Raw genomic sequence first — 141,794 nt, 5'->3', positions numbered from 1 at the left:
GGAACGGCTTCCAAAGTATAGCTTTTATACGGGAACCGTAGCGACCCTGGAGCTCTTTGCTAAGGGTTGGTACCAGGTCATGGCCCTTATGCAAAGAGTGGCCAGAAACATCAGTCTTGCTATACCCTTGAAAGTGTCCTAAAACCAATGAAATGCCAAAGGATCTCAGGTTGAATTATAGGATGCAAGCATTCTTTGGTGTTTCACTCTTCCCTTTCAGAAAAATTGACAATTTGGTAAACTTCTCACAGGTTCCATAGTGTAGCGGTTATCACGTCTGCTTTACACGCAGAAGGTCCTGGGTTCAACCCCCAGTGGAACCATTTTGAAATATGAGATCAGTTATTGACTTTCTGAAAGTCAGTGTTTGGATCATGCCTCGCACAACGCAATGCAAAGCAATAGAGCCTTCAAAGTTGAACGCAACTCAAAAAGTCAACATTTGCTATAGTGTAGAATACATTTACACCTGTGAATTGTTCCTAAGCAGTACCCTGAAAAATGTGTCTTTGGCCTGAAATTCCTCCTCAAAATAGCTTGGTACTTCCTGGTATATAAGTGTGCCCAAGCACTTCTGTGCCAGCAGCCGCATACAGTGGCTATGTGTTTGTAGTGTGAGATCTAAGGCACTGAAAACTCTGACTTCTAGTCTCAGGGGAATTGGAGTGAAATATGGGGCTGTCACTACTGTGGTGCTCACTATTTTCCTTGCTGGTGGCTTTCTGACATGAGGAAGCAAAGCCCTGCCTCTAAAAAGGTGGCCACCTCCACACACAGACACGGTATAAAACAAGACAAGGTAAATCAGTAATGGGGAGAAAATCAGCTGCAGGGAGGCAACAGGCCCGTCTGGCACTTAGTCCTTTGCCCTCTCCCTTCCATTTCTTGAGGAACGGCTTCCAGGGTATAGCTTTTATATGGGAACCGGAGTGACCCTGGAGCTCTTTGCTAAGGGCTGGTACCAGGTCATGGCCCTTATGCAAAGAGTGTCCAGAAACATCAGTTTTGCTATACCCTTGAAAGTGCCCTAAAACCAAAGAAGTGCCAAAGGATCTCAGGTTGAATTAAAGGATGCAAGCATTCTTTGGTGTTTAACCCTTCCCTTTCAGAAAAATTGACAATTTGTTAAAGTTTTCACAGGTTCCATAGTGTAGCGATTATCACATCTGCTTTACACGCAGAAGGTCCTGGGTTCAACCCCAAGTGGAGGAATTTTGAAATATGAGATCAGTTATTGACTTTCTGAAAGTCAGTGTTTGGATCATGCCTCGCACAACGCAATGCAAAGCAATAGAGCCTTCAAAGTTGAACGCAACTCAAAAAGTCAACATTTGCTATAGTGTAGAATTCATTTACATCTGTGAATTGTTCCTAAGCAGTACCCTGAAAAATGTATCTTTGGCCTGAAATTCCTCCTCAAAATAGCTTGGTACTTCCTAGTATATAAGTGTACCCAAGCACTTCTGTGCCAGCAGCCGCATACAGTAGCTATGTGTTTGTAGTGTGAGATCTAAGGCATTGAAAACTCTGACTTCTAGTCTCAGGGGATTTGGAGTGAAATATGGGGCTGTCACTACTGTGGTGCTCACTCTTCTCCTTGCTGGAGGCTTTCTGACATGAGGAAGCAAAGCCCTGCCTCTAAAAATGTGGCCACCACCACACAGAGACACAGTATAAAACAAGACATGGTAAGTCAGTAATGGGGAGAAAATCAGCTGCAGGGAGGCAACAGGCCCGTCTGGCAACTAGTCCTTTGCCCTCTCCCTTCCATTTCTTGAGGAACGGCTTCCAGAGTATAGCTTTTATATGGGAACCGGAGTGACCCTGGAGCTCTTTGCTAAGGGCTGGTACCAGGTCATGGCCCTTATGCAATGAGTGTCCAGAAACATCAGTTTTGCTACAACCTTGAAAGTGTCCTAAAACCAAAGAAATGCCAAAGGATCTCAGGTTGAATTAAAGGATGCAAGCATTTTTTGGTGTTTAACCCTTCCCTTTCAGAAAAATTGACAATTTGGTCAACTTCATGCAGGTTCCATAGTGTAGCGGTTATCACGTCTGCTTTACACGCAGAAGGTCCTGGGTTCAACCCCCAGTGGAACCATTTTAAAATATGAGATCAGTTATTGACTTTCTGAAAGTCATTGTTTGGATCGTGCCTCGCACAATGCAAAGCAATAGAGCCTTCAAAGTTGAACGCAACTCAAAAAGTCAACATTTGCTATAGTGTAGAATACATTTACATCTGTGAATTGTTCCTAAGCAGTACCCTGAAAAATGTATCTTTGGCATGAAATTCCTCCTCAAAATAGCTTGGTACTTCCTGGTATATAAGTGTGCCCAAGCACTTCTGTGCCAGCAGCCACATACAGTAGCTATCTGTTTGTAGTGTGAGATCTAAGTCATTGAAAACTCTGACTTCTAGTCTCAGGGGAATTGGAGTGAAATATGGGGCTGTCACTACTGTGGTGCTCACTCTTCTCCTTGCTGGTGGCTTTCTGACATGAGGAAGCAAAGCCCCGCCTCTATAAATGTGGCCACCTCCACACAGAGACACAGTATAAAACAAGACATGGTAAGTCAGTAATGGGGAGAAAATCAGCTGCAGGGAGGCAACAGGCCCGTCTGGCAACTAGTCCTTTGCCCTCTCCCTTCCATTTCTTGAGGAACGGCTTCCAAAGTATAGCTTTTATACTGGAACCGTAGCAACCCTGGAGCTCTTTGCTAAGGGTTGGTACCAGGTCATGGCCCTTATGCAAAGAGTGGCCAGAAACATCAGTTTTGCTATACCCTTGAAAGTGCCCTAAAACCAAAGAAATGCCAAAGGATCTCAGGTTGAATTATAGGATGCAAGCATTCTTTGGTGTTTCACTCTTTCCTTTCAGAAAAATTGACAATTTTGTAAACTTCTTACAGGTTCCATAGTGTAGCGGTTATCACGTCTGCTTTACACGCAGAAGGTCCTGGGTTCAACCCCCAGTGGAACCATTTTGAAATATGAGATCAGTTATTGACTTTCTGAAAGTCATTGTTTGGATCGTGCCTCGCACAATGCAAAGCAATAGAGCCTTCAAAGTTGAAGGCAACTCAAAAAGTCAACATTTGCTATAGTGTAGGAAACATTTACACCTGTGAATTGTTCCTAAACAGTACCCTGAAAAATGTATTTTTGGCCTGAAATTCCTCCTCAAAAAAGCTTGGTACTTCCTGGTATACAAGTGTGCCCAAGCACTTCTGTGCCAGCAGCCACATACAGTAGCTATGTGTTTGTAGTGTGAGATCTAAGTCATTGAAAACTCTGACTTCTAGTTTCAGGGGAAATGGAGTGAAATAAGAGGCTGTCACTACTGTGGTGCTCACTCTTCTCCTTGCTGGAGGCTTTCTGACATGAGGAAGCAAAGCCCTGCCTCTAAAAATGTGGCCACTTCCACACAGAGACACAGTATAAAACAAGACATGGTAAGTCAGTAATGGGGAGAAAATCAGCTGCAGGGAGGCAACAGGCCCGTCTGGCAACTAGTCCTTTGCCCTCTCCCTTCCATTTCTTGAGGAACGGCTTCCAGAGTATAGCTTTTATACGGGAACCGTAGCGACCCTGGAGCTCTTTGCTAAGGGTTGGTACCAGGTCATGGCCCTTATGCAAAGAGTGGCCAGAAACATCAGTCTTGCTATACCCTTGAAAGTGCCCTAAAACCAAAGAAATGCCAAAGGATCTCAGGTTGAATTATAGGATGCAAGCATTCTTTGGTGTTTCACTCTTCCCTTTCAGAAAAATTGACAATTTGGTAAACTTCTCACAGGTTCCATAGTGTAGCGGTTATCACGTCTGCTTTACACGCAGAAGGTCCTGGGTTCAACCCCCAGTGGAACCATTTTGAAATATGAGATCAGTTATTGACTTTCTGAAAGTCAGTGTTTGGATCGTGCCTCACACAACGCAATGCAAAGCAATAGAGCCTTCAAAGTTGAACGCAACTCAAAAAGTCAACATTTGCTATAGTGTAGGAAACATTTACACCTGTGAATTGTTCCTAAACAGTACCCTGAAAAATGTATTTTTGGCCTGAAATTCCTCCTCAAAAAAGCTTGGTACTTCCTGGTATACAAGTGTGCCCAAGCACTTCTGTGCCAGCAGCCACATACAGTAGCTATGTGTTTGTAGTGTGAGATCTAAGTCATTGAAAACTCTGACTTCTAGTTTCAGGGGAATTGGAGTGAAATAAGAGGCTGTCACTACTGTGGTGCTCACTCTTCTCCTTGCTGGAGGCTTTCTGACATGAGGAAGCAAAGCCCTGCCTCTAAAAATGTGGCCACTTCCACACAGAGACACAGTATAAAACAAGACATGGTAAGTCAGTAATGGGGAGAAAATCAGCTGCAGGGAGGCAACAGGCCCGTCTGGCAACTAGTCCTTTGCCCTCTCCCTTCCATTTCTTGAGGAACGGCTTCCAGAGTATAGCTTTTATACGGGAACCGTAGCGACCCTGGAGCTCTTGGCTAAGGGTTGGTACCAGGTCATGGCCCTTATGCAAAGAGTGGCCAGAAACATCAGTTTTGCTATACCCTTGAAAGTGCCCTAAAACCAAAGAAATGCCAAAGGATCTCAGGTTGAATTATAGGATGCAAGCATTCTTTGGTGTTTCACTCTTCCCTTTCAGAAAAATTGACAATTTGGTAAACTTCTCACAGGTTCCATAGTGTAGCGGTTATCACGTCTGCTTTACACGCAGAAGGTCGTGGGTTCAACCCCCAGTGGAACCATTTTGAAATATGAGATCAGTTATTGACTTTCTGAAAGTCAGTGTTTGGATCGTGCCTCACACAACGCAATGCAAAGCAATAGAGCCTTCAAAGTTGAATGCAACTCAAAAAGTCAACATTTGCTATAGTGTAGGAAACATTTACACCTGTGAATTGTTCCTAAACAGTACCCTGAAAAATGTATTTTTGGCCTGAAATTCCTCCTCAAAAAAGCTTGGTACTTCCTGGTATACAAGTGTGCCCAAGCACTTCTGTGCCAGCAGCCACATACAGTAGCTATGTGTTTGTAGTGTGAGATCTAAGTCATTGAAAACTCTGACTTCTAGTTTCAGGGGAAATGGAGTGAAATAAGAGGCTGTCACTACTGTGGTGCTCACTCTTCTCCTTGCTGGAGGCTTTCTGACATGAGGAAGCAAAGCCCTGCCTCTACAAATGTGGCCACTTCCACACAGAGACACAGTATAAAACAAGACATGGTAAGTCAGTAATGGGGAGAAAATCAGCTGCAGGGAGGCAACAGGCCCGTCTGGCAACTAGTCCTTTGCCCTCTCCCTTCCATTTCTTGAGGAACGGCTTCCAGAGTATAGCTTTTATACGGGAACCGTAGCGACCCTGGAGCTCTTTGCTAAGGGTTGGTACCAGGTCATGGCCCTTATGCAAAGAGTGGCCAGAAACATCAGTTTTGCTATACCCTTGAAAGTGCCCTAAAACCAAAGAAATGCCAAAGGATCTCAGGTTGAATTATAGGATGCAAGCATTCTTTGGTGTTTCACTCTTCCCTTTCAGAAAAATTGACAATTTGGTAAACTTCTCACAGGTTCCATAGTGTAGCGGTTATCACGTCTGCTTTACACGCAGAAGGTCGTGGGTTCCACCCCCAGTGGAACCATTTTGAAATATGAGATCAGTTATTGACTTTCTGAAAGTCAGTGTTTGGATCGTGCCTCACACAACGCAATGCAAAGCAATAGAGCCTTCAAAGTTGAACGCAACTCAAAAAGTCAACATTTGCTATAGTGTAGGAAACATTTACACCTGTGAATTGTTCCTAAACAGTACCCTGAAAAATGTATTTTTGGCCTGAAATTCCTCCTCAAAAAAGCTTGGTACTTCCTGGTATACAAGTGTGCCCAAGCACTTCTGTGCCAGCAGCCACATACAGTAGCTATGTGTTTGTAGTGTGAGATCTAAGTCATTGAAAACTCTGACTTCTAGTCTCAGGGGAATTGGAGTGAAATATGGGGCTGTCACTACTGTGGTGCTCACTCTTCTCCTTGCTGGTGGCTTTCTGACATGAGGAAGCAAAGCCCCGCCTCTAAAAATGTGGCCACCTCCACACAGAGACACAGTATAAAACAAGACATGGTAAGTCAGTAATGGGGAGAAAATCAGCTGCAGGGAGGCAACAGGCACGTCTGGCAACTAGTCCTTTGCCCTCTCCCTTCCATTTCTTGAGGAACGGCTTCCAAAGTATAGCTTTTATACGGGAACCGTAGCAACCCTGGAGCTCTTTGCTAAGGGTTGGTACCAGGTCATGGCCCTTATGCAAAGAGTGGCCAGAAACATCAGTTTTGCTATACCCTTGAAAGTGCCCTAAAACCAAAGAAATGCCAAAGGATCTCAGGTTGAATTATAGGATGCAAGCATTCTTTGGTGTTTCACTCTTCCCTTTCAGAAAAATTGACAATTTGGTAAACTTCTCACAGGTTCCATAGTGTAGCGGTTATCACGTCTGCTTTACACGCAGAAGGTCCTGGGTTCAACCCCCAGTGGAACCATTTTGAAATATGAGATCAGTTATTGACTTTCTGAAAGTCAGTGTTTGGATCGTGCCTCACACAACGCAATGCAAAGCAATAGAGCCTTCAAAGTTGAATGCAACTCAAAAAGTCAACATTTGCTATAGTGTAGGAAACATTTACACCTGTGAATTGTTCCTAAACAGTACCCTGAAAAATGTATTTTTGGCCTGAAATTCCTCCTCAAAAAAGCTTGGTACTTCCTGGTATACAAGTGTGCCCAAGCACTTCTGTGCCAGCAGCCACATACAGTAGCTATGTGTTTGTAGTGTGAGATCTAAGTCATTGAAAACTCTGACTTCTAGTTTCAGGGGAAATGGAGTGAAATAAGAGGCTGTCACTACTGTGGTGCTCACTCTTCTCCTTGCTGGAGGCTTTCTGACATGAGGAAGCAAAGCCCTGCCTCTACAAATGTGGCCACTTCCACACAGAGACACAGTATAAAACAAGACATGGTAAGTCAGTAATGGGGAGAAAATCAGCTGCAGGGAGGCAACAGGCCCGTCTGGCAACTAGTCCTTTGCCCTCTCCCTTCCATTTCTTGAGGAACGGCTTCCAGAGTATAGCTTTTATACGGGAACCGTAGCGACCCTGGAGCTCTTTGCTAAGGGTTGGTACCAGGTCATGGCCCTTATGCAAAGAGTGGCCAGAAACATCAGTTTTGCTATACCCTTGAAAGTGCCCTAAAAACAAAGAAATGCCAAAGGATCTCAGGTTGAATTATAGGATGCAAGCATTCTTTGGTGTTTCACTCTTCCCTTTCAGAAAAATTGACAATTTGGTAAACTTCTCACAGGTTCCATAGTGTAGCGGTTATCACGTCTGCTTTACACGCAGAAGGTCGTGGGTTCAACCCCCAGTGGAACCATTTTGAAATATGAGATCAGTTATTGACTTTCTGAAAGTCAGTGTTTGGATCGTGCCTCACACAACGCAATGCAAAGCAATAGAGCCTTCAAAGTTGAACGCAACTCAAAAAGTCAACATTTGCTATAGTGTAGGAAACATTTACACCTGTGAATTGTTCCTAAACAGTACCCTGAAAAATGTATTTTTGGCCTGAAATTCCTCCTCAAAAAAGCTTGGTACTTCCTGGTATACAAGTGTGCCCAAGCACTTCTGTGCCAGCAGCCACATACAGTAGCTATGTGTTTGTAGTGTGAGATCTAAGTCATTGAAAACTCTGACTTCTAGTCTCAGGGGATTTGGAGTGAAATATGGGGCTGTCACTACTGTGGTGCTCACTCTTCTCCTTGCTGGAGGCTTTCTGACATGAGGAAGCAAAGCCCTGCCTCTAAAAATGTGGCCACTTCCACACAGAGACACAGTATAAAACAAGACATGGTAAGTCAGTAATGGGGAGAAAATCAGCTGCAGGGAGGCAACAGGCCCGTCTGGCAACTAGTCCTTTGCCCTCTCCCTTCCATTTCTTGAGGAACGGCTTCCAGAGTATAGCTTTTATACGGGAACCGTAGCGACCCTGGAGCTCTTTGCTAAGGGTTGGTACCAGGTCATGGCCCTTATGCAAAGAGTGGCCAGAAACATCAGTTTTGCTATACCCTTGAAAGTGCCCTAAAACCAAAGAAATGCCAAAGGATCTCAGGTTGAATTATAGGATGCAAGCATTCTTTGGTGTTTCACTCTTCCCTTTCAGAAAAATTGACAATTTGGTAAACTTCTCACAGGTTCCATAGTGTAGCGGTTATCACGTCTGCTTTACATGCAGAAGGTCCTGGGTTCAACCCCCAGTGGAACCATTTTGAAATCTGAGATCAGTTATTGACTTTCTGAAAGTCAGTGTTTGGATCGTGCCTCACACAACGCAATGCAAAGCAATAGAGCCTTCAAAGTTGAACGCAACTCAAAAAGTCAACATTTGCTATAGTGTAGGAAACATTTACACCTGTGAATTGTTCCTAAACAGTACCCTGAAAAATGTATTTTTGGCCTGAAATTCCTCCTCAAAAAAGCTTGGTACTTCCTGGTATACAAGTGTGCCCAAGCACTTCTGTGCCAGCAGCCACATACAGTAGCTATGTGTTTGTAGTGTGAGATCTAAGTCATTGAAAACTCTGACTTCTAGTTTCAGGGGAAATGGAGTGAAATAAGAGGCTGTCACTACTGTGGTGCTCACTCTTCTCCTTGCTGGAGGCTTTCTGACATGAGGAAGCAAAGCCCTGCCTCTAAAAATGTGGCCACTTCCACACAGAGACACAGTATAAAACAAGGCATGGTAAGTCAGTAATGGGGAGAAAATCAGCTGCAGGGAGGCAACAGGCCCGTCTGGCAACTAGTCCTTTGCCCTCTCCCTTCCATTTCTTGAGGAACGGCTTCCAGAGTATAGCTTTTATACGGGAACCGTAGCGACCCTGGAGCTCTTTGCTAAGGGTTGGTACCAGGTCATGGCCCTTATGCAAAGAGTGGCCAGAAACATCAGTTTTGCTATACCCTTGAAAGTGCCCTAAAACCAAAGAAATGCCAAAGGATCTCAGGTTGAATTATAGGATGCAAGCATTCTTTGGTGTTTCACTCTTCCCTTTCAGAAAAATTGACAATTTGGTGAACTTCTCACAGGTTCCATAGTGTAGCGGTTATCACGTCTGCTTTACACGCAGAAGGTCCTGGGTTCAACCCCCAGTGGAACCATTTTGAAATATGAGATCAGTTATTGACTTTCTGAAAGTCAGTGTTTGGATCGTGCCTCACACAACGCAATGCAAAGCAATAGAGCCTTCAAAGTTGAACGCAACTCAAAAAGTCAACATTTGCTATAGTGTAGGAAACATTTACACCTGTGAATTGTTCCTAAACAGTACCCTGAAAAATGTATTTTTGGCCTGAAATTCCTCCTCAAAAAAGCTTGGTACTTCCTGGTATACAAGTGTGCCCAAGCACTTCTGTGCCAGCAGCCACATACAGTAGCTATGTGTTTGTAGTGTGAGATCTAAGTCATTGAAAACTCTGACTTCTAGTCTCAGGGGATTTGGAGTGAAATATGGGGCTGTCACTACTGTGGTGCTCACTCTTCTCCTTGCTGGAGGCTTTCTGACATGAGGAAGCAAAGCCCTGCCTCTAAAAAGGTGGCCACCTCCACACAGAGACACGGTATAAAACAAGACAAGGTAAGTCAGTAATGGGGAGAAAATCAGCTGCAGGGAGGCAACAGGCACGTCTGGCAACTAGTCCTTTGCCCTCTCCCTTCCATTTCTTGAGGAACGGCTTCCAGAGTATAGCTTTTATACGGGAACCGGAGTGACCCCGGAGCTCTTTGCTAAGGGCTGGTACCAGGTCATGGCCCTTATACAAAGAGTGGCCAGAAACATCAGTTTTGTTATACCCTTGAAAGTGCCCTAAAACCAAAGAAATGCCAAAGGATCTCAGTTTGAATTATAGGATGCAAGCATTCTTTGGTGTTTAACCCTTCCCTTTCAGAAAAATTGACAATTTGTTAAAGTTTTCACAGGTTCCATAGTGTAGCGGTTATCACGTCTGCTTTACACGCAGAAGGTCCTGGGTTCAACCCCCAGTGAAACCATTTTGAAATATGAGATCAGTTATTGACTTTCTGAAAGTCAGTGTTTGGATCATGCCTCGCACAACGCAATGCAGAGCAATAGAGCCTTCAAAGTTGAACGCAACTCAAAAAGTCAACATTTGCTATAGTGTAGGAAACATTTACACCTGTGAATTGTTCCTAAGCAGTACCCTGAAAAATGTATCTTTGGCCTGAAATTCCTCCTCAAAATAGCCTTGTACTTCCTGGTATATAAGTGTGCCCAAGCACTTCTGTGCCAGCAGCCGCATACAGTAGCTATGTGTTTGTAGTGTGAGATCTAAGTCATTGAAAACTCTGACTTCTAGTCTCAGGGGAATTGGAGTGAAATAAGGGGCTGTCACTACTGTGGTGCTCACTCTTCTCCTTGCTGGTGGCTTTCTGACATGAGGAAGCAAAGCCCTGCCTCTAAAAATGTGGCCACCTCCACACAGAGACACAGTATAAAACAAGACATGGTAAGTCAGTAATGGGGAGAAAATCAGCTGCAGGGAGGCAACAGGCCCGTCTGGCAACTAGTCCTTTGCCCTCTCCCTTCCATTTCTTGAGGAACGGCTTCCAAAGTATAGCTTTTATACGGGAACCGTAGCGACCCTGAAGCTCTTTGCTAAGGGTTGGTACCAGGTCATGGCCCTTATGCAAAGAGTGGCCAGAAACATCAGTCTTGCTATACCACTGAAAGTGTCCTAAAACCAAAGAAATGCCAAAGGATCTCAGGTTGAATTATAGGATGCAAGCATTCTTTGGTGTTTCACTCTTCCCTTTCAGAAAAATTGACAATTTGGAAAACTTCTCACAGGTTCCATAGTGTAGCAGTTATCACGTCTGCTTTACACGCAGAAGGTCCTGGGTTCAACCCCCAGTGGAACCATTTTGAAATATGAGATCAGTTATTGACTTTCTGAAAGTCAGTGTTTGGATCGTGCCTCGCCCAACGCAATGCAAAGCAATAGAGCCTTCAAAGTTGAACGCAACTCAAAAAGTCAACATTTGCTATAGTGTAGAATACATTTACACCTGTGAATTGTTCCTAAGCAGTACCCTGAAAAATGTATCTTTGGCCTGAAATTCCTCCTCAAAATAGCTTGGTACTTCCTGGTATATAAGTGTGCCCAAGCACTTCTGTGCCAGCAGCCGCATACAGTAGCTATGTGTTTGTAGTGTGAGATCTAATGCATTGAAAACTCTGACTTCTAGTCTCAGGGGAATTGGAGTGAAATATGGGGCTGTCACTACTGTGGTGCTCACTATTTTCCTTGCTGGTGGCTTTCTGACATGAGGAAGCAAAGCCCTGCCTCTAAAAAGGTGGCCACCTCCACACAGAGACACGGTATAAAACAAGACAAGGTAAATCAGTAATGGGGAGAAAATCAGCTGCAGGGAGGCAACAGGCCCGTCTGGATCTTAGTCCTTTGCCCTCTCCCTTCCATTTCTTGAGGAACGGCTTCCGGAGTATAGCTTTTATATGGGAACCGGAGTGACCCTGGAGCTCTTTGCTAAGGGTTGGTACCAGGTCATGGCCCTTATGCAAAGAGTGGCCAGAAACATCAGTTTTGCTATACCCTTGAAAGTGTCCTAAAACCAAAGAAATGCCAAAGGATCTCAGGTTGAATTATAGGATGCAAGCATTCTTTGGTGTTTAACCCTTCCCTTTCAGAGAAATTGACAATTTGGTGAACTTCTTACAGGTTCCATAGTGTAGCGGTTATCACGTCTGCTTTACACGCAGAAGGTCCTGGGTTCAAACCCCAGTGGAACCATTTTGAAATATGAGATCAGTTATTGACTTTCTGAAAGTCAGTGTTTGGATCATGCCTCGCACAAGGCAATGCAAAGCAATAGAGCCTTCAAAGTTGAAGAGAACTCAAAAAGTCAACATTTGCTATAGTGTAGGAAACATTTACACCTGTGAATTGTTCCTAAACAGTACCCTAAAAAATGTATTTTTGGCCTGAAATTCCTCCTCAAAAAAGCTTGGTACTTCCTGGTATACAAGTGTGCCCAAGCACTTCTGTGCCAGCAGCCGCATACAGTAGCTATGGGTTTGTAGTCTGAGATCTAAGGCATTGAAAACTCTGACTTCTAAACTCAGGGGAATTGGAGTGAAATATGGGGCTGTCACTACTGTGGTGCTCACTCTTCTCCTTGCTGGAGGCTTTCTGACATGAGGAAGCAAAGCCCCGCCTCTAAAAAGGTGGCCACCTCCACACAGAGACACGGTATAAAACAAGACAAGGTAAGTCAGTAATGGGGAGAAAATCAGCTGCAGGGAGGCAACAGGCACGTCTGGCAACTAGTCCTTTGCCCTCTCCCTTCCATTTCTTGAGGAACGGCTTCCAGAGTATAGCTTTTATACGGGAACCGGAGTGACCCCGGAGCTCTTTGCTAAGGGCTGGTACCAGGTCATGGCCCTTATACAAAGAGTGGCCAGAAACATCAGTTTTGTTATACCCTTGAAAGTGCCCTAAAACCAAAGAAATGCCAAAGGATCTCAGTTTGAATTATAGGATGCAAGCATTCTTTGGTGTTTAACCCTTCCCTTTCAGAAAAATTGACAATTTGTTAAAGTTTTCACAGGTTCCATAGTGTAGCGGTTATCACGTCTGCTTTACACGCAGAAGGTCCTGGGTTCAACCCCCAGTGAAACCATTTTGAAATATGAGATCAGTTATTGACTTTCTGAAAGTCAGTGTTTGGATCATGCCTCGCACAACGCAATGCAGAGCAATAGAGCCTTCAAAGTTGAACGCAACTCAAAAAGTCAACATTTGCTATAGTGTAGGAAACATTTACACCTGTGAATTGTTCCTAAGCAGTACCCTGAAAAATGTATCTTTGGCCTGAAATTCCTCCTCAAAATAGCCTTGTACTTCCTGGTATATAAGTGTGCCCAAGCACTTCTGTGCCAGCAGCCGCATACAGTAGCTATGTGTTTGTAGTGTGAGATCTAAGTCATTGAAAACTCTGACTTCTAGCCTCAGGGGAATTGGAGTGAAATAAGGGGCTGTCACTACTGTGGTGCTCACTCTTCTCCTTGCTGGTGGCTTTCTGACATGAGGAAGCAAAGCCCTGCCTCTAAAAATGTGGCCACCTCCACACAGAGACACAGTATAAAACAAGACATGGTAAGTCAGTAATGGGGAGAAAATCAGCTGCAGGGAGGCAACAGGCCCGTCTGGCAACTAGTCCTTTGCCCTCTCCCTTCCATTTCTTGAGGAACGGCTTCCAAAGTATAGCTTTTATACGGGAACCGTAGCGACCCTGAAGCTCTTTGCTAAGGGTTGGTACCAGGTCATGGCCCTTATGCAAAGAGTGGCCAGAAACATCAGTCTTGCTATACCCTTGAAAGTGTCCTAAAACCAAAGAAATGCCAAAGGATCTCAGGTTGAATTATAGGATGCAAGCATTCTTTGGTGTTTCACTCTTCCCTTTCAGAAAAATTGACAATTTGGCAAACTTCTCACAGGTTCCATAGTGTAGCAGTTATCACGTCTGCTTTACACGCAGAAGGTCCTGGGTTCAACCCCCAGTGGAACCTTTTTGAAATATGAGATCAGTTATTGACTTTCTGAAAGTCAGTGTTTGGATCGTGCCTCGCACAACGCAATGCAAAGCAATAGAGCCTTCAAAGTTGAACGCAACTCAAAAAGTCAACATTTGCTATAGTGTAGAATACATTTACACCTGTGAATTGTTCCTAAGCAGTACCCTGAAAAATGTATCTTTGGCCTGAAATTCCTCCTCAAAATAGCTTGGTACTTCCTGGTATATAAGTGTGCCCAAGCACTTCTGTGCCAGCAGCCGCATACAGTAGCTATGTGTTTGTAGTGTGAGATCTAATGCATTGAAAACTCTGACTTCTAGTCTCAGGGGAATTGGAGTGAAATATGGGGCTGTCACTACTGTGGTGCTCACTATTTTCCTTGCTGGTGGCTTTCTGACATGAGGAAGCAAAGCCCTGCCTCTAAAAAGGTGGCCACCTCCACACAGAGACACGGTATAAAACAAGACAAGGTAAATCAGTAATGGGGAGAAAATCAGCTGCAGGGAGGCAACAGGCCCGTCTGGCAACTAGTCCTTTGCCCTCTCCCTTCCATTTCTTGAGGAACGGCTTCCAAAGTATAGCTTTTATATGGGAACCGGAGTGACCCTGGAGCTCTTTGCTAAGGGCTGGTACCAGGTCATGGCCCTTATGCAAAGAGTGTCCAGAAACATCAGTTTTGCTACAACCTTGAAAGTGTCCTAAAACCAAAGAAATGCCAAAGGATCTCAGGTTGAATTAAAGGATGCAAGCATTCTTTGGTGTTTAACCCTTCCCTTTCAGAATAATTGACAATTTGGTCAACTTCTTACACAGGTTCCATAGTGTAGCGGTTATCACGTCTGCTTTACACGCAGAAGGTCCTGGGTTTCAACCCCCAGTGGAACCATTTTGAAATATGAGATCAGTTATTGACTTTCTGAAAGTCAGTGTTTGGATCATGCCTCGCACAACGCAATGCAGAGCAATAGAGCCTTCAAAGTTGAACGCAACTCAAAAAGTCAACATTTGCTATAGTGTAGAATACATTTACACGTGTGAATTGTTCCTAATCAGTACCCTGAAAAATGTATCTTTGGCCTGAAATTCCTCCTCAAAATAGCTTGGTACTTCCTGGTATATAAGTGTGCCCAAGCACTTCTGTGCCAGCAGCCGCATACAGTAGCTATGTGTTTGTAGTGTGAGATCTAAGTCATTGAAAACTCTGACTTCTAGTCTCAGGGGAATTGGAGTGAAATAAGGGGCTGTCACTACTGTGGTGCTCACTCTTCTCCTTGCTGGTGGCTTTCTGACATGAGGAAGCAAAGCCCTGCCTCTAAAAATGTGGCCACCTCCACACAGAGACACGGTATAAAACAAGACATGGTAAGTCAGTAATGGGGAGAAAATCAGCTGCAGGGAGGCAACAGGCCCGTCTGGCAACTAGTCCTTTGCCCTCTCCCTTTCATTTCTTGAGGAACGGCTTCCAAAGTATAGCTTTTATATGGGAACCGTAGCGACCCTGGAGCTCTTTGCTAAGGGTTGGTACCAGGTCATGGCCCTTATGCAAAGAGTGGCCAGAAACATCAGTCTTGCTATACCCTTGAAAGTGTCCTAAAACCAAAGAAATGCCAAAGGATCTCAGGTTGAATTATAGGATGCAAGCATTCTTTGGTGTTTCACTCTTCCCTTTCAGAAAAATTGACAATTTGGTAAACTTCTCACAGGTTCCATAGTGTAGCGGTTATCACGTCTGCTTTACACGCAGAAAGTCCTGGATTCAACCCCCAGTGGAACCATTTTGAAATATGAGATCAGTTATTGACTTTCTGAAAGTCAGTGTTTGGATCATGCCTCGCACAACGCAATGCAAAGCAATAGAGCCTTCAAAGTTGAACGCAACTCAAAAAGTCAACATTTGCTATAGTGTAGGAAACATTTACACATGTCAATTGTTCCTAAGCAGTACCCTGAAAAATGTATCTTTGGCCTGAAATTCCTCCTTAAAATAGCTTGGTACTTCCTGGTATACAAGTCTGCCCAAGCACTTCTGTGCCAGCAGCCGCATACAGTAGCTATGTGTTTGTTGTGTCAGATCTAAGTCATTGAAAACTCTCACTTCTAGTCTCAGGGGAATTGGAGTGAAATATGGGGCTGTCACTACTGTGGTGCTCACTCTTCTCCTTGCTGGAGGCTTTCTGACATGAGGAAGCAAAGCCCTGCCTCTAAAAATGTGGCCACCACCACACAGAGACACAGTATAAAACAAGACATGGTAAGTCAGTAATGGGGAGAATATCAGCTGCATTGAGGCAACAGGCACGTCTGGCAACTAGTCCTTTGCCCTCTCCCTTCCATTTCTTGAGGAACGGCTTCCAGAGTATAGCTTTTATACGGGAACTGGAGTGACCCTGGAGCTCTTTGCTAAGGGCTGGTACCAGGTCATGGCCCTTATGCAAAGAGTGTCCAGAAACATCAGTTTTGCTATACCCTTGAAAGTGCCCTAAAACCAAAGAAATGCCACAGGATCTCAGGTTGAATTATAGGATGAAAGCATTCTTTGGTGATTAACCCTTCCCTTTCAGAAAAATTGACACTTTGGTAAATTTCTTACAGGTTCCATAGTGTAGCGGTTATCACGTCTGCTTTACACACAGAAGGTCCTGGGTTCAACCCCCAGTGGAACCATTTTGATATATGAGATCAGTTATTGACTTTCTGAAAGTCAGTGTTTGGATCGTGCCTCGCACAACGCAATGCAAAGCAATAGAGCCTTCAAAGTTGAACGCAACTCAAAAAGTCAACATTTGCTATAGTGTAGGAAACATTTACACATGTGAATTGTTCCTAAGCAGTACCCTGAAAAATGTATCTTTGGCCGGAAATTCCTCCTCAAAATAGCTTGGTACTTCCTGGTATACAAGTGTGCCCAAGCACTCCTGTGCCAACAGCCACATACAGTAGCTATGTGTTTGTAGTGTGAGATCTAAGTCATTGAAAACTCTGACTTCTAGTCTCAGGGGAAATGGAGTGAAATATGGGGCTGTCACTACTGTGGTGCTCACTCTTCTCCTTGCTGGTGGCTTTTTGACATGAGGAAGCAAAGCCCTGCCTCTAAAAATGTGGCCACCTCCACACAGAGACACGGTATAAAACAAGACATGGTAAGTCAGTAATGGGGAGAAAATCAGCTGCAGGGAGGCAACAGGCACGCCTGGCAACTAGTCCTTTGCCCTCTCCCTTCCATTTCTTGAGGAACGGCTTCCAGAGTATAGCTTTTATATGGGATCCGGAGTGACCCTGGAGCTCTTTGCTAAGGGCTGGTACCAGGTCATGGCCCTTATGCAAAGAGTGGCCAGAAACATCAGTTTTGCTACAACGTTGAAAGTGCCCTAAAACCAAACAAATGCCAAAGGATCTCAGGTTGAATTATAGGATGCAAGCATTCTTTGGTGTTTCACTCTTCCCTTTCAGAAAAATTGACAATTTGGTAAACTTCTCACAGGTTCCATAGTGTAGCGGTTATCACGTCTGCTTTACACGTAGAAGGTCCTGGGTTCAACCCCCAGTGGAGCTATTTTGAAATATGAAATCAGTTATTGACTTTCTGAAAGTCAGTGTTTGGATCATGCCTCGCACAACGCAATGCAAAGCAATAGAGCCTTCAAAGTTAAAGAGAACTCAAAAAGTCAACATTTGCTATAGTGTAGGAAACATTTACACCTGTGAATTGTTCCTAAACAGTACCCTGAAAAATGTATCTTTCGCCTGAAATTCCTCCTCAAAATAGCTTGGTACTTCCTGGTATATAAGTGTACCCAAGCACTTCTGTGCCAGCAGCCGCATACAGTAGCTATGTGTTTGTAGTGTGAGATCTAAGTCATTGAAAACTCTGACTTCTAGTCTCAGGGGATTTGGAGTGAAATATGGGGCTGTCACTACTGTGGTGCTCACTCTTCTCCTTGCTGGAGGCTTTCTGACATGAGGAAGCAAAGCCCTGCCTCTAAAAATGTGGCCACCACCACACAGAGACACAGTATAAAACAAGACATGGTAAGTCAGTAATGGGGAGAATATCAGCTGCAGGGAGGCAACAGGCCCGTCTGGCAACTAGTCCTTTGCCCTCTCCCTTCCATTTCTTGAGGAACGGCTTCCAGAGTATAGCTTTTATATGGGAACCGGAGTGACCCTGGAGCTCTTTGCTAAGGGCTGGTACCAGGTCATGGCCCTTATGCAAAGAGTGTCCAGAAACATCAGTTTTGCTACAACCTTGAAAGTGTCCTAAAACCAAAGAAATGCCAAAGGATCTCAGGTTGAATTATAGGATGCAAGCATTCTTTGGTGTTTAACCCTTCCCTTTCAGAAAAATTGACAATTTGGTCAACTTCTTACAGGTTCCATAGTGTAGCGGTTATCACGTCTGCTTTACACGCAGAAGGTCCTGGGTTCAACCCCCAGTGGAACCATTTTAAAATATGAGATCAGTTATTGACTTTCTGAAAGTCATTGTTTGGATCGTGCCTCGCACAATGCAAAGCAATAGAGCCTTCAAAGTTGAACGGAACTCAAAAAGTCAACATTTGCTATAGTGTAGGAAACATTTACACATGTCAATTGTTCCTAAGCAGTACCCTGAAAAAAGTATCTTTGGCCTGAAATTCCTCCTCAAAATAGCTTGGTACTTCCTGGTATACAAGTCTGCCCAAGCACTTCTGTGCCAGCAGCCGCATACAGTAGCTATGTGTTTGTTGTGTCAGATCTAAGTCATTGAAAACTCTCACTTCTAGTCTCAGGGGAATTGGAGTGAAATATGGGGCTGTCACTACTGTGGTGCTCACTCTTCTCCTTGCTGGTGGCTTTTTGACATGAGGAAGCAAAGCCCTGCCTCTAAAAATGTGGCCACCTACACACAGAGACACGGTATAAAACAAGACAAGGTAAGTCAGTAATGGGGAGAAAATCAGCTGCAGGGAGGCAACAGGCACGTCTGGCAACTAGTCCTTTGCCCTCTCCCTTCCATTTCTTGAGGAACGGCTTCCAGAGTATAGCTTTTATACGGGAACCGGAGTGACCCTGGAGCTCTTTGCTAAGGGCTGGTACCAGGTCATGGCCCTTATGCAAAGAGTGTCCAGAAACATCAGTTTTGCTATACCCTTGAAAGTGCCCTAAAACCAAAGAAATGCCAAAGGATCTCAGGTTGAATTATAGGATGCAAGCATTCTTTGGTGTTTAACCCTTCCCTTTCAGAAAAATTGACAATTTGTTAAAGTTTTCACAGGTTCCATAGTGTAGCGGTTATCACGTCTGCTTTACATGCAGAAGGTCCTGGGTTCAACCCCCAGTGGAACCATTTTGAAATATGAGATCAGTTATTGACTTTCTGAAAGTCAGTGTTTGGATCGTGCCTCGCACAACGCAATGCAAAGCAATAGAGCCTTCAAAGTTGAACGCAACTCAAAAAGTCAACATTTGCTATAGTGTAGAATACATTTACACCTGTGAATTGTTCCTAAGCAGTACCCTGAAAAATGTATCTTTGGCCTGAAATTCCTCCTCAAAATAGCTTGGTACTTCCTGGTATATAAGTGTGCCCAAGCACTTATGTGCCAGCAGCCGCATACAGTAGCTATGTGTTTGTAGTTTGAGATCTAAGTCATTGAAAACTCTGACTTCTAGTCTCAGGGGAAATGGAGTGAAATATGGGGCTGTCACTACTGTGGTGCTCACTCTTCTCCTTGCTGGTGGCTTTTTGACATGAGGAAGCAAAGCCCTGCCTCTAAAAATGTGGCCACTTCCACACAGAGACACAGTATAAAACAAGACATGGTAAGTCAGTAATGGGGAGAAAATCAGCTGCAGGGAGGCAACAGGCATGTCTGGCAACTAGTCCTTTGCCCTCTCCCTTCCATTTCTTGAGGAACGGCTTCCAGAGTATAGCTTTTATACGGGAACCGGAGTGACCCCGGAGCTCTTTGCTAAGGGCTGGTACCAGGTCATGGCCCTTATACAAATAGTGGCCAGAAACATCAGTTTTGCTATACCCTTGAAAGTGCCCTAAAACCAAAGAAATGCCAAAGGATCTCAGGTTGAATTATAGGATGCAAGCATTCTTTGGTGTTTCACTCTTCCCTTTCAGAAAAATTGACAATTTGGCCAACTTCTTACAGGTTCCATAGTGTAGCGGTTATCACGTCTGCTTTACACGCAGAAGGTCCTGGGTTCAACCCCCAGTGGAACCATTTTGAAATATGAGATCAGTTATTGACTTTCTGAAAGTCATTGTTTGGATCGTGCCTCGCACAATGCAAAGCAATAGAGCCTTCAAAGTTGAACGGAACTCAAAAAGTCAACATTTGCTATAGTGTAGGAAACATTTACACATGTCAATTGTTCCTAAGCAGTACCCTGAAAAAAGTATCTTTGGCCTGAAATTCCTCCTCAAAATAGCTTGGTACTTCCTGGTATACAAGTGTGCCCAAGCACTTCTGTGCCAGCAGCCGCATACAGTAGCTATGTGTTTGTTGTGTCAGATCTAAGTCATTGAAAACTCTCACTTCTAGTCTCAGGGGAATTGGAGTGAAATATGGGGCTGTCACTACTGTGGTGCTCACTATTTTCCTTGCTGGTGGCTATCTGACATGAGGAAGCAAAGCCCTGCCTCTAAAAAGGTGGCCACCTCCACACAGAGACACGGTATAAAACAAGACATGGTAAGTCAGTAATGGGGAGAAAATCAGCTGCAGGGAGGCAACAGGCACGTCTGGCACTTAGTCCTTTGCCCTCTCCCTTCCATTTCTTGAGGAACGGCTTCCAGAGTATAGCTTTTATATGGGAACCGGAGTGACCCTGGAGCTCTTTGCTAAGGGCTGGTACCAGGTCATGGCCCTTATGCAAAGAGTGTCCAGAAACATCAGTTTTGCTACAACCTTGAAAGTGTCCTAAAACCAAAGAAATGCCAAAGGATCTCAGGTTGAATTAAAGGATGCAAGCATTCTTTGGTGTTTAACCCTTCCCTTTCAGAAAAATGTACAATTTGGGCAACTTCTAACAGGTTCCATAGTGTAGCGGTTATCACGTCTGCTTTACACGCAGAAGGTCCTGAGTTCAACCCCCAGTGGAACCATTTTGAAATATGAGATCAGTTATTGACTTTCTGAAAGTCAGTGTTTGGATCATGCCTCGCACAACGCAATGCAAAGCAATAGAGCCTTCAAAGTTGAACGCAACTCAAAAAGTCAACATTTGCTATAGTGTAGAATACATTTACACATGTGAATTGTTCCTAAGCAGTACCCTGAAAAATGTATCTTTGGCCTGAAATTCCTCCTCAAAATAGCTTGGTACTTCCTGATATATAAGTGTGCCCAAGCACTTCTGTGCCAGCAGCCGCTTACAGTAGCTATGTGTTTGTAGTGTGAGATCTAAGGCATTGACAACTCTGACTTCTAGTCTCAGGGGAATTGGATTGAAATATGGGGCTGTCACTACTGTGGTGCTCACTATTTTCCTTGCTGGTGGCTTTCTGACATGAGGAAGCAAAGCCCTGCCTCTAAAAATGTGGCCACCTCCACACAGAGACACAGTATAAAACAAGACAAGGTAAGTCAGTAATGGGGAGAAAATCAGCTGCATTGAGGCAACAGGCCCGTCTGGCAACTAGTCCTTTGCCCTCTCCCTTCCATTTCTTGAGGAACGGCGTCCAGAGTATAGCTTTTATACGGGAACCGGAGTGACCCTGGAGCTCTTTGCTAAGGGCTGGTACCAGGTCATGGCCCTTATGCAAAGAGTGTCCAGAAACATCAGTTTTGCTATACCCTTGAAAGTGCCCTAAAACCAAAGAAATGCCACAGGATCTCAGGTTGAATTATAGGATGAAAGCATTCTTTGGTGATTAACCCTTCCCTTTCAGAAAAATTGACAATTTGGTAAACTTCTTACAGGTTCCATAGTGTAGCGGTTATCACGTCTGCTTTACACGCAGAAGGTCCTGGGTTCAACCCCCAGTGGAACCATTTTGAAATATGAGATCAGTTATTGACTTTCTGAAAGTCAGTGTTTGGATCGTGCCTCGCACAACGCAATGCAAAGCAATAGAGCCTTCAAAGTTGAACGGAACTCAAAAAGTCAACATTTGCTATAGTGTAGGAAACATTTACACATGTGAATTGTTCCTAAGCAGCACCCTGAAAAATGTATCTTTGGCCGGAAATTCCTCCTCAAAATAGCTTGGTACTTCCTGGTATACAAGTGTGCCCAAGCACTCCTGTGCCAACAGCCACATACAGTAGCTATGTGTTTGTAGTGTGAGATCCAAGTCATTGAAAACTCTGACTTCTAGTCTCACGGGAAATGGAGTGAAATATGGGGCTGTCACTACTGTGGTGCTCACTCTTCTCCTTGCTGGTGGCTTTTTGACATGAGGAAGCAAAGCCCTGCCTCTAAAAATGTGGCCACCTCCACACAGAGACACGGTATAAAACAAGACAAGGTAAGTCAGTAATGGGGAGAAAATCAGCTGCATTGAGGCAACAGGCACGCCTGGCAACTAGTCCTTTGCCCTCTCCCTTCCATTTCTTGAGGAACGGCTTCCAGAGTATAGCTTTTATATGGGATCCGGAGTGACCCTGGAGCTCTTTGCTAAGGGCTGGTACCAGGTCATGGCCCTTATGCAAAGAGTGGCCAGAAACATCAGTTTTGCTACAACCTTGAAAGTGCCCTAAAACCAAAGAAATGCCAAAGGATCTCAGGTTGAATTATAGGATGCAAGCATTCTTTGGTGTTTCACTCTGCCCTTTCAGAAAAATTGACAATTTGGTAAACTTCTCACAGGTTCCATAGTGTAGTGGTTTTCACGTCTGCTTTACACACAGAAGGTCCTGGGTTCAACCCCCAGTGGAACCATTTTGAAATATGAGATCAGTTATTGACTTTCTGAAAGTCAGTGTTTGGATCATGCCTCGCACAACGCAATGCAAAGCAATAGAGCCTTGAAAGTTGAAGAGAACTCAAAAAGCAAACATTTGCTATAGTGTAGGAAACATTTACACCTGTGAATTGTTCCTAAACAGTACCCTGAAAAATGTATTTTTGGCCTGAAATTCCTCCTAAAAAAAGCTTGGTACTTCCTGGTATTCAAGTGTGCCCAAGAACTTCTGTGCCAGCAACCGCATACAGTAGCTATGTGTTTGTAGTGTGAGATCTAAGGCATTGAAAACTCTGACTTCTAAACTCAGGGGAATTGGAGTGAAATATGGGGCTGTCACTACTGTGGTGCTCACTCTTCTCCTTGCTGGAGGCTTTCTGACATGAGGAAGCAAAGCCCTGCCTCTAAAAAGGTGGCCACCTCCACACAGAGACACGGTATAAAACAAGACAAGGTAAGTCAGTAATGGGGAGAAAATCAGCTGCAGGGATGCAACAGGCCCGTCTGGCAACTAGTCCTTTGCCCTCTCCCTTCCATTTCTTGAGGAACGGCTTCCAAAGTATAGCTTTTATACGGGAACCGTAGCGACCCTGGAGCTCTTTGCTAAGGGTTGGTACCAGGTCATGGCCCTTATGCAAAGAGTGGCCAGAAACATCAGTTTTGCTATACCCTTGAAAGTGCCCTAAAACCAAAGAAATGCCAAAGGATCTCAGGTTGAATTATAGGATGCAAGCATTCTTTGGTGTTTCACTCTTCCCTTTCAGAAAAATTGACAATTTGGTAAACTTCTCACAGGTTCCATAGTGTAGCGGTTATCATGTCTGTTTTACACGCAGAAGGTCCTGGGTTCAACCCCCAGTGGAACCATTTTGAAATATGAGATCAGTTATTGACTTTCTGAAAGTCAGTGTTTGGATCATGCCTCGCACAACGCAATGCAAAGCAATAGAGCCTTCAAAGTTGAACGCAACTCAAAAAGTCAACATTTGCTATAGTGTAGAATACATTTACACATGTGAATTGTTCCTAAGCAGTACCCTGAAAAATGTATCTTTGGCCTGAAATTCCTCCTCAAAATAGCTTGGTACTTCCTGATATATAAGTGTGCCCAAGCACTTCTGTGCCAGCAGCCGCATACAGTAGCTATGTGTTTGTAGTGTGAGATCTAAGGCATTGACAACTCTGACTTCTAGTCTCAGGGGAATTGGATTGAAATATGGGGCTGTCACTACTGTGGTGCTCACTATTTTCCTTGCTGGTGGCTTTCTGACATGAGGAAGCAAAGCCCTGCCTCTAAAAAGGTGGCCACCTCCACACAGAGACACGGTATAAAACAAGACAAGGTAAATCAGTAATGGGGAGAAAATCAGCTGCAGGGAGGCAACAGGCCCGTCTGGCACTTAGTCCTTTGCCCTCTCCCTTCCATTTCTTGAGGAACGGCTTCCAGAGTATAGCTTTTATATGGGAACCGGAGTGACCCTGGAGCTCTTTGCTAAGGGCTGGTACCAGGTCATGGCCCTTATGCAAAGAGTGTCCAGAAACATCAGTTTTGCTACAACCTTGAAAGTGTCCTAAAACCAAAGAAATGCCAAAGGATCTCAGGTTGAATTATAGGATGCAAGCATTCTTTGGTGTTTCACCCTTCCCTTTCAGAAAAATTGACAATTTTTTAAAGTTTTCACAGGTTCCATAGTGTAGCGGTTATCACGTCTGCTTTACACGCAGAAGGTCCTGGGTTCAACCCCCAGTGGAACCATTTTGAAATATGAGATCAGTTATTGACTTTCTGAAAGTCAGTGTTTGGATCATGCCTCGCACAACGCAATGCAAAGCAATAGAGCCTTCAAAGTTGAACGCAACTCAAAAAGTCAACATTTGCTATAGTGTAGAATACATTTACATCTGTGAATTGTTCCTAAGCAGTACCCTGAAAAATGTATCTTTGGCCTGAAATTCCTACTCAAAATAGCTTGGTACTTCCTGGTATATAAGTGTGCCCAAGCACTTCTGTGCCAGCAGCCGCATACAGTAGCTATGTGTTTGTAGTGTGAGATCTAAGTCATTGAAAACTCTGACTTCTAGTCTCAGGGGAATTGGAGTGAAATAAGGGGCTGTCACTACTGTGGTGCTCACTCTTCTCCTTGCTGGTGGCTTTCTGACATGAGGAAGCAAAGCCCTGCCTCTAAAAATGTGGCCACCTCCACACAGAGACACAGTATAAAACAAGACATGGTAAGTCAGTAATGGGGAGAAAATCAGCTGCAGGGAGGCAACAGGCCCGTCTGGCAACTAGTCCTTTGCCCTCTCCCTTCCATTTCTTGAGGAACGGCTTCCAAAGTATAGCTTTTATACGGGAACCGTAGCGACCCTGGAGCTCTTTGCTAAGGGTTGGTACCAGGTCATGGCCCTTATGCAAAGAGTGGCCAGAAACATCAGTTTTGCTACAACCTTTGAAAGTGCCCTAAAACCAAAGAAATGCCAAAGGATCTCAGGTTGAATTATAGGATGCAAGCATTCTTTGGTGTTTCACTCTTCCCTTTCAGAAAAATTGACAATTTGGTAAACTTCTCACAGGTTCCATAGTGTAGCGGTTATCACGTCTGCTTTACACGCAGAAGGTCCTGGGTTCCACCCCCAGTGGAACCATTTTGAAATATGAGATCAGTTATTGACTTTCTGAAAGTCAGTGTTTGGATCATGCCTCACACAACGCAATGCAAAGCAATAGAGCCTTCAAAGTTGAACGCAACTCAAAAAGTCAACATTTGCTATAGTGTAGGAAACATTTACACCTGTGAATTGTTCCTAAGCAGTACCCTGTAAAATGTATCTTTGGTCTGAAATTCCTCCTCAAAATAGCTTGGTACTTCCTGGTATACAAGTGTGCCCAAGCACTTCTGTGCCAGCAGCCGCATACAGTATCTATGTGTTTGTAGTGTGAGATCTAAGGCATTGAAAACTCTGACTTCTAGTCTCAGGGGAATTGGAGTGAAATATGGAGCTGTCACTACTGTGGTGCTCACTATTTTCCTTGCTGGTGGCTTTCTGACATGAGGAAGCAAAGCCCTGCCTCTAAAAAGGTGGCCACCTCCACACAGAGACACGGTATAAAACAAGACAAGGTAAATCAGTAATGGGGAGAAAATCAGCTGCAGGGAGGCAACAGGCACGTCTGGCACTTAGTCCTTTGCCCTCTCCCTTCCATTTCTTGAGGAACGGCTTCCAGAGTATAGCTTTTATATGGGAACCGGAGTGACCCTGGAGCTCTTTGCTAAGGGCTGGTACCAGGTCATGGCCCTTATGCAAAGAGTGTCCAGAAACATCAGTTTTGTTATACCCTTGAAAGTGTCCTAAAACCAAAGAAATGCCAAAGGATCTCAGGTTGAATTATAGGATGTAAGCATTCTTTGGTGTTTAACCCTTCCCTTTCAGAAAAATTGACACTTTGGTAAACTTCTTACAGGTTCCATAGTGTAGCGGTTATCACGTCTGTTTTACACGCAGAAGGTCCTGGGTTCAACCCCCAGTGGGAACCATTTTGAAATATGAGATCAGTTATTGACTTTCTGAAAGTCAGTGTTTGGATCATGCCTCGCACAACGCAATGCAAAGCAATAGAGCCTTCAAAGTTGAACGCAACTCAAAAAGTCAACATTTGCTATAGTGTAGGAAACATTTACACCTGTGAATTGTTCCTTAACAGTACCCTGAAAAATGTATTTTTGGCCTGAAATTCCTCCTCAAAAAAGCTTGGTACTTCCTGGTATACAAGTGTGCCCAAGCACTTCTGTGCCAGCAGCCGCATACAGTAGCTATGGGTTTGTAGTCTGAGATCTAAGGCATTGAAAACTCTGACTTCTAAACTCAGGGGAATTGGAGTGAAATATGGGGCTGTCACTACTGTGGTGCTCACTCTTCTCCTTGCTGGAGGCTTTCTGACATGAGGAAGCAAAGCCCTGCCTCTAAAAAGGTGGCCACCTCCACACAGAGACACGGTATAAAACAAGACAAGGTAAGTCAGTAATGGGGAGAAAATCAGCTGCAGGGAGGTAACAGGCACGTATGGCAACTAGTCTTTTGCCCTCTCCCTTCCATTTCTTGAGGAACGGCTTCCAGAGTATAGCTTTTATATGGGAACCGTATCGACCCTGGAGCTCTTTGCTAAGGGCTGGTACCAGGTCATGGCCCTTATGCAAAGAGTGGCCAGAAACATCAGTTTTGCTATACCCTTGAAATTGCCCTAAAACCAAAGAAATGCCAAAGGATCTCAGGTTGAATTATAGGATGCAAGCATTCTTTGGTGTTTAACCCTTCCCTTTCAGAAAAATTGACACTTTGGTAAACTTCTTACAGGTTCCATAGTGTAGCGGTTATCACGTCTGCTTTACACGCAGAAGGTCCTGGGTTCAACCCCCAGTGGAACCATTTTGAAATATGAGATCAGTTATTGACTTTCTGAAAGTTAGTGTTTGGATCGTGCCTCGCATAACGCAATGCAAAGCAATAGAGCCTTCAAAGTTGAACGGAACTCAAAAAGTCAACATTAGCTATAGTGTAGGAAACATGTGAATTGTTCCTAAGCAGTACCCTGAAAAATGTATCTTTGGCCCGAAATTCCTCCTCAAAATAGCTTGGTACTTCCTGGTATACAAGTGTGCCCAAGCACTTCTGTGCCAGCACCCGCATACAGTAGCTGTGTGTTTGTAGTGTGAGATCTAAGGCATTGAAAACTCTGACTTCTAGTCTCAGGGGAATTGGAGTGAAATATGGGGCTGTCACTACTGTGGTGCTCACTCTTCTTCTTGCTGGCGGCTTTCTGACATGAGGAAGCAAAGCCCTGCCTCTAAAAATGTGGCCACCTCCACACAGAGACACAGTATAAAACAAGACATGGTAAGTCAGTAATGGGGAGAAAATCAGCTGCAGGGAGGCAACAGGCACGTCTGGCAACTAGTCCTTTGCCCTCTCCCTTCCATTTCTTGAGGAACGGCTTCCAGAGTATAGCTTTTATATGGGAACCGGAGTGACCCTGGAGCTCTTTGCTAAGGGCTGGTACCAGGTCATGGCCCTTATGCAAAGAGTGGCCAGAAACATCAGTTTTGCTACTACCTTGAAAGTGTCCTAAAACCAAATACCAAAGGATCTCAGGTTGAATTATAGGATGCAAGCATTTTGTGGTGTTTAACCCTTCCCTTTCAGAAAAATTGACAATTTGGTAAACTTCTTACAGGTTCCATAGTGTAGCGGTTATCACGTCTGCTTTACACGCAGAAGGTCCTGGGTTCAACCCCCAGTGGAACCATTTTGAAATATGAGATCAGTTATTGACTTTCTGAAAGTCAGTGTTTGGATCATGCCTCGCACAACGCAATGCAAAGCAATAGAGCCTTCAAAGTTGAACGGAACTCAAAAAGTCTACATTAGCTATAGTGTAGGAAACATTTACACATGTGAATTGTTCCTAAGCAGTACCCTGAAAAATGTATCTTTGGCCAGATATTCCTGCTCAAAATAGTTTGGTACTTCCTGGTATATAAGTGTGCCCAAGCACTTCTGTGCCAGCAGCCGCATACAGTAGCTATGTGTTTGTAGTGTGAGATCTAAGGCATTGAAAACTCTGACTTCTAGTCTCAGGGGAATTGGATTGAAATACGGGGCTGTCACTACTGTGGTGCTCACTCTTCTCCTTGCTGGAGGCTTTCTGACATGAGGAAGCAAAGCCCTGCCTCTAAAAAGGTGGCCACCTCCACACAGAGACACAGTATAAAACAAGACATGGTAAGTCAGTAATGGGGAGAAAACCAGCTGCAGGGAGTCAACAGGCCCGTCTGACAACTAGTCCTTTGCCCTCTCCATTCCATTTCTTGAGGAACGGCTTCCAGAGTATAGCTTTTATACGGGAATCGTAGTGACCCTGGAGCTCTTTGCTAAGGGCTGGTACCAGGTCATGGCCCTTATGCAAAGAGTGGCCAGAAACATCAGTTTTGCTACAACCTTGAATGTGCCCTAAAATCAAAGAAATGCCAAAGGATCTCAGGTTGAATTATAGGATGCAAGCATTCTTTGGTGTGTAACCCTTCCCTTTCAGAAAAATTGACAATATATAAAGATGTATCTAGTGCTATTAGCAATGTGTTTAAGTTAAACAAAAGTCAAAATAACATATTTCTCCAGTTACATGAAGTTCAGATCAGGGGCGTACAAAGCGGGGGGCGGGGGGTGCCACACATTGAGGGGGGTGTAAGTGGCTGGGTGGCATTGCTATGGGGTTCACTCTGCACTCAGACACAGTCTGACAGAATCATGAAGGGAATCCCTGGCTCTGGCTGCTATGTTTTTTGTGAGTTTTTTGTGAGCTGGAACACCCCCAGCACTGCGGCCGAAATAGTATGGTCTAGTTTCTGTTTTCACCTGTTAGCTCCACCCACCACTGCTGAGCAGCAGAGCGGAGTGTGTCATTATTCAGCGCAGGGGTGGGGCTGCTGTTACATTCTGTGTTCACACCTTCTTCCGGAGTCTAAACCTCCCCAGCTGAAGCTGAGAGCCGAGGTGAGCTGGTGATAGGGGGTGTGTGGGGTGTGAGAAGACGCTGGAGGAGTGTGTCTGTCCTGCCATCTTTACTGTGCTGGTCTGTCATAGAAGGGGAAGGGGGGGGTTGCTGTGTCCACCAACACCCAGGTATAGTGTAGCTGACCTGATGGGGGGGTTGCAGAATCCAGGCGTGTGCTGTATACAGGTTGTAGATTGAAGGTGTGTGTTGTATACAGGTTGCAGAATGCAGGCATGTGCTATGTACAGGTTGTAGCCTCCAGATTTGTGCTATGTACAGGTTGCAGAATTCAGGTGTGTGCTGTATACAGGTTTCAGAATCGGGGCGTGTGTTGTATACAGGTTTCAGAATCGGGGCGTGTGTTGTATACAGGTTACAGAATCCAGGCGTGTGCTGTATACAGGTTTCAGAATACAGGCGTGTGCTGTATACAGGTTGCAGAATGCAGGCGTGTGCTGTATACAGGTTGCAGAATCCAGGCATGTGCTGTATACAGGTTGCAGAATACAGGTGTGTGCTGTATACAGGTTGTAGAATGCAGGCGTGTGCTGTATACAGGTTGCAGAATGCAGGCGTGTGCTGTATACAGGTTGCAGAATCCAGGTGTGTGCTGTATACAGGTTGCAGAATACAGGCGTGTGCTGTATACAGGTTGCAGAATACAGGCGTGTGCTGTATACAGGTTGCAGAATGCAGGCGTGTGCTGTATACAGGTTGCAGAATGCAGGCGTGTGCTGTATACAGGTTGCAGAATCCAGGCGTGTGCTGTATACAGGTTGCAGTATCCAGGCTTGTGCTGTATACAGGTTGCAGAATCCAGGCGTGTGCTGTATACAGGTTTCAGAATCCAGGCGTGTGCTGTATACAGGTTTCAGAATCCAGGCGTGTGCTATGTACAGGTTGCAGAATCCAGGCATGTGCTATGTACAGGTTGCAGAATCCAGGCGTGTGCTATGCACAGGTTGCAGAATCCAGGCATGTGCTGTATACAGGTTGCAGAATCCAGGCGTGTGCTGTATGCAGGTTGCAGAATCCAGGCGTGTGCTGTATACAGGTTTCAGAATCCAGGCGTGTGCTGTATACAGGTTTCAGAATCCAGGCGTGTGCTGTATACAGGTTTCAGAATCCAGGCGTGTGCTATGTACAGGTTGCAGAATCCAGGCATGTGCTATGTACAGGTTGCAGAATCCAGGCATGTGCTATATACAGGTTGCAGAATCCAGGCGTGTGCTGTATACAGGTTGCAGAATCCAGGCATGTGCTGTATACAGGTTTCAGAATCCAGGCGTGTGCTGTATACAGGTTTCAGAATCCAGGCGTGTGCTATGTACAGGTTGCAGAATCCAGGCATGTGCTATGTACAGGTTGCAGAATCCAGGCATGTGCTATATACAGGTTGCAGAATCCAGGCGTGTGCTGTATACAGGTTGCAGAATCCAGGCATGTGCTGTATACAGGTTGCAGAATCCAGACGTGTGCTGTATACAGGTTTCAGAATCCAGGTGTGTGCTTTATTTTGCTGTGTGACCACCACCCACCTATAGTAGCTGAGCTGTGAGCTTACCTGGTAAGGGGAGGGGGGTGTTGCTGTGTTCACAAACCAGGTATAGAGTAGATGAGCTGATCTGATAAAGGGGGGACTTACACCCACATCTTGTAGCCATCAGATCCGTCCAGCAAGCAGCAGGTCACAGCAGCATCTTGCCATCATATCCCATCCCTGGTCCAGCAAGCAACACACCTTGTCGGCAGGTCAGTTCCCAAATCTGAATCATATCATCAATGCCAATGCTGTCCCCAGGGACAGATCCGATCCAGAGATCTCTATACAGTGGGGTCTTTGGATCAGATCTGTCCCCGAGGACACTAGATAATGCAAAGTATGGGCCATACTTTGTATTGTCAGCTGTCTCCCCGTCTCCCTCTGATGTCTCCCTCATAGCAGCTCCAGTCCAGCTCTCCACTTTCCTGACCTCGGCACGATCTGTCCAAAAATGTGGCATCTGCTCACACCTGAGTGACTGACAGCTCTGTCCTGTCCCGTCTATTGTCACTGGCTACCATGGATGAACAGCATCGGCTGTTATTACAAGGAGCGGCAGGGGACATCCCCATCCCCCCACAGCTCCGCCCAGTTCTCCCATTCCACCCGCAGACCTGAGCCACCAGCCAGCTGGCCAGAGACCCAAACAAAGCCGAATTTGCCTTTGATCAGGTCCCCGATGTAGAAAACTGGAAGCGAGAGCACAGTGTCACTTCCGGTTTACTCGGGAGCCAACAGCGCCATTTAAAAAAGAAAGCAGAATTTAAAAAAACACTGATCTTGGCAGAGGAGGTTTTTTTTTTTTGTGGGTGTTTTTACAGTTGGGGGAGGGGGGTGCCAGATATAGGATGGGCCCTGGGTGCCAAATGCTCTAGGTATGCCCCTTGTTCAGATTAATATAACCCAGCCAGCACAGAGATCCCCCGTATATGAGTTTGCAGGATTCCCCCTTACAGTAAAAGGGAACTGTTGTTGATGTTTAGAGAAATGTTGCAGATCATGTTCCAAGGGGAATTCTCTTGGAAGAGGGAGCTCTGGTCACCAGAGACCACCTTATATCAGGTTCCACTGCATTCCCCTTTACATCAGAGTTCCCAATTACATCAGGGTATGCCGCATTGCCCTTTACATCAGAGTTCCCCCTTGCACTGTAAGCTGGGAATCCTGCAGACTCTGATGTAAAGGGGAATGCTGGGAACACTGATGCGGGTCCTCTGGTAAACAGAGACCACCTTCTGCAGAGTGAATGCACTAAGGTAAGGGGGAGGGGTTACTGATATAAGGGGCAACCTTTATATCAGTGCCCCCCTACATTATTGTATTAATGTAATGTACCCAATAACAATTTAACCTCTTGCCAACTGTGCTATAGCTGAACGATGACTACAGCACAGTTGTACATTTCCGGGAGGGCATCTATTGATGTCCTCCCAAAAAAAAAGAGCTTCCCATGTGCTCCCTGTTGTGTGCATCCATAAGAATCTGTGATCTGCTGTGTGCCTTGGACACAGCGAGTGAAAGATTGCGGTAAAGGGGGAATCAAAGAGAGGCCACCTTCAATCTCAATGTCTGGGATCCCTGGCACCCATAAGAGATGTGGGGCAAGTGCCCCAGGTGCCCACTCTGGCATGCCCTTGTCGGGCAAGTTACTGGAGCCAAGTGGCAGAATTTGTAACTTGGCAGAACTCAGCCCAGATTCACGGTACACCAGGATTTTGATAAAATCCTTGTAAGGTCCTGCCAAAACCAGTACATTTAGGAGATGTAGATTTGTACTGGAAGGGGGAGAGGATTTGTGCTTGGGGGAAAGGTTTGTACTGGGAGCGGGTTTTGGGTGAGAGGATTTGTGATAGAAATATGTAGGTGATTTGTGCTGGTGGTGGTATTTGGGGGGGGGGGGTAGGATTTGTGCTGGAGAGGATTGGGGGTAAGGGAGGATTTGTACCGGGGTGGAGGGGTGTTGTGCTGGGAAGGGAGATTTTGGGGGATTAGGAGAATTTGTGCTGGAGAGGATTGGGGGAGTGGAGAGGATTTATTCCAGGGTGGTGAGGGGAAATTTGGGGGAGAGGATTTGTGCTAGAAGTGGGGAGAGGGACTGTGCTGGGAGGGAGATTTTGGGGAAGGAACATTTGTGCTGGGGGCATATGGAAAGAGGAACTGGGTGGGGTAGGATTTGTACTGGAATGGAGGGGGTTGTGTGGTTGCAAGGATTTATTCTAGGAGGTGAGATTCAGGGAAGGAGGATTTGTGTTGGGCGGGGGGAATTGAGGGTGCTGGAGATAAGTGCTAGGGTGGGGAGGAAGGAGAGATTGTGCTGGGAGGAGGGATTTGGGGGAGTGCAGGAGGACTTGTGCTGAGGAAGGAGGAAGAAGTATTGTGTGGGGAGGGGGGTTTGGAGGGTGGATTTGTTCTGGGAAGAGGATACAGGATTTGTGCTGGGGGGGGGGGGGTGTGTGAGCGTGCAGATTAGGGATGTTTTTTTATTTTGGAATGCAGGGAGTGGGGATTTTTGCTGAAAGGATAAAATGGGGGAGAGAATTGCTTGCAGAGGAAATTTTACACACCCCTGACTCCTACTATGCATTACACACTCCTGTCCCCTACGTTCTGTGCATTACATACTCATGGACGCAGCTCTCTGTGTGTCATATACTCCTAAATCCGGCAGTCACTATGATGGGGGAAGAGGGGGGGGGGCAGCAAAATGCACCTGTATAGACAAAAATCCTTGCACCGGCCTGAGGGGGGTGGGGGTTTGGGGGAAAGACTACAGGAAGGGGGCACGCTGCAAAACATGTGAAAGGGTTCATAGTAAAGGGCCCCACAACAGGAGTAAAGGGGTTAGTGGGAAGGGCTCCAGGCTCAGAGGGAAGGGGGGGCCTTAATGGCCCCGGGGCCCTGAAGGATCTAGCTATACCTCTGCCCAGGGCCGGGACAAAGGGTGGGCAGAAGGATCGGCTGCCCCTGGCGCAATGGTTTATTTGCAGGGGTAGGGGCACCCTGACCCTAACCCTAAGGGAAAGGGGGGTGCAGTTTGGCATCTTTGCCCTGGGCGCTGGATGACCTTGTCCCGGCACTGCCTCTGCCTATAAGGCTACAGAGCCGGAGTGACTAGATACATGACTGCTATTTTTCCTGGGTGGATTAAAAATAAAAGGTCAATTTTTCAGGTTAATGCTTAGGCACAATTAAGATTTCCACATGTTCCAAATAACAGAACGTCTTCACTTTTTGAGCTCAAGTCCACTTTAACCCACCAGGTGGCGATACCACATCGCCATCTATCTAGATGTAGCTTCCTCTATAAAAGGATAAGAAAGCTACAAGAACAAGACCCGATTCTATTTTTATACCTGTTTTGCATTTCTCATACTTCATATTCCCATGAGGACTTTTAAATGCAAGACTGCACATCTGGTGCCCCAGAAGCTCAAGGACACCCTCTCATTTCTGAACCACTTTTGAACCGTCACAGAAATAAATGCTAAGAGAGAATAGGAAGCAAAAAAAAGACCGTGAGATGTCCTTACTATGTATTTCATTTAAATACAAGACTTAAAATGACACACTTCTCAGGAAATGATCAGCCTAATTCTAAGGCATACATTAGTCAATTTTTTTTTCTTTCAACCAGCAGGTTGCACGAAAAAAAAAAGACCCAATTCCTCCATCCACATATTCGATGCAGTTGGTGGAAGCTCTCCCGCCATGCTATTGTGTTCAGGGAGATTTCCCCACTCTCTCAGCAGTGCTTGATCGGGAAGATTGACTTCTGTATAAGCCAGTGGCGGCCTGTCCATATGGGGCGCAAGGGCACTGCCCCCCTAACAGGCATGTACTGGCCATCGGGACTACCGGGAGTTTCCCGGTGGGCCAATGGCTCAGTGGGCCACTCTGATGTAAGGGGGCTGGTGATGGGACACTCTGATGTAAGGGGGCTGGTGATGGGACACTCTGATGTAAGGGGGGTGCTGATGGGACACTCTGATGTAAGGGGGTGCTGATGGGACACTCTGATGTAAGGGGGTGCTGATGGGACACTCTGATGTAAGGGGGTGCTGATGGGGGACACTGATGTAAGGGGGTGCTGATGGGACACTCTGATGTAAGGGGGGTGCTGATGGGACACTCTGATGTAAAGGGAGTGCTGATGGGACACTCTGATGTAAAGGGGGTGCTGATGGGACACTCTGATGTAAGGTGGTGCTGATGGGACACTCTGATGTAAGGGGGCTGGTGATGGGACACTCTGATGTAAGGAGGCTGCTGGTGGGACACTCTGATGTAAGAGGGCTGGTGATGGGACACTCTGATGTAAGGGGGCTGGTGATGGGACACTCTGATGTAAGGGGGGTGCTGATGGGACACTCTGATGTAAGGGGGTGCTGATGGGACACTCTGATGTAAGGGGGATGCTGATGGGACACTCTGATGTAAGGGGGCTGGTGATGGGACACTCTGATGTAAGGGGGATGCTGATGGGACACTCTGATGTAAGGGGGCTGGTGATGGGACACTCTGATGTAAGGGGGCTGGTGATGGGACACTCTGATGTAAGGGGGCTGGTAATGGGACAGTCTTATGTAAGGGGGTGCTGATGGGACACTCTGATGTAAGGGATGCTGATGGGACACTCTGATGTAAGTGGGTGCTGATGGGACACTTAAAATGTAAGTGGGCCGGTCTGGATGAAGTCCAGGGCCAAATTTCTTTCCCAGTCCAGCCCTGCCCCCTAATCCATGTGCCCGGCCCCTAATTTACGTGCAGGGCACCATCATTGGTATCACTGGGAAGAATAGTGTCCCATCATTGGTATTAGCGGGAGGAATAGTGCCCATCATTGGCATTATTGGGAGGAATAGTGCCCCATCATTGGTATAGTGGAAGCAATAGTGCCCCATCATTGGTATCAATGGGAAGAATAGTGCCCCATCATTGCTGTCAGTGGGAGGAATAGTGCCCCATCATTGGTATCAATGGGAAGAATAGTGCCCCATCATTGGTGTCATGGGAAGAATAGTGCCCCATCATTGGTATCAATGGGAAGACTAGTGACCTATCATTGGTTTCAATGGGAATAATAGTGCCACATTATTGGTATCAGTGGGAATCTCTCATTGGTATCAATGGGAAGAATAGTGTCCCATCATTGGTATCAATAGGAAGAATAGTGGCACATTATTGACATCAGTGGAAAGAATAGTGCCCCATCATTGGTAATAGGTGGAAAATAGTGCCACATCAATGGTATAACAGGGAGTAATACTGCCCCGCCATTGGTATCAGCTAAAACAATAGTTCCCCATCATTAGATTTAGTGGCAGGAATAATACCCCATGATTGGTGTCAGTGGCAGGAATAGTGCATCACTGTTGGTGTCAGTGGAAGGTGTAGTGCCCCAAGGGCCAAATAAAGGCTAGCAAAGGGCCGCATCTGACCATCAGGCCACAGTTTGGAGAACACTGCTCTAAACCTAAGTCATAATAGCAACCCAACCTCTAAACCTAGTCCCTAATAAAGAAGTGTGGGAAACAAGGAAAGCAAACATACATACCCACTAGTATGGCTGCAACAATGCTGATTGCTCAGTTCTTGTGCTGCTCTAAGAAGAGAGCAGTGTCTATCAGTCACTGTTCTCTTCTCTGCCCCTCCAGTGCTCACTGGAGCAGCGGCCAGGAAGGAGGGTGGGAGCTGCTGGCTCAGGCATTTGGGTGAAGCCGATGTTATTGTTGGGATACATCTGGAGACCGGACGGGCTCTGTAACAAAAGTAAGGGCACGCCTGTGACCCACATGAGAAGTATGAACAAATAAGCTTTGGCCATACTTCTCTTTTAATTTCAACCTTACCACTGCACCTACCTCTTACCTCCCTAATGCTTAGCAATAACATAACCTTTGAGCCTAACCACTAAACCTGCCTCTGTCTTAAAATGCATCTAAATCCAAAGCGTTTTTCTTTTTGGACTTTTGAGCTGTCATCAGAATAGCAATGGAGAGGAAAAAGCACATTAGTTCCTGTGATGAATGCCTACAGCAGGGGTAGGCAACCTCTGCCCTCCAGCTGTGGTGAGACTACAAGTCCCATGAGACATTGCAAGACCCTGACAATCACAGGTGTAGCGCCGGCTCCTGAAGAGCATGCACTATATGTTTTTGAAATTTTATGTTACCCTTAAACCGCAGTTTGGTTTCGGTTTGATTACTCAAAATTTTGACCTCAGCATCAGTCTGACTGGACTACTGGGTGTTCTGCCTAGCCATAGGTGGCGCTGTCACTTGCGGCAGGCATGGAAACATAGTCTAGTTGGGTGCATTAAGGTTACTTTCTCTTGGAACCAGCCCAGTGGGAGTGTCACTCTTGCTGTGCCTTCTGGGAGAGGGTACTTAAGATGCGGATGTCACGTGTTTCGGGGTTCCGGTCCAGAAGTATGTTCTGACTGCATGGTCCTGGTCCTCCTGACCAGCCCCCAGGACTTCCATGGCCTGGGGTGCGGATCCACCCGACTTTACGTCTCGGGGCTGGCTAACCCGAGGCGAGGAAACTGAAAGGAGGATTCGGAGGTGGTCCGGTGCCGTCTCGGTTAGTGTAGAGGCCCAGCAACTTCGAAGTTATCCAGGGGAGGACTCTTCGGGAGAAGGTCACGCAAGGGTTGGCTTCTCAACAAGAGCCTGGAAAAGCTGAAGGAACTAAGTGAATCCAATCGCGTGTGGTATCGCCGGACCGGCTGCAAGATACTGGTACCACACGAGTGTTCTACAAGTTTTCAAGTTTCCCTCACGTGTTCTATACCAAAGTCTGTGGCAGAGACTTATTCCTGACTCGAGTACCCTGTTGGCTGCTAGGTCTGGTGAGAGAAGGATTATCCAATTAGGGTGAGGATCCAGTTGTGAATGGCTATTCTCTGGATTTATTCAAAGTGAGAGATTGTTTCATACTGATTTTGACATTAAGAGTACCTGGACTTTTCACATAAACCCTCTGATCCTATACTGAGAGACTGTGTTGTTAACTACTTTTTTGCAAATAAAAATCCCTTTAACCACTTGAGACCCGCGCTATAGTCAATTGACGGCTACAGCGCGGATCTCCTTTTCCGGGACGACGTCTATTGACGTAGTCCCGTGTACGAGCGGCCTGCGCACCCCCTGAGGGGCGCGCGTGGCGCTCTCTGTGATCGGCGAGTCCATGAGACTCGCCTGATCACCGGTCCGTGCAAGGGGTTGATCCCGACCCCTTATCACGTGATCAGCTGTCAGCCAATGACAGCTGATCATGTGATATAACGGAGCCGGTAATCGGGTATTATTCCTCCTCGCGCTGACAGCGTGAGGAGAAAAAAAAAAGCCGATCACCGACGGCCGTGATCGGGACATCAGTCCCGATCATGGCCAGCACTGCTAGTGCCCACCTGCCCCCTGCCAGTGCCCACCTGCCCCCTGCAGTGCCCCACTTATTAAAAGTAAGTGCCCCCCGTCAGTGCCACCCAGCAGTGCTTATAGTGCCACCCAGCAGTGCCCACAGTGCCACCCAGCAGTGCCCACAGTGCCACCCAGCAGTGCCACCCACAGTGCCACCCAGCAGTGCCCACAATCTGCCTCAAAGGTGCTGCACCCCGTGCCACCCATCAGTGCCCAGCAGTGCCGCCCATCAGTGCCCAGCAGTGCCACCTATCAGAGCCACGTATCAGTGCCACCTATCAGTGCCCATCAGTCCCATCTATCAGTGGTACCTATCAGTGCCCATCCGTGCCACCCATCCGTGCCACCCATCCATGCCACCCATCCGTGCCACCCATCCGTGCCATCTTACCTGTGCCCATCTTTGCCCATCAGTGCCGCCTTATCTGTGCCCATCGGTGCCGCCTTATCTGTGCCTATTAGTGCCGCCTAAACTATGCCTATCAGTGCCCACCAGTGCAGCCTATCAGTGCCCACCAGTGCAGCCTATCAGTGCCCACCAATGCAGCCCATCAGTGCCCACCAGTGCAGCCTATCAGTGCCGCCTAATCAGCGCACTTCAATGAAGGAGAAAAATGACCTGTTTGCAAAATTTTATAACAAACTATTAAAACATGATTTTTTATTTTTTTTTTGCATCTTTTTTTGTTTGTTTAGCAAAAAATAAAACTCCCAGCTGTGATTAAATACCACCAAAAGAAAGCTCTATTTGTGGGAAAAAAATGATAAAAATTTCATTTGGGTACAGTGTTGTATGCCCGCGCAATTGTCATTCAAAGTGCATCAGCGCTGAAAGCTGAAAAATGGTCTGGGACTGAGGGGGGTTTAAGTGCCCAGTAAGCAAGTGGTTAAGTGGATCTGTCGTCAGTCTCTACCACGGGAAACCCCTAGATGCATACGAGGTGAAAAAGGTAACGGTAAGCCCAATAAATTCAGCCGCTCCTTCGGGAGTCAGTGCTACACAGGTATGACTCCTAGAGGCAGACGCATGATGGGATTTGTTGTTTCAAAACAGCTGGAGTGCCAAGGTTGCCTACCCCTGGCCTACAGCTTACTATCCATGGTACATTCTGTTTCAATCATTTTTATTCGTTTTACAAAAGACAATAATACAATTTAGTAAACATACAAATATCATACTGGTGACGCCACAATAGGAATAAAACTTTTTTTGAAAGGAAGTTTAACAAGACTCGTGGCCACTCATTAAAATTAGAAGAAAAGTGGTTTAACCTTAACCACTTGGCGCCCACACTACGTCATATGACGTTGTGGGCTTTTTGTGGCGGTATATCTGAATGATGCCTGAGGCCACAGACATCATTCAGATATCGGCGTTTTCAGCCGGCGATTCCCTGCACCATAAGAATGATCATAGCGGCTGTTCCGCCGCTTGATCGTTCTTACGGGCGGCGGGAGGGGACGCCGACTCATCGCTTCCATCGGTGAGTCGGTCACAGGATCCGCCGGCCCCTGGATAATACCATAGAGATTTCCGGCGGACCAGATCTTCCCCGAAGTCTCTATGATCGTTCGGAGGCCGGGCGCGATGTTATGACGTCACGCCCGGCCTCTGCATTCAAAATAACGGCGCCGATTTGGCTGGGAAGCCAGGATTTTTATTTTTTATTTTAGGCTTCCCAGCCTAGAGGTGAGATGTGGGGTCTTATTGACCTCATATCTCACTGTAAATAGGTCTGATTGTGCCATATTCCTATTACAAGGAACGTTTACATTCCTTGTAATAGGAATAAAAGTAATCAATTTTTTTTTTTTTTTTTTTTTTTTTTTACAGTGTCAAAGTAAAAAAATAAAAATAAAATTAACAATAAAATTTTTTTTTTAAAGCGCCCCTGTCCCCGTGAGCTCGTATGCAGAACCGAACGCATACGTAAGTCCCGCCCACATATGAAAACGGTGTTCAAACCACACATGTGAGGTATCGCCGCGAACGTTAGAGCGAGAGCAATAATTCTAGCCCTAGACCTCCTCTGTAACCCAAAACATGTAACCAGTAAAAAATTTTAAAGCGTCGCCTATGGGGATTTTTAAATAACAATGTTTGGCGCCATTCCACGAGCGCATGCAATTTTGAAGCGTGACATGTTGGGTATCTATTTACTCTGCGTATCCTCCTCTTTCACATTATGTTAAAAAAATTGGGCTAACTTTACTGTTTTTTTTTTTTAAAACATGAAACAGTTTTTTTTTTCTGAAAAAAACATGTTCGAAAAATTGCTGCGCAAATACCGTGCGAGATAAAAAGTTGCAACGACCGCCATTGTATTCTCTAGGGTCTTTGCTAAAAAAAACATATATTATGTTCCGGGGTTCTATGTAATTTTCTAGCAAAAAAATTATGAATTTTACATGTAGGAGAGAAATGTCAGAATTGGCCTGGATGTGAAGTGGTTAAACTATGTAGAGGGTTCTTTACTGTAAGAGCGGCAAGGATGTGGAATTCCCTTCCACAGGCGGTGGTCTCAGAGGGGGGCATCGATAGTTTCAAGAAACTATTAGATAAGCATCTGAACTACCACAACATACAGGGATATACAATGTAATACTGACATATAATCACACACATAGATTGCACTTGATGGACTTTTTCAACCTCACCTGCTATGTAACTATGTAACATTTTTACATTACTGAGGCTATCAAGAACGGTAAAGGCATACAGTAGTATCAAGTCAATGGGTACTGTTATAGTCCCATGTTTCATGCAGGTAATATTCTCAACTGTTAGGCTACTAGACGCAAGGGACTAGCTCAAGGGTATAAACCCAAAGTGAACCCATCATAAATGTAAACAATAGATATTCGGAGATATGACAGGTTCCATGCTGTGATAAACCTCTGATAGGATCAGCAGTCAGGGTACAAAACTCAACATTATCATCAAAAACTAGAAAGAAAATCTCAAAAGAGCAAAAGTGGGAAGAGAAAAGAAGGGGGAGAAGGGAGACAAAGAATGTCCATCCAATGATCTAGGAGTCTGATCCCTTCTTGCCAAGGAGACCACCTCCGGGTATCCGGGACCTGTCAATAAGAGAGCCAGGGTTAAGGTCAAATAGCGGTTATTTATCCCTTAAAGAGGAAGTAAAGGCAATATAAAAAAATAAAAAAATAAAACACACCCTGTAAGGCAAAGGCATAATGAGCTAGTATGCATACTAGCTCATTATGAATAACTTACCTGAGAACGAAGCCCCCGAAGCGGTCCTCCGTCTTCCTCTTCGCCGCTGCCATGTATCCCGGAGCGATGCCCGGGTCTCGCGGCTCCGGCGCTGTGATTCGCCGGACCCGCGATGATGTCACTCCCACGCATGCACACGGGAGCCGACACAAGCGCCATATCGCCACGATCTATGGCCTGCCCAGTGCGCCTGCGCGCCACTGTCTACGGTGCATGCGCCATAGACAGCCGTGGCTGTCCTTTTGTAAATATCTCCTAAACCGTATAGGTTTAGGAGATATTTCTTGGACCTACAAGTAAGCCTTAATCTAGGTCTTACCTGGAGGTCAAAGTGGTTTGTAAGGGTTTACAACCACTTTAAGACACCCATGGAACATCCCGATTGTACAATCTTATTTGATTCTTCAAACAGCTATGTAGCACAATAGCTTCTTTGGATACAACTTGATTGGATAGTTTCGGTTGAAGCTCTTATCACCTAGTTGTGACCAATCTAAATTGAATTGTAAGTTCAGATTGCAACGTGTTGAGTTGGAATTTCCCACACTTGGGAAAGATTTTAAATGAAGGGAAATCTCCCCCAATGGGACACAGATGGCAAAAACAGAGGCAGAATAAATAAATATAGGATTGACTTTTGATATAGTTATCCTCAGAATAACCCATAAACCTCAAACTCATTCATAATCCCGGTGACAACAGTAATTATGCAAAATCTATATAGGTTCTCATTATCCTGTCACGATGAAAGGTACGCTTCCAAAACAAAGCTATGCTGCAATAGATCCACCACAAACATTTTGGCACTGACACTATATTGGAGCTGGAGATCCTGCACCGACATGTTTGTGTTAAAAGCAACTACACTGAGCCACACCCACAGTTATGCCACGCCCACATTCACATTGCTAGGCTTGGCAAGAAGGCCAACCAAGTGTGCAGATCGAAGGACTGAAAAACTGACATTAAGGCTGAACTCCAGACCAAAAAAAATATAAAAGACACAAATGAAGCTTTGTGATATCATATATTTTTAAATGCAAGCAGTGTAAGTACCTGAATGTGACCTGGTATCAGCGTATCAGCAGGGGCGTAGCGTGGGTTGTTAGTGCCCGGGCCAAGGCAAGTATTTTGTGCCCCTTAAACCAGGGACTTTTAGCACTCCCAGAGTCCCTTCCACTAGTACAGTAGTTCTGACCTTCCTGATTCCTACACCGACCTTTCTCATTTCTACACTGACCACTAAATTGACCTATCCGATTCCTACACCGACCTACCTGACCATTACACTGACCTACCTGCCCCCTACACAGACCTACCTACACTGACCTACCTGACCCCTAGACTGAGCTCCCTACACACACCTACCTGAACCCTACACAAAGCTACCTGACCCCCTAAACTGACCCACCTGACCCCTACACTAACCTACTTGACCAATACACTGAAATACCTGACCACTATAACCTACCTACACTGACCCATCTGACCCCTACACTGACCTTCCTAACTATTACACTGACCTACCTGACCCCTACACTAACCTACTTGACCATTACACTGACATACCTGACCACTACACTAACCTACCTACACTGACCCATCTGACCCCTACACTGACCTACCTGACCCCTACACTGACCTTCCTAACTATTACACTGACCTACCTGACCCCTACACTAACCTATTGACCATTACACTGACATACCTGACCACTACACGACCCTACCTACACTGACCCATCTGACCCCTACACTGACCTACCTGACCCCTACACCGACCTACCTGACCCATACACTGACCTTCCTAACTATTACACTGACCTACCTGACCCCTACACTAACCTACTTGTCCGTTTCACTGACATACCTGACCACTACACTAACCTACCTACACTGATCCATCTGACCCCTACACTGACCTATCTGACCCCTACACTAACCTACCTGACCTCTACAGTGACCTTCCTAACTATTACACTGACCTACATGAAACCTACACTGACCTACCTGACCCCTACACTAACCTTCTTAACTATTACACTGACCTACCTGACCACTACACTCACCCACCTACAGTGATCCACCTGACCGCTTACACTAACCTACCTGACCATTACACTGACCTTCCTGACCACTACACTGACACCCACACTAACCTACCTGACCCCTACACTAACCTTCCTAACCATTACACTGACCTACATGACACCTACACTGACCGTTACACTGACCTACCTGACCCCTACTTCCTGCTCTACTCAAACCCCCTATCCCCCACACACAGTATTATGTAGATCAGAGGATCCATGACCCTCCTTACCTCTCCATGGCCTCATCATCCATTTGATCAGAGCTCTCCCCAGCACCGGGCGGGCAGTATTGTAGGAGTCCCCACCATCCAGCCGCACATTGGTACTCCCACAGCCTCCGGGAGGTCAGCTAGCAGCCACTGCACCTCTCCCATGGCCATGATCTGCTCCGAGCACCGCTTCTTCCCCTCCGCTGTTCCACAGGCCGCACCAGAGGGACAGGCTGGACCAAAGTAGTCCCGGGGCGGGGGGAGCTGGTTTGGGGTGTCGCGGAGAGGAATGCCAGAATGCCTCACCAGAGGTGTAGGGGTCCGGGGAAGGCAATAAGCTGCAGCACAGACCCTTTGGACAGTGGAGGAATAATTTTGCGCCCCTCTAAATGTCGCGCCTGGTGCACCATGGTACGCCACTGGGCATCAGCCTCTTCTGCTGCACAGCAGGGCTGGAGTGGGGGAGAACGAAGCAGTGCAATAAGCCAATCAGTTCATGTGCTCACAAGAACCATGCTGATAGGAGTTAAAAGCAGAGTGACAGAAAGATGAGCTCATCACTGGGCTGCTTCTGTTTTCACTATCCACTTACAGGTTGTGGGACAGGTCCAAGATGACCTGGGCTCAGAGGAAGTGAGTTTAATGATTCTGCCCATCAGAATGGGGACATCTAGGGGCAGGCAAAAGAATTTATGGGGAATTCTCTGGATTGAAGCTGATTATTGCAGCAAAAGCTGGTTGTGTTATTTTCTCTTTTATTGGGTTATTCATTTTTCTCTTTTTATTTTTGTCTGGAGTTCTGTTTTAAACATTACACTTCAGCAGTGGCTGTGCTTCCTTGCTTGCATTTTAGTAACAGACAGAACTGAGAACACACTTTTTCTCACAGTAAACAAGGTTGTTTGTGACCGTTTCACTTCCTCCGACTTTCAACACATTTCCACTGTTTTAAAAAAGCATTTAAAACAGATTGAACCTCCCTGTTATATGTAGAATATACAATTTAGCCAACAATTTAAAGCTGGAGTTCCATCTGCTTATACAGTGAGTATAGGAAAGAATCACCCCCCCCCCCCACCTTTTGTTGCTTTGCAGCCTGAAATTAAGACAGACACAGTTTTTGTTTTATCCAGCTGTATTTACTCAGTGCAACTTATAACATCCAAGTTAAAGATTAGGGCTGTTACTGATTAAAATTGTAGTGTTTCGATTCGTCGTTTTTAAAAAAAAATCGATTAATCAACTAATTTCGATTAATTATAACGCACATACAGATCCAACTACTTTTAGCTGATCTCCTGCATTAGTCAGTGGTATACACTATATACAATCACCCGACACTAGTTAGTTTCTACAATCCATGACTTAACTTCACAGTTCACACAAATACGTTTTAAATTCAATCTGTAGCACTGACGTCAGTCATTTTTTTTTTTTTCCACAGTAGCGTGACAATCCCTCCACCTCCGGTCTAACTAATTACTCTCACCTTATGACATGGACCCCTGTGCAAACAGGTGGCCATGCAAGCGGGTATCAAAAGGGTGAACACGGACCATAAACTTCTCTCACATCTCCTTAGATCTCAGCAAGGACGCCAGGTCATGGGTAGAAAGAAAAGATCCAAGTGCTCTCCGCTTAAGTAGAAGATTTCATTTTTGTGTTCAAACACAAACTACTCACATAAAGATGATAAAAACACAGCATGTAAAGCCGACACTCGTGTTAGTTCCGTAGGGCAGCAGCGGGTGACGTCGTGCGTAGCTGCTCCCTGTACGCGTTGCGTTCAATCAGAACTTCGACGTCACCGGACTCCTCCCCCCTTCCCTTCGTTAACAGATGGAGGCACTTGGGGAAGGGGGGAGGAGTCCAGTGATGTCGATGTCCGTGACATCACTGGATCTCCAACGGAACTCCCTGAAGATCCAGAAGCCGGAGGAGAGGTGAGTACCGATCAAAAGAATTTTGATCGATCAAAAAAATGTATCAATTAATAGAGTAATTAGTCTTTAATTTCCACAGCCCTATTAAAGATATAACACTAGCATGTCTGCGACATGGCCCAACTGCCATCCTCCTATACACAAATATTAAAGTGGTTGTAAACTAGGGTGGCTGGACGTCCCCGGACTAAGGACACTGTCCTCGATTTTGTCCCTAGGTTGCAGGGGTGGCGCTAGGTGCCAAGCCGATCCTGGGGGGGTTCTGAGGCAGAGGGGGCACCGAAGCCAGTAGCAAACCAACAGGGGCGGTCCACCCCGGTTGCCACACACTGGGGGGTGTCTGGCCGGCATTGCCTGCTGTGACAGCTTTAATTTGAATCGTCGGGTGCCCACCTTTACATAAAGTCCCACCTCCTGGTTTGGCTCCTTTGATAGACAGCACACTTGTCCAATGTCGGGACATGTGCTGTCTATCATAGGTAGGAGCCGATCCAGGAAACAGGATTTTGTGTGACGGCCGGAACCCGCCATATCAAATTAAAACTGTCACAGCAGGCAACGCCGGCCTGTGTGATGATTTGCCCGGCTCTCCTCTTCCTCTCTTCTCTCTGATACCCTGCACTGATGTGGCTACATAAATGGTCACAGGTGAGGCTGCATAGATGGGCACTGGTGAGGCTGCATTGATGGGCACTGGTGAGGCTGCATTGATGGGCACAGGTGAGCCTGCATTGATGGGCACAGGTGAGCCTGCATTGATTGGCACTGATGAGGCTGCATTGATGGGCACTGATGAGGCTGCATTGATGGGCACTGATGAGGCTGCATTGATAGGCTATGATGAGGCTACATAGATGGGCACCTCTGAAGTCTATTCCACATTTTCACAGCTCTAATGCCACGTCAGCACGAGAATATTTTCCATTTGAATAAACTCTGACCGTTTTTCCGACGGAGTTCCCCTGAAACTGACTTGCCTTTTAAATTAAAAGCTATTACTATTAAAAGCTCTTTTTTTATTATTTATAGCCATTTTAACTTTGGCCGTGAGCCACATAGGTTTTATTTTTAGCCTTTTAAACTTATTGCCCATGGGGAATATATTTTGCAGTGAGTTTACATGCAATCCCTTTGAAGAATTCACATTTCTGTTCTGAGTCCATTGCCAATATTCCCTCTTAGGCCGCGTACACACGGGCGGATTGTCTGTCCAACTTAGTCCGCTGAACAGTGTTTCAGCGGACAATCCGCTCGTGTGTGGGCTTCAGCGGACTTTTTCAGCGGACAGTCTGACGAACAAAGTCTTACGGAATTTCCGTAAGACAGTCCGTTCAAACTTGGTTTTGTCCGTCCAAACTTGGTTTCAGCGGACAGTCCGCTCGTGTGTAGGCAAGTTGGACGAACTAAGTATGGCGCATGCTCAGAAAGGGTTTACACGGCCGAAGGTTGCATTGCAGTGTATAGGACGTCGTTTTTCTAGTCCCGTCGTACGTGCTGTACACGTCATCACGCACGCTTTCAGCGGACTGTCTGCTCATCGTGTGTGGTCAAGTCCGTTCATGCAAATTTTGAACGGACTGTCTGTCGGATTGTCTGCCGAACTTAGTTGGGCGGACAATCCGCCCGTGTGTACGCGGCCTAAGTCTAAATCCTAGAGAGAGCAGCCCTCATCCTTGGAAAATATGCTCTCTTGAAGTTAAGTGTTATTATCTTACCCGTATGTGTTTGTTTCTTACAGCTAACATCAAATGAAATCATGTTATGGTCACTGCCACCCAGATGTCCTTTTATATGAATATTGGTAATAAGCTCTGTATGGTTTGAGATTACCAGGTCCAACAGAGCATCATTCCTAGTTGAGGCCTCAATAAACTGGACCATAAAATTGTCCTGTAATAGTTTTTCTTTTTAATTTTTGCCGTTTTAACTGTCCCAGCAGTGCCATTAGTCAATTTCCGGGTAGTTAAAATCTCCCATTATTATCACTGCCCCAGCCCTTGCAGCCCTTTCCATCTGTGTAAGGATCTGAGTCTCCACCTCCTCAGTAACATTGGGTGGTCTATAAAAAACTCCAATGATTAACTTTGAACTACGCACATCTATATGCAGTTCCACCCATAATGCTTCAGACTCATCACACTCTCCATCAACCAGGTCCTCTTTCACGCTCGCTTTGAGATCACTTCTAACATACAGACAGACCCCTCCACCTTTCCTTTTTACTCTGTCTTTCCGAAAGAGTGCATAGCCAGGAATATTAATAGCCCAGTCATGTGAGGAATGAAGCCAAGTTTCAGCAATACCGATTACATCATAGCTCTCCTGATGCACCAGAGCTTCAAACTCACCTATTTTGCTTGGCAGACTTCTGGCACTGGTGAACAAACACTTTAATGCATTAATATATTTTGACTGGTCACATACTATCTTCTTGGGTGTTCCGAGATTGCAACTAGGACTTGCTACTATACTTACCTTGGGTATATGTGCTTTGGTTATCCTACCACTAATGCCCCTAATATTACCCTCTGGAATATGTTCCACGCTGACTATCTCTATCTCTGGACCCTCCCCCCATCACCTAGTTTAAAAACCCCTCTAACTTTTTGGCCATCCTTATTCCCAGTTGATCTGCACCCTCCTCATTTAGGTGCAGTCCATCCCTTCTATAGTACCGGTTATCGACTGAGAAGTCGTCCCAGTCCTCCAGGAACACTGGGAGGTCTATAACAAACTCCAATGATAACCTTTGTAGTGCGCGCATCAATGTGCAGTTCCACCCATAATGCTTCAGACTCATCACACGCTATAAACTAGGTCCTCTTTTACACTCGCTTTGAGATCATTTCTCACATAGACAGACACCACTACCCCTCCATTTTACTCTGTTTTTACAAAAGAGAGCATAGCCAAGAATATTAATAGCCTAGTCATGAGAAGAATGAAGCCAAGATTCAGCAATAAAAATTAGATCATAGTTCTCCTTATGCACCAGAGCTTCCAACTCACCTATTTTTCTTGGCAGACTTCTGGCATTGGTGTACAAACACTTTAACTTCATGTACATGGGACGTTTCTCAACCTCTATTGAACGCTGAAACATCACAGCTAGTAATCCATGTTTAAAAATGTGTGTTTACAAGGCGCATTTATCACCATTTAGCGGCATTTAGCCGCATTCAGGAGCGTTTACTTAAGATAACCCCAGGAGACCCTCCCAAATGATTAGAAAGCACTAATACATTGTACCCCTTCTCATTCACCAAGTGTCAATAAGAAAAAAAAAACACAGTTTTTAAAACTTTAAAAACAATGTCCCCCGATGTTGATCCATCGTCAATCAAGAAGCCCACTGCCACCACCAGACACGAAAATAAAAATAAAAAACACTCCACTTGCGAGGAAGGCTGACCGCCGAATGCTTGCTCCAACGGGTGACAGTTCTTAAATCAGTATGGGGCGGGGCTACCTGGTGACGTCACAAGAGGGTGGGGCCACCAAGTGATGTTACCAGATGACCCTGCCCCTTACCTATTTAAGATTCAGCAGTCAGCCTTCTTCGTGGTCGGAGTGTTATTTTTATTTTTTGGGGTCCGACGGTGGCAGCGGGCATTGTGATTGACAAAGGATCTACATCAGGGGACCTCTGGGTTTTTTTTAAATTTTTTTTAATAAAGAAATTGTCAAAAACTGTGCTTGCTTTTTTTTTTCTCATTTGACATTTTTTTTGGTGAATGAGTAGGGTTACTGCCTGCAGACCCCCACAACCAACGACCAGGGTTTTGGGGAAGAGGCCATTGTCCCCATCAACATGGAAGCAAGGTGCTATAGGGCAGGGGGTACCCCAAAGCACCCCCCCATGTTGAAGGCATGTGACCTGGTAAGGTTCAGGAGAAGGGGGCCCACTCACTCGTCCCCCCTTTTCGTGCATTCTCGGATAAGGGTCTGGGATGGATTCGGGGGGACCCCACACATTTTTTTTTTATATTGCCGGCAATGTTTTTTTTTACATTCAGCCATCAGCGGGGAAGTCCATTGACAGTTGATGACTCATTGGTTGTTAAGGATGCAGCGGCCGGTTCCCGACCCTGCTCCTTAACAAACAGCTATTCGCTGTGCCCTGATTGGGCAAACCTTCAGGGCTTAGAATGCATTGTGCAGCACCCAGTGCATTGTGAGGCTCAGCAGGTGAACATCCCGCTGAGCGCCCCGCTAATTTTGGTGTTCCTCGAATAGGTGAACAGGCAATATTCGGGCCAAACTTTTGCTTGGCTTGAACCGTTGGTTCAACACTACTTGTCAGAAGTGACTCATACTGATAGCAGAGGAACGAATTAGCAGACAGTGCTCCAGATTGAGACAAGTACACACTATAGAGGGATATGCTTTGTTCATATTTCATGTTTGAGGTTCACAACCACTTTAACTGTGCTTGGACTGGCCCTTTCAGACAGTCCCACCATCCCCCATTTCTATCACTACCCAGAACCCTTGTGTTCCTCATTCAGCCAGTGAAGAAGGAAGTGTGATTATTATTATTATGCACAATCGGCTCTAGCATCTAAAAAAGGGAGCATGTCACCAACTGTCACAACGTACTTCTCGTGTAGTTACTGCATAATGATACAATCACCAGTTTGTGTATCTCCCTATGTACATGAGATGTCCTGCTCATATCCAGACAAAGTCCATTCAGTAGCAGGTTTTACAGCAGTTGCATTATAGTTTCCAATGACCACAATAAAAATAATAACAATAAAGATATAATAAAAAATAAAATAAAATATAAAACAATAATACTAATGATATAATTAAAGTATAAGAAAATATAAATTGATTATATAAAAAAAGTATAAAAAATACAATAATAAAAAAGTTTTCATAATAATAATAATAATAATTATTATTTCAATCACCGGTTTGTGTGTCACCATATGTACATGAGATGTCCTGCTCATATCCTGGCAAAGTCCATTCAGTAGCAGGTTTTACAGCAGTTGCATTATAGTTCTCCAATGACCACAATAAATAAATACATAAATAATAATAATGATAATTATTTAAAAAATATAAATGAATAATACTAATGATACTGTATAGTAAATAATACATTGGTTTTATAAAACAGTATAACTATATATATATATATATATATATATATATATATATATATATATATATATATATATATATATATATATTAGAATTTGTATGCAAATTCAAATATGAATTCTTCTCATCCACCTTAACATGGTAAAAATCATAAATTACCCTTATTTGGTAATGTAATGCACCACAACACATTACTGTGCATCCCTGTTTGTTGCGACGTATTACAACAAGGGTGCATTTCCTTAACCACTTCAACTACAGAAGATTTACCCCCCTTCATGACTGACAATTGCGTGGTAATGCAATGCAGTACCCAAATAAAGTTTTTGTCCTTTTTTCCCACAAGTAGAGCTTTCTTTTAGTATATTTGTTCTTCTTTGCCTTTTTATTTTTTTGGGCTATAAACAAAAAAAGACTGACAATTTTGCAATTTTGCAAAAAAAAACCCAGAGAAAAACAATGTTTTACTTTTCTAACATATCCAATTAAAAAAATGAGAAAAAATATCAAATTTCTTCATCAGTTTAGGCCAATTTTTTATTCTACTACATATTTTTGGTAAAAAAAAAAATCACCATAAGCCTATATTATTATTATTATTATTATTATTATTATTATAATACAGGTTTTATATAATACAGGTTTTATATAACGCCAACAGTTTGCGCAGCGCTTAACAAAATAAAGGCCGACATTACAGTTACATTACAATTTGGCACAAGAGGAATCAGAGGGCCCTGCTCATATGCCACTGTACTAATGACACTGGCTGGGAAAGGGTTACCATCAAGGGCGATCAAAGGGTTAACTCTGTGCCTAGCCAGTGTTTGTGTACTGTGGGGGAGGTGCTTTTACTAGGAGGAAGGCATTGGCCCCATGTCTCTGCTTTGCAGAAACACAGAATCCATGCTGTCCCTCCTCACAGAATTGCGATCAGCCTTGTTTACATAGACAGACCACCGTTCTGCCTGTGCACTGAAGGATCGAAGGGTATCGGCGGACACTGAGTCCACAATCAGGCAATCAGCTCCCGGGCGGCCGGTGGCGCACATGTGCACCCACAACCAGGAAGTGCCAGATCATGTGCTAGGTACGTGATAGACATGTACACTGCTGAAAATTTTGTTTGTTTTTGTTTCATTCGTTTTTTTGTTTTGTTTTTTCGTTTTTTTGTGTCATTCGTTATGATCGCAATTTGTAAATTCGTAAATTCTAAAATTCACAAATTCAAAAATCCGATAATTCGAAAGAGTAACTAAATAACTAGCCAATATTAACTAACTATTAAATTATATGTATTGGAATTTCCTTTCAAATTTGGCTGTTAGTGAACGTAGCGAATATGAATTTATCCGAACTTACGAAATATCCGAAATAACGAATGCCGCATCTAAACAAATAGAATGCAACAAATTAATAATAAATAATAATAAAATGTATTGTTATTTATTATTATTAATTTGTTCCGTTCCATTCGCTTAGATGCGGCATTCGTTATTTTTGGATAAATTCATATTCGTTACGCTCACTAACAGCAAAATTTGAAAGGAAATTCCAATACATATAATTTAATAGTTAGTAATGGTTAAGTTATTATTAGTTGGTTACTATTTCAGATTTTCGAAAAGTTGGGTTTTCAAATTTCCGAATTTCCAAATTTTCAAATTCATGAATTTTAGAATATTCCAAATTACGAATATTCAGAAACATTTGTTAAACTGTTTTTCGTTAATTCTGATATCTCTGAATTAGCGATTTTCTGGAAATCCATTAAAAAAACGAATTGCACATATCTAGTACGTGATCCGGCACAGCAGTGCCACCTTGCCACCATATAAATACGTTATACTGGTGGCAAGTGGTTAATGCGTTGGGCTGCCATTCAGAATGAAGGGAGCGTTAATGTAGTAATGCATGTTATGAGCCGCACCACGCGTTATTGTGATGCGGAAGTGTAAATGTTTTCACACAAGATCTTCAACCCAAGATTTACATAGTCTTCTAATTGGACTCCATAGGAAATGTGTGAATCCTGGGTGAAGGTTGTGTAAACACATTTATAAATAGACCCCCTATATGTGTAGCTTATTTCTTCCCCTAGATCTGTGTATTATTTAATCATTTGTGGCAACAACGATTTTGCTTTAGGTGTATATATACTCAAAAGGTTTTTTTTTTTTTTTATATATATAATTAGTTTTTTGCTGTCTGTGAGATTTCCTTTCAGTTCCTGTCCTTAAGATGCATCAGGAATTGAGAGGAAGTCTCTCCAAAGCAAGCAATTCCCTTCTTAAACCATTGTCACCAGAACAGATGTCTCCATTTGGAAAATGTCCCCTCAAAACTTGGGTTTAGACAGGGCTTTTTTTCTCAGAGAATAGGTGCAGGAACTCCCTCCTTTTAAGCCACCCCTTGTCTCCGCCCCCACCCACCTCCAAGTACCGTTCCCTTGGTTTCACCCACTACCCACCTCCAAGGCCGTCTCTTGGTTCCACCCAGTGCCCACCTCCAAGTACCGTCCCTTGGTTTCACCCACTACCCACCTCCAAGGCCGTCTCTTGGTTCCACCCAGTACCAACCTCCAAGTACCGTCCCTTGGTTCCACCCCCTACCCACCTCCAAGTACCCTTTCTTGGTTCCACCCCTTAACCACCTCCAAGTACCATCCCTTGGTTCCACCCCCTACCCACCACCAAGTACCATCCCTTGGTTCTACCCAATACCCACCCAAAAAGTACCGTCCCTTGGTTCCACCCACTACCCACCTCCAAGTACAGTCCCTTGGTTCCACCCATTACCCACCTCCAAGTACCGTCCCTTGTTTCCAACCACTACCCACCTCCACGTACCATCCCTTGGTTCCACCCACTACCCACCTCCACGTACCGTCCCTTGGTTCCACACACTACCCACCTCCAAGTACCGTCCCTTGGTTCCACCCACTACCCACCTCCAATTACCGTCCCTTGGTTCCAACCCCACCCACCTCCAAGTACCGTTTCTTGGTTCCACCCCCTACCCACCTCCAAGTACCATCCTTTGCTTCCACCCCTACCCACCTCCAAGTACCATCCCTTGGTTCCACCCACGACCCACCCAAAAAGTACTGTACCTTGGTTCCACCCACCTCCAAGTACCATCCCTTGGTTCAACTCAGTACCCACCTCCAAGTACCGTCCCTTATTCCACCCACTACCCACCTCCACGTACTGTCCCTTGGTTCCACCCACTACCCACCTCCAAGTACCATCCCTTGGTTCTACCCACTACTCACCTACAAGTACCGTCCCTTGGTTCCATCCACTACCCACCTCCAAGTACCATCCCTTGGTTCCACCCACTACCCACTTACAACTATCGTCCCATGGTTCCACCCACTACCCACCTCCAAGTACCGTCCCTTGGTTCCACCCACTACCCACCTCCAAGTACCGTCCCTTGGTTCCACCCACTACCCACCTCCAAGTACCGTCCCTTGGTTCCACCCACTACCCACCTCCAGGTAGCACTTCTAATGCCGCGTACACACGAGCGGATTGTATGGCGTACTTAGTCCGTCATACAATCCGACGGACAATCCGTCGTAGTTTCCACTGAACGGACTTGACCACACACGGATACACAAACAGTCCGTCGAAAGCTTGCGCGATGACGTGTACAGCACGTACGACGGGACTAGAAATAGGAAGTCCAAGACACAGCAAAGCACCCTTCCGCTGTGTAAATCCTTTCTGGGCATGCGCCATTCTTAGTCCGTCGAACTAGCATACTGACGACCGTATTGTCCGCTGAAACCAAAGTACGACGGACAGATTTTTGGAAAATCCGAAATTCTTAGTACTCCGGACTGCACGCTGAAAAAGTCCACTGAAGCCCACACACGAGCGGATTGTCCGCTGAAATGTGTTTCAACGGACTAAGTACGTCAAACAGTTCGACCGTGTGTACGCGGCATTAGAGAATGCAGAACCAAGTATTGTTTTTTTGGTGTTGCGTAATTTGTATGGAATTTGTTAATGATAACAAACAAAGCAGTAAAGTAGATCTTCTGCAGCCACCAACAATAGCCCCCACCCCAGCAACAATAGACCCCCATCCCAGGCACACTAGATCCCACCCAACAATAACAGATACATCCAGCAACAATAGATCTCCCCCCAGCAACAATAGACCCCAACCTAACAATAGATCCCCCAGACCCAATAGACCCCTATCCCAGGCACACTAGATCACCCAGCGATAACAGATCCACCAGGCAACAACAGATCTGCTGCCCAGCAACAATAGACCCCTATCCCAGGCACACTAGATCCCCCAACGATAACAGATCCACCAAGCAGCAATAGATCTCCTGCCCAGCAACAATAGACCCCAAACTAGCAACAACAGATCTCCCCAGCAGCCATAAACCCCCATCCCAGGCACGTTAGATCCCCCCCATTTATAAGAGATCCACCCATAAACAATAGACCCCACCCCGCATTAAAAGAACCCAATCCCAGGCACACTAGATCCCCCCCAGCAATAACCGATCCACCCAGAAACAAAAGATCCTCCAGCAATATTATCCCCCAGCAATAATATATCCCCCTAGCAACAAAAGACCCTAACCCAACAACAATTTTCTATACACACACACACAGGAGCAGTGGGGGAATTTGCATGCAATTCAGATAGGAATCGCAACGCATTCCTGTTGAACAGTCCATATTCCCATCGCAAACATTCCTGGAATAAGGCTACTGGATACTGTACGACCACCAGCTGGATACTGAAACTTATGCGATATGTAGATATTCACCAACACACCATAGATCACCAGGTTCGTCCATGGTGGGCGAAATTGATAATCCTTGGTGGGCTGGAGACTATCTACATTTCGCATTCCTGTTTAAATCACATGCGATTCTTTGAAGTGCGAATTACGCCAATTTTTATTTTTTTTGTATTGATGCAAATTGCACTGCAAAGTGTCAGTCGGTGAGTACTTGACTGAAAGTGACGGTACTCGCCGATAAAAAAAGGAGTATGGACACAACCCTAATTCTGAAGTCCACAGGAAGTTAACAGCCCGCTGGATTTCTGGCAGGATCAACAGGTACGTTTGCACTTATTGAAGAGATGTAACACTTTCAATGGTATATTTAACACAGAACAAAAGAAAGTTTATCGGTAGGTTTTATATACACTTTAAAGAGGAATTAAAGACTTAAAGCGGGAGTCCGCCGGGAGTTCCGCCGTTTTTTTTTTTTTTTTTAAAGCCAGCAGCTACGAATACTGCAGCTGCTGACTTTTAAAATAAGGACACTTACCCGCCCAGTGCGCCCGTGATGTCGGCACCCGAAGCCGATCTCTCGATCGTCTCTCGGGTGCTGCTGCCGCCATCTTGGGTATGGGAATCAGGAAGTGGAGCCTTTCGGCTTCATTTCCCGATTCCCTACTGCGCATGCGCGAGTCGCGCTGCGCAATAAGGATGGTCCCGCTGCCTCTGGGATCTGTGTGTTTCCCAGCAGGCAGCGGGGGACTTTCGGAAAGGGGTGTAGATTCTGCAGAATCTACGCCCCTTTCCGCAGAGAGCTATCCCGGAAGTGGGTGCAGATACCTGTACTATACAGGTACCTGCACCCCCCTCCCCCCTGAAAGGTGGCAATTGTGACGCCGGAGGGGGGGAGGATTCCAATGAGCGGAAGGTCCAGTTTAGGGTGGACCTCCGCTTTAATTAACCACTTTATGGCACTTTCTGTTCACATGCAAGTTTTTTCACGTGTAAGTTCACATTAGTGTTTTTGCTAGAAAATTACTTAACTTATTAATAACTTATTAATAACTCCCAAAAATGATATCTTTTTTTTTTTAAAGCAAAGGCCCTAGAGAATAAATTGGTGGGTGTTTTTTTTTATGTCACATGGTATTTGTGCAGCGGTTTTTCAAATGCAATTTTGGGGGGGGGGGGGGAATACACTTTTTGAATCATAATGGAAAAAAAAAAAAACACAACACATAGCCCAATTTTTGGGTAAAATGTAAAAAAATTACGGTACGCCAAGTGATTGGATACCAAACATGTTACGTTTTTAAATTGCGCATGCACATGCAACAGCAACAAACAACATCAATTGTCCTACCCATAGGTGGTGCTTTAAAAACCTTTACAGGTTACTAGACATGAATGTAAACATCCCTGTGACAGCAATAGGGACGTAACAGGTTACTCTTTATTAAGAGATCTGGGGTCAATAAGACTTAAATGACTATAGAGGGGTCAATAAAAATCATTTAAAACACCAAGATTGGTATGCTTTTGATTTTTTAACCACTTCATCCGCGGAAGAATTATTCACTTCCTGACCGAGCCATTTTTTGCGATACGCCACTGCGTCACTTTAACTGACGATTGCGCGGTCGTGCAACGCTGTACTCAAACAAAATTGATGTCCTTTTTTCTGCACAAATAGAACTTTCTTTTGGTGGTATTTGATCACCTCTGCGGTTTTTATTTTTTGCGCTTTAACCACTTAAGGACCAGGCCTCTTTTTCAGACTTGGTGTTTACATGTTTAAAACAGTTTTCCTGACGCATCATGGCAGCACACACAGTGGGTTGTGACTCCGCCTCCACAACCTGATAGGACAGGTTAGCTATAAGATTTGAAGAGGAGTCCACCGTTGCATTCTCCTTTTTTTCCTCACCTGTATGGGACATTACGTTCGAGTTCGGTTAGCAAGGAACCCCTTACCGCACCACCCCAGCTAGGTTCAGCCTCTCCTACTTGGAAGTCCCTGTCCGTACGGTCTCTAAATGAGCCATAACGCAGGGAGCCCCACTCTGGTGGTCTCAGGGGCAAAAAAATTACTAAGCAGCAAGCCTTTTAAAAAAAAAAAAACAACCTTAAAAAGGTTATAATAACTGCAGCGGTCTCCCCCCTTTCCTATCTGTTGAGCTCCCCAACATGTCTCCTTTCTCTGCCTACCTTCTGTTTCAGTCCTCAGTTTTCTTTCCTTTTTTTTTTTCCTTCCTTTTTCCACTCTGGGCATGCTGAGCCCTGTAGTCCCACGGCGCTGTGTCCCTTCCATCATGGCGGTTCCGTCTGGACGTTCGGCGCTCAGGAAGTGACACTTTCCCTTGCCCTCTGCATTTGCCAGCATCCAAGATGGCGCAGGGCGGCGCAAGCGGCCAGTGCGCATGCGCGGCGGTGACGTCATTCCTCCAGCGACGGCGGGCTATTTAAAAAATGTCATTTTCGTTTTGAAGTGCTGCTTGTGCCTTCCACACCATCTACCAGCCTGATCTCTGCACACAGCCTGCTGCCTTGCAAGACAAGTCCTCCTGAACTCTGGTAAGCTGCCTTTCTTTCATCCTTATGCACTTTGCCATTCATTTATTTGCTGCACCTTCTGCCCATACTCTGCATTGGCTCTTATACTGAAAACCTCTGGTCACAGGTGTACTCTATTCTTCCTCATGGAGACCGCTGCCTTAGTAGACCATCCTAGAACCATAAGGTAAGGGGGCGTATGGATTGGTAAGTAGCGAAGAGGAGAAAAAGAGAGCTCTGCCACTAATACCTTTCATTTTGGTAGCTCTGGCAGTGGGCCTTAAACCCCCTCATCATCCAATTTCAGAAAGCATGCCAAAAAATAAGGCCTCCTAGAAAACCAATTTTTCCGACCTGGGACCTATCGATTGTCCTGGAAGCTTTAACCAAAGAACCTTTCTCGACGGGGGGATCAATATCCCTATGGGACTTGACACTGAAACTATCGTTTCTAGTTGCAATCACATCGGCCAAAAGGGTCTCCGAGCTGCAAGCTCTACTAATCAAAGAACCACACCTAGTTTTCTTCCCAGACAGGGTCGTACTCAGACCTTCGGAACGGTTTGTGCCAAAGGTAGCTTCTAGCTTCCACTTTAATCCGGAGATCAATCTTCCCGTATTTCTCAACACAGATGGAAATCCACACCCTCTGGACGTGAAGTCTGCAATATCCGCCTACCTGGAGGCTACCGCTCCATTCAGGAAGTCAGAAAACCTCCTAGTCATTCCGCATGGCGCCAAAAAAGGTCAAGCGGCTTCCTCAAGAACAATATCCTCATGGTTGATTAAAGCCATCAAAAAGGCATATCTAGTTCAACATCTTCCAATACCGGAAAACCTGAAAGCGCATTCGACGAGAGCGATGGCGACCTCATGGGCAGCATACAGCAGAGTATCACCAGAGACTATTTGCAAGGCAGCAACTTGGTCATCAAAAACCACATTCATGTCTCACTATAGAATAGATCCGGCTCAATTAACCACGGTTGAGTTCGGGAGATCAATTATTCAATCAAACTCATCTATATCCTGTACTTGAGTAAATAAAAAAAAAAAACTTCTAAAACGCACCCTCCCATGTAGCGAGTTATTTCCCACTGTGTGTGCTGCCATGATGCGTCAGGAAAACGGAAAATTGTATACTCACCTTTCCGTAATTTTCCTTTCCTGACGCATCCCATGGCAGCACACAGGATCCCACCCCTCTAAGGTGATAGTTACTGAGAATGCAACGGTGGACTCCTCTTCAAATCTTATAGCTAACCTGTCCTATCAGGTTGTGGAGGCGGAGTCACAACCCACTGTGTGTGCTGCCATGGGATGCGTCAGGAAAGGAAAATTACGGAAAGGTGAGTATACAATTTTCCGTTTTTTTTGCTAGAAAATTACTTAGAACCCCCAAACATTTTATATTGTTTTTTTTCTAACACCCTAGAGAATAAAATGGCGGTCATTTTGAAATACTTTTTTTCACACCGTATTTGCGCAGCGGTCTTACAAGCGCACTTTTTTTGGAAAAAATGCACTTTTTTTAATAAAAAAATAAGACAACAGTAAAATTAGCCCAATTTTTTTTTATATTGTGAAAGATAATGGTACGCCGAGTAAATTGATACCCAACATGTCACGCTTCAAAATTGCGCCCGCTCGTGGAATGGCGTCAAACTTTTAGCCTCAAAAATCTCCATAAGCGACATTTAAAAAATTCTACAGGTTGCATTTTTTGCGTTACAGAGGAGCTAGAATTATTGCTCTCACTCTACCGATCGCGGCGATACCTAACATGTGTGGTTTGACCACCGTTTTCATATGCGGGCGCTACTCACGTATGCGCTCGCTTCTGTGCGCAAGCTCATCGTGACGGGGTGTTTTTAAAAAAGTTCTCAGATCTCATATTTGGGCTAAAATGCAACAAAAAAAAAAAGAAGAAAAAAATGACATTTAAAAAAACTATACCTTTAAGAGGTATGGGCGGAAGTGACGTTTTGACGTCGCTTCCGCCCTCCTATGGTATAGAGACGAGTGGGGGCCATCTTAGCCTCACTTGTCTCTATGCCCAGCTAGGAAGAGGACCCGATCGCCTCCGCCGCTACCGACGGCTCCGGTAAGCGGCAGAAGGTGCGGGAGGGCGGGTGGCACCTCTCCCGCCGCCGATAGTGGTGATCTCGCGGCAAATCCGCTGCGGAGACCACCGTTATCGTACAGCCGACCGCTACCTGAAGAGATGGATATCTCGGTTGTGGCAGCAGCTGCTGCCGTTACCGAGATATCCCTCTTCAAAAATAGGACGTACATCGTCGTGCGGCGGTCGGCAAGTGGTTAAAGAAAAAGAGCGACAATTTTGAAAAATACATTTTTTTTTCACTTTTTGCTATAATAAATATCCCAATTTTTCCTCAGTTTAGGCCAATATGTCTTCTTCTACATATTTTTGGCAATAAGTGTATATTAAATGGTTTGTGTAAAAGTTATAACGTCTAGAAAATAGGTTATTGATTTATGGCATCAATTTTACTTTTTATTTTTTCCTACAAATAGAGCTTTCTTTTGGTGAAATTTGATCACCTTTGTGATTTTTATTTTTTGCACCATAAACAAAAAGAGACCAACAATTTTGAAGAAAAATAAAAAAAATTTACATTCTGCTATAAAACACATACAATAATAATAAAATAAAAAAATCTAATTTCTTCATCAATTTAGGCCAATATGTATTCTGCTGCATGTTTTTGGTAAAAAAAAAAATCCCAGTAAGCGTGTATTGATTGGTTTGAGCAAAAGTTATAGCGTCTACAAACTATGGGATAGATTTATGTACTTTTTGTTTATTTTTATTTTTTTTACTAGTAATGGTGGTGATCAGCGATTTTTAGCAGGACTGTGACATTGCGGCAGACAAATCTGACCCTCAGTGACACCAATACAGTGATCAGTGCTAAAAAAAATGTACAAATGACACTGGTAGGGAAGAGGTTAACATCAGGGGCGATCAAAGGCTTAAATGTGTTCCCTGGGAGTGCTTTCTAACTGTGTGGGGGGATGGTTGCACTGTAAGCCTTGTACACACTGTCAGAGAATCCGTCGGAATGTGTCCTATCGGACCGTGTCGTCGGATAATCCGACTGTGTGTGGTATGCATCGGACTGATTCCGTCGGAATATCCATCCGACCCAATTTTCCAACATGTTGGAAATATTTCCCGACCAACTGGGCCGGTCGGACCAAGTGCCACGCATGCTCAGATCAAATTCCTACATCAAAGCTATTGGCTACTAGCCTGAATGTAGTCCCATCGTAACGAAATTACGTCATCACGTTCTGAAAGATCGGATTTTTCGCCAACTTTGTCCGATCGTGTGTATGCAACAGTTTCGGACAAGATCTGACAGACAAAATCCGAAGGGCAAAATCCAACGGATTTGGTTGTGGAAATCTCCGACCGTGTGTACAGGGGTTAAGAAGACAGAGATCCGTTAGCAGAAACACAAAATCTCCATCTTCCTTACTAGCAGAACAGCTAGTTCTGGTTCTCTCGCTGGGTGGACATCGGGTCAGCCGAACCCACTGATTGGCTCCCGGTGTGTCCAATCACAGCAGGAGCGGGGCTCTGGGGGCTTGAGCGTGCCCCAGAGCCCTTGAAAAAAAAAGCACGCACAGGTACGTGACTTTGCGCTTAGGGACCGCCCTGCTGCAGTAAATGTACGTGGGGCGATCCTTAACCACTTGCTTACTGGTCACTTAAACCCCCCTCCTGTCCAGACCAATTTTTAGCTTTCAGCGCTGATGCACTTTGAATGACAATTGCGCGGTCATGCTACACTGTACCCAAATTAAATTTTTATAATTTTTTTCACACAAATGGAGCTTTCTTTTGGTGGTATTTAACCACTTCCCACCCGGCCAATGTATATATACGGCCGGGTGGGAGCCGCCTGCTCCTGATAGGACGTTCAGGAACGTCCTTCAGGAGTAGCGGGATCGCGCGCGCGCGCGCGCAGCGGCGCGATCCCGATGTGCTCGTGTCACCCGGACACGGCACATCTCAGATCGGCAGGAGGGCTCTGTGATTGGCCCTCCTGATCACATGACGGCCGTGTCCAATCACGGCCGTCATGTGATGTAAACAAACAGCCGGTTGCTAGGCAATCGGCTCTCCTCTCCTCACACGGAAGTCATCGCAGAGGAGAGGAGAGCGGATCGCTGCAGCCGGCTGATGATCAGTGAATATGGGCTGCTTTTCACAGCTTTTTACTCACTGATCATCAGTGTAGTGTCAACACACAACACACCACACAGTACAAACACAGTCCCCACATATGTCCCCAAAACACACATGTCCCAAAACATACATGTCCCCAAATAATAAAAACACATGTCCCTAATAATAAAAACATGTCCCCCACATATGTCCCACTAAAATCACATGTCCCAATGATTATCTGCACACATATGTACGTGATCACCTGCACACATATGTACATGATCATTTGCGTACATATGTCCGTGATCACACAAACCAATTATAATACACTTAACGGAATTTTTTTTACCAAAAACATGTAGCAGAATACATTTTAGCTTAAATTTATGACAAAATTTGATTTTATTGGATTTCTTTTCAAATAGAAAAAAGAAAATATTGTTTTTTTCACAAATTTCCGCTTTTTTTGCGCTTATATCGCAAAAAAAAAAAAACGGAGTCGTGAATAAATACCACCAAAATAAAGCTCTATTTGTGCGAACAAAATGATAACAATTTCATTTGGGTACAGTGTAGCATGACCGCGCAATTGTCACTGAAAGCGCTAGAGCGCTGAAAGCTGAAAATTGGGCTGGGAAGGAAGGGGGTGAAAGTGCCCTGTATTGAAGTGGTTAATCACCACTGGGGTTTTTATTTTTTGCTAAACAAAAAAAGACAGAATTTTTTGAAAAGAAAACAAACATGTTTCATAGTTTGTTATAAAATGTTGCAAACGGGTCATTTTTCGCCTGTGTTGATATTCGCTGATGAGGCTGCACTGATGGGCACTGATGGGCTGCATTGATGGCCACTGATGGGCTACACTGATAGGCACAGTTAAGGCAAAACTGATAGGCACAGATAAGGCAAAACTGATAGGCACAGGCAGGGCCGGACTGGCCTACTGGGATACCGGGATATTTCCCTGTAGGCCGCTTGCCCTGGGGCTGCTGCCGATTTGAGCCATGGCTAAAGGCAACGCTCCCCCTCTCTCTCCTCCTTACACAGCAGGAGACCGCTGTGTCTCGGAGCTGACCGTGATAAAAGTCCTGCCCTCCTTCCAGACATCTCGTGCGATAGACAGAACAGTGCATCTATCACACGAGCTGGTCTAGGAGGAGGGTGGGACTTTTGTCACAGTGCGGCCCGAACTTCAGAGTCAGCTCAGAGATACAGCGGGAGATGCACACTGAGGCTGCAATGACGGCGCAATGGGGCACATTGGGGCTGTGATGGGCACCTTGGGGCTGCATAATGACAGGTACATTGAGGCTGTGATGGCCACTTTAAGGCTGCAATGATGGGCACATTCAGGCTGTGATGGGCACATTGAGGCTGCAATGATGGGCACATTGAGGCTGTGATGGGCACATTGAGGCTGTAATGACAGGCACATTGAGGCTGTGATGGGCATATTTAGGCTGCAATGACAGGGACATTGAGGCTTCAATGACTGTCACATTGAGGCTGCAATGGCAGGCCCATTGAGGCTGCAATGGCGGGTACATTGAGGCTGTGACAGGCACCTTGAGGCTGCAATAATGGGCACAATGAGGCAGCCATGATGGGCACAATGAGGCTGCAATGATGGGCATGGTAAGGCTGCAATGATGGGCATGGTGAGGATGCAATGATGGGCACGGTGAGGATGCAATGATGGGCATGGTGAGGCTGTAATGATGGGCACATTGAGGCTGTGACGGCACACTGAGGCTGTGACGGGCACATTGAGGCTGCAATGACAGGTACATTGAAACTGCAATGACGGCACAATGAGGCTGCAATGATGGGCAAATTGAGGCTGCAATGATGGGCACATTGAGGCTGCAATGATGGGCACATTGAGGCTGCAATGACTGTCACATTGAGGCTGCAATGGCGGGTACATTGAGGCTGTGATGGGCACCTTGAGGCTGCAATGACAGGCACAGTGAGGCTGCAATGGTGGGCACAATGAGGTGGCAAGGATGGGCACGGTAAGATTGCAATTATGGTCACGGTAAGGCTGCAATGATGGGCATAGTGAGGCTGCATTGATGGGCACAGTGAGGCTGCATTGATGGGCACAGTAAGGCTACAATGATGAGCACAGTGAGGCTGCATTGATGGATACAGTGGGGCTACATTCATGGGCACAGTGAGGCTGCATTGATGGGCACAGTGAGGCTACAATGATGGGCACGGTGGGGCTACATTGATGAGTACAGTGAGGCTACATTGATGGGCACCGAGAGGCTGCAATGATGGGCACAGTGAGGCTACATTGATGGGCACAGTGAGGCTGCAATAATGGGCACAGTAAGGCTGCATTGATGGGCACAGTGAGGCTGCATTGATGGGCACAGCAAGGCTACAATGATGAGGCTGCATTGATGGATACAGTGGGGCTACATTCATGGGCACAGTGAGGCTGCATTGATGGGCACAGTGAGGCTGCATTGATGGGCACAGTGAGGCTGCAATGATGGGCACGGTGGGGCTACATTGATGGGTACAGTGAGGCTACATTGATCGGCACCGAGAGGCTGCAATGATGGGCACAGTGAGGCTACATTGATGGGCACAGTGAGGCTGCAATAATGGGCCCAGTAAGGCTGCATTGATGGGTATAGTGAGGCAGCATGGAGGGGCACAGTGAGGCTGCACTGGCTGACACAGATTCTGCAATGATGGGCACAGTGAGGCTGCACTTGATTGGCACTGGTGAGGCTGTATTGATCTCTTGTATCATGTCTACATTCTCTTACCATCTTTAGTATCATGTCCTCAGTCTCTAACCATCTCCTGTACCATGCCAGCAGCCTCTGACATCTTGACATTTCCTGTGCAATGCCCACAAACTCTGATATCTCCTGTACCATGCCTGCATTCTCTGACATCTCCTGTACTATGCCCGCCACCTCTAACCATCTCTTGCATCATGTCATCAACCTCTGACCATTTCTCGTCTTATATAATGTCTGCAGTCTCTGCAGGGGAGTCTGGAGAGGAGTCAAGAGTGGGAGCGCCGCCGGGATTGGGGTCATGGGTGAAGTCAGAATTGTGTGGACTGGGGAGAGGAGACTATAGGATAAAACCAGAGCCATCCCTGCATGGTGCACCTGAGAGGAGGTCAGCGACAGCGCCACCAGGCCAGTCTGAGGGGTGGTCACCTGATATAAGGGGGGAGTGAATACAATAATGTAAGGGGGCACCGATATAAAGGTTTCCCCCTTATGTCAGTAACCCCCCCCCCCTTAACGTAGTGTATTCTTTCAGCAGAAGGTGGTCTCTGGTCACCCCTACATTTCCAGAGTCCCAGGTATCCCCCTTGATGATTGCTCCACTTTTAACTGGAATTCACTGATATATATATATATATATATATCCCTAGCCCTATGTGCTTTCATATCTGTCTATTTATATATCATCCGCTCTTCAAATGTGCTTTAAAATGCATAGTTTTCCCTTTTATGAACAAGAAAATAATGACGTTATACTGTTGCGCATGTATAATAATGCTATGGGGCTGGTATGAAATTATTTCCAGGGCTGGATTTTATTCCCAGTCCGGCCCTTGGCACAGATAAGGTAAAACTGATAGGCACAGATAAGGCGACACTGAAAGGCACTGATAAGATGGCACTGATAAGACGGCACTGGGTGGCACTGATGAGTGGCACTGATGGGCAATAATAGATGTCACTGATGGGCACTGATAGGTGGGACTGATGGGCACTGGTAGGTGGCACTGATGGGCACTGGTAGGTGGTATTGATAGGCAGCACTGGTGATGAGGCACTGATTGGTGACATTTATAGGTGTCACTGTGGGCACTGATGGGTGGTATTGCCGGCACTGGTAGGTGTTGCTGGTGGGCACTGGTAGGTGGCACAGGTGGGCACAGAAGCCTCGGCAGAGGCTCTGTGCAATTGGAACCAATGTCCCTCTCACTGCCGCCGATGACTGTTACCAGCGTGAAGAGAAAAAATAGGCGATTACCGTCTTTGTTTACATCACATGATCAGCTGTCATTGGCTGACAGCTGATCACATGGTAAGGGGTCGGGATCGACCCCTTACTCCAATCATTGATCAGCCAAGTCTCACAGACTCACTGATCACAGAGCATGCCCTGCAGGGGGCGCGCAGGCCACTCGAGCACGGGAGGACGTCTATGGACGCCCTCCCGGGAAAATGTAGGTCTGCGCTGTAGGCATCTTTCGGGTATAGCGCGGACGTGAAGTGGTTAAGCGGTTAAACTGAATGGGTTGTTTTAAAAGATGATCGGCTACAATCATTTTAAGTATTGCAGACTTTAGTTCTACTTTAAGCTCATTTATTTTTCTAAAAAGTATAGTCACATCTGTACATTTCCTTTTATAGTGGGGGTATATAGTGGAGGCCTCAAGGGGTTTACCGACATCCTGTTTTTATTACAAAGCACTAACAGGCTGCACTAAAGTGACCTTTGTGCGGCACGCGGCAGAGAACCGGTTAACAAAGTGGCACCCAGTGTACACAAGCTGAGCCGGGACCAGACTGGCAACAACTGATAAGAAAAGGTTAATACCCAGCCAACCAATCAGGGGGAAGCCAGCAGGAAAGGCAAAGTTTAACTGGCTTCCTGAGCAGAAAGTGCATCAGCATCGCTGCTCGGATCCAGCTGTTGCTAGGCGGACCGCCCGGCCGCACTGTTATACGACTTCCTCCCCAACTTCATAACAAACAACTTCGCCGGAGTTTCATAAGGAAGGCTCATGGGGCCCATCAGATCCGAATGTATACAAAATTTTATTCTGTTTGAAAAAATAGTCAATGCTTTTGTACAACAGATGCAAGAATATGTGCAGCCCATGAGATCGCCCGATCGCCCCCCACCAAAAAAAGTATATATAAATATATATATATATATATATATATATATATATATATATATATGTATTTCTATATATCTATATATATATATATCTATATATATATATATATATATATATATATATACAGCTGGTAAAATAAATATTGAACACTTGAACACGTCACCATTTTTCTAGATAAATCTATTGGTAAAGGTACTATTGACATTATTTTTTTTATTTTTTTTTATTTTATATGAAAACAACACTGACACGATACAGACAAAAACCACAAAATAGAAAAAATAGTCAATGCTTTTGTACAACAGATGCAAGAATATGTGCAGCCCATGAGATCACCCGATCGCCCCCCCACCAAAAAAAGTATATATAAATATAAATATAAATATATATATATATATAATCTATCTCTATATCTATCTATCTATCTATCTTCTATCTATATATATATATATATATATATATATATATATATATATATATATACAGCTGGTAAAATAAATATTGAACACGTCACAATTTTTCTAGATAAATCTATTGGTAAAGGTACTATTGACATTATTTTTTTTATTTTTTTTTATTTTATATGAAAACAACACTGACACGATACAGACAAAAACCACAAAATAGAAAAAATAGTCAATGCTTTTGTACAACAGATGCAAGAATATGTGCAGCCCATGAGATCACCCGATCGCCCCCCCACCAAAAAAAGTATATATAAATATATATATATATATATATATATATATATATATATATATATATATCTATCTGTATATCTATATATCTATATATAGATATATATATATATATATATATATATATATATATATATTTATATATACTTTTTTTGGTGGGGGGGCGATCGGGTGATCTCATGGGCTGCACATATTCTTGCATCTGTTGTACAAAAGCATTGACTATTTTTTCTATTTTGTGGTTTTTGTCTGTATATATATATAATCTATCTATGTTTTTGTCTGTATATATATATAATCTATCTGTATATCTATATATCTATATATAGATATATATATATATATATATATATATATATATATACAGCTGGTAAAATAAATATTGAACACGTCACCATTTTTCTAGATAAATCTATTGGTAAAGGTACTATTGACATAAATTTTTATTTTTTTAATTTTATATGAAAACAAAACTGACACGATACAGACAAAAACCACAAAATAGAAATCACACCCAGCCAAAACCCCCCCCCCCCCCCCCAAAAAAAACCCTAGACCACTGCCCTTCAAAAATCCCCAAATGTAAAAAAAAAAGCCAGCAATTGAAAATGTTGAAAAAAAAAAAAAAGCAGAGTGCCCCCCCCCCCCCCCAATGCATATCAGGCCCTTGGGGTCTGGTATGAATTCTAAGGGAAGCCCCACGCTAAAATTAAAAAGAAAAAAAAAACAGCGCGCGTCCCCCCCAAAATCTACACCAGACCCTTATCTGAGCATGCACCCTGGCAGGTCAAGAAGGGGGGGGGAGTGAGTGCCCTCCTCTTCCTGAACCGTACCAGGCCACATGCCTTCAATATGGCAAGTGGGTGCTTTGGGGCAAGGGGGGTAAATAAGTAATATAATATAATGTATGCAAATAAGTACTATCGCAAGCAGTAAAGTGAATTGACCCCGTTGTTACACACACGCGTTATCGCTGCACTTAATTGAACAGCCTGGATTTCTGGTGAGTGAGTCATCCGGCTATTTGGAAAGCTTGAAGATTGATCATCACAACTTTATGGACTTTCTTTTCATGAACTTCCACAAAATGTTGTATTTGCAGGTAGGTGGTTGAGATTCAAACCGACTACCCTGGTGCATATAAAATACCATTTACATTTATCACTTAAAAATCTATTATGAACAAAGTCCTAAAATATACCAGGGCCCCAAAAAATATTGATAAAAGTCTACAAAATAGTTCAAAACTTAAAAAACATATTAGTAGAAATTATGAATTCCACACTAGCCTAATATTAGGTGCTAGGCTAGGTTGTTATGGTATGAATATTTTCTGCTGTTCGTTTTAAATTTGTTTGCAGATTTGTATAAAAAATTTTGGGGCACCGGTACATCTATTTCAGTATTCATTTACTTGTTTACTTTAAATTAAATTGATGTCTTATATGTATTTTTTTTTTTTTTCAAGGATCTTCTGGCCGGTGAGGTGACATCCCAAGATCTTCTTCAGCAGTGGCTTTTCTTTGATATGTAATGATGTGTGAACGCCATTCAGTATAGTAGTGCTCTGATTTTATTTCAGATTTGGAATCTTCTATTATCCATGTTCACATGAAAAAAAAAAAAGAAAACGAATGCAGCTACCATATCTAAGGACTGGTAAGCTGCAATATATTACATTTCTGTTCTTGAGTCTAGTTGCATTCCATTTAAATTTGGTCCAAGGGGTCATAAAGAAGGTGTAAGCCCTTGTACACACGGTCGGACATACCGACGGAAAATGTCCGATCGGACCGTGTTGTCGGATAATCCGACCGTGTGTGGGCTCCATCGGACTGTTTCGTTGGAATATCCGACCGACAAAGTTTTAGAGCTGGGCTATAAAATTTTCCGACTAAGTCCAATCGTTAGTAGAGAATTCCGATCGAACAAAGCTCCACGCATGCTCAGATAAAATTACAAGACCAAAGCTATTGGCTACTAGCCTGAACATAGTCCCGTCGTAAGGAAATAACGTCATCAAGTTCTGAACAATCGGATTTTCCGACAACTTTGTCTGACCGTGTGTATGCAACACCAATCTGACGGATTTTGTTGTCGGAATGTCCGACCGTGTGTACAAGGGCTAATGATCCTCACACACCCTAACATCACTAAAATTTGAAAAATAAATTAAGCTTTGGCGCTAAAACCTAAATGGTGTACTAAAAATGCTAATACTCTGCAAATTACATAAAATGAAGCCCAATGTGGGAATTTCACCAATACACTGTATACGTGGTATTAAAAATATATGTGAATGGAAATATGTATCCGTTATCTTACATAACAACTATACACAAGTGTGGTAAAAAAATAATAAAATAATAATAACTATGCACAAGTGTGGTAAATAATATGATAAAAAATACAACTAATCTATCACAACTAAAAATGTAGGTGCTTTGGTAAAAAGTGCTTTTGCTCACATAAATGAGCCAATATTTATACTCTAAAAAGTGACAATCAAAAAGGCATTGTGAAAATACCAAGTGAAAACATCAAAAAAATCATATAATGTCCAATCCAAAATATATTATAATGTCCAACTAGAAATATTTGTTCAAAGTCGCATCATCTAGTTGCTGAAAAAACGCATAAGACTTTTATCAGATAGGAAGGTGAAGCAAGGTGACTGGTGAAAACAAGGGTTAAATTCCTCTCCGGTGCGCCACTCTGTGTTAGAGAAAAAATGTATATATGTGCTCACCAGACATTAAACCCCCAATGGGTTAACCAAGCAGTCAAGGAGAGGAATTTAACCCTTGTTTTCACCAGTCACCTTGCTTCACCTTCCTATCTGATAAAAGTCTTATGCGTTTTTTCAGCAACTAGATGATGCGACTTTGAACAAATATTTCTAGTTGGACATTATAATATATTTTGGATTGGACATTATATGATTTTTTTGATGTTTTCACTTGGTATTTTCACAATGCCTTTTTGATTGTCACTTTTTAGAGTATAAATATTGGCTCATTTATGTGAGCAAAAGCACTTTTTACCAAAGCACCTACATTTTTAGTTGTGATAGATTAGTTGTATTTTTTATCATATTATTTACCACACTTGTGCATAGTTATTATTATTTTATTATTTTTTTACCACACTTGTGTATAGTTGTTATGTAAGATAACGGATACATATTTCCATTCACATATATTTTTAATACCACGTATACAGTGTATTGGTGAAATTCCCACATTGGGCTTCATTTTATGTAATTTGCAGAGTATTAGCATTTTTAGTACACCATTTAGGTTTTAGCGCCAAAGCTTAATTTATTTTTCAGATTTCTAATCTATTCCCATCTTGAGGGATAGGTTTCAAGCACAGGCAGCTTTAACCCTTCACAGTTCACTTTATTGTAGTCATTTTAACATTTAAACTTATTTAAACTTGTCTAGCAAACAGGTAAATTTGTCCATAGCGCAATCTTATCTTTTCTTTTTACCCTAACATCACTAGTCTGGCATGTCTGTATGTGAAATAAAAACAGACATCATTTTTTTCATTTTCCTAGATCCTGTATTTGAGAGCTAATTGATATTATTGTTACCATGAGAGGGGTTTTCTTTCACCCGCTGAAAAGTTTTGCCTATCAGTATCACAATTAACTTTACTCACTGGCCCATTCCCACCAGGTGTGGTAGGACTGCTTTGGGCAGCTATTATTATTATAATATAAGGCTTATATAGCCCCAACAATTTACATAGCGGTTTCAAACTTGAGGACAGACAGTACATTTACGATACAATTCAATACAGGAGAAATCAGAGGTTCCTGCTTGTTAGAGCTTACAATCGAGAAGAGAGGGTAAAGTGATACAAAAAGGTAAGGTAATGTCCAGTTATTAGGCCCCTTTGGGCTGATATCTCTAAATGTATTTGTTCCATCACAACTGTTTTGGTGCCCTTATGGATTGATATCTGTATAATGGGCCTTGTTCATTTGCTGGTCATATCCAGAGCAATAAGAGGACTGTTACTGTTCTACGCTCGTAAGTCTATTCTCCTTAAAGGGGGTTGTAAAGCTCTGTTTTTTATTTTCTAAATAGGTTCCTTTAAGCTAGTGCATTGTTGGTTCACTTACCTTTTCCTTCGATTTTCCTTCTAAATGTTTTTTTCCTTTGTCTGAATTTCTCACTTCCTGTTTCTCCTCAGTAAACTTCACACCATCATCCGAGAGGTGTTTAACCACCTTCAGACCGGACCATTTTGCTGGTAAATGACCAGAGGTCTTTTTACACTTTGGCACTGCGCTGCTTTCACTGGTAATTGCGCGGTCATGCAATGTTGTACCCAAACAAAATTTGCGTCCTTTTCTTCCCACAAATAGAGCTTTCTTTTGATGGTATTTGATTGCCTCTGCGATTTTTATTTTTTGCGATATAAACGTAAAAAGACCGCAAATTTTGAAAAAAAATGATATTTTCTACTTTTTGTTATTAGAAAAATCCAATAAACTCAATTTTAGTCATACATTTAGGCCAAAATGTATTCAGCCACATGTCTTTGGTAAAAAAAAAGTCAATAATTGTATATTTATTGGTTTGCGCAAAAGTTGTCACATCTACAAACTAAGGTACGTTTTCTGGAATTTACGCAGTTTTTAGTTTACGACTGCCTATCTCATTTCTTGAGGTGCTAAAATGGCAGGGCAGTACAAAACCCCCCCAAATGACCCCATTTTGGAAAGTAGACCCCCTAAGGAAATTGATAAGTGGCATGTTGAGCCCATTGAATATTTTATTTTTTTGCCTCAAGCGATTGAATAATGACAAAAAAAAAATTCTTTTTTTTTTTTTACACAAAGTTGTCACTAAATGATATATTGCTCACACATGCTATGGGCATATGTGAAATGACACCCCAAAATAAATTCTGCTGCTTCTCCTGAGTACGGGGATACCACATATGTGGGACTTTTTGGGAGCCTAGCCGCGTACGGGGCCCCGAAAACCAAGCACCGCCTTCAGGCTTTCTAAGGGTGTAAATTTTTGATTTCACTTCTTACTACCTATTACAGTTTTGAAGGCCATAAAATGCCAAGATGGCACAAAACCCCCACAAATGAACCCATTTTAGAAAGTAGACACCCCAAGCTATTTGCTGAGAGGCATTTTGAGTCCAAGGAATATTTTATATTTTGCCACAAGTTGCGGGAAAATTACAAACTTTTTTTTTTTTTTTTCACAAAGTTGTCACTAAATGATATATTGCTCACGCATGCCATGGGCATATGTGAAATAACACCCCAAAATAAATTCTGCTGCTTCTCCTGAGTACGGGGATACCACATATGTGGGACTTTTTGGGAGCCTAGCCCCGTACGGGGCCCCGAAAGCCAAGAACCGCCTTCAGGTTTTCTAAGGGCGTAAATATTTGACTTCACTCCTCACTACCTATTACAGTTTTGAAGGCCATAAAATGCCAAGATGGCACAAAACCCCCACAAATGACCCCATTTTAGAAAGTAGACACCCCAAGCTATTTGCTGAGAGGCATGTTGAGTCCATGGAATATTTTATATTTTGCCACAAGTTGCGGGAAAATTACAAACTTTTTTTTTTTTTTTTTTTCACAAAGTTGTCACTAAATGATATATTGCTCACGCATGCCATGGGCATATGTGAAATGACACCCCAAAATAAATTTTGCTGCTTCTCCTGAGTACGGGGATACCACATGTGTGGGACTTTTTGGGAGCCTAGCCGCGTACGGGGCCCCGAAAACCAAGCACCGCCTTCAGGCTTTCTAAGGGCGTTACAGTTTTGAAGGCCATAAAATGCCAAGATGGCACAAACCCCCCCCAAATGACCCCATTTTGGAAAGTAGACACCCCTAAATTTAGGGGTACACTAGTGAGACTAGGTAATAAATGGCGGGTGCCCTGAAACTATAAAAAAAATAACTAACCAACCAGCGTCACCTGTAACAGTTATATGGTGATCACTGGTGAAAGGGTTAACTAGGGGGCAATCAGGGGGCTTTATGCGGTAGTATATGGGGGTCCCTGGCGCTATAAAAAGCTGCGGCGAACCTAAATACCTACCTGCCTAACAAGCGTCACCTGTGACACTAATACAGTGATCAGAAAAACGATCGCTTATTAGGCTGGGTTCACACTGGAGCGATGTGGGAACACCACGAATGCGCGGCGGGTTCCCGCATCGCATGCCTCCCGGCGGCAGTTCACATTTCCCTATGCGAACTGCTGGGAGTGTCAGTGAAATGTTAATGACACCCCCAGATCAGTTCGCATATCGCAGTGCGATCTGCAAACTCGGATCGCATGGTGTGAACACCCATGCGATCCGATTCTGCTGCGGACCAAAAAAAGGGTCCCGTGCGAGTTTGCGGCGGGTGCGGCACGAATTCAGCCATACTATCTGTATGGCTGAACTCGAATCGCACAGAGATCGGATGTGATTTGCACTGCAGTGCGGTGCGAATCACATCCGTTCTCATAAACCGCTGCAATGTGAACCCAGCCTTAGTGACACTGGCGACGGGGGGTGATCACGGGGTTAAACCTTTATTGGGGGGGTTAGGGGGGTACCTTAGAACTAAAGGGGGCTAACCCTAACTGCCCTAACAGTTATTAGTCACAAATGACACCCGCCGGGTGATCAGGGGGTTAAACCTTTATTAGGTAATAAATGGCGGGTGCCCTGAAACTATAAAAAAATAACTAACCAACCAGCGTCACCTGTAACAGTTATATGGTGATCACTGGTGAAAGGGTTAACTAGGGGGCAATCAGGGGGCTTTATGCGGTAGTATATGGGGGTCCCTGGCGCTATAAAAAGCTGCGGCGAACCTAAATACCTACCTGCCTAACAAGCGTCACCTGTGACACTAATACAGCGATCAGAAAAACTATCGCTTATTAGGCTGGGTTCACACTGGAGCGATGCGGGAACGCCATGAATCCGCGGCGGGTTCCCGCATCGCATGCCTCCCGGCGGCAGTTCACACTGCCCTATGCGAACTGCTGGGAGTGTCAGTGAAATGTTAATGACACCCCCATATCAGTTCGCATATCGCAGTGCGATCTGCAAACTCGGATCGCATGGTGTGAACACCCATGCGATCCGATTCTGCTGCGGGCCAAAAAAAGGGTCCCGTGCGAATTTGCGGCGGGTGCGGCGGGTGCGACACGAATTCAGCCATACTATCTGTATGGCTGAACTCGAATCGCACAGAGATCGGATGTGATTTGCACTGCAGTGCGGTGCGAATCACATTCGTTCTCATAAACCGCTGCAATGTGAACCCAGCCTTAGTGACACTGGCGACGAGGGGTGATCACGGGGTTAAACCTTTATTGGGGGGGTTAGGGGGGCACATTAGAACTGAAGGGGGCTAACCCTAACTGCCCTAACAGTTACTACAGTCACAAATGACACCAATGCAAAAAAAAAAAAAAAAAGCAATTGGTGTCACTGTGACTGGGGGGGCAGGGGTAATTGGGGGGTGATCGGGGGTAAAGGGGGGGGTGTGAGTGTGCCTGGCATGTTCTACTGTATGTGGGGTGTGTTGGTGCAACTCACCGAACCTCTCTCCTCGGTGCCGGAACGAAAACTACTGACACGGAGGAGAGAATGCATCACTTCCTCTCCTGTGTTTACATTACAGGAGAGGAAGTGATGTCACCGGACATTTTCATTCGCCGGGAGCAATCGAGAGGGGGTGGCCATGAATGAATGGCCGTCCCCTCGTCCGTGATCCCTCCCCAACGAATACCGACCGCCGCAGACACCGGGCGGGGGCCCGATCGGGCCCCCGACCGGCGGGCAGGCAAGGACGTACATGTAAGCCCTTATGCCTGCCCGTGCCATTCTGCCGACGTACATCGGCGTGCGGCGGTCGGCAAGTGGTTAATCAGCCAGAACAGCTTACTGAACAGCTTACTGAGGAGGAACAGGAAGTGAGAAATTCAGACAAAGAAAACAAAGAAAAAAAAAACATTTAGAAGGGAAATCGAAGGAAAAGGTAAGTGAACCAACAATGCACTAGCTTAAAGGAACCTATTTAGAAAATAAAAAACAAACCTTTACAACCCCTTTAAATGGAAATCCCCTCAGGCTCCTGCATCTGATTTCTGGAAGTCCATAGTTAATAAAATTGTACCACTGTATAAATTTTATACATATGAGTCTACATTTTTCAAGGTCTGAGATTTTCGGGCTCCCTTTGAAGAGTAAGGTTTACCTTGTTATATCACACAACCCAACAGAAGTCTCTGTGGCTTCCATTCCCATGACCCCCTAGTGCTTCTGGTAGCATTTCCTTGGGATTGGTTATGGCTCTTTTTCAGAGCACTGTGAGATCAATCCTCGTTGTATGTTATTTATGGTGCCTTCAGTGGAGTAAGTTAAATTGCCCTAGGGCGTTGGTTGCCATTTCAGCTGTGTTAAGTTGTTTTGTTAGGTCATATTCTGTTTGTTTAAGCCTGGGTATGGCCAATAGGCTTTGTTTTTTATAACTATACCTTTTGGAATCATTTACAAAAAAAAACATTTGGACAATGCGGGCATCGATCCCGCTACCTCTCACATGCTAAGCGAGCGCTCTACCATTTGAGCTAATTCCCCTGATGAATGGGGCCAAGTCATAACAAGAAACCAGCAGAGGGCAGTATGTTGACTTCTCAGAAAACCAGCAGAGGGCAGTATGCTGATCTTACCCCTTTTAGACCTGAATAGAATCTTGGTGAAAATTCCATATGCATATGGGATACTGGGTTTGAGTAAAGAACGCAGAGGAGTGTAGCTTTACATCAGTAGAGAAATCATCAGCTCAGCATGGAAGACGAAAACAAAGAATTAGCTTTTACCCCTGCAGTCGCCATCACATTTAAAATTGGCATGGCTCTGTACTTGCTCACAGTTGCTTCATTCATTCATTCACTATCAATCATTGGGGGGGATTTACTAAAACTGGTGCACACAGAATCTGGTGCAGCTGTGCATAGTAACCAACCTAGCTTCTAGGGCAGGGATATGCATTTAGGGGAGCTCCAGCTGCTGCAGAACTACAAGTCCCATGAGGCATAGCAAGACTCTGACAGCCACAGGCATGACACCCAGAGGCAGAGGCATGATGGGACTTGTAGTTTTGCAACAGCTGGAGGTCCGCTAATTACATATCCCCGTTCTAGCGCTCTACCATTTGAGCTAATTCCCCAGACTACTAATGTTTGAAAGTTTGTAGGTAATCAACAGGGGCAGTGTGCTAAATCTGAGAAGGTTTTAGGCCTGAGCACACAAGGGTCTGGGTGAAAAGGCCATAGAAGACACTGTGTTCAGCTAAGAATAATGAAGGAGCTACGAATAATTATTATTATTCAGGATTTATATAGCGCCAACAGTTTGCGCAGCGCTTTACAATATGAGGGTAAGCAGTACACTTACAATACAAATCAATACAGGAGGGATCAGAGGGCCCTGCTCGTTAGAGCTTACAATCTAGAAGAATGAAGAAGTTATATATCTCACTTGGTTTGTCAAGTAAAAAGAAAATTCTCCACCTCAGTAATGCAAGATAAATTTCCAGAATGACCACTTCTAGTATCACTTGAAACTGTCCTAAAGCCAGAAGGTCGACCCAACGTACCATCTGAGGATATTATAACTGCTGTTTGGCTCAGCATAACTTTTTTGAGGCCAATAGAAGCTGTGAGCTCTGAGCGTGTAGCCTATTACTTTGACAGCCTCGATCCCAACTGCTGCCGTGTTTCGATGACGTCACTTCCGCGGTCCGCGCTGGTTAGCGTGGACATCTCTGGACGGAAAGGTGTCCCACTAAGAAACCTGCAGAGGGCAGTGTGCTGAATCAGGGAAATTTCTATATCATCTTACCCTTTTCAGATCTAAAAACTTAGGGGTCTTGAGGAAAATTCCATAGGGCAACTATGCTTGTTTAAGAATGCTGAAGAATATAGTTCTACAAGAGTACAGAAATCAACTGGGACTGTTACTTTTCTACGCTCGTCTATTCTCCTTGAATGGAAATCCCCTCAGGCTCCTACATCTGATTTCTGGAAGTCCATAGTTAATAAAATGGTACCACTGTATAAATATACATATGAGGCTAGAGCAGTGATTCTCAACTAGGGTTCCTCTAGAGGTTACTAGGGGTTCCATCAGCTTTGGGCAATTTCTGCCTTTCAGATAAGTTCCCACTGACACCATTGACCTTTTGGCTATCTGTAAGGGAGTACTTCTTCCCAATGGCCACAAGTGTAAGGACCATTCTTCCCACTGACCATTACACTAATGTATCATGAGTTGTAAATTTAGAATTTTTAGCAGGGGTTCCTCGAGACTGGAGAGCTATTTCAAGGGTTCCTCTGTGTTGAAAAGGTTGAGAAAGCCTGGTCTAGAGGATGCCCAAATATGTTTTTCAAGGTCTGGGATGTTTGGACTGAATCCAAGGTGACGGTGGCTTCCATTCCCATGTCCCTCTAGCACTTCTGGTAGTATTTCCTTGGGAATGGTAATGGTTTGTTTCAGAGCATTGTAGGATCAATCCTCTTTGTATGTTATTCATGGTGCCTTCAGTGGAGTAAATTAATTTGCCATAGGGCATTGGTTGCTATTTCAAGCTTTGTTAGGTTATATTGTGTTTGTTTAAGCCTGGGTATGGCCAATAGGCTTTTGTTTTGTATAACTATGCTTTTTGAAATCCAATAAAAACAAATTTACAAAGACAAATAAACAACTGGACAATGCGGGCATTGATCACGCTACCTCTCACATGCTAAGCGAGCGCTCTACCATTTGAGCTAATTCCCCTGAATGATGGTGATTCAAACTGTATAAGGAACCAACAGGGGGCAGTGTGCTCAATCCGAGACAGGTTTAGGCCTGAGCACACAAGGGTCTGGGTAAAAATGTCAACGAAGAACATAGTTCTACATGAATAGAGAAATCAACCGCCCATAATGAAAAGAAGACAAAAACAGAGACAAACTTGTTACACACTGTAATCTCAATAATTTTTTAATTTTTTTTGCATTTGTAGAGTAGTCTGTTTTTTGTTTAGGTCTGAAGTTATGTATCTCACTTGGTTTGTCAAGTAAAAAGAAAATGCTCCACCTCAGTAATGCAAGATACATTTCCAGAATGACCACTTCTAGTATCACTTGAAACTGTCCTAAAGCCAGAAGGTTGACCCAACGTACCATCTGAGGATATTATAACTGCTGTTGGCTCAGCATAACTTTTTTTGAGGCCAGTAGAAGCTGTGAGCTCTGAGCGTGTAGCCTATTACTTTGACAGCCTCGATCCCAACCGGTGCCCTGTTCCGGTGACGTCACTTCCGTTGTCCACGCTGGTTAGCATGGAGATCTCTGGACGTAAAGGTGTCCCACTAAGAAACCTGCAGAGGGCAGTGTGCTGAATCAGGGAAATTTCTATATCATCTTACCCTTTTCAGATCTAAACACTTAGGGGTCTTGAGGAAAATTCCATAGGGGCAACTATGCTTGTTTAAGAATGCTGAAGAATATAGTTCTACAAGAGTACAGAAATCAACTGGGAGTGTTACTGTTCTACGCTCGTCTATTCTCCTTGAATGGAAATCCCCTCAGGCTCCTACATCTGATTTCTGGAAGTCCATAGTTAATAAAATGGTACCACTGTATAAATATACATATGAGTCTAGAGCAGTGATTCTCAACTAGGGTTCCTCCAGAGGTTACTAGGGGTTCCTCCAGCATTGGGCAATTTCTGCCTTTCAGATAAGTTCCCACTGACACCATTGACCTTTTAGCTATCTGTAAGGGAGTAATTCTTCCCAATGGCCACAAGTGTAAGGACCATTCTTCCCACTGACCATCACACTAATGTATCATGAGTTGTAAATTTCGAATTTTTAGCAGGGGTTCCTCGAGACTGTGATACTAGAAGTGGTAATTCTGGAAATTTATCTCGCATCGCTGAGGTGGAGCATTTTCTTTTTACTTGACAAACCAAGTGAGATACATAACTTCAGACCTAAACGAAAAACAGACTGCTCTACAAATGCAAAAAAATAAATAAAAAATTATTGAGATTACAGTGTGTAACAAGTTTGTCTCTGTTTTTGTCTTCTTTTCATGCTGGGCGGTTGATTTCTCTATTCATGTAGAACTATGTTCTTCGTTGACATTTTTACCCAGACCCTTGTGTGCTCAGGTCTAAAACCGTCTCGAATTGAGCACACTGCCCCCTGTTGGTTCCCTATACAGTCTCCTTCACCATTGTGCAGGGGAATTAGCTCAAATGGTAGAGCGCTCGCTTAGCATGTGAGAGGTAGCGGGATCGATGCCTGCATTCTCCAATCATTTTTTTGTCTTTGTAAACTCTTTTATTGGATATCAAAAAGCATAGTTATACAAAACAAATGCCTATTGGTCACACCCAGGCTTAAACAAACACAATATAACCTAACAAAGCTTGAAATAGGAACCAATGCCCTATGACAAATTAATTTACTCTGCTGAAGGCACCATGAATAACATACAAAGAGGATTGATCCTACAATGCTCTAAAACAAGCCATTACCATTCCCAAGGAAATACTACCAGAAGTGCTAGAGGGACATGGGAATGGAAGCCACCATTACCTTGGATTCAGTCCAAACATCCCAGACCTTGAAAAACATATTTGGGCATCCTCAAGACCAGGCTTTCTCAACCTTTTCAACACAGAGGAACCCTTGAAATAGCTCTCCGGTCTCGAGTGGAACCCCTGCTAAAAATTCAAAATTTACAACTCATGATACATTGTGATGGTCAGTGGGAAGAATGGTCCTTACACTTGTGGTCATTGGGAAGAATTACCTCCTTACAGATAGCTAAAAGGATCAATAGTGTCAGTGGGAACTTATCTGAAAGGCAGAAATTGCCCAATGCTGGAAGAACCCCTAGCAACCTCTGGAGGAACCCTAGTTGAGAATCACTGCTCTAGACTCATATGCATATTTATACAGTGGTACCATTTTATTAACTATGGACTTCCAGAAATCAGATTTAGGAGCCTGAGGGGATTTCCATTCAAGGAGAATAGACGAGCGTAGAACAGTAATAGTCCCAGTTGATTTCTGTACTCTTGTAGAACTATATTCTTCAGCAGTGTGCTAAATCTGAGAAGGTTTTAGGCCTGAGCACACAAGGGTCTGGGTGAAAAGGCCATAGAAGACACTGTGTTCAGCTAAGAATAATGAAGGAGCTACGAATAATTATTATTATTCAGGATTTATATAGCGCCAACAGTTTGCGCAGCGCTTTACAATATGAGGGTAAGCAGTACACTACAATACAAATCAATACAGGAGGGATCAGAGGGCCCTGCTCGTTAGAGCTTACAATCTAGAAGAATGAAGAAGTTATATATCTCACTTGGTTTGTCAAGTAAAAAGAAAATTCTCCACCTCAGTAATGCAAGATAAATTTCCAGAATGACCACTTCTAGTATCACTTGAAACTGTCCTAAAGCCAGAAGGTCGACCCAACGTACCATCTGAGGATATTATAACTGCTGTTTGGCTCAGCATAACTTTTTTGAGGCCAATAGAAGCTGTGAGCTCTGAGCGTGTAGCCTATTACTTTGACAGCCTTGATCCCAACTGCTGCCGTGTTTCGATGACGTCACTTCCGCGGTCCGCGCTGGTTAGCGTGGACATCTCTGGACGGAAAGGTGTCCCACTAAGAAACCTGCAGAGGGCAGTGTGCTGAATCAGGGAAATTTCTATATCATCTTACCCTTTTCAGATCTAAAAACTTAGGGGTCTTGAGGAAAATTCCATAGGGGCAACTATGCTTGTTTAAGAATGCTGAAGAATATAGTTCTACAAGAGTACAGAAATCAACTGGGACTGTTACTTTTCTACGCTCGTCTATTCTCCTTGAATGGAAATCCCCTCAGACTCCTACATCTGATTTCTGGAAGTCCATAGTTAATAAAATGGTACCACTGTATAAATATACATATGAGGCTAGAGCAGTGATTCTCAACTAGGGTTCCTCTAGAGGTTACTAGGGGTTCCATCAGCTTTGGGCAATTTCTGCCTTTCAGATAAGTTCCCACTGACACCATTGACCTTTTAGCTATCTGTAAGGGAGTACTTCTTCCCAATGGCCACAAGTGTAAGGACCATTCTTCCCACTGACCATCACACTAATGTATCATGAGTTGTAAATTTAGAATTTTTAGCAGGGGTTCCTCGAGACTGGAGAGCTATTTCAAGGGTTCCTCTGTGTTGAAAAGGTTGAGAAAGCCTGGTCTAGAGGATGCCCAAATATGTTTTTCAAGGTCTGGGATGTTTGGACTGAATCCAAGGTGACGGTGGCTTCCATTCCCATGTCCCTCTAGCACTTCTGGTAGTATTTCCTTGGGAATGGTAATGGCTTGTTTCAGAGCATTGTAGGATCAATCCTCTTTGTATGTTATTCATGGTGCCTTCAGTGGAGTAAATTAATTTGTCATAGGGCATTGGTTGCAATTTCAAGCTTTGTTAGGTTATATTGTGTTTGTTTAAGCCTGGGTATGGCCAATAGGCGTTTGCTTTGTATAACTATGCTTTTTGAAATCCAATAAAAACGAATTTACAAAGACAAATAAACAATTGGAGAATGTGGGCATTGATCACGCTACTTCTCACATGCTAAGCAAGCGCTCTACCATTTGAGCTAATTCCCCTGAACGATGTTGCAGAAAACTGTATAAGGAACCAACAGGGGGCAGTGTGCTCAATTCGAGACGGTTTTAGGCCTGAGCACACAAGGGTCTGGGTAAAAATGTCAATGAAGAACATAGTTCTACATGAATAGAGAAATCAACCGCCCAGCATGAAAAGAAGACAAAAACAGAGACAGCCAACAAGGCTGTAATCTCAACATTTTTTTTTTTCTGCATTTGTAGAGCAATCTGTTTTTCGTTTAGGTCTGAAGTTATGTATCTCACTTGGTCTGCCAAGTAAAATGCTCCACCTCAGCAGTGCAAAGATAAAGTTCCAGAAGTACAACTTCTACTATGGCTTGAAACTGACCTAAAGCCAGAAGGTCCACTCAAAGTACCATCTGAGGATATTATAACTGCTATTGGAAGAATCTGTGAGCTCCAAGCTCGTAGCCTATTACTTTGACAGCCTCAGTCCCGACTGCCGACCTTTCTGGTGACGTCACTTCCATGGTCCACCCTTGTTATCGTGGAGATCTTTACATCTCTGGATGGAAAGGTGTCCCAGCCTGGTTACATCTCATTCCAGCCCTTTGGACTGCTTGTGAAATCCTGCTGGAAGGTGGCTATCACAAGACTGCTTCTTCTAAGCCCTTGTACACACGGTCGGAGAATCCGTCGGAATGTGTCCTATCGGACCGTGTCGTCGGATAATCCGACTGTGTGTGGTATGCATCGGACTGATTCCATCGGAATATCCGTCGGACCTAATTTTCCAACATGTTGGAAATATTTCCCGACCAACTGGGCCGATCGGACATACTCCGATCATGTGTAGAGAATTTTGATCGGACCAAGTGCCACGCATGCTCAGATCAAATTCCTACATCAAAGCTATTGGCTACTAGCCTGAATGTAGTCCCATCGTAACGAAATTACATCATCACGTTCTGAAAGATCGCATTTTTCGCCAACTTTGTCCGACCGTGTGAATGCAACAGTTTCGGACAAGATCCGACGGACAAAATCCGACGGATTTGGTTGTGGAAATCTCCGACCGTGTGTACAGGGGCTAAGTGTTCTTATGCCTGTGCAGTAAATGCTGACATTTTAAATACTACACTTAGGTGGCACCTCCCCTTATCTTCTTTTTTACAATACTTTTGTGAAGAGAACACATAATTATCTTTATGATGGTTTACCCATCCCTTTTTGGAAAGTCAGGCTACAATAGAAACAGGCAGGTTCCATAGTGTAGCGGTTATCACGTCTGCTTTACACGCAGAAGGTCCTGGGTTCGAGCCCCAGTGGAACCAATGTTCTTTTGAAACTCAAATTTTATTTTTATTGACTGCTCTTTTTATTTACAATGTCCAATTAAATTACTTTAAAGCGGTTGTATACCCGCTGAATTTTTATTTATTTTTTTACTCACCTGCAAAGGAAAAGGCATAATGAGCTAGTATGCACCGCATACCAGCTCAGGCCCCGACATCTGGCCCGATCCACGCCGAGGGAGCTGACATGTTACCTCTGCGTTTTTCTTCCGGGTATCACGGCACCGGAGCTGTGAGTGGCCGGAGCCACGATATCGTCACTCCCGTGCATGCGCGCGGGAGATTTCTTTTCGGCAGGGTCCAGCGTCTGCAGGACTTTCAGCCAAGAATCTATATCTCCTAAACCGTACAGGTTTAGGAGATATTTTTTTTTTTACCTACAGGTAAGCCTTATTATAGGCTTTCCTGTAGGTAAAAGTATCAAAATTGACTACACAACCACTTTAACAACTATTCCAGATCCAATTTCAATTCCAATTCCCTTTGAAGAGTTAGGTTTACCTCGTCCAATCACCCAACACAGCATAAGTCTCTGTGGCGCAATCGGTTAGCGCGTTCGGCTGTTAACCGAAAGGTTGGTGGTTCAAGCCCACCCAGGGACGGGAAGTTTTTACTTCACTGCCAACCTTGCAAAAGTGTATAATCGTATTTCAGGTGAAATTTCTCTAATATTAAAGCGTTTTTGCTTTCATCTATTGAAATATTTAAATTCAGCAGCAACAAAACCTGCAGCTGGATCCAGCACCGTCCTCACCCAGCCAGTTTCTTCACCGAGCTTTGGTCCCCGTCACCAGCAAATTAAAGTGTTACTAAACCTAGGACCCTAGAACGGGGATATGTAATTAGTGGACCTCCAGCTGTTGCAAAACTACAAGTCCCATCATGCCTCTGCCTCTGGGTGTCATGCCTGTGGCTGTCAGAGTCTTGCAGTGCCTCATGGGACTTGTAGTTCTGCAACAGCTGGAGCTCCCCTAATTGCATATCACTGCCCTAGAAGCTAGGTTGGTTACTATGCACAGCTGCACCAGATTCTGTGTGCACCAGTTTTAGTAAATGCCCCCCAATGATTGATAGTGAATGAATGAATGAAGCAACTGTGAGCAAGTACACAGCCATGCCAATTTTAAATGTGATGGCGGCTGCAGGGGTAAAAGCTAATTCTCTGTTTTCGTCTTCCATGCTGAACTGATGATTTCTCTACTGATGTAAAGCTACACTCCTCTGCGTTCTTTACTCAAACCCAGTATTCCCATATGCATATAGAATTTTCACCAAGATTCTATTCAGGTCTAAAAGGGGTAAGATCAGCATACTGCCCTCTGCTGGTTTTCTGAGAAGTCAACACACTGCCCTCTGCTGGTTTCTTGTTATGTGTTGGCCCCATCCATCAGGGGAATTAGCTCAAATGGTAGAGCGCTCGCTTAGCATGTGAGAGGTAGCGGGATCGATGCCCGCATTCTCCACTTTTTTTTTTTTTTTAAATATCATTGCTTCTCTAAAACAAAGATTGTTTATACACTAATACAGTAGACAGTAAGTTTCAACAGATGAAATAACATTTGCACTGATCTTACAGGCTCTAGGAACTTGTGCATGGTCACAGTTCATAGCAATACTGCTTCTGTTTTGTCCTCTTTTCATGCTGGGCAATTGATTTCTCTTGGGGGGAGGGGGGTTCATGGGGAGATGGCGTTTGGTCCTTTGTGTAGCACCCTGGAGTTTAGGCAGGGTTTGCGCCTCACAAATTTTCTTGCCAAGAGTAGTTATGCTGGTTGATTGTTAGAGATCTGTTGATTTCTCCCTAAGTTTGGCCTTGTTGCACTTTTCTCTTCTACCGCTAGGTGGCCCGTGTACTTGGTGGTACTAGGTACGAGAAGGGCAAGCCAAGCCCAGGTTGTGGGTATATGGGGGATTTCAGCCAATGGGCAGGGGTTTTCTTGGATCTTGGCCTGCTGGGAAAGCCTATATATATGGGTGGAGTCAGGTGATCTGTGTTCTGTGCCACCTGGATGGCTGTTTGGGTGGACGTGTGTTCGATTGCCCTGGGCTGCTAGACTGGAGATTGGGCCTATCCCAGGCATATCTGGCTGCTAGGCTGTCTGAGGGCCTATCCAGAAGCAAGAGAGCAGTGCAGGGTTGGTATTGTGGCTTGCAGTCCAACCAGAAGTGACAGTCCTGTTGGCCCGGAGAACCTGTTGTGGTCGGAGGTAGAAGGGAATCTGTCGCCATTAAGGGACCAACCACCTTATTACCAGGGACCACAGTAACTGAAGCAAGAACCGTAACCACATTCTCACCAAATGGGCACGGTGGAGAATCGGGAAACTTCAAGCCAAGGACCCAGCCAGTGGAGGTGACGCTTGCAGAGCAGCCTTGTGTGCCAAGCCAGGGACAGAGCAGGTCAATGGGGTGAAGCTTGAGAAGTATCGGTAGTGCCAAGCTAGGGCCCCAGTAGAGAGGCGGGGGGTGACGCTTGAGGAAGATACTACCATGAAGGAGCTCAAGGGATTCAGTGGCAGTGAATCTGCGGTTCTAGTGAGAGACCGGGAACTCCATTTGCTGAAGAACTACAAGGAGAAGTTGTAGAGAAAGTGAAGGAACTCCTACGCTTTGTGTTAGGAACTGTTAAAGACTGTTGCTTTAGGAGACAGTATTCCTACACATGCAGATGTGGCGTCTTGCTGGAGGCCTTTCCCTGCACTTGTTTCTTCCTATTGAAGTCTCACAGTCTGCTAATTAAACTTGCAACTACATAAGTGTGTCCTGGCCCTAGACCTCTTTACCCCAAAAAAGGTTTGTAAGAGAAATAAACATCTCTTTTGCATTCAAGAAGTGTCTGGTGCCCAATAACTTTATCCACCTTGCGCCCACTATGCCTTACAACTCACCATATACAGAAGGGTGTTGGCTATCTCTGACCCTGGAGGTTCCCATTAGACTGAAGGAGGCTGGAGACCTTACTACATTTGGAACATGTTTCATGTTACACGCGTGTGTAACATGTTGTTAAAGTACAGCCGTGGCCAAAAGTTTTGAGAATGACACATACTAATTTTCACAAGTCTGCTGCTTCTGTGTTTTTAGGTCTTTTGTAAGATGTTACTATGGTATACTGAAGTATAATTACAAGCATTTCAAAAGTCTGAAAGGCTTTTATTGACAATGACATGACGTTTATGTAAAGAGTCAATATTTGCAGTGTTGATGTTGACCCATCTTTTTCAAGCCCTTAGCCCTGGCATGTTGTCAACTTCTGGGCCACATCCTGACTGATGGAAGCCCATTCTTGCATAACCAATGCTTGGCGTTTGTCAGAATTTGTGGGAGTTATTTAGTTCACTTGCCTCTTGAGGATTGATCACAAGTTCTCAATGGGATTAAGGTCTGGGGAGTTTCTAGGCCATGGACCCAAAATGTTCATGTTTTATTCCCCAAGCCACTCAGTTATCACTTTTGCCTTATGGCAAGGTGTGCCATCATGCTGGAAAAGGCATTGTTCATTTCCAAACTGTTCTTGGATGGTTTGAAGACGTTACTCTCGGAGGATGTTCTTGAACCATTCTCAAGTCATGGCTGTGTTTTTTAGGGAAAATTGTAAGTGAGCCCACTGCCTTGGTTGAGAAGCAACCCCACATATGAATGGTCTCAGGATGCTTTACTGTTGGCATGACACGGGAATGATGGTAGTGCTCAACTTTGCTTCTCCGAACAAGGTTTTTTCTTGATGCCCCAAACAATCAGAAAGGGAATTCATCAGGGAAAATGACTTTAGCAGTCCAATCCCTGTATTTCTCGTAGAATATCAGTCTGGCCCTGATGCTTTTCCTGGAGAGAAGCGGCTTCTTTGCTGCTCTTCTTGACACCAGGCCATCCTCCAAAAGTCTTCTTCTCACTGTGTGTGTCAATGTCCTCACACCTTCCTGAGCAAGTTCTGCACTGGTGGTTCCCGATCCTGCAACTGAATCAACTGGAGGAGACAGTCCTGAAATGTTGTTGTTTTTTTTTTTTTTTTTTAAGGGATTAAGTTCATTTTCATGAAAAAGAGGGACTTTGCAATTCATCTGATCGCTCTTCGTAACATTCTGGAATATATGCAAATTGCCATCAGAAAAACTGCAGACTTTCTGAAAATTTCATATTTGTGTCATTCTCAAAACTTATGGTCACAGCTGTAAACTTTTCCTTTAACCACTTTAAGACCGCCCACCACACATATACATGTGTGTCGTTTCAAGCAAAAGATACTCTGGACCCAATTCACACGGGTCCGGTAGACTCGATGTCACCCACAATCACTGCACCAAGATGTAGAACGGGGAGATCCCCGTTCTGACAGGGGAGAACATGGAGATCTGCTGTTCCTAGTGATCAGGAACAGCAATCTCTGTGTTGTCCCAGGGAGCCCATCTCTCCCCCCCCCGCCCTTACCGCTAGAACACAACCAGGGAACTCAGCTAACCCTTTGATCACCCCCTAGAGCTAACCCCTTCCTTGCCAGTGACATTTATCGGTTCATTATTTTATTTTTTATAGGACTGAACACTGCATTGATGTCACTGGAGACCAAAAAGTGTCACTGGGGGTCAGATTTGTCTGCCGCAGTCCCACTAAAAATTGCTGATTGCCACCATTACCAGTAATAAAATAATTAAGAGTCCATAAATATATCCTCCCATTTTGTAGACTTTTGCGCAAATAAATATGATTTTATTTTTTTTACCAAATATATGTAGAAGAATAGATTACCTAAATTGATGAATAAAATTAGTTTCATTACTGGATATGTTTTATAGTAGAAATTAAAAATCATTTTTTTTCTCAAAATTGGTCTTTTTTGTATAAATAAAAACCAAAGAGGTGATCAAATACCACCAAAATAATTGGGGGGAGGGTGTGTGTGTGTATGTAAAACCTTCCAAGGCTGAAGCGGTTAATAGAACCACAAATTGCGCTAAGGGACCCAGGTTTAATGAAGACTAGCATCTCCCGCTGGCTGATCGAAAGTTAGTTTTACCAACAGTCCTGTGACTTCCCCCCCCCTTCCAATCAGGATTGGCCATACCTGGATTGAAATTCAAAGGGTCCCTGCTAATCCAACTGTTGCCAGATCCCTTAGTACAGTCTGTTGTGGTTCGATTACCATTAACGCACATGCGAATTACACCGCATCCAATTTGCAGGACATTTTAAAATACATTCATTTGAATGCATCTGGTTAACATGTGTGCATTTTCTGGGTATTGCGGTGCGAATTACAAGCACATTATCTTCTAGAGGAAGAATTCACAGATGCATTCCGTTCTGAACACAAATTCTCTCCTTCTCCTCACTAAACCTCCACCACCCCCCCACCACTCACTGATCCTCCACTACAATGGAGAGGAACCACTCAACAACTTTTTCCTTTTCGCAGAGAGAAGAGAGAAAAAAAAAAAAGAGCCGGAGCTCGCACTGCACATGTGTGAACCCAGCCTCAAGCAGTAGTAAACACCAAAGCAAACATTATATTGGAGTTTATCAATTCTTGAAGGTGATGGCCGCATTCATTTTTTTTTCCTTCTATTGTCACTTGGTGATCCATCCAGAAAGTGATTTTTTTTTACAGCACAAACTCGCCAGCAGAATGCATCAGTTTACATGGATAGAACTTAACACTGGCAGGGGTGATTAAAATGAGCAGCTGTTATTCATGGAAAACCTTTATTCCGAAAAAGGAAATAAAGCAACCCCGCCCCTTACAAATGGGACTTCGAAGGTACTACCATGTCAAAATTATAGAAAAATATGACATGTGTTGTCCACAGAAAAGACAAATAATCAAGGATGCATGTTAATGTACAAATAATAGCGAGAAGGCGCAATATCCAAACCCAACAACATTTCGGAGGAGAGTTGTGGTCTCCTTCATCAGGGGTTTTCACACAAAGTACTGTATCTATGAGATTTAAATAGAAGGTAATCAGCCAACAAATCCTACATGATCATAGAGTACTACAAAGCAAATACTTCCATCCTAAATGACTAAAATATATACACACTTTGTGAATTTGTTTTCTTTTGTTCCCTTCTAGACTCTCCATTTATTGGGGCTCAGTACACACGTCAGCCTACTGTCTGGGGTCCCAGACTTCAGAGTGGCTTGGGCATGCAAACAGGGGATGTCCAACCCTCCCGAAAGTCCCCTTTCACTATTTTTCATCAGCCACTTTTACCAGCAACTGGTTGATGTGATCGGTGGGAGGTTCCTTGTCATGATGTTTGTTCCTCACTTAAGATTTATGGATGCTCGAATGTTCCCATTTAGTGATTAGGATGGAAGTGTTTGCTTTGTACTACTCTATGATCATGTAGTAATCCATGTCAGGATTTGTTGGCCGATTACCTTGTTATTTAAAGCCCATAGATACTGTACTTCCTGTGAAAACCCCTGAAGGAGACCACAACTCACCTCTGAAACATCGTTGGGTTTAGGATATCGCTAGCGTTTGTACATTAACATGCATCCTTGATTTGTGTACAATAATTTTTTCTATAATTTTGAGATGGTAGTACCTTCAAAATCCAATTCATAGGGGGTTTCTCCATTTCCTCAGCAGTTTCAGATAGTTCCTTCTCTTTATTCCAAAAAGGGGGAGGGAAGTTCACCAAGTGAAAACTGCCAAAGAAAAAACAAATGCAGCCACCATCAGGTAAGATGCAATAAAAAACAAAAAAACAAACTGTTTTTACTTTAAATTTCAGAAGGTGGCTTCTCTTCCCTCAAAGTGTGTTGGCTTTATAATTCAGTTTGACACTGTCTGTGTGCGTATGTCTGCGTGCGTATGCATGCATGCGTATATATTTTTAGATTTCACTTGGACGTTCTAAGCTGCATTGAATAAATACAGCTGGATACAAACTGTCTTCATTTCAGGCTGAAGAGCAGCAAAACGTTATTTTATAAAAAAAAGGGGATTCTTTTCCATTCACACTGTATGCTTTACTTTTCATGGCAATCACAGTACACCCCCTGAACACTGCTTAAGAACTGCAAAACTGACCACCATGTAGAGTTTCTATTTTTATTACACGAGCGCTAACATTTTAGCCGGCTATAATACAGAAATATATATTTTCTTCAAATTGTTCCCCTCTCCATTTAAAAGGGGAACAATTTTTAAGTCAGTCTATTTCATCTTGTGCACAGCAGCACTCATTCGAAGCAGGACAATTCTAATGCTGCACTGTATTGATATATACAATGGCCTCTGAGTATTTAATTGCTGTACATGCAGGTTGCATATACTTTAAAAGCTGGGGATTGGGATTCCCCCCCCCCAGCCCAGAGTAGGTGCAGGTACTCTGCCTTTGTCAGTCACCCCTCTTCACCCCCTGCCCACCTCCAAGCACCATCTCTTGGGTCCACCTCCCAGTACTGGCCCTCAGAGAATTGTAAGCGAGGAGATATAGGGACCAGTGCTGGAGACCAGGGAGAACATGCCAATATGTATGAGCATTTTCAGCAAAAACACCCCCCCCCCCAAACAAAGTTGGGTTAATTTACATGCTTGTCCCCCCAGCATAAACCCCCCCCCCCCCAGTACAAATCCACCCCCTGCTGAAATCCCCCTCCAAGCACACATTTTTCACCCCCAAAAACCCCAGCACAAATTTACCCCCCCCAAAAAAAGTCACCCCTCCCAGCACAAATATTCTACCCCTCAAATTTCCCCTTGAGTACACATTGCCCTCCCCCATTCTAAACCCACCCCTCTGCGCATTTAACCCTTGAGGTGCAGCCCAACTGCAAGGGCAGTTCTGACATCTTTGGCTTTAACCCTTCCCTAGTTTGGACTATACAGAGTTTTTTGGAGCAGTAATAAGCATATAGAGTGTTTGGTTTTACGTGTAACATTTATACCCAGAAGTTTGTTCTAAGTTGCGTAAAGATTGAGGAGAGAAAAAAAATAAAAAAAAAAAATTTAAAAATTTATTATTAAGAACCCACACGACAAACTTTAAACTTTTTTTTTTTTTTATCGCCTTTAGGCTTGTAGCAAAATACACACATGACACATCTCATGTTTACCAACTGGCAGGGTTTCCACTTGCCAATTTGTATGAAGAAAGGGCAATAGAGAATACACACAGCTAGGACACACCCCAAGATGGGAAGACATTGTACAAAGTAGCTGAGCTACATACTGCCAGAGCTCTTCTTGCAGGCTGCATAAAAGAAAAACCCAAGCACGAAAACAGGTTTTCCAGAAACCTATTCAAGCCTGACTTGTACGTCTACAAGCTACAACAGTCTGCTGAATCCCAATGGATGCCGTCCAGTGAAGCCATATGCTTGAGGCCTTGCCCTGAAGACATTTTGGGAACGTTTTTGGACCGGTTTTGCTGAAGTAGCAGCTGTGCATACAGTCTAAAGTGGATTCCACATCAACTAACTACACACAGTCTCACTATAAAAGAAAAAAGCCCACATGGCCATTTTGTTCTTTAATAGTAGTAGCTCTTTGAGTAAGGTCCATTGGTCGTGTTTCCAATTTCCACTTCCTTCTTATAGCAGTTGGTCAAAAGATTGGCCTTTTTGGTCAGCTTTGTCAGGACAGTTAGGAGTCCCCTTAAATGGTGCTGAAATTGGTCCACCAGGTCTCCCGTCTCTTCCTCTGGAGCGTCCTCCGTGTCAGGGCAGCGCTTTTTCACAATTTGATTTTCTGAGTGAGCACCCCACTTCATGTCATGCCTTAGAGATTTCAGGAGAAGGTAGGAGTCGTACAGGTTTCTGTTTTCTACGACGTCTTTGGAATTCATGTTGTCTCCATTTTCCTCCTTGGCAGGGGTTATGTCCTGGAGCATGCTGGGAACCATAATGGTTTCATCCATGATGGTCGTGGCAGTGTTGAATCGATGGATGGCATCCAGCAGGGAGTGGCGCTGGGGACTGTACTCCGACACCTCCATTGTGTAGCCTTTTCCTCACTCAGATTTGAAATCTGGAAAAAAAATAAAAAATTTAAAAGTAAGTTGGTTACAGATCAAAGCGTACTTTGACAATTTTTGGCATCTGCACATCTGAGCTTTGTTACTGCATGCAAAGCAATAAATTACCCATCAATATTCTATAAAGGAAAGAATGCTTTGAAGGATATAATAATTTAATAATAATAAGTGTGCACCCTCATCCCATTAGATTAGATTAGAGAAACAATGGATGTCTCCTATCTCTCAAAGGGGGCATCAATTGAGACAGGGGGGGGCGAGTATCGGGACTGTTGCGGGGCACATAAAGTATTTTGTATATGGAAGATAAGTATCAAGACAATAAATCATAAAAAACAATTTATTTAAAGAAGACATATAAAATTATATATACGAAGTTTCAAGATACAGTTGGTAGAGACTTTTGAGGCGTTTGTTCAACTAGTTTCGCATAATTGCTTCCTCAGGACAACACCTAAGTCTGCAGATATACAAATAAATATGAATATGTCATTAGAATCAATTAATATGAAATTCACAGATATTGATAAATTTAAAAATAAATTTAAAAAATTTTTTTATATAAGTTCATACAGTTTATTGAGACATGAGAGAGAAATGTCATCATTACAATGTTTAGATATGGAGGCATGTTCCTACCTCTCTTTCCAAGCTCACTCTCCGATCCCGGTCAAACCCAAAGGTGTGGGGGGAGAAAATCTCCTCCCGGCGACTGGGGGAGAAGTAAATCACAGTGCCAGCGGCGAGTTGAGATGCTGTAAGAGTTTGCTAGGTATATAGAGATAAATATAATCATAAAGATGAGCAAAATTAGAAGTGAAGGATTTAAAATTAGATAAGGGAGTGTGAAAGAAACCATCACAAAGGAAAAGAACCAAAAAGCCAAACCATATGTATATATATACACCACGGTGAACTAAAGTGAGATTAAAGTTGGTGAAGAGGAGAGAAGGGAATGTCTATATACTCCAAAATGGAGAGAATTCCATGGTTAGAAAACAGAGGTGGAAAGTGTGGATATGAGATGAAGATGAACCGTGAGGGATCAGAGAGAGGAGGAAACCAAAAAGGAATCCATTAAAGAGTGAACGTGAGTATTGAATACCACTACAGTGAATACTAAGAAGGTATAGTTATTAGAATAAATATTCAAATTTTACCTCCTCTTAAGACAACAAAGAGGAGACGTTTTGGGGATCCCGGGGGAGGAAGGAAGACAGAAGGCTAGTTAGCTCTGGGGGATGGTAAGCCAGGGATTAGCTAGAAAGCAGGGCTAGCAAGCGATCCATCTTGAATTGGCTCAGTATTCAATAGATGTTTTCCACCAGACACTACATTGCACGTCCATAAGGTAAAAAGATAAAGAGCAAGTAAGTTTAAGGCCATAAGTTAGAAGCTCCCGAGGGTTTAGATGGACTGAGCTGGTCGCTTACCCCTGTGTCTTCTGTTCATCGCATCCCGGGTCCCGTCGCCGCTGTGAGTAGGCGCTGAAAGCGCCCTTTATTTATATCTCCCAACCCCGCCGTACGTCCATTCGCCGTATCACCGGCGTGTGACGTCAGCGGGGTCAGTGGTCCGGCAGGGTGTGAAGAGGTATCCGCCCGCGTCAGCGCTGCTGCCGAGCGGACACCAAAAACATGGCCGCACCCATGTAATGGACATCCGGCTCACGTGATCCGCCCAACCAACAGCGCATTTGCGCCCAGCGGGACACCATACACACACGTACCGAGGCAGATGTCAGGGGAGGGGAATGTGACCACCCCCACACTCGCGTCGGTAGAACAGGGGATGTGACGCCCACCCCCTACAACAATTGCAGGTGGATGGGCATCTCCCTGTCCCCGGGCCACACCAGCCGCCGGGAGGAAAAAAGAAACCCCACACACACAAAAGAGGGGGCCAGCGATCAATTAGAGACACAAGCATGTGTGTCCAAGAGAGCCAGGAAGACGCCTCCATTTACATAAGATGAATAAAGCAACGTATTTATTTGAAAAAGCACATATAATACATACAAGTGCATTACAACAAAATAAAACAAAAAAGAAATTATAATAAGCAAGTACTGGAGAACAATCATACGTTATCCTGTCCATGTGCAATATAGGGACAGAACCCCAATTGCCCCAGGGCAGGTCACTGTCTGGGCAGGGACGGTAAAGAAGGCAGGTACATTCGGTATCACCTTATCTTTTTTTCAAAATTATTCATTATTAGAGGAAGAAAAATATTTTTCAAAGGGCCGAGGCAGAGACCAGGGGACAAATACCATAAATATCATATGGATCAATATTGACTATAAAGTACCTATAAGAAGGCTTTGAAGGAGTTGGTCTCATTGAGTCCGGGAGGGACAAGTGCGTTTAGTCTTTCTATCCAAATAGCTTCCTTCTGTAGGAGCAGTTTGTCCCTGTTGCCCTATATTCTATAAAGGTTAAGAACCAGTCTTTAACCAATGCCTTCCAAAAATGCCCTTATTCCCTGTAGTGGCAACCCCCCCCCCCCCCCACCTCTCAAGAGCCCTTTCCCTAGACACTGGGCAGGCTCTAGAGCATGGGGTAATACATTGTAATTTAAGGAGGTCAGGTCCCCAAATTTTTTTCCAGCCAAGGTCTGAATTTTAAAGTTTGTGCTATGACTCAGAAAGATTGTAGTTATTGTATGGATCAAATATAGCAGGTTCCCCCAAAGATCAGGATCCTCCCCCCCCCCCCCCACACACCATCAGAGTGTCCTTGCAGATCTGAGTGATCCATCATAGTGCCTCTATATATAGATTAGTAGAACCCATGAAAGTGAACTGTGTGCCTGATGGATATGTCCCTGTAGTCAGGCAGGAGCTGGAAAAGTGTGCTGCAGGGGGAGGGGGGGTTGAACAGACATTTGCTGCAGGGGGCAGGGCACATGACATAATTGGCTTCTAGGATGCCGGTGGTCCTAGCAACCAATGATTTCTGAGCAGCAGGGTTGACGTTACGGACAGCAGCGTAGCTTGCTTTATGTCCAGACTGCAGTCCACTATTTCCTGACCACTGCTATAAGAGTCAAGCAGCACTGGTTGAATGGCATAAATTAGAAAAATTACATATAAAACTATGAGAAAGGAAAAACAAATAAAATAAAAAACCCACAGATAATAATTGGCATGTGTGTATGTATTCACCCCTTTGTTATGAAGCCCATAAAAAGCTCTGGTGTAACCATTTGCCTTCAGAAGTCACATTATTGAAATGTCCACCTGTGTGCAATTTAAGTGTCACATGATCGGTCATTACATTCACCCCCCTCTTTTGAAGGGCCCCAGAGGCTGCAACACCTAGGCACCACTAACCAAACACTGCCATGAAGACCAACGAACTCTCCAAACAAGGGACAATGTTGTTAAAAAGTCAGGGTCAAAAAAAAAAAAAAAAGCCCTTTGATGATCTAGAAGCACCATCAAATCTATCATAACCAAATGGAAAGAACATGGCACAACAGCAAACCTGCCAGAAGACGGCCGCACACCAAAACTCACAGAGCGGGCAAGGAGGGCATCAGAGGGGCAGCACAGAGACCTAAGGTAACCCTGGAGGAGCTGCAGAGTTCCACAGCAGAGACTGGAGTACCTGTACATAGGACCACAATAAGCCGTACGCTCCATAGAGTTGGGTTTTATGGCAGAGTGGCCAGGAGAAAGCCATTAATCTGAAAAACACAAAATGGCACGTTTTGAGTTTGCGAAAAGGCATGTGGGAGACTCCCAAAATGTATGGAGGAAGGTGCTCTGGTCTGAGGAGACGAAAAGAAAGCGCTATGTATGGCGCAAACACAACACATCACCCAAAGAACACCATCCCATGCTGTGGGGATGTTTTTCAGCAGTCAGGACTAGGAAACTGGTCAGAGTTGAAGGAAAGATGGATGGTGCCAAATACAGGGATATTCTTGAACAAAAACCTGTACCACTGTGATTTAAGGCTAGGACGGAGGTTCACCTTCCAGCAGGACAATGACCTCAAACACACTGCTAAAGCAATACTTGAGTGGTTTAAGGGGAAACATGTAAATGTGTTGGAAAGGCCTAGTCAAAGGCCAGACCTCAATCCAATAGAAAATCTGTGGTCAGACTTAAAGATTGCTGTTCACAAGTGCAAACCATACAACTTGAAGGATCTGGAGCAGTTTTGCAAAGAGGAATGGGCAAAAATCCCGGTGGTAAGATGTGGCAAGTTCATAGAGACTTAGAGCTGTGATAGCTGCAAAAAGGTGGCTCTAGAAAGTATTGATTTTGAATAGTTATGCACTATTGTCCTATTTGTTTGCTTCAAAAAAAAACAAAAACAAAAAAACCCATCTTCAAAGTTGTGGGCAAGTTCTGTAAATTAAATGATGCAAATTCTCACTCAATGTTAATGCCAGTTTGTGAGGCACCAAAACACAAAAAATGCCAGGGGGTGGGTGACTACTTTCAAGGCACTGTAGGCTCACACTGCAAGTTAGGGGCATACTGGTAGGTCACATTTTTCAAAACTTGCAGCCCATTTGCCCCCCCCCCCACCAGACTTTAATATGACAGATATTAAAATCTGAAGAAATGCAAGACTGACAACTGCATCTGAACGTTAGAAGTCTAGAATATACCCAAACTCTTGCTGGGGATAACGTCTAAGGTCTTTTGTCTAAAGTGTCTGGCTTGACCTGTTTATCATGAAAGACAGCTTGTTTGGGTGTAAACTTTTTGGTAATCCTACCAGACAGTTAAGATAAGGATTATACTGTAGACATTGTTTACTCCAAGTGTCTGTTCTTTACAGTAAGAAAGAGTGGTGATCAATTTTATCTTTAAATAGCATCTGTACAGTTTTAAAATAATGCCATTGGGGAATGTAGAAGCTTGTTTAGACATTTGGTGAATGCCTAGGCAAATCTGGTTCATTGCTCGTAGGTCATTTTTGAGAATCAGTCTGAAGAGTTGACATTCCCAAGCAGTGGAGACCAGAGATCATGAACACTTTAGCAGGAGTGGTGAAAGGTTAGAATTAGAATGTTCTCTTGGTGACAAAGTTCACACCACTTGCGCTGACATGGTCAGGTACGTCACCCTGGGTACAATCAGCCTGCCCAGAGATGAATCTCAGCTGGTCCCTGCTAAACTGTCCAAGATTCAAATCATGGCTAGGTTTGTTTCTTGATCCACCAGTGGGCTGGTTTCCACCATCCACACAAACTGGTGGATTGGATAACCAACCTGCTAAATCACGTATTGGAATTGTCCATGCCCCTTTAAATTTACATTGTCTATTGTTTGTGCTAGCCCTGTTCCTCCATCCCTACATAACCTTTAAATAGCTTGGAGAGGAAGCAAAAAAGGGAAATACTATAGATGGGACTGTCAACATCTCATCCAAGATGGTGACACCAGCAGTCTTAGAAAATTTAAATGCACAAGGGATACTTTTACAAAAACACCCCCCCCCCCCCCACGCACACGATATATTAAACTAACATTTATCATAATATTCAATTTTGTTGAATTGAATGATCTGACCGGTGTCTTTAAAAGCTTTGGAGTAGCACCCGGTTTCAGAAACAAAGTCAGAGTCCTATGAGCTCCTGGGTTAATGGCCATACATGGCAAATTCTCACCCAATTATGCTAAATCCAAGCCACGGGTGGCATTCTTGGTACCACCCAGCACAACTTGGAGTGGGGAAAAAAATAAAGTAAAAAAGCTGGATTGAAAGCAGTCGACCAAAAAGTGTTAGCATCCCGTCATTCATGAGTGGCTGGTTGAATACAATAGCCAGCCATGGAAATTCATCTATTCTAGGAGTCTCGTTAGATTTTTCAGTCTATGGCCTAAACAAGAGAAATCTATGCATGTATTGCTAGTATTAAAGTACAACTAAAGACAAAAACCATTGACTCTGTCCAAGGGGGATGTGAGGGCCTCAAGTGAGGGCCTCAAGTGAGGGCCTCAAGTGAGGGCCTCAAGTGAGGGCCTCAAGTGAGGGCCTCAAGTGAGGGCCTCAAGTGAGGGCCTCAAGTGAGGGCCTCAAGTGAGGGCCTCAAGTGAGGGCCTCAAGTGAGGGCCTCAAGTGAGGGCCTCAAGTTGCCCATCTGCACCTTTGATAACTAAAAACAGCAGGCGTCTCCCACTGTGTCGCGCAGTCCATTCGGCGGCTGTCCATTGTAACAAAGCCCTCATCCATGATAGACGGAACACCGATACAATGCTGGGAAACAATCAGCGTTCCGTCTATCACAGATGAGGAGGAAGCAGGGCTTTGTTACCATGGACGGCTGCCAAACAGGCTGCATGACACAGCCAGAGACCTCCGCTGTTTTAGTTATCATAGGTACAGCTGCAAATGGGCACAGTGAGGCTACAACGGGCCACTGTTTACCCAGTAGCTGCTGCATTTCCCACCCTAGGCTTATACTCTAGTCCAGTGATGGCGAACCTTGGCACCCCAGATGTTTTGGAACTACGTTTCCCATGATGCTCAACTACACTGCAGAGTGCCAGAGCATCATGGGAAATGTAGTTCCAAAACATCTGGGGTGCCAAGGTTCGCCATCACTGCTCTAGTCAATACATTTTCCCAGTTTGTGCCTTGGCCTAGATGCGAGTATATACGGTAATATCCCCAGTGAGATGCAGACAGCAGAATAAAATAAAACTGAAAACGATTAGAACCCTCCCTTACTTTACAAGGACCTACCTAGAATTGTAGGTTCATTTTATATGGCCATTGTCACAATACTAGTTAGCAGTGTGCACAGGGTCACTTACAATACAAGGAAGCTACACATGAAACAGTCTTTGTTATTCTATAGGTGAAGCTTTTACAGACCAGATGCAAGTTATGGAAAAAATTTTTGGCTGAAGTCTCTATTCCTGTTTTTCCTGTCCTACACTACCCATCATGTCTCATCACAGCAGGCAAGAACACAATACATCTTTTGTTCTGGGGCTGCACGCAAGCCAAAGTTTTGGACAGATGTGCCGTTTGGTTGACTGCATTTGGGAAGGGCCATTAAAGGAGAACTTCGGTCATGTTTTCATCCATGAAGTCTTCTGCCCTTGTTTTAACTTTGGATAGTAATACATTTTTTTTGCTGCACGTAAATACCTTATACGGCCCACTTCGTTTGTCTGGAAAAAAGCCTAGGCTTATGACATGCACAGGAAGGGGGGGGGGGGGGATGGGAGTCATAAGAAGGCTAATGAGATCTGCCGAGCTGGAGGTGTGCCAGTAAAAGTGAACAGGCAGCAGCTTCAGCTGCCCAGTGTTAAAATGGATGCAGTCAGGTTTAGTGGGAGGGAGATTTCTGCAGATACATACAAAGTGGTTGGAGGGAAGCTTCAGAATGGAAAAGATGTTTTCATTATAAATGATGTGAGCAGACTGAAGCAGTTCCTCTTTAAGCAAAAACACTGGTGCAAGTCTTTTTTTTTTTAACTTCAAAACATTTAAAGTGGTTGTAAACCCTTACAAACCACTTTGACCTACAGGTAAGCCTAGATTAAGGCTTACCTGTAGGTCCAAGAAATATCTCCTAAACCTATACGATTTAGGAGATATTTGCCAAAACACAGGCACCACTGTCTACGGCGATATGCCGCAAGTGGCGGCTCCCATGCGCGCGAGTGACTTCATTGCGGCTTCGCTGAATGACAGCGCCAGAGCAGCGAGACCCACGTGAAGATGGATGCTCCGTACACAAGGGGACAGCGGTGACTTCGCTGGCTCCTGTGTCAGGTAAGTGACACATAATGGACTACTATGCAATGCATAGTAGTCCATTATGCTTTACCTTTGCAGGGAATCAAAAGGTTTAAAGGTTTTTAATCCATCTAAAATATTCTAAGCATAAAGAGCACTACACAATTAGTTCTTCATCCAAGTACTAGGTTTTGGGTCAGTTTTAGTCTGCCAACATGGTTTGAATTGCAGCAGATTGCCAATGAATTGTCTAAAATTTAAGCAGAAAAAAAAAAAAAAAAAGTAACCGCCAGCAGCGCACGTGCTCGCCCCAGACCTGGAAGTGTCAGATCATATACTAGGTACGTGAGCTGGTGCAGAGCGGCCGCCCTGCTGCAATACATCTGGTGGGCAGTCAGGAAGCGGTTAAGAAAGTTTGGAGACCCCTGGGGAAATAAAAATATGGCATCATACCTTTCTTTAACTGCCCCATGGAGGTACATTTCCAACACCCCCACCCCCCCCCAAAAAAAAAAAAAAAAAATGCAAACACCAACATACACATAAGGCAGTTTGCGCAGGAGAGCCGACCTGCTGCAGTACAATGATGGCGGCTGGTCAGCAAGCAGTTAAGGAAACTTCAAAAGTAACTTTCTTTCAAGATAAAGTCAATATTTTTTCAGATCCATCGTCACCGGGCTCTTTAAACGGTGCAGGGCCCATAGACCAGTGTCTTCTCTGCCTATTTGGCAACCCAGCACTGGGAATTCCCGAATCCACACAATATGGACGGAGGAATACTTCCCGCTTTGCCATCGGACTCAACCGCTGTCAGAATACGCTGATCAGCACTGCAGCCCACTGTTCAAAATGAACATTTTTGAATATCCCATTTGAGTAACCAGTTCCCGACCGCTGCATGTAGATATAAGTCGACAGAATGGCACGGCTGCACAAATGGGCATACTTGTACGTCCCTTAGAATTTGTCGCCGTGCCATAGCGCGCTGCGAGTAGGATCGCGTGCGGGGGGATAACTGCGATCGTCTCACAGAGGGGGGGAAGAACAGGGACATGACACCGTCATCCTGTGATTGGGAGGGGTGATCAGTGATGTGTCACATGTAGCACCCCCCCCCCAGTTAAAATCACTCCCTAGGATACACTTAACCCCTACAGCGCCACCTAGTTGTAGCCCCTTCACTGTCACATTTACACAATAATCAATGCATTTTTAATCGCACCGATCGCTGTATAAATGTGACTGGCCCCAAAAATGTGTCAAAATTGTCTCATGCGTCTGCCATAATGTTGCAGTCATGGAACAAAACAAATAAAAGCCGATGGTCACCATTACTAGTAAAAAAATAAAATAAAAAACATCCCCTATTTTGTAGACGCTATAACTTTTGCTCACTCTAAACTTGTGATTTTTTACCAAAAATTATGTATTGGCCTAAACTGAGGGAAAAAAAAAAATATATATATATATATATATATATATATATATATATATATATATATATATATATATATATATATATATATATTATTATTGGGGATATTTATTATAGTAAAAAAATAATGCGTTTTCAAAATGGTCACTCTTGTTTCTAGCGCAAAAAACAAACTGCAGAGGTGATCAAACTCCATCAAAAGAAAGCTTAATTTGTGGGTAAAAAAAAAAAAAAAACACTACGTCAATTTTGTTTGGGAGACACGTCACGTGACCGTCCAATTGTCAGTTAAAGCAGCGAAGTGCCGAATCACACAAAAGTGCTCTGGTCTTTGGCCAGCCAAATGGTCTGGGGCTTAAGTGGTTAAAGAAAGTTGAGTAGGGACCAGCCCATCTATGGAGAAACTTTAGTAGTAAGTTGGTGGGAAATTGCTCATCTCTTGCTCTGGCGTTTCAGAGTTGCAGTGTTTGTCATTTCCAGGGAGACCGATATGAGTCAGTGACTTTCCCACCATCATGACTCAGGACTGCAGACCGCACCTCGCAGAGTACATTTTACATTCACAATACTGTCAGAAAGTGGAGAGCCCCACATACCTCCCACATTGTCCTCCCAAACATGTGCTTCTCAGTAGCCTTCTATGCATGTGTCAATGGACTGGAGGGACAGGAGGTGCATTCATTTTGGCAAAGTTTGGTTATTTGAATAAAGATTGTATGGTCAGATAGTAACGTGTATGGGGACCCTTAGAGCCACGTCACAGCAACTCTGTAGCAAATGCATAGGTGTGCACAGCCCATTGCATTAGGGTGCAGATCCCAAAATGCAAACATATTTGCTTGCGTATATACACTGTATACAAATGGCAACAGTAGGGCAGAGATTGGCGTCAGTTTTTTTGGGAGTCCCCTTCCCCCATTAGGGGGCTTTGGTGAAATATCACAGGTCTAAACAGGGGGAATCTGCACCACACAGGGTGAGCCCAAGCACACCTGGCGCACCCTGGCACATGCCTATGAGCAAATTAATTTAGCAGCTCCAGATATCTGCTTACTTCTCAGACAAATACATTTGCAGCCAAGCTTATTGATGTAGCCCACTACAATGCACAGATCTACAGATTACTGGGGTGGCATTGCCCAAAACCAGGTACACACTAGTTTGTGCAACCCTGCATGTTGCAAGAAAAAAAAAAAAAAAAAAAAAAAAAAAAAAGTTGACACCTGTACTAACCATGCAAGATTAGTGCAGTGATCCGCCCCCCCCTCCCCCCTGGCTATTCCGACAGGGAGACGGCCCCCCCACCAGAACCCACCAATCAGCGCTCTCTGCCATTGGCTGAAAGCACCGATCAGAAGACAGCTGCTGCACAACTCCCAACTGTCCCCGATTTGGTACAATGTCCCTCTCTTCATTGTCCAATCTATAGTTAAATATAAAATGCACTTTTTATCATTCAAAAAAAAGTGTTTCCCAGTTCTAAACCTGTCACCCAAAATCTAACTTTCTGCATTGGTGAATCCAACATACATGTAAAAAAAGCACTTGTGGGTTTAACTAATTGTTTTTTGTATACTTTTCCTTTAAGGGGGCGTGTCCTATGCCTACATACTTGCCAATAGGTGTCCTTCGTTCCCATCTCAAAAAGTCGGGAGACACGCTGCTGGTTTTCCCCAGCATGCACATTTGACAGAAGCCAGCGGAACAGACCGACGTACACACGGGCAGAATGTCAGCCAGTATTTCGTACTGGAAAATGTCTGGACATTCTGCCCATGTGTATGGGGCTTAAGGGTCAAAACATGTGAAGCAACATTAGAGTTACCCAAAAACTATACATTCGATAACAAGGTGCTCAATATTTTGTGGCAAACAATCCCGCCCCTCTCATGGATGATTGACTGGTGTTCTGTCAAGAAGTGCCCCCCATAGAATAGTGTCCGCGCATACGCAGGACGGTGCTGCACTACAGCCGATTTGCCGATCAGCTGGAGTGACGCGACCAGGGCGCAAACGCACATCATAGGAGGCATCTCGATGGGCGATACCATTTCACGGCCACAATCAAAACCTATACAAACAGCGGGGGCGGGAACACAAGTTCTCACATTGTGCCTCATTGTTGCATGGCAGCTTTACAGTATGCTGATGGTCTGGTTTTGTCTGTGTTGCAGGGTGGGTTTTGTTGTGTTGAATGGCTGGTTTTGCCTGTTTGAAAGGGTGGGTTGCAACACAGCCACTAGCTGCCCTCCAGCAGCAAGGCACAATCTGAGAACTACGTCCCCTCCGCTGTTTGTATAGGTTTAAATTGTGCCTGTGAAATGGTATCTCCGATCGAGAGATTCCCACAGTGGCGGCTGGTGCTCAATTTTTAGAGGGGTGCAAATAAACAGAAAAATCCCTATCAAATGCAGCCTCACTGTGCGCCCCCCCCCCCGCCGTTCTCTGCAGGATGCCTGGCACTTATTGTGCTGTGGTGTCCTCTCCTCCTGCTGTGTCCTTCAGCGGCAGCTTCCTCTGCTTGGGCGCACTGGCACAGGGAAAATCGAAAGCGACATTGTAGCTCGAAGGTCAACTCACCCTGCTGTAGTAATACATATTACGGGCGGAAGCTGTTCAGCGCGATTGAATGCACCGCAAGGCAGGACGAAATCCCACAAATGTCATGATTGCATAGACGTGGTGCTTCCCATAGTGCACCGTGTCTGGTGCCTAAACTCAGTGCACTTAAGGACCTTTCCCCCCCCCCCCCCCCCATTTTTTTTTTTGAAAGCCTTTTTCCCCCCCCAATTTTTTTTTTTGATATTACCTGGAGGAGTGGCGCCGGTGCACCCCCCTATGGACAGACAACCACTGCTCCTACGATGTGTGCATGCACCCTGGTTATATCAGGCCAGCTGATCAGCAAATCAGGTGTTGTGCTGTTCCATATGGCGCATGCACAGTACACACGGGGCACCTCGACAGAACACCGGAAAGGCAATAATCCTCCATGGGAGATGGCCTGGGAAGGCAGCAATAGGAGGCAGATGGGAACCGATGAGATGAGCTTGCTGAGGGAATAGCCAGGGCTTCTCCTGGCCAAACAAAAGTGGGCCCTGAGACCTGGTTGACTGGAAGTCCCAAGACTCCCTGGCCAATTGGGTCTCAGGACCCACTTCCCGATTGGCTGGGAGGAGAAATCGGGAAGACAATAGTGCATATTAATTTGTTATTGTCACAACTCTATGGGCTCAATGCTCTGTGCCCCAAGCCCACCCTTTTTTAAAGCAAATTAGAGCCTTAGGATCCAATCATGCACTTCAAAAAAATAAAAAAATAAATGGGAATCCATTCATCTGGACCCCTGCATGTAGATTAGGGGTATCACCCTGTATGGATGAGCAGCCACTGTTTAATAACGTGTAGCTAATAAAGCCAGTGATTCTGGAAGGGCTCTTTCACAGGCGACCGTGCCAATCTCCTCTAAAGCAGTTTAGTGGATTGCTTTCTAGAGGGGAGTAGATCACTGGCAAACAGGCGAAGATGACATCACTTCCTCAATGCCTTTTTTTGACAGCCAAATTGGAATAGTGTATGCAACGCCGCACTGCCATTGTGAACCAAGCATTTGGCTCATGGTTGCAGCACTGCCCCATTCACTACAATGGGTCACCTTTGGTAGGGGTACTGCTAATGGACCACAAATGGCTGCATGCTTGTTTGGGTGGGTGATAAAACCGTAGCTCAACTACCCATTTTACTTCCCCACCCATGTGAATGAGGCCTTACTAGCAACAAATGCTGCAAACAGTCAACGGCTCAGAAAATTACAACCCACTGGGAAATTTTGCAACAGATCATTCAGACTGCAATTACATTTTTTTCTTGGCAATAAAAACCACTTTGAAGAACAATTCTGTAATAGTTGCCAATCCTTGCTACACAGTTACTGGTGTGGTCAAGTCTTGCTACACAATTGCTAGTGTGGTATGGGCCTGGAAGAGCACCCTTACTGGTCAAATAAAAGAATTTATCAAAGCCAAGTAGTTCTAGTAGTAGGAAGGGATATCCAACCTTGACGGTGTCAACTCCATCCGAGACAGTGCAGGGAACAGCACTCCGGTACCAACTGCATCATATAGACTCCTTTCACACTGGGGCTGACTGTGCATTAGCGCCGCTCATTTTAGTGGCACTCGATTGCCGTTTAAGCGGTGCTTTTCAGGCCCCAGCGGGGCACTTTTAACCCCTGCTAGCAGCCGTAGGGGTTAGAAATGCACATGTTGCAGCAGTTCCAAATTGCTTTTCAGGCACTTTGAAATCGCTGCCCATTCATTGCGATGGGCAGGGGTAGTGTGGGAGTGGTGTATATACTGCTTCCAAACCACCCCAAAGATGCAACTTGCAGGATTTTTTTTTTTTTAAACACATCCCACAAGTGCATCGCCACAGTGTGAAAGCACTCGGGCGGCATGGGAGGCAGTTTTCTAGTGCTTTACAGGTGCCATTTCTAGTGTTAAATCACAAGGAAAACTGATTCAGTGGGAAAGGGGCATTATTGGTGCGCACCGTGCCTGTGCAATGCTGGCCTGAAGCTACCCTGCAGGGCACTGTGGCAGACTAGACAGGAAAGAGCCTTGGAGGAGGCGACACCATGTTTTACCACACTAGATGACACCAACCCTTGTGATGCCATTGGGCTTGAGGCACTTTCACATGGGCAATAAAAACAAAAAAAATACCATTTGTTGGGGGGGGGGGGGGGGGGGGGGGCTACTGGAGCAGAGGCTTCCAGTTGTAAAGAGTGCATTAATGCCTGGCCACCCATAGAACAGAGCGGAGCATGTCCACTCTGCAGAAACTGAGGGGGACACAGACCAGTAATCTGCCCTGTTCTGATCAGCAGAGCACAGAATGTGAGAAGGACCCTTACAGAGAAGAAAGGAGGAAGAGAACAAAAAAAACAAACACACGACAAAGCCAAGTGTTCTAGAAGAAGACAACATTGCCAGCGGAGCCGGTGTTCTGCCATATAGTGTCCGGCCATAAAATAGTGTCCGCCCCGTACTGCGCATGCGCAGTACGGAGCAGACGAAGTTTCGGAAAATCTCCGAAGCTGAACGGCGCCTGCACCGTGAGTGGAGGTGGTAGCCCCACCATCCAAGCGGACATAGGGTTGTGAGTATTAATGGGGCCCCTCGCGGGCGAGCTTCGCTCGCCACGCTTCGGGCTCGGCCTCGCTGCGCTCGGCTATTTTTTATTCCTACTCTATGTCCACTTAGATAGTGGGGATAGAACCTGGACTCACGGCGCAGGCGCTGTTCATCCTCAGCAATTTTCGGAATCTGTGTTGCTGTGTACTGCGCAGTACACAGCAGACACTATCCGATGGAGGACATTATTAGACAAGACACCGGTTCTATACTACATTGTAGTCACAGCCATTAATTACTACACAATTGCCACTGATGTGGACCTGGATGATCAATCCTACCACAAAAAATAAATAAATCCAAAAAACATGTTAATAGACATCATTGCCAGCACTGCCAGTGTCCTATCAAATATGGTCCCCCATCGGATAGTGTCCGCTGTGTACCGCACATGCGCAGTACACAGCACACACAGATTCCAAAAATCGCCGAGGATGAACGGCGCCTGCGCCGTGAGTCCTGGTTCTATCCCCACCATCCAAGTGGACAGAGTTAGAATAAAAAGAGCCGAGCGCAGCGAGGCCGAGCCCGAAGCGTGGCGAGCGAAGCTCACCCGTGAGGGGCCCTCTAATTTTCACAACCCTATGTCCACTTGGATGGTGGGGCTACCACCTCCACTCAGGGCGCAGGCACCGTTCATCTTCGGAGATTTTCCGAAGCTTCGTCTGCCCCGTACTGCACATGCGCAGTACGGGGCGGACACTATCTGCCAGAACACCAGTCCTTGCTACAGCATTTACACTAATGTTGACCTGGAAGATCTGGTTTACTGCTAAATTTAAATAAAAATTGTCAAGACAAAAAAAAAAAACAAAGCCAAGTGTTTCTACAAATAGGACACCGCCCACATTGACAATGTTCTATCATATGTGTCCCCCATCGGATAGTGTCTGCTGTGTACTGTGCATGCACAGCACACAGATTCCGAAAATAGCCGAAGATAAACAGCACCTGCGCCGTGAGTCCAGGTTCTATCCCCACCATCCAAGTGGACAGAGTTGGAATAAAAATAGCCGAGCGAAGTGTGGCGAGCGAAGCGTGGCGAGCCCGCGAGGGGACCCTAATATCAGCAGCCCTATGTCCACTTGGATGGTGGGGCTACCACCTCAACTCACGGCGCAGTTGCCGTTCATCTTCAGAGATTTTCCGAAGCTTCTTCTGGGGCGGACAGTATCCGATGGCCGGATGCTATATGCCCGAACACCGGCCCTTGCTACACCATCGCCATTCATTGATACACAATTCTCAGAATGGACCTGGAAGAGCAAACAGAACCTTGAGATTTCACCAAAGCCTCCCCAGTGGGTCTCCTAAAAGAATTGCAAATAAATTGAAAGAAATTAAAAACAGCAAAGATAAAATAAGATAAACCAACAAAGCCAAGGGTTTAAACAAAAAAATAAAATAAATTATACATACACACCCGTCAATGTGACAGGCTCTTGTTACATCACTGCCACCGTTTCATCACATATGGCGACCCATCACAATGGACTACCCGCTGGACTGCGCATGCATGATACCACCAAGTCCAGGTTCGAGCCCCACCATCCAAGTGGACATCGAGTTAGATTATAATAATGCAGAGCAAAGAAAAGCCATGCCCGAAGCGTGGTGAGGGAAGTCAGCCTGCGAGGGGCCGTGTGTTGGAACGGCGGCGTCACTCATGCGCACTCCAAAGGGGAGCCAAATGTTATGCAACACTACAACCTCAAGCCTAGCCCTTGCTACAGCTTTGCCACTGAGGTTGACCCGGAAGATCAGGCTCACAGCTAAACAAATATAAGATAGAGGGGGGGGGGGGGGGGGGAGAAATAATAATAATTAAAAAAAAAAAAAAAAAACAGATCTAAGTGTCTACAAAAAATAAATAAAGATACAAAACAGTTTCTAGAAAAAAAAAAAAATAAATGGATACAAGTCTAAGAGTTTAGGAAAAACACCCCACACAACATACATCATAGCTAGCCCTTGCCACACCATTGCCAGCACAGAAATTCATTGCTACACCATGATGTGAACCTGGAAGATTAGGCTTATTGCTCAATAAAAAAAATAAAAAATAAAAAATAAAAAAAAAATAAAACCAGCCAAACGTTTCTAGAAAGGACACTTTAGATATTTTGTTGCAAACATCATCCAGTTGTCTCTTTGTATGTTAAACACAATTAAAACTGCAACAAAGTAACCCCCTCCACTGACACACCCAACACAACTCCCTGCACTGAGATCTCATGATGATGATGGATATAAAGCTTCTTGTAGGATGAGAGATTTGTAATCAGTGCCTGGAATGTGATCCCCCCACCCCCATCCTATGGCACTTGTAGGGATTTACCATCAGACTGGCATCCTTCCTCTGTCTTCTCCCTGCAGATCTCACAGAAGAACTACAAAGCTCTTTCTTTAAAAACTTGGCACTTGTGCTCAGCCCCGCCCCCCGGATGACAGCTCTATTTATGGAGAACCCCATCCAGCTTCAGCATGATCACCGCTCTCCTCCTATTGGCCGGCAGCCCCCCCAACCCCGCCCCCTCCAGTTTCCCTTTACCCCTTCACTGCCAGAGGAAATTGATTCTTGCAGGGAAGAGTTTGGAATTCTGGGTTTCCTTTGCAGATTTTGGTCCCTCCATATATTGTGTGGCCACCCCAGACCCGGCCTCTGCCCAGCTGGGACTTGTAGTGCCCCTTGGCGGTTGGCGGCGGCGAGGCGTTCCGGGAGGGCGAGGGTTAAGAGCGATGTTTTGTCTTCCTTTAACTCTTCCTTCCCCAGTGGTGGGGATTTCCTTTATAAGAATAAGAAAAATATGTCTCTCTTTCTCTCTCTTTGGGCTCATTTACACTCTGCGGTGGATCGCTTTTCAGAGGGCGTTTGACAAGCGGTGGGGAGACAACATGATTCCTTCTATTTTTAAACCCGAAGGAGCGGTGCGCACCGGAAAGGAAAGGCGCATTCCGCGTGCGTTTTCCTGCACCGCGTTCACACTTGTGCGATTTGGGACTGCAAAGTCGCATGGCAAGTCGTACCCCATGATTTCCAATACTAGCCGTTCATATATGTGCGACTCAGTCCCCTATCACACTTGTGCGACTTGTCATGCAATTTTGGACTTCAGAGTCGCATTGCAAGACGAACCCCATGATTTCCAATGATAACTGTTCATATATGTGTGACTTAGTCCCCTATCACACTTGTGCGACTTGTCATGCAACTTTGGACTTCAGAGTCGCATTGCAAGACAAACCCCATGATTTCCAATGATAACCCTTCATATATGTGTGACTTAGTCCCCATCACACTTGTGCGATTTGGGACTGAAAAGTCGCATGGCAAGTCGTACTCCATGATTTCCAATGATAACCGTTCATATATGTGCGACTTAGTCCCCATCACACTTGTGCGACTTGTCATGCAACTTTGGACTTCAGAGTCGCATTGCAAGACAAACCCCATGATTTCCAATGATAACCCTTCATATATGTGGGACTTAGTCCCCATCACACTTGTGCGACTTTGGACTTCAGGGTCGCATTGCAAGTCATACCCCATGTTTTCCAATGATAACCGTTCATATATGTGCGACTTAGTCCCCTATCACACTTGTGCGATTTGTCCTGCGACTCGGGATTGCAAAGTCGCATGGCAAGTCGTACCCCGTGATTTCCAATGGGTACCGTTCATATCTGTGCGACTTAAAGTCACAGCGACTTCAAAGTAGTCCCTGTACTACTTTGGTCTGACTTTGATGCAACTTGTGACCTCAAGATTACACAGGCATGGCTTCAAGTGGCATCAAAGTCGTGCGATTTACGTGTCGTGCAAGTGTGAAAGGGGTTTTAAAGTCGCAGCGACTTTAAAAAGGTCCCTGCGCTGCTTTGGTCCAACTTTCATGCGATTTGAGCCCCATAGACTTGTAAACCCTCAAAAGTCGCATGAAAATTGCACATGGATGTTATACATGCGACAGTTGCGCAACAGTTGTCCATTATCACTGGTCAAAGCCCTAGTTGCATCCAAGTCGCACTCCAAAGTCGCGCAACTTTAGAGTTTCACAAGTGTGAATGGAGCCTTAGGCACCTTTCACACTTGTGCGACTTGTCTTGCGACTTGGGACTGCAAAGTGGCATGACAAGTAGTACCCCATGATTTCCAATGAGTACCATTCATATCTGCACGACTTCATGTCGCAGCGACTTCAAAGTTGTCCTTGCACTACTTTGGTCCGACTTGAGGTCCATAAACCTCAAGATTACACAGGCATTGCTTCATTGCTTCAAGTCGCGTCAGAGTTGTGCCACAGAAGTCGCATCAAAGTTGTGCGACTTACAGGTCGTACAAGTGTGAAAGGGGTCTTAAATTTGCAGCGACTTTAAAAAGGTCCCTGCGCTGCTTTGGTCCAACTTTCATGCGATTTGGGCCCCATAGACTGCCTTGTAAACCCTCAAAAGTCGCATGAAAATTGCACATGGATGTTATACATGCTACAGTTGCGCAACAGTTGTCCATTATCACCGGTCAAAGCCACAGTTGCATCCAAGTCACACTCCAAAGTCGCGCAACTTTAGAGTCTCACAAGTGTGAATGGAGCCTTAGGCACCTTTCACACTTGTGCAACTTGTCCTGCAACTTGGGACTGCAAAGTGGCATGACAAGTTGTACCCCATGATTTCCAATGAATACCGTTCATATCTGCGCGACTTCAAAGTTGTCCCTGCACTACTTTGGTCTGACTTTAATGTGACTTGAGGTCCATAGACCTCAAGATTACACAGGCATTGCTTCCAGTCGCACGTGTGAAAGGGGCCTTAAAGTCGCAGCGACTTTAAAAAGGTTCCTGCATTGCTTTGGTCTGACTTTCATGTGACTTGAGTGCCATAGACTGCCTTGTAAACCCTCAAAAGTTGCACAAAAATCGCACATGAATGTTATACGTGCAACAGTTGTCATTATCACTGTTCAAAGCCAAAGTAGCATCCAAGTCGTACCCATCCAAAGTTGCATCAAAGTTGTACTCCAAAGTTGTGCAACTTTAGAGTTAAACAAGCATTAATGAAGCCTTGAGCCCTGTGACCTAGGACGGCAAAGTCGCATTACAAGTCGTACCCCATGATTTCCAATGAGTATCATTCATATCTGTGTGACTTCAAAGTAGTCCCTGCACTACTTTGGTCTGACTTTGATGCGACTTGAAGCAATGCCTGTGCAATCCTGAGGTCTATGGACCATATACCTCAGGATTGCACAGGCATTGCTTCAAGTCACGTCAGAGTCGTGCGGCAGAAGTTGCATCAAAGTCACGTGATTTACATGTCCTACAAGTTTGAACGGGGTCTTAAAGTAGCAGCGACTTTAAAAAGGTTCCTGCACTGTTTTGGTCTGACTTTCATGCGACCATAGACTGCCTTGTAAACCCCCAAAAGTCACATGAAAATCGCACATGGATGTTATACATGTGACAGTTGCGTAACAGTTGTCTATTATCTCTGGTCAAAGCCAAAGTTGCATCCAAGTCACACCCATCCAAAGTTGCTTCAAAGTTGCACTCCAAAGTCATGCAACTTTAAAGTCTCACAAGTGTGAATGGAGCCTTGGGCACCTTTCACACTTTTGCGACTTCTCTGCGACTCGGGGCTGCAAAGTGGCATGACAAGTCATACCCCATGATTTCCAATATCTGTGCGACTTCTTGTCACAGCGACTTCAAAGTAGTCTCTGCACTACTTTGGTCCGACTTTGATGCGACTTGAGGTCCATAGACTTCAAGATTACACAGGCATTGCTTCCAGTCGCACAAGTGTGAAAGGGGCCTTAAAGTCGCAGCGACTTTAAAAAGGTTCCTGCATTGCTTTGGTCTGACTTTGGTCTGACTTTCATGTGACTTGAGTGCCATAGACTGCCTTTTAAACCCTGAAAAGTCGCACGAAAATCCCACATGAATTTTATATGTGCAACAGTTGTCATTATCACTGTTCAAAGCCAAAGTAGCATCCAAGTCGCATCCATCCAACGTTGCATCAAAGTTGTACTCCAAAGTTGTGCAACTTTAGAGTTGCACAAGCGTGAATGGAGCCTTGGGCCCCTTTCACATTTGTGCGATTTGTCCTGTGACTTGGGACTGCAAAGTCGCATGACAAGTCACACCCCATGATTTCCAATGAGTATCGTTCATATCTGTGCGACTTCAAAGTAGTCCCTGCACTACTTTGGTCTGACTTTGATGCGACTTGAGGTCCATTGGCCAGAAGGTCAGCAGAAGGCGGCAGTGGCTGCAGCTTCCCATCCTGGAAGTAGCTCACTGGGAGTCCCGGGCCGTGATCATTCCTCCGCAGCCTCACTACACAGAGCTGGTAAAAAGGGGGAAGGTGAAAGTCCGGTGTCGATTTTTTGGGGGGAGGTGGGATACTTTCACCCCCCCTCTCTCTCTCACCCCCTCTCTCTCTCTCCACACATGTTTCCCCCCTCTCTTTATCACTCCTCCCTTATCTTTCACCTCCCCCCTCCGTCCCATCCCCTCTCGGTTACTTCTCTCTCACCTCTCCCCCTTTCTCTCCCAACCCCTCTCTCTATTACCCCCTCTCTCTCTCTCAACCCCTCCCTTCTCTCACACCTCCCCCCTCTCTCTCACACCACACCTGTTTCCCCTTCCCTCTCTAACCCCCCTCTCTCACCCCTTCTCTCTCTTGTCCCCCCTCTCTCTCTCACCCCTGTACCCTCTCTCTCTCACCCCCTTTCTCCCTCCCTCTCTCTCTCTCAACCCCCTCTCACTCACACCACACCTGCTTCCCCCTCTCTCTTGCCCCTTTTTCTCTCCCCCTCTCTCTCACAGCCCCTTCTCCCTCTCACCCCACCTCTCTCTCCAGAGACTCCACACAGCCAGGGCTGCTGATAGGCCAGTACAACTGACCCTGTTGTACCGGGCCCGACCAGCAGGGGGGCCCGGGCAACCTGAACGGATAACTAATTAATGTAAAAAAAAAAAATCCTCCAGCCACCATGACCAAACATCGTCCCCACCAACAACAAACCGCTCCCACTCACCAATTTTTTTTTTTTTTATTGCAATAGCTCAATGTGGTTATGTAGGTGGCGGCAGGGGGAGGGACTATTTCTCCTATATCATGTGTGAAAGAATGTCAGAATGTCTCTTCCGTGCCCGCGTCCTCTATAGTGCCTTCCCTGGTGCCACGGAGTGATTCCTCCCCCTCTGCTCTGTACCTCACTTGGCCTGAGAGAAGAAGCAGTGAGGCAAGTGGCGGCGCCGGCGGGAGAAGAAAAAAAAAGGCACCTGACTGGAATAGTTTGTGGGCACTCGCACTTCAGTCCAGGCAGCAGCAGGATCAGGGAGGAAGTGACTCCTGGGGCTCAGCTAACACAGGTATGTGCTTGCTTGGGGGGGAGGATTCAAGATCCATTACTACTGCAGCACCATCTATACATTATGGCATTTGCGGCATGGGTGGCACTGTCTGCAGGTAGTACATGCATTATGGGCCATAAAGCATGGCATGTGCTGCTTGCAGACAGTGCCACCCATGCCGCCAATGCCATAATGTGCTGCAGACAGTGCCACCCTTGACGCTAATGGCATAACACATGTGCTGCCTGCAGAGACAGTGCCCCCATGCCGCCAATGGCATTATTGGCAGCATGGGTGGCACTGTCTGCAGCACAATGTGGCATGGGTAACACTTTAGTCAGGCAGCACATGCGTTATGGCATGGGTGGCACTGTCTGCAGCACAATATGGCGTTGGCAGCATGGGTGCCACTGTCTGCAGGTAGCACATGCATATGTGCTGCCTGCAGAGACTGTGCCACCCATGCTGCCAATGACGTAATGTGCTGCAGAGACCGTTTCAAGGCGGGGTCTGGGGAGGGGCCAGGGGTGGGGTCTGAGGTGGGGCTGAAGGAGGGACCAGGGGTGGAGCTGAAGGGGGCCCCATCAGGTGGGCTGTACGGGGCCCCATGATTTCTATCAGCGGCCCTGCACACAGCCACAGCCTTCCTCTCTCTCTATACCCCCCTTCTCTTTCACCTTCCCCCTTTCTCTCTCTCTCTCACGACACCTGTTTACCCCTCTCTCTCTCACCCTCTCTCTCGCTCGCTCTCTCTCTCTCACTCACCACACCTGTATTTCCCTCTCTCTCTCACCCCCCCTCTCTCTCGAGAGAGAGAGACCCCGCACAGCCACCAGAGACCCCCACATATCCACCAGAGACCCCACACAGCCACCAGAGTCCCTGCAGAGCCACGGGGACCCCACACATCCATCAGAGGCCCTGCAGAGCCACCAGAGACCACACATAGCCACCAGAGCCCCACAAAGCCACCAGAGACCCCACACAGCCACCAGGGACCCCCACATATCCACCAGAGGCCCTGCAGAGCCACAGGGACCCCACACAGCCACCAGAGGCCATGCAGAGCCACCAGATACCCAGCATAACTACCAGAGCCCCGCAAAACCACCAGAGACCCCACACAGCCACCAGAGGCCCTGCAAAGCCACCAGGGACCCCCGAATATCCACCAGAGACCCCACACAGCCACCAGAGGCCCTGCAGAGCCACCAGAGACCCCACACAGCCACCAGAGACTCCACACAGCCACCAGAGGCCCTGCAGAGCCACCACAGACATAGCATAACCACCAGAGCCCCGCAAAACCAAAAGAGACTCCACACAGCCACCAGAGGCCCTGCAGAGCCACCAGATACCCAGCATAACCACCAGAGCCCCGCAAAGCCACCAGAGACCCCACACAGCCACCAAAGGCCCTGCAGAGCCACCAGAGCCCCACACAGCCACCAGAGGCCCTGCAAAGCCACCAGGGACCCCCGCATATCCACCAGAGACCCCACACAGCCACTAGAGGCCCTGCAGAGCCACCAGATACCCAGCATAACCACCAGAGCCCCGCAAAGCCACCAGAGACCCCACACAGCCACCAGAGTCCCTGCAGAGCCACGGGGACCCCACACATCCATCAGAGGCCCTGCAGAGCCACCAGAGACCACACATAGCCACCAGAGCCCCACAAAGCCACCAGAGACCCCACACAGCCACCAGGGACCCCCACATATCCACCAGAGGCCCTGCAGAGCCACAGGGACCCCACACAGCCACCAGAGGCCATGCAGAGCCACCAGATACCCAGCATAACTACCAGAGCCCCGCAAAACCACCAGAGACCCCACACAGCCACCAGAGGCCCTGCAAAGCCACCAGGGACCCCCGAATATCCACCAGAGACCCCACACAGCCACCAGAGGCCCTGCAGAGCCACCAGAGACCCCACACAGCCACCAGAGACTCCACACAGCCACCAGAGGCCCTGCAGAGCCACCACAGACATAGCATAACCACCAGAGCCCCGCAAAACCAAAAGAGACTCCACACAGCCACCAGAGGCCCTGCAGAGCCACCAGATACCCAGCATAACCACCAGAGCCCCGCAAAGCCACCAGAGACCCCACACAGCCACCAAAGGCCCTGCAGAGCCACCAGAGCCCCACACAGCCACCAGAGGCCCTGCAAAGCCACCAGGGACCCCCGCATATCCACCAGAGACCCCACACAGCCACTAGAGGCCCTGCAGAGCCACCAGATACCCAGCATAACCACCAGAGCCCCGCAAAGCCACCAGAGACCCCACACAGCCACCAGAGGCCCTGCAAAGCCACCAGGGACCTCCACATATCCACCAGAGACCCCACACAGCCACCAGAGGCCCTGCAGAGCCACCAGAGACCATGCTAAGCTACCAGAGACCCCACACAGCCACCAGAGGCCCTGCAGAGCCACCACAGACATAGCATAACCACCAGAGCCCTGCAAAACCAAAAGAGACCCCACACAGCCACCGGGGACCCCACACAGCCACCAGAAACCCTGCACAGCCACCAGCGACCCCGCAGAGCCACCAGAGCCCTGCATAACCACAAGGGACCCCACACAGCTACCAGAGCCCTGCATACCCAACAGAGACCCCCGCGTAGCAGCCAGAGACCCCACATAGCCACCATAGACCCTGAATAGCCACTTGAGAAGGAAGGGGTGGGACAAATTTAGATGGGGGGGCGCCCGATTTTAGTCTTGCCAAGGGCAGCACAAAACCAAAATACCCCTCTGTGTACAGGACATTCTTATAATAACAAATTCTAGATTGCAATATTTTACTGAACTCCTACCAGTGGATTTATATCCGCCTTAAGGCCCCATTTACACCTGAGCGGAGCGGAAATGTTCATTCACGAACGCTTTCTTTTTTTTTTTTTGCCGTGTTTTTCAATCGTTAACGCGTGTAGCCTCAGAAGCCTTTGAGCCATGGAGAGCCAAACATTTTTTCAGTGAGCGTTTTGGCTTGTTTGTAGCGTTTTTTGTCGCACGGCAAAACAAGCATATGCTACCCGTGCTTGGGATACCATTAGCAATTAATGCCGTCAGCATGTGCAGCGGGTTTCCAAATCATGCGGCTTTTTTTTGCGTGATTTTTTTAGGAAACGCCCAGGTGTGGAGGCAGCTGGAAGGCTGGAATTACAAGAATTTCAAACATTTCTCTTTCTTTGGCCACGTGGTCTCCATTTATCTCAAGGGAGTGGAGATCCCAACTGAAGGACATTTACTTTTATAAAGCACTTTGTATCATTAACCACTCGCAGACCGCCCACTCGCAGACCGCCCACTCGCAGACCGCCAACTCGCAGACCGCCCACTCACAATGTACTGCAGACGGACGTAAAGGCACCACGGCGTACTGGTCCATCACTGCCGACACCCGCTGTAATTCTACACAGCGGGAGTCTGCCAGCAGGTTCCGGACAATGATTTGCAGCTGGGACCTGCTGACAATCAACACAGAGCTCTGTACAGAGGGAACCATCTCTCTGTTCCTTCTCCCTGCCAAGCTGGGAGAAGAAACAAAGAGATCTTTAGTAAAAAGCAGCACACATTACCCAAATTAACACTTGTTAGAGGCACACAGTTAACCCCTTGATTGCAAGAGATGTTAAGCACCTTCCCAGCCAGTGTCATTATTACAGTGTAGAGCTGCACGATTCTGGCCAAAATGAGAATCAAGATTTTTTTTTTCTGCTTACAATAAAAAGATCACGATTCTCATGATGTAAAATCTGTCACATTATACAAAAAAAAAAAGGCTAACTTTACTGGTTAGATTTTTGTTTTTTTAATTAATTAAAGCAAGTAAAAAAAAAAAAATTGCATTTGAAAGACCGCTGAGCAAATAGAGTGTGACATAAAATATTGCAACAACTGCCATTTTATTCTCTAGGGTGTCTACTAAAAAAAATATATATATAATGTTTTGGAGTTCTAAGTAATTTTCTAGCAAAAAAAGATTTTAACTTGAAACCAACAAATGTCAGAAAAAGGTTTAGTGTCTAAGTGGTTAAACTTTTTTCACTTAGAGCCGGTTCACACAGCGGGCGATGCGAGGCGACACGACTCGCCTCGCCTCGCTCTCGCAAGTCGCCCCCGTTCTGTACAATGGAACCGTTCTGAGAGGAGCGACTTGAGTCGCTCCGACTCAGAAAAAAGGTTCCTGTACTACTTTTGGGCGACCTCGGGGCGACTTGCATTGACTTCTATACAGAAGTCATCTGCAAGTTGCCGCTGAGGTCGCGGCAGGTCGCGGCGAGGCAAGTCGGAGTCGCCTCGCCTCGCCTGCAGTGTGAACCGGCCCTTACACACAAAGTCTATTCCATTGACAAATTGTTACAATGTTTATACTTAAGTTCAACTGATAAAGAATGTTGTGATTCTTGGCAGACTGCCCAGTTTTTCTCTTACTTTCTTTTGAGGGCTGTGGCTTCAGAAGCGCAGAGGGGGCCTACAGCCACATCACCCTGAATGCGCCGATCTCATCTGATCTCGATTGCTAAGCAGGGACAGGACTGGTTAGTACCTGTATGGGAGACCGCCTGGGAAGACCAGGTGCCATAGGCTTTTAAAAAAAAAAACAAAAAAAAAAACAGAAGAGCAGAGGGAATTCTTTGCAGTGAAAGAATTGTGAAACACTTTAGTCAAAATTGCGATATTGATTCTTGCCGATTAATTGTGCAACTCTATTAGAGTGACATGTAAATTATTAGCACTGATCACCGTATTGGTGTCACTGGTGATGTCAGTATCAGTTAGTCAGTCCTCCCCACCCCCCTCCCCCCCCCCCCATGTTCCCTTGGGTTCACCCTAGTGTGTACCGCATGTGATTTGCACAGGAATTGCTCAGCATGTGGTTTGCACAGGAATCCACAGGAATCACACCGCATATGATTTGCATAGGAATCACACTGCATGTGATTTTCACAGGAATCGCACCGCATTCCTGTGCACATCACATGCAATGTCTGTGTAGTTCAATTTTCAAATCGCATCACATCCGCACCAAAATGGCGCAGGACCCTTTTTTTCTGCATCTGATTTGCATTCACACCCATGCGATGTGATTCTGGAAATCGCACTGCATTTTGCGATCTGTTTCGGGGTCTCCTTAAAGCGGAGCTCCACCCAAAAGGGAAAGTTCAACCTACCTACCTCCTCCCCCCCTATGCTGCCACATTTGGCACCTTTGGGGGGGGGGGGGGGCGTGTCCCTTCGCAGTGAACTCAACCCGGAAGTTCGGCCCCCTTCCTTGTTTCTATGCAGCTGGCCCAACTAGAGCGTGCAGTGAGCTTCACGCATGTGAAGTAGGAAACCGGCTGTGAAGCCGCATGGCTTCACTGCAGGTTTCCCTTAGTGGAGATGATGATGGCAGCACCCGATTGCAGTGGTAGCTGATGCTCAATTCTTTTTGGGGGGGTGCAAACAAACCTGGCCCCCTCACTCCCCTCCCCCTTGCTCAATCGATCACCCACACACTCGTCCGCCAGCCCGGCACTCGCCCCATCCAGGTTGCGGCTTTGGTGACTTCCACCCCTGCATCTCCTCCTGAGTCCCCGCAGTCACTTCCTGATTGGCCAGGAGGAGAAGCAGGAAGACATTAGCGAATATTTATTCGCTAATGTTACACAAGTGGGTTGGCTCTGCGCCCCAAGCCCACCCTTTTTGAAGCCAATTAGAGTCTCAGACTTTTATCATGTGCTTCATAAAAAAAAGTCCCCATTGAAATCCATGCGTCCGGTGCCCCGCATGGAGATTAGGGACCTAAAGCATAGATTAGGGGGGTGGTGCCCCTGGGCCCCTTATGAGCAGCTGCTACTGCCCGATAGCCAATTGAAAAATTGGCTCAGGTGAGTACACCGCTGGATTCCTGGACAGGAATGTGTGTCCTATTATTAAAAGTCAGCAGCAGTATTTCATTTTTTTTCTGCAGGAACCTGGAGCTCCTTTTTAATCTAACATTGACACCCGCAGCAAATCGCTCGGATGCCACGCAATTGCTATGCATTGTGATGTGATGTGGAGAGACGCAGCGAATACTGTGCGTTTTCCCGCATATCATCAGTGTAAATCAGTGCTAAGTGTCAGATTGCCAGCCGCACTATCGCAGTCCTAAAATGAAGTCGCTAATCACCGCCATTACTAGTTTAAAAAAAAAAATCCAGTATATATCCCATAGTTTGTAGATGCTATAACTTTTGCGCAAACTAAACAATATACACTTATTGATTTTTTTTTTCTTTTTCTTTTTTTTTTTTACCAAAGACATGTAGCAGAATACATATTGGCCAAAACTTTAGAAAAAATCTGATTTTTTTTTTAACGATAGTTTTTATAATAGAAAGTAGGGTTGCACCGATACTAGTATTGGTATAGGTATCAGTGCAGAGTATTTGCACAAGTATTGGTACAAATACGGTACTTTCAGGCTCGGCTCTTTGAGCTATCAGTGGGTCTCCCCTGTGTTAAAGCGGGAGTCCGCCGGGAGTCTTCCGTTTTTTTTTTTTTTTTTAAAGCCAGCAGCTACAAATACTGCAACTGCTGACTTTTAAAATAATGACACTTATCCGCCCAGCGCGCCCGCAATGTCGGCACCCGAAGCCGATCTCTCGATCGTCTCTCGGGTGCTGCTGCCGCCATCTTGGGTATGGGAATCAGGAAGTGGAGCCTTTCGGCTTCATTTCCCAGTTCCCTACTGCGCATGCACGAGTTGCGCTGCGCAATAAGGATGGTCCCCGCTGTCTCTGGGATCCGTGTGTTTCCCAGCAGACAGCGGGGGACCTTCGGAAAGGGGCATATATTCTGCGGAAAGGGGTGTACTTTCTGCAGAATCTATGCCGGAAGTGGGTGCAGATACCTGTACTGTACAGGTACCTGCACCCCCCTCGCCCCTGAAAGGTGCCAATTGTGGCGCCGGAGGGGGGGGGGGTTCCAATGAGTGGAAGGTCCACTTTAGGGTGGACCTTCGCTTTAAAGAAGTCCCGTAATTGGAGCTGTTAAAAAAATAAAAATAAAAAAGCAGCCGGAAATGTTTATTACCAATATTGCTCAGCCCTGAAACCACTAAAAGAAAATGAAACATTGTTTCTTATTGTATATTTCTGTTTCTTCATCTGCAGATCAAAGGGATGAACAAATGTTCCTCTGTTTAACCTCTTAATAACCCTTAATTTACTCTAATCAGCCTTAATTAACTCCCTATTCTCCTCCATTTAATTATTATTTTCCTGCTTTTTTTCTTTTGTTCACATCTATTTTATAAACGATAAACAAAACTTTTTGTTTTTGTTTGCTTTGTTAGTGAATATTTTTACACATATATATTAACATATATTTACACATTTTACATTGAAAACACGCTAAATTAAAGAAAAAAAAAACTATTTATTTAATTTGTAAATAACTTTTCAGTGCTTTGTACCATTGCTGATAGCTGAAGTTAAAACAAAACAGTTGCGGTAGGTATTGGTAATTGGTATCAGTGAGTAAAAAAAAAAACAAAAAAAAAGTATCGGTATTCTATTGTAAAAAAAAAAAAAAATGGTATCTGTGCATCCCTAGTAGAAAGATTTTTTTTTATTATTTTCAGTCTTTTTTCAATTAGATAATAAAAAAGTAAGAATCCCAGTGGTGATCAAATACCACCAAATAAAAGCTCTATTTGTGGGGAAAAAAGGACATTCATTTTCTTTGGGTACAACGTAAACTCCTAAGAGCCGGTTCACACAGGGGCGACTCAGATCCGACTTCAAGTCGCCCCGTCACCTCAGGTCGCACAACATGTAGAAATCAATGTAAGTGAATGAGAGCTGTCTTAATGCACACTACTGAAGTCGCTCCGACTTCAGAAAAGGTTCCTGTACTACTTCAATCCGACTTCTAGGCGACCGGCACCCATTGATTTCAATGGAGGTTGCCTCCAAGTCAGATCTCTGTCTATACGGAGGCGACTCTCAGAGAATTATCAGCTCTCAAAAGGAGTTCCCCCCCTGAGAGGTCATTCTCTGATTGGCCACGGCAAGTCGCCTGGCCTGGGGCGAAAGTAGTCTTGTAAGTCGTGTCCAAGTCACGTCCAAGTTGCCTCCAAAAGTCATGTTGAAAGTCGTGTTGCCCCTGTGTGAACTGAGCCTTAAGCTTAAAACCTGGAAACATAGGTGCCCCTTTAAGGAGGAAGAGAAATTCTTTAAGGTCCCACGCCTAGATGCGTCCTTGGCGCAGGTGTCTAAAAGGTTGGACCTGTCCTTTGAGGACTCGGGCAACATCCAGGATCAAATGGATAAAAAATCCGAGACCTTGATGCGTAGGGCCTGGGAGGCCAATGTGGTGGTGATGGGCCCAGCATTGGCCTCTGCATGTGTGGCCAGAAACGCGGACGCATGGTTCAACAAGTTGATGGACCATGTCTCACGTAAAAAGGAGTCCAAGGAGGTGGTAGTTATTGGGAGGCCAATGGCTTACCTCGCAGACGCTGCGGTGGAGACAGTAAGAACGACTGCTAAGTCAGCGGCATTACTGAACTCAGCCCATAGGGCCCTTTGGGTCAAAACATGGGATGGAGATTTTACCTCTAAATCCCAACTGTGCCATATCCCCTTTGCGGGCTCCCTGCTCTTTCAGGACTGGAACAGGTTCTTTCCCCGATCCACAGAAAAGGGTAAAAAATTCCCTACAAAGCCCAAAAGGGAGAAAGGGGGGGAAAAATTCCATGGCCCTTCTGCAAAGAGCCAGTTTAAGAGCAAGAGTGATCAGAGGAAGAAGTGGGGGCTCGGGAAGGGCAAGGAAAAGAGTGGAATCCTTTTTTCCGGGTCCGGACCTTCCAATAAGTAAGCCAAAAGTTGGCGCAAGGCTCTCAGGGTTTCTCCCCCAGTGGGAAAAGATCTCAGAGAGCCCTTACATCCTAAATCTCATAAGAGAAGGATACAAGTTGGAATTTCGGTCACACCCCCCCCCCCCCTCAAAAGTTTCTCGTTACCTTCCCAAGGACCCACTGAAAGCAAGAGGCCATTAGGCAGTGTCCGCAAACTCGCAGAACAGAAGGTGATTATCCCTGTTCCAGTGAGTCAGATGTTTCTAGGCTTCTACTCACACATTTTTGTGGTACCGAAGCCATCAGGCAAGTTTTCGGCTGATTATAAATCTGCAGAAGCTAAACCGGTACTTGATGTACAAGAAATTCAAGATGGAAAGCATCTACACGGTCAGGAAACACCTTCAGAAAGAAGTTTTCATGATCACATTAGATCTGAAGGATGTTTATTTGCATGTACCCATTGCCTCGGAACATCAAAAGTACCTGCTTTTTGCTGTGCGCATGGAGCAGGGGGTGCAGCATTGGCAGTTCAGGGCACGCTCCTTCGGCCTTGTGGCCAATCCAAGAATCTTCACCAAGGTTCTCGCCGAGGTGGTATAATTTTTACACCTTCAGGGGGTAGCACCGATACCATTCCTAGACGATCTGTTGATTTACAGTCCGTCTGGAGAACAGGTTCAGAGGGACGGGGATTTAGCTTTGTCCACTCTGGATTTGCTGGGTTGGATGATCAGTCGCGAGAAGTCTTCCCTAGACCCATCGCAGTCCAAAGTGTACTTGGGGTACCAGCTAGACTCGTGGCCCAAAGAATTTTTCTTCCTCCGGAAAAGATCTTGAAAATTCAGGGGGCAGTGACAGCGCTCCTCGAGGCCAGAGAGGCCTTGTTGAGGAACATTATGAGAGTGCTGGGGCTTATGGCTTCCTGCATCCCAGCTGTTCCTTGGGCTCAGCTCCACTCCCAGGGGCTCCAGGGTTTCTTTCTCTCCTCTTGGGACAGGAGAAGAGAATCCCTGGAGGAAAAGGTTCCTCTAATAGAGGAGGTAAGAAGCTACCTAGAGTGGTGGCTCGACCCGATCCACCTATCGGGGGGTCGGACATGGACACAGTTAGATCCGATAAGCATAACAACAGACGCAAGTTCCTGGGGCTGCGGTGCTCATTTGGGAGATCACTACGCCCAGGGACCGGAGTCAGAGCAGAGCTTCCTCCAACTTCAGGGAGCTTCTGGCAGTCGGGAAGGAGTTGAGCCTTTTCGGGGACCAGGTCCGAGGGAGAGAGGTACAAATCTTCTCGGACAATCAGGTAGCGGTGTCCTACTTGAACCACCAAGGAGGAACAAAGTCAGACAGATTATGGGCACTGACTTTAGAGATCCTAGGGGAGGCAGAGAAGAATATTCTCTCGCTCTTGGCAGTTCATATAAAGGGGTCACTCAATCTACAGGTGGACTTCCTCAGCAGGCATCCCATTCGTCAGGGAGAGTGGGAGCTGAACAAGGAGGTTTTCACTCTGGTAAGCCATCATTTTGGCAGACCAGAGATAGATTTTTTTGCCTGCCAGAAGAACACGAAGGTTCGGAGATTCTTCTCCCTCACTAGGGAACAGGGGTCTGGGGGGATGGACGCCCTCGCTCACAGTTGGGATTTCGGTCTGGCGTACGCCTCCCCCCCCCCCCTAGTGGTCATTCCCCGGGTGTTGCAGAAACTATCCCAGTCATTCGGAGACTTTATTCTGATTGCACTCTGATGGCCGAAGCGGGCCTGGTTCCCCACCATGCGGAGATGGTCGATTGCCCCCCCCCCCCCCAAATCATCTCCGTTGAGATCTCCTTTGCCAGGGTCCAGTCATTCATCCCAACCCGGGGTTTCTCTCTCTGATGGCCTGGCTTTTGAGAGGCAGGTCCTCAGGAATAGGGGATGTTCGGAGAAGGTAATCGATTGATACACTCCTCCTTAGTAGGAAAAAAGTCACCAGACAGATCTATGCAAAGGTCTGGAAAGTCTTCTCCTGCTGGGTTCAGTCTAAGGAAGGAGCTCTCCAAACGGTTCCAACTGTTTTGATTTTCTCCAGGATGGGGTGGACCAGGGGTTAGCGGTCAGCACCCTTAGGGTTCAGGTGGCAGCCCCGTCAGTATTCTTTGACAGTAGTCTAGCTTGGGACCCCCTTGTAAAGATGTTAGATGTTAGACGTTGTATGTTAGTCTATTTAGAATTTAGGTGATCAAACCATCTTCTAATTACTTTTTGTGGCCAAAGAAAGGGTCTTCAGGCCTCCAATCCAACAATAGCCAGGTGGATAAAACAGGCGATAGCAGTATCTTATAACAGCCTTTCTCAACCTTTTCAACACAGAGGAACCCTTGAAATAGTTCTCCGGTCTCGGGGAACCCCTGCTAAAAAAATTGAAATCTACAACTCATGATACATTAGTGTGATGGTCAGTGGGAAGAATGGTCCTTACACTTGTGGTCATTGGGAAGAATTACCTCCTTACAGATAGCTAAAAAGATCAATGGTGTCAGTGGGAACTTATCTGAGAGGTAGAAATTGCCCAACGCTGAAGGAACCCCTACAACCTCTGGAGGAACCCTAGAGTTTCACAGAACCCTGGTTGAGAATCACTGTCTTATAAGAAATCGGGTAAGCCGGTCCCGAGGCTCACTCGACTAGATCTCTGGTGACCTCCTGGGCAGAGAGGGCAGGCGCTCTGATTAATCAAATCTGCAAGGCAGCAACATGGACGAGCCATAATACCTTCCTGAGACACTACAGAGTGGAGCTGTTGTCCAATCAGGACTTGGCATTCGGCAGGATGGTCCTACAGGCGGTGGACCCACCCTAAGGTAAGCCTGAACTTCTTGCTTATCGTCTCAGGTGTGCCGTCCTGGAAGATGATTGAGGAAAATCACCAGTTGCACTTACCGGTAACGGGTTTTCTGGGAAATCTTCCAGGACGGCAGGCCTACTTCCCTACCCTTAACTGTTGGTGATGTTTTTCATTCTTCACAGAATGTACCCTCTGGCACTGGTGTGGGCCTATACTTTATCATAACCAGGGCCATCTTTAATATTGATTGGACCCCGGGCAAAAATTTTCTTGGGGCCCCCCATGCAATTCCACCCTCCGACTGCTCTGAGACATACAATAAATAGCAGCTAGACTTAAAATCAGTTTACTGTATCAGATCAGGCAGCAATTGAGATTGGTTGCCAGCTGTTACAGGATATCATTACTGCTTACTGGCTGGTTGCTGGAGGTTACAGCACACATTACACTCACTAATTAGTTGCTAGAGGTTACAGCAAATTATTTCTGCTTGTTAATTGGTTGATAGAGATTACTGTACAGTAATACTGCTCACTGATTGGTTGCTAGAGGTTATAGCACATCTCCTCACTGCAGGAGGCGTGATCTACATATGAATGCCACCGTTATTTACATATCTATGCCACCGGCTGCAGCTGTTTACTTATAAATGCCGCCGCTATTTACATATGAATGCTGGTTATTTACATGTAAACACAGGGTGTGCAGGTGAGTCATCTGTACACAACAACAGGGCAGAGCTGGGCAGCATTAGTACCAGCAAGTCACACTGAGATATCGGGACAAAAACTTCAAGGGACAAGGGAATTTAAACAGGGATAGTTGGCAAGTATGAGGCAGCTGCTTTGGGCCCCACAACCATGACAGGGCCCAGAGGGTTGGGGCTTTTAAACTCTGCTGTTGATTGTGCTTCCTGCCAGGTGAGATCGGTCATCTTTCAGGTGTGCCGTCCTGGAAGATTTCCCAAAAAACCCATTACCGGTAAGTGTAACGTCATTTTTTTTTTACTTTCTGCTATAAAACATATCCAATAAAAAAATGTACAAAAACAAATTGCCTTCATACATTTAGGCCAATATATATTCAGATACATGTTTTTGGTAAAAAAAAATCCCAATAAGCGTATATTGATTGGTTTGTGCAAAAGTTATAGCGTCTACAAACTATGGGATTTTTATTTTTTATTTTAGTGATTTTTTTTTAGATTTTTTTTTTTACTAGCAATGGCGGCAATCAGCGGCTTAAAGCAGGGCTGCGATATTGTGGTGGACATTCTGATACTAGCTGACACTTTTTGGGGACCAGTGACACAAATAAAGTGATCAGTGCTAAAAATATACACTGTCACTGTACTAATGACACTGGCTGGGAAGGGGTTAACATCAGGGGCGATCAAAGGGTTAAATGTGTGCCTAGTCAGTGTTTTACTGTACTGTGGGAGGTGCTTTTACTAGAGGAAGACGTGGATCCATGTTTCTGCTTTGCAAAGGCACAGGATCCAAGCCTTCCCTCCTGTCAGAACAGTGATTTGCCTCGTTTACATAGGCAGACTGCCTCTCCGCTCGATGATCGGCGGGTGCTGGCGGACATCAAGTTCGTGGTACCTGGGCTGGGCTCCTGCTGTGTGTGTGTGTGTTCACTAAAACTAGTAAAACTGATATAGGGCTGACCGTAAGTAGTTAAACCCAAAACCAAAAATGTAGTATATTGCTGCTTACCAATCATTAGATGTGGTGGTTGCATTCGTTTTCACTTTTTAGTCTTTTTCCCCTCTGTTTTCATCTGGTGATCTGGCCAGTAACACGCCTCCTGTATTAGAACGCCCCCCCCCCCACTCTGGATGAAGGCGCACAGGAGGCACAGCGGACAGCAGCAATCCCGGAGGGGGGGGAGGGGGGGGGGGTTGTTATGTTAACTGTATTAAATACACTAACAAATTGAAGCCAAACTACAGCTCACATGCAACAATCAGGTACAGCAAACAGGGTTTATTTTTTATTTATTTTTTGGGATAAAGGTTTTCATGATTAAAAGAAATGAAATCCAATGAGTAAAAGGAATGCATAGGCATGCGCATAGGGTGTGCCGGGGGTGCTTGGGCACACCCTAATCGCCCAGTGTGGTGCAGATTCCCCCTGTTTAGTTCCCTGATGTTTCATCAAAGCCCCCCAACAGGGTTCCAATTTTTTATATTTTTTTTTATAAAAAATGAAATAATAAAAATAAAAACTACTGACAGCGTCCACTGTCTTACTGACACCAATCTCTACCCTACTGACACCGTCCACTGCACTACTGACATCAATCTCTACCCTGCTGACACCGTCCACTCCTGTACTGACACCAATCTCTACCCTACTGACACCGTCCATTGCTCTACTGACACCAATCTCTACCCTACTGACACCGTCCATTGCTCTACTGACACCAATCTCTGCCCTACTGACACCGTCCATTGCTCTACTGACACCAATCTCTGCCCTACTGACACCGTCCACTATCCTACTGACACCAATCTCTACCCTACTGACACCGTCCATTGCTCTACTGACACCAATCTCTGCCCTACTGACACCGTCCACTATCCTACTGACACCAATCTCTACCCTACTGACACCGTCCACTGCCTTACTGACACCAATCTCTACCCTACTGACACCGTCCACTGTCTTACTGACACCAATCTCTACCCTAATGACACCGTCCACTGCCTTACTGACACCAATCTCTAACCTACTGACACCGTCCACTGCCCTACTGACACCAATCTCTACCCTACTGACACCGTCCATTGCTCTACTGACATCAATCTCTACCCTACTGACACCATCCATTGCTCTACTGACACCAGTTTCTACCCTACTGACACCGTCCACTGCCTTACTGGCACCAATCTCTAACCTACTGACACCGTCCACTGCCCTACTGACACCAATCTCTACCCTACTGACACCGTCCATTGCTCTACTGACATCAATCTCTACCCTACTGACACCATCCATTGCTCTACTGACACCAGTTTCTACCCTACTGACACCGTCCACTGCCTTACTGGCACCAATCTCTAACCTACTGACACCGTCCACTGCCCTACTGACACCAATCTCTACCCTACTGGCACTGTCCATTGCTCTACTGACACCAATCTCTACCCTACTGACACTGTCTATTGCTCTACTGACACCAATCTCTACCCTACTGACACTGTCTATTGCTCTACTGACACCAATCTCTACCCTACTGGCACCATCCATTGCTCTACTGACACCAATCTCTACCCTACTGACACCGTCTATTGCTCTACTGACACCAATCTCTACCCTACTGACACCGTCTATTGCTCTACTGACATCAATCTCTACCCTACTGGCACCGTCCATTGCTCTACTGACACCAATCTCTACCCTACTGGCACCGTCCATTGCTCTACTGACACCAATCTCTACCCTACTGGCACCGTTCACTGCGCTACTGACACTGTCAGTATATATACACACATATGTGTTTGAGCTTTGGGGAGCACAGTGGTGGCCCGTAATGCAGGGCACAGTGGCGGCCCGTAATGCCTCTAATCCATGTGTCTGGCTGGACGCATGGATTCTAATGTTATTTTTTTTGTTTTGTTTTTAGAAGCACATGATTAAAGCCTAAGGCTCTAATTGACTTTAAAAAAAGGGTGGGCTTGGGGAGCAGAGCACTTGTGTGACAATAGCAAATTAATATTAGCTATTGTCTTCATGATTCTCCTCCCGGCCAATCAGGATCCGGGTCCTGAGACCCGTCAAGCGATTGGCCAAGAAGAGAAGTGATCCTATTGGCTGCCAAGGAGGAGGAGACACAGGGGAAGCTGTCGTGAAGCACCAGGAGGAGGAGATGCTGCCCAGAGGAAGCGCCGCCCATGAACTAGGGTTAGGCTGATGACCGACCGACCTGGATGTACTCCGTCCAGAAGATGAGGCGGGGCTCTACCTTACTTGCTGCAGCTTCTAATGCACACTGTGAGAAGCTCACAGTGTGCAGGGAACTCAGAGTAATCCAGCACAGGAGAGGAGCCGGTACAACTGTGCAAGACTGTAGGGAAGGCCAGAGTTCAGATTTAATATTTCATAGGTTATCCGTCTCACGGCCGCTATCATCTGGCGAACACAGGAGAATAGTTTTCTGTTCCTCCTGAAGACATGTGAATGTTTGGTCAGCAATTTTTAAGGGTTCGACTCCAAAAGAACACAATGATATTTCCCCAGATCAACATCTGCCCTTCCCCCATCACAAGCACAGCCCCCCCCCCCCCCCCCGCCTTCCTTGCTGACTCAGTAATCTGTAATATCAGACCCCTGTAGTTTTACTGCATGGAGCAAAACTGTTCAGACACGCTCAGCTGAGTTGCTAATACAAACCCAGATAAAACACTCCTATTTATTGTTAGGAGTCTGTTCTGCTAAAAACAAAAACCAGAGTGTAGAGACGTATCCTGGGAACTCAACTGACAAGGCTTGAACCATAGCCAGGCATTGCGGCAGTCATCCATTCCCCAGCAGTCATCCATTCCCCGGCAGTGAGCCATTCCCCCGGGCCAACAACAGTCTATTGTTGGCTCAGGGATCTGGGAACTCCTTTTGCTTGCCTGTTTGTAATGCAGGAGGGGTGTTCCCGAACACGCCCACTGCAGGCTCCTTCCATATATAGATGTAGCACTACCCCCGAAAGGGTTCCCCGCTGCTGCACAGCCAGTCACATAGCATTTCCTTCTTGCATCCAGACACAAAAAACAGTCCTTGAGCTTGTTTTTTTTTATTAGGGGATAATAACTTGGATGCGGGTGAGAATTATGGGATGCCCAACTTGGCAATAACAACAAAACTTGGAAGAACTCCCTTCCTATTTGCAGCTTCCACTTGATCCTCCTTCACAATACTTGATCCCTGCACAGCTCTGCTGAGTTTACTCCTTTACAGACTAAAAGTTTTTTGTTAGCTTAGCAACAGCCCCTTACAGGCAGGAACTCTGAGTCCCTTAGTAAATTGGTACATGTGGAGTAAACTGCATCCTACAACACCTTCTGCTTTCCTGTAGACACTGGTCCCAGCTCTACTTCTCACAATAATGCTATCCCGCCGGGCTGCCACCAGCACTCTGGAGATCTCTCAGGGCAAGGCTAAAGACGTAGGCACACCGCTGTCTTCAAGAGAGACCTGCTACATGTCTGTCCCAGTACCATGCTGATCTACTCACTCTGTCCTTCCTTGCTCCTGCTGCCTCACTGGAAAGCCTCATCCAACTTCTTCTGTGATGGGATCCTTACAGGCCAGCCACCTGAGTCCCAGCCCAAGGTAGAGCTCCTCCCTGGCAGGGGTCCCTTGAAGGCGACTGACTGACTTCCTCAGCACTGCATCTCCATCTTCCACCCAACTCAACTGCTGGCAAGGGCTCACTTAGTTCCCTGCCAGGCCCACTTCCTGGGGATTGGCTAAGGGTCCCTAAATATGCAAGACAACCCTCTTAGTTTCCACCCGCTAATTTCTAGAACATTCTCCAATATTCTAGAACCAACCAAGGGGGAGGCACTAGAGAGCTGCCTGGATGAGTCATCCAGCCCTGAACTCTAATGAACCTTGACCCAGATTCCATGGTTAAGGTTTAGCCTTGAGCCAGACTATAATTTACCTTTACTACCACGGATAGCACACTAGAGGGTGCTACACTCAACTCCCTCTGAAATCAGTCCCCATTGACTGGAAAACATTTAAAAAAGGGCATTCCATAAGAAAAAAAAGGTAACGGGGAAAAGGGAACAAATTTGGAAAGGGCTTTTTTCAAATAATTTAGCAGTTCAAAAATATTTTTTTTCAAAAGAAAACCATACACATTATATATGTACTTCCTGACTACAGGTCCCTGTAGCTAGCAAAGTTTGTCATTACCAACATATGTACATGTACACCGGAGCACCTCCCCCTAAAGGGAAGCTCTCTTAACAGGAAAAAGTCCCAAAGTCCAATTTGCGAGCAGAAGGACAGCTAAGGGCCCCTAAATATGCCAGTCAACACTCCTAGCTTCCACCCACTAATTTCTAGAACATTCTATAATATTCTAGAACCAGGAAGAGGCCCCAGAGAGCTTTCCTGTATGAATCATCTAGCCCTGAACTCTAATGAACCCTGACCCAGATTCCATGGCTCAGGTTTAGCCCTAGACTATAAATTTACTAACACTACTAGTAGCACACTAGAGGGCGCTACACTTACCTCCCTCTAAAATCAGCCATGTCCCCATTGGCTGGAAAACATTTCAAAAATAGCTCCTTTGCCCAGGAGCAAATGGCATCCCATAAGAAAAATAAGGGGACGTGCAAAAGGGAACAAACTTTGAAAGGACTTTTTTCAAATAATTTAGAAGTATCAAAAATATACATCTTTTTCAAAAGAAAACCATATACATCATGTATGTACATCCTGACTATAGGTTCCTGTAGCTAGCAAAGTTTGTCATTGACAGCTAAGGGCCACTAAATATGTAAGACAATCCTCCTAGCTTGCACCCACTAATTTCTAGAACATTCTCCAATATTCCGGAACCTGGAGAGCTTCCTGGCTGAGTCATCCAGCCCTGAACTCTAATGAACCCTGACCCAGATTCAATGGCTCAGACTTAGCCCTGAGCCAAACTATAATTTACCTGTACTGCCACTAGTAGCACACTAGAAGGTGCTACATAGAGAGTTTTAAAAATTGTTCCAGGCACTTCAACACGTGTTACTGCCATTCGGTAGATCCCAATGCTCAGTGCTTTGCAACACACCACAAAATATAGTGTTGTGGTGCCCTGGGTTTTAGAAAGATGTCTTTTCATCCATTGTATACTGGCAGTCAAGTTATAATGAAATGGTGGCCATAATGAAATGCACTTCTTATGTACAGTAAGACTCCATAATGAAAAGCTTTAGTATAATTGGTTATGGCAACACATCCTGCAGAGAACAGGGAAGGTTCTAGAGAGGTTCTATAGAGCGGAGGAGTTGTAGAGTGCTGGAAAATTGCAGAGAGTGTGGAAGTTGTGGAGAGCGGGAAAGATGTAGACAGTAGTTAAGTTTAAGAGAGCGAGGGAAATCGGTGGGGAAGTTGCAAAGAGCGAAGAAGTTGCAGAAAGTTGGGAAGTTGCCGAAAGTGTAGAAATTGTAGAGAGCAAGGAAAATTTAGAGAGTAGGAAAGTTATAGGGAGCAGGGAAGTTGTAAAGAGTGGGGAAGTTACAAAGAGTGAGGAAGTTGCAGAGAGCAGAGACGTTGTGGAGATTTGGGGAGTTGTAGAGAGTGGAGAAGTCGCAAAGAGTGGAGAATGTGGAAAGTGCGAGGAAGTTGAAGACAGCAGGGAATTTGTAGAGAGTGGGTGAGTTAAAGGGGGCAGGTAAGTTATAGAAAGCGAAGGAGTTGGCAGGAAGTTGCAGAGAGTGGGGAAGTTGTAGGGAATAGGGAAATTGCAGAGAGTGGGGAAGTTGTAGGGAAAAGGAAAATTGCAGAGTGGGGAAGTTGTAGGGAATAGGGAAATTGCAGAGCGCAGGGAAGCTGTAGGGAGCGGGGAAGTTGCACAGAGTGGGGAAGTTGTAGGGAATAGGGAAATTGTAGGGAATGGGGAAATTGCAGAGAGCAGGGAAGCTATAGGGAGCGGGGAAGTTACACAGAGTGGGGAAATTGTAGTGAGTGGGGAAGTTGTAGAGAGTGGGGAAGCTGAAGAGAACAGTGGGGAAGTTGTAGAGAGTGGGGAAGCTGAAGAGAACAGTGGGGAAGTTGTAGAGAGTGGGGAAAGTTGTAGAGCAGGGAAGTTGTCGAGAGTACAGTAGTTGCAGGGGAAGTTGAAGAGAGCAGGGGAGTTAAATAGAGCAGGTAAGTTATAGAGACCGGGGGAGTTTGTGGGAAGTTGCAGATAGTAAAGAAACTGCAGAGCACAGGGAAGTTGTTGGAAGCGGGGAAGTTGTTGAGAGTGGAGAAGTTGAAAAGAGCAGGGAAGTTGCAGAGCGGGGAAATTATAGAGAGCAGGGAAAATGTACAGAGTGGGGAAGGTGTAAAAAGTAGGGAAGTTGCAGAGAGCTGAGAAATTGCAGAGATTGGGGAAGTTGCAAAGAGCGGGGATGTTGAAGAGAGTGGGGAGGTTGCAGGGAGTGGGGAAATTGTAGAGAGCAGGGAAGGTGTAAATGGCAGGGAAGTTGTCTAGAGTGGGGAAATTGTAGAGAGGGGAGGAAGTTACATGCGGGGGGAAGAGAGTGAAGAAACTGCAGAGAATAGGAAAGTTGTAGACAGTGGAGAAACTGTAGAGAGCGGGGAAGTTGTAGAGAGCAGGGAAACTGTAGAGAGCGGGGAAGTTGTAAAGAGTGGGGAAACTGTAGAGAGCGGGAAAGTTGTAAAGAGTGGGGAAACTGTAGAGAGCGGGAAAGTTGTAAAGAGTGGGGAAACTGTAGAGAGCGGGAAAGTTGTAAAGAGTGGGGAAACTGTAGAGAGCGGGGAAGTTGTAGAGAGCGGGAAAGTTGTAGAGAGCGGGAAAGTTGTAGAGAGCGGGAAAGTTGTAGAGAGCGGGGAAAGTTGTAGAGAGCGGGGAAAGTTGTAGAGAGCGGGGAAAGTTGTAGAGAGTAGGGAAGTTGTAGAGAGTACGGAAGTTGTAATGAGTGGAGAAGATATAAAGTGCAGGAAGTTGAAGAGAGCAGGGGAGTTGAAAAGTGCAGGTAAGTTATAGAGACCTGGAAAGTTGGTGGGAAGTTGCAGAGAGTGAAGAAACTGCAGAGCATGGGGAAGTTGTTGGAAGCGGGAACGTTGTAGAGAGTAGGGAAGTTGAAGAGAGCGGGAAAGTTGCAGGGAGCAGGAAAGTTGCAGGGAGTGGGGAAGGTGTAGAGTGGAGTGACTGTAGAGAATGGGGAAGTTGTAGAAAATGGGGAAGTTGCAGAGAGCGGGGAAAATTTAGAAAGTGGAGAAGTTACAGGGGACGGGCAAATTGCAGCGAGTGGGGAAAATGTACAGAAGGGGGAAGGTGTAGAAAGTAGGGAATTTTTAGAGAGCGGGGGAGTTGTAAAGAGCGGGGAAAGTGTAAAAAGTGGGTAAGGTGCAAAGAACAGGGATGGTAAAGTGAGTGGGGAAGTTGCAGAGAGCAAGGAAGGTGTAGAGAGCGGGGAAGTTGTCTATACTGGGGAAGTTGTAGAATGGGGAAATTGTAGCGAGCGGGGAAGTTGCAGAGAGTAAAGAAGCCACAGAGAATGGGGAAGTGGTTGAAAGCGGGGGAAGTTGCAGAGAGCGAAGAAGTTGTAGAGAGTGAGAAAGTTGTAGAGAGCGGGGAGATTGTAGAGAGCGGGGAGATTGTAGAGAGCGGGGAGATTGTACAGAATGGGGAGATTGTAGAGAATGGGGAGATTGTAGAGAGTGGGGAGATTGTAGAGAGCGGGGAGATTGTAGAAAGTGGGGAGATTGTAGAGAGTGGGGAGATTGTAGAGAGCGGGGAGATTGTACAGAATGGGGAGATTGTAGAAAGTGGGGAGATTGTAGAGAATGGGGAGATTGTAGAGAGCGGGGAGATTGTACAGAATGGGGAGATTGTAGAAAGTGGGGAGATTGTAGAGAATGGGGAGATTGTAGAAAGTGGGGAGATTGTAGAGAATGGGGAGATTGTAGAGAGCACATCAGAAAGGAACCATAACCACCGCTTTTCCACTGCTGACTACTCAGCAGTGGTGAGACTAATAGAAGTAGAAAGTAGAAAATATAAAGGATCTGTACATTGGTTCGAAGTGTTCTCTGTGTTTTATTCTTTGCAGTGTTACTTACATTTTCTTTGTATCACAGAGAACCCCGAATGTCTTTCTATTTCACGTACAGCCGCTGGATTTCCTTCTCTTGCCGGTGTAATGAAATATTCACATTCTTGGGTGCCGAGCTCAGGCCTAGGGAGTTGCGGTGGCTGGCATCCAAGTTTCTGCAGCGGAGAGTTTCTGCAATAGAAAAGGTGGAAGTCGATTGTGGTGAGAACAGGAAAGGCGCGGTCAGCAGCCCTCGTCTTCAGAAGTTGTAAAGATGGAGGAACCCTTGAAGTGGAATGAGCCCCACCCCCGATCTGCAGCAATCATTTCTAGTGTGGAGCTTCCAGGATTTGATGGACGGTGAGCGGAAGGACGAGTGGAGGGATTTCGGTGGAAATGATTATCGATCGCACAGTCAGCCAAACTTGCAGAAACTCAGTTTTGCTCATTGATCTGCTTTTTTGAAAAAATAAAAATAAAGATCTCTATAATATTTTTATTCTCTATTTCCTTTTTTTTATTATTTAGAACAGACCTTCCCAACCTTCTCAAAGTAACCTTCCCGTCTCTGGGAACACCTGCTAAAAATGAATATATCTACAGCTCAGCATGGCTGGATATATATGGCGGCACGGTTGGGTTCAGCAGGGATCCCGCATGCTGGATAGTTGGATGGGCACAAAGAATTGCAACTGCAACATTTAAACACCCCTTTCCACTTCCATTGCAGCTTAAGGGGGGTAGTTGTGGGGTCCTATGATGCTCCCCAAGAGCATGTTTTAACTTAGCTGAGGAATAAATAAAAAAATTTGGAATGTGGAACGTGCTTTAAACTTCTGCCACCCAGGTACTGCATATAGGCAGTCGCAAAGAGGTGGGCGTTTAACCACTTGAAGACCAGGCCTTAGTCTTAGTTTCTGTTAGTAAATGTTGTAAATAAGTAATTTTTCTTTTTCAGTGAGTGCACTGATGAGGTGGCATGGATGGGCACCTATAGGCTGCACTGATGAGCACTTATGAGGTGACACTTATGGGCACTGATCAGGTGGCACTGATGAGGAGGCACTAATATGCTGCACTTATGGGCACAGATATGTGGCATTGATGAAAACTGATGAGCACTGACAGGTACTGATAGGCATTACCGGTGGGCAGTAATAGGCGTCACTGGTGGGCACTGATGGGCACTGATGAGGCGGCACTTATGGACACTGATCAGGTGGGACTGATGAGGAGGCACTAATATGCCGCACTTATGGGCACTGATAGGTGGCATTGATATGTGGCACTGATGGGTGGCACTGATAGGTGGCACTCATAGGCAAATTTCTGGTGGGCACTGATAGGCAGCACTGATGTGCATTGATGGACAGCACTGACGGACATTACTGATGGGCACTGAAAGCCACCACTGACTGGCATCATTGAGCTGGCACTGATAGGCACTGATGAGGCGGCACTTATGGACACTGATTAGGTGGCACTAATGAGGAGGCACTAATTAATATTACGCACTTATGGGCATTGATAGGTGGCACTGATATGTGACACTGATGAGCATTGATGGGTGGCACTGATGGGCACTGATAGGTGGCACTGACGGGCACTGATAGGCATTACTGGTGGGCACTGATAGGCGGCACTGATGGGCATTGATGGGCAACACTGATAAGCATTACTGATGGGCACTGAAAGCCAGCACTGACTGGCCTCATTAATGAGCTGGCACTGGTGGGCACTGATTGCTGGCACTTCTGGCGCTTTACTGTAATCAGGGCACTGATTACATCTCTTGTTGTCCCCTGCGAGGAGATGCTGCTGATTGGCTCTCCTCACCACACACGTTGCCAATCCCTCCATCATTTCATGGTGGGCAGGCGGCAAGTGGTTAAACAAATTTTTTTTTTAAATACACTTTATTAAAAAAAAAAAAAAAAAAACACAATATTTATCACAATTTTTTTGTATAGCGTGAAAAATTATGTTACTCCAAGTAAATAGATATCTTAAGCCGCGTACACACGGGCGGACTGTCTGGCCTACTTAGTCCGCCGAAACACATTTCAGCGGACAGTCCGCTCGTGTGTGGGCTTCAGCTGACTTTTTCAGCGTGCAGTCTGGCGGACTAAGTATTTCGGAATTTCCGTAATACTGTCCGTCGTACTCGCATTTCGGCGGACAATCCGCCCGTGTGTGTGCCAGTCCGCCGTACTTTTGAAATGAGCGGACTTTTCCCGCCCGGAGAAAAGTCCGCTCATTTCGAGCGGGTATCCAGGTAGGCGGGGCCCGCGAAGGAGACGTCGCTGGCCCCGCCGCCTGGTATGAACTTAAAGGGGACCCCCAACGCCGAAAAAAATCGGCGTGGGGGTTCCCCCCAAGTCCACAACAGACCCTTGTCCGAGCACGCTACCCGGCCAGCCAGGAAAGGGGGGCGAGCGAGCGCCCCCCCTCCTGAGCCGTACCAGGCCGCGTGCCCTCAACATGGGGGGGTGCCTTGGGGAAGGGGGGGCCGCGCGGCCCCCCCACCCCAAAGCACCTTGTCCCCATGTTGATGAGGACAAGGGCCTCTTCCCGACAACCCTGGCCGTTGGTTGTCGGGGTCTGCGGGCGGGGGGCTTATCGGAATCCGGGAGCCCACTTTAATACCGGCCCCCCACCCTATGTAAATGAGTATGGGGTACAATGTACCCCTACCCATTCACCTGTAAAATAAAAGTACAAAAAAAAACACAACACACGAGATAAAATACTTTATTGCACAGCTCCGGGGGTCTTCCGTCTTCGGGGGTCTTCTCGCCGGACTCCTCCGCTATCTTCTTGTAGCTCTTTTACTAGCGGAGGAGTCCGGCTTTCTTCCTCGCCGCCGGCCTCTTCTCCCGACTTCGGGGGTCTTGTCCCCCTCTTCGGTTCTTCTGCCGGGCCACCGCGCCTTCTTATAGCTCTTTTACAGGCGGTGGCCCGGTCTTCTGTCGCCGCCGCCTTCCGTTCTTCTTCTTCTTCTTCTTCTTCTCCAGGAGATGTTGCCTCGACGATCTCTCCGGCCGGAATGCCAGGGACGCACTGCGCGGCCACTTATATAGGGACAAGGGGCGGTGTCACATGGCTTTATGTCACATGGGTTGGTCACATGGGTTGATGTCACATGGGGACTATGACATCGTAAGGGGGCGGGGTCACCATGTGACACCAACCCATGTGACATAAAGCCATGTGACACCGCCCCTTGTCCCTATATAAGTGGCCGCGCAGTGCGTCCCTGGCATTCCGGCCGGAGAGATCGTCGAGGCAACATCTCCTGGAGAAGAACGGAAGGCGGCGGCGACGGCGACGGCGGCGACAGAAGACCGGGCCACCGCCTGTAAAAGAGCTATAAGAAGGCGCGGTGGCCCGGCAGAAGAACCGAAGAGGGGGACAAGACCCCCGAAGTCGGGAGAAGAGGCCGGCGGCGAGGAAGAAAGCCGGACTCCTCTGCTAGTAAAAGAGCTACAAGAAGATAGCGGAGGAGTCCGGCGAGAAGACCCCCGAAGACGGAAGACCCCCGGAGCTGTGCAATAAAGTATTTTATCTCGTGTGTTGTGTTTTTTTTGTACTTTTATTTTACAGGTGAATGGGTAGGGGTACATTGTACCCCATACTCATTTACATAGGGTGGGGGGCCGGTATTAAAGTGGGCTCCCGGATTCCGATAAGCCCCCCGCCCGCAGACCCCGACAACCAACGGCCAGGGTTGTCGGGAAGAGGCCCTTGTCCTCATCAACATGGGGACAAGGGGTGGGCCCCCCCTTCCCCAAGGCACCCCCCCATGTTGAGGGCACGCGGCCTGGTACGGCTCAGGAGGGGGTGCGCTCGCTCTCCCCCCTTTCCTGGCCGGCCGGGTAGCGTGCTCGGACAAGGGTCTGTTGTGTACTTGGGGGGGACCCCCACGCCGATTTTTTTCGGCGTTGGGTTCCCCTTTAAGTCCATTCCAGGCGGCGGGGTCAGCGACGTCTCCTTCGCGGGCCCCGCCTACCTGGAGATGCGCTCAAAATGAGCGGACTTTCCTCCGCGTGTGTGGGCGAGTCCGTTCATTTCAAAAGTAGGGCGGATAGTATGGCGGACTTAGTACGCCGTATTAGTCCGCTCAAAAAGTGGTGTGTGTGGTCAAGTCCGTTCATTCGAAAGTATGACGGACTGTCCGTCGGATTGTCTGACGGACTAAGTTGGCCAGACAGTCCGCCCGTGTGTACGCGGCTTTACAGGTTACATGTTTAGAGTTACAGAGGAGGTCTAGCACCAGAATTGTTCTATTCGCTCAGATGATCGCGGTGATACCTCACATGTGTGGTTTGAACACTGTTTACCTATGTTTGTGCCACTTACGTGGGCGCTTGACTTTTTTTTTTTTTTTTTTTACATTTAAAATAATGACTTTTTTTTTTACATTGTCCTTTTATTGATTTATTTTTATCACTTTTATTCCTATTGCAAGGAATGTAAACATCCCCTGTAATAGAAATAAGGATGACAGGTCCTCTTTATTGAGAAATCTGGGGTCAAAAAGACCTCACATTTACCTTTAAAGATAAAAGAGACTTTTTTTTTTAAGTTTTACTTTAAAAAAAAAAGAATTGTTTACTATAGTCAGGGAGCCGAAAGTGACATCAGACGTCGCTGCGGTCCTCCAAGGGCATAGAGATGAGTGGCGGCCATCTTCACCTCACTTGTCTCGGATCGAAAATGAAAAGGTGAACTGTACAGCCTCAACACTCCCCACCCTGCAGGGTTTCCAGGATGGATCAGGGTGATTCTGATTGGTCAGTGCCAGTATAGAGCAAAAGCATCACTCTATTCTAAGCCCTTGTACACACGGTCCAACGGATTTTGTCCGAAACTGTTGCATACACACGGTCGGACAAAGTTGTCGGAAAATCCGACTGTACATAACGTGATGATGTTATTTCGTTACGACGGGACTACGTTCAGGCTAGTAGCCTATAGCTTTGGTCTAGGAATTTGATCTGAGCGTGCGTGGCACTTTGTCCATCGGTGTAGGCTACACATGATCGGAGTATGTCCGATCGGAGCATGTTGTCGGAAAATTTTATAGACAACTTGGAAAACTTGGTCCGTCGGATATTCCGATGGAAACAGTCCGATGGAGACCACACACAGTCGGATTATCCGACAATACGATCGATTGGGCACATTCCGTCGGAATCTCCGACCGTGTGTACAAGGGCTTATACATCACAAAAGCCCTGTAGAAAGAAGGAGGAGAAGAGCGGGTACTTCAAATCCCCAGACCGCTGCAGCAGCTGTATGCGCACTGACAGCTCATCACCCACAGAGGTAAGTACAGCGAGGAGGGGGTTATGGTGTTAGTTCATACTTAAATTTTTTCTGAAATTACACTTTAATGCCTACATGGTGCTCATATTTTGTAAAGCACAGGGCAAACTGTATAAATAAATATAAATCCTGTATAATAATCAGGGCTAATTTCAGCAGGAACGCGGGAGAATGCAGCGGGCCTGTCACCATAGACCACTCCCGACTTGTTTCGTCATCAATGACGTCTTCTGGGGATGGCCCAAGATGACATCACACATGCCTGTTTAGCGGTGTTCGTGGCTCTGATCTCTTATGAGCCTTTATGAGCACTGGTGGGCACTGGTAGGCGGCACTGTTGTGCACTGGCAGGTGGCACAGGTGGGCACAGATGACTCGGCTTTTTTTTCTGATAGCGCAAGGAGAGAAAATAGCCGAATAACGCCTCTGTTTACATCACATGACCAGCTGTCATTGGCTGACAGCTGATCATGTGGTAAGGGGTTGGGATCGACTCCCAACTCTGATCT

General features: G+C 45.5%; 1 protein-coding gene, 33 non-coding genes and 1 pseudogene across 36 annotated transcripts; 34 read left to right on the top strand and 1 right to left on the bottom strand.

Moving 5' to 3' along the window:
• Nucleotides 1-250: 250 nt before the first annotated feature.
• On the top strand, nt 251-323 carry TRNAV-UAC (transfer RNA valine (anticodon UAC)). Its single transcript has one exon. It is a non-coding gene; the product is annotated as a tRNA-Val (tRNA).
• Nucleotides 324-2,028: 1,705 nt separating this feature from the next.
• Nucleotides 2,029-2,101, top strand: TRNAV-UAC (transfer RNA valine (anticodon UAC)). Its single transcript has one exon. It is a non-coding gene; the product is annotated as a tRNA-Val (tRNA).
• Nucleotides 2,102-2,912: 811 nt separating this feature from the next.
• Nucleotides 2,913-2,985, top strand: TRNAV-UAC (transfer RNA valine (anticodon UAC)). The gene has a single exon. It is a non-coding gene; the product is annotated as a tRNA-Val (tRNA).
• An 811-nt stretch (nt 2,986-3,796) lies between these two features.
• Nucleotides 3,797-3,869, top strand: TRNAV-UAC (transfer RNA valine (anticodon UAC)). Its single transcript has one exon. It is a non-coding gene; the product is annotated as a tRNA-Val (tRNA).
• An 816-nt stretch (nt 3,870-4,685) lies between these two features.
• TRNAV-UAC (transfer RNA valine (anticodon UAC)) lies at nt 4,686-4,758 on the top strand. Its single transcript has one exon. It is a non-coding gene; the product is annotated as a tRNA-Val (tRNA).
• An 816-nt stretch (nt 4,759-5,574) lies between these two features.
• On the top strand, nt 5,575-5,647 carry TRNAV-UAC (transfer RNA valine (anticodon UAC)). The gene has a single exon. It is a non-coding gene; the product is annotated as a tRNA-Val (tRNA).
• Nucleotides 5,648-6,463: 816 nt separating this feature from the next.
• TRNAV-UAC (transfer RNA valine (anticodon UAC)) lies at nt 6,464-6,536 on the top strand. The gene has a single exon. It is a non-coding gene; the product is annotated as a tRNA-Val (tRNA).
• Nucleotides 6,537-7,352: 816 nt separating this feature from the next.
• Nucleotides 7,353-7,425, top strand: TRNAV-UAC (transfer RNA valine (anticodon UAC)). Its single transcript has one exon. It is a non-coding gene; the product is annotated as a tRNA-Val (tRNA).
• An 816-nt stretch (nt 7,426-8,241) lies between these two features.
• On the top strand, nt 8,242-8,314 carry TRNAV-UAC (transfer RNA valine (anticodon UAC)). The gene has a single exon. It is a non-coding gene; the product is annotated as a tRNA-Val (tRNA).
• Nucleotides 8,315-9,130: 816 nt separating this feature from the next.
• Nucleotides 9,131-9,203, top strand: TRNAV-UAC (transfer RNA valine (anticodon UAC)). The gene has a single exon. It is a non-coding gene; the product is annotated as a tRNA-Val (tRNA).
• Nucleotides 9,204-10,019: 816 nt separating this feature from the next.
• TRNAV-UAC (transfer RNA valine (anticodon UAC)) lies at nt 10,020-10,092 on the top strand. The gene has a single exon. It is a non-coding gene; the product is annotated as a tRNA-Val (tRNA).
• Nucleotides 10,093-10,908: 816 nt separating this feature from the next.
• Nucleotides 10,909-10,981, top strand: TRNAV-UAC (transfer RNA valine (anticodon UAC)). Its single transcript has one exon. It is a non-coding gene; the product is annotated as a tRNA-Val (tRNA).
• Nucleotides 10,982-11,797: 816 nt separating this feature from the next.
• Nucleotides 11,798-11,870, top strand: TRNAV-UAC (transfer RNA valine (anticodon UAC)). The gene has a single exon. It is a non-coding gene; the product is annotated as a tRNA-Val (tRNA).
• An 816-nt stretch (nt 11,871-12,686) lies between these two features.
• TRNAV-UAC (transfer RNA valine (anticodon UAC)) lies at nt 12,687-12,759 on the top strand. The gene has a single exon. It is a non-coding gene; the product is annotated as a tRNA-Val (tRNA).
• An 816-nt stretch (nt 12,760-13,575) lies between these two features.
• TRNAV-UAC (transfer RNA valine (anticodon UAC)) lies at nt 13,576-13,648 on the top strand. Its single transcript has one exon. It is a non-coding gene; the product is annotated as a tRNA-Val (tRNA).
• An 818-nt stretch (nt 13,649-14,466) lies between these two features.
• TRNAV-UAC (transfer RNA valine (anticodon UAC)) lies at nt 14,467-14,540 on the top strand. The gene has a single exon. It is a non-coding gene; the product is annotated as a tRNA-Val (tRNA).
• An 816-nt stretch (nt 14,541-15,356) lies between these two features.
• On the top strand, nt 15,357-15,429 carry TRNAV-UAC (transfer RNA valine (anticodon UAC)). The gene has a single exon. It is a non-coding gene; the product is annotated as a tRNA-Val (tRNA).
• Nucleotides 15,430-16,245: 816 nt separating this feature from the next.
• On the top strand, nt 16,246-16,318 carry TRNAV-UAC (transfer RNA valine (anticodon UAC)). Its single transcript has one exon. It is a non-coding gene; the product is annotated as a tRNA-Val (tRNA).
• An 816-nt stretch (nt 16,319-17,134) lies between these two features.
• Nucleotides 17,135-17,207, top strand: TRNAV-UAC (transfer RNA valine (anticodon UAC)). The gene has a single exon. It is a non-coding gene; the product is annotated as a tRNA-Val (tRNA).
• Nucleotides 17,208-18,023: 816 nt separating this feature from the next.
• Nucleotides 18,024-18,096, top strand: TRNAV-UAC (transfer RNA valine (anticodon UAC)). The gene has a single exon. It is a non-coding gene; the product is annotated as a tRNA-Val (tRNA).
• Nucleotides 18,097-18,907: 811 nt separating this feature from the next.
• On the top strand, nt 18,908-18,980 carry TRNAV-UAC (transfer RNA valine (anticodon UAC)). The gene has a single exon. It is a non-coding gene; the product is annotated as a tRNA-Val (tRNA).
• An 816-nt stretch (nt 18,981-19,796) lies between these two features.
• Nucleotides 19,797-19,869, top strand: TRNAV-UAC (transfer RNA valine (anticodon UAC)). The gene has a single exon. It is a non-coding gene; the product is annotated as a tRNA-Val (tRNA).
• Nucleotides 19,870-20,680: 811 nt separating this feature from the next.
• On the top strand, nt 20,681-20,753 carry TRNAV-UAC (transfer RNA valine (anticodon UAC)). Its single transcript has one exon. It is a non-coding gene; the product is annotated as a tRNA-Val (tRNA).
• An 816-nt stretch (nt 20,754-21,569) lies between these two features.
• TRNAV-UAC (transfer RNA valine (anticodon UAC)) lies at nt 21,570-21,642 on the top strand. The gene has a single exon. It is a non-coding gene; the product is annotated as a tRNA-Val (tRNA).
• Nucleotides 21,643-22,458: 816 nt separating this feature from the next.
• Nucleotides 22,459-22,531, top strand: TRNAV-UAC (transfer RNA valine (anticodon UAC)). Its single transcript has one exon. It is a non-coding gene; the product is annotated as a tRNA-Val (tRNA).
• An 816-nt stretch (nt 22,532-23,347) lies between these two features.
• TRNAV-UAC (transfer RNA valine (anticodon UAC)) lies at nt 23,348-23,420 on the top strand. The gene has a single exon. It is a non-coding gene; the product is annotated as a tRNA-Val (tRNA).
• An 816-nt stretch (nt 23,421-24,236) lies between these two features.
• On the top strand, nt 24,237-24,309 carry TRNAV-UAC (transfer RNA valine (anticodon UAC)). Its single transcript has one exon. It is a non-coding gene; the product is annotated as a tRNA-Val (tRNA).
• Nucleotides 24,310-25,126: 817 nt separating this feature from the next.
• TRNAV-UAC (transfer RNA valine (anticodon UAC)) lies at nt 25,127-25,199 on the top strand. Its single transcript has one exon. It is a non-coding gene; the product is annotated as a tRNA-Val (tRNA).
• An 816-nt stretch (nt 25,200-26,015) lies between these two features.
• Nucleotides 26,016-26,089, top strand: TRNAV-UAC (transfer RNA valine (anticodon UAC)). Its single transcript has one exon. It is a non-coding gene; the product is annotated as a tRNA-Val (tRNA).
• An 816-nt stretch (nt 26,090-26,905) lies between these two features.
• TRNAV-UAC (transfer RNA valine (anticodon UAC)) lies at nt 26,906-26,978 on the top strand. The gene has a single exon. It is a non-coding gene; the product is annotated as a tRNA-Val (tRNA).
• Nucleotides 26,979-27,782: 804 nt separating this feature from the next.
• On the top strand, nt 27,783-27,855 carry TRNAV-UAC (transfer RNA valine (anticodon UAC)). The gene has a single exon. It is a non-coding gene; the product is annotated as a tRNA-Val (tRNA).
• Nucleotides 27,856-83,723: 55,868 nt separating this feature from the next.
• Nucleotides 83,724-83,796, top strand: TRNAV-UAC (transfer RNA valine (anticodon UAC)). Its single transcript has one exon. It is a non-coding gene; the product is annotated as a tRNA-Val (tRNA).
• Nucleotides 83,797-84,345: 549 nt separating this feature from the next.
• TRNAN-GUU (transfer RNA asparagine (anticodon GUU)) lies at nt 84,346-84,419 on the top strand. Its single transcript has one exon. It is a non-coding gene; the product is annotated as a tRNA-Asn (tRNA).
• Nucleotides 84,420-91,773: 7,354 nt separating this feature from the next.
• Nucleotides 91,774-136,182, bottom strand: LOC143986483 (mid1-interacting protein 1-B-like). Of its 3 annotated transcripts, none has more exons than XM_077484834.1 (2): nt 135,986-136,182; nt 91,774-92,798 (listed from the first exon to the last, which is right to left on the bottom strand). In XM_077484834.1, exon 2 carries the CDS (start codon nt 92,764-92,766, stop codon nt 92,302-92,304), a length of 465 nt encoding a protein of 154 aa, XP_077340960.1. In that variant the 5' UTR covers nt 92,767-92,798; nt 135,986-136,182; the 3' UTR covers nt 91,774-92,301. The 3 variants fall into 3 exon arrangements, with proteins under 3 accessions (XP_077340960.1, XP_077340953.1, XP_077340968.1); XM_077484827.1 differs by lacking the exon at nt 135,986-136,182 and adding an exon at nt 109,489-109,593; XM_077484842.1 differs by lacking the exon at nt 135,986-136,182 and adding an exon at nt 108,574-108,597.
• On the top strand, nt 118,999-119,116 carry LOC143989195 (5S ribosomal RNA; annotated as a pseudogene).
• Nucleotides 136,183-141,794: the final 5,612 nt, after the last annotated feature.

Source organism: Lithobates pipiens, unplaced genomic scaffold, assembly GCF_037356315.1.
Source record: "Lithobates pipiens isolate NorthernLeopardFrog02 unplaced genomic scaffold, aLitPip1_a1.2 Scaffold_1, whole genome shotgun sequence".
NCBI classification, from domain to species: Eukaryota; Metazoa; Chordata; class Amphibia; order Anura; family Ranidae; genus Lithobates; species Lithobates pipiens.
This window is presented reverse-complemented; position numbering and strand designations above follow the sequence as displayed.

Bases quoted from the DNA above. Each gene is read 5' to 3' on its own strand.
- LOC143986483 (XM_077484834.1), bottom strand. From the start codon at position 92,766: ATGGAGGTGTCGGAGTACAGTCCCCAGCGCCACTCCCTGCTGGATGCC.